The following is a 142,249-nucleotide window of genomic DNA, read 5'->3' on the forward strand; positions in this document are numbered from 1 at the left end:
AACCAGACTTCTGTTGTAATCTGATCGACTTGCAAAACACCCCAATCGGAGCGAATATTCAAAACACTTGAATGACACCGAGTGAAGTTTTATGTTTTGAAAACATTTTGGAAATAAGGACGCTAATAACCTATCTTGTTGGAAGGGAGGCAGGAGCGTTGTGCAAAGTTTTTTTTGTTTTTTTTTTTTTTTTTTTTTTGTCATTTAGGAAGAAAATGCTGCCCGAGTGCATCAAAGATATCCAATAATATTTTAAGCACAATTTTGGGATACATTATATGTCACAAACAGAAAAGGGAGCCGCTTTTACTTAGGTATGGGTTTATGAATGCAAAACCAATTTATTTTTGTGTTGATAGCTCTGATTGTCCTGTGCGTGGCATCGTGACGCTGGCCATCACCAGGTACCAAGGTACCTCTCTATGTATTTTGCACAAATCTATTATTTGAAAAATGATCGCTAACTCCCGGGGCCTGGGAACAATACATAAATCTCCAAGGTCTGTATAAATTAGCTCTAACTAGGTCAAGTGCCTGCATCCCTCACTCACATCCATTACCTTCTGTGTCTTTAATTTTCTCAACTCATCTCTCACATGGAAAATGTGATAATTAGGTATCGGTGAAAGTGTTTTGCAAAAATACTTGGAGAACTGGAATCTAATTTTCCAAAGAGATTTTTTAAAATATTTATTTATTTTTGAGAGAGAGAGAGAGACAGAGCATGAGCAGGGGAGGGGCAGAGAGAGAGGGAGACACAGAATCCGAAGCAGGCTCCAGGCTCCGAGCCATCAGCACAGAGCCCGATGCGGGGTTCAAACCCATGGACTACAAGACCATGACCTGAGCCCAAGTCGGACGCTTCACCGACTGAGCTACCCAGGCGCCCCCTGATTTTCCGAAGAGATTTTTAACACATAAACGTATCCTTCTGAATTCACCAGGTGCACAGAGAATACACCTACTTCTGTCCACACACAGGATTCTATTTGTACGGTGCGATGGGACAAGTCGTGACGCTGGCCTGTGGGTCTGGATTGTACCATACAGTCTTCATTCTGTGGACGTTGATTCTAACCAGGCTCAGAGTCGAAAATGAAAGGGAGGCAGTTCTCCAGATCTCTTCCCTTCTGGGGGAGGAGGAGGGCCCTGGGATTGCTGGGGTTGCCAGGCAACCCGTCCTGCGTCCTGCCTGCCCGTCCTGCGTCCTGCTCGCTCAGGTGTCCAGGTAGGCCTGTGACAAGACCGTTCCCCGGGGGGCTATAGATGTTCACCAAGTGCTTCCGCGTCTGCTGTTCTCACCTAGCTGTGATCATCCACACCTTGGGTGTGAAATGACTTTGCATTTGGGACAGAGAAGATGTGGATGTGTGAACAGTAAAGCAAACCCTTGTTTTTCCGAGTGTGAGCTCCAGCCGAGCAAAAGACATGTAATATTATAGCGGGAAGACCGGTGAACTGAGTAGAGATATAAACGTTTCTAGAAAAAATCCAGAATAGTCTCCCCATACAACTTCTATGTGCTTGAGGGGCGCCTGGGTGGCTCAGCCGGTGAAGCGTCCGACTTCGGCTCAGGTCATGATCTCACGGCTTGTGAGTTTGAGCCCCGCGTCGGGCTCTGTGCTGACAGCTCGGAGCTCGGAGCTTGCTTCGGATTCTGTGTCTCCCTCTCTCTCTGCCCCTCCCCTGCTCATGCTCTGTCTCTCAAAAGTAAAAATAAACATTAAAAAAAAAACTTCTATGTGTTTGATAAAAAGAAACCCCTACGATTATACACAAAGCTATTCAGGAGCCAGGGCTTAGGTTCCGGTCCCCTGGATGAATGGGTTGGCAGGTCCCTGGAGTTTTCCACTCATCCAGCCACACATCCGAGGATTTAGTGAGCGGGCTTCTGAACTTAGCGTGAGCTAGACATCTCCCTTGCTCAGTTTATGGTCTGGGGGGCCAGCCAGCAAAGGCACAGCTCGGACACAGAAAGCTTCAGATTATACTTGGGGTAAGGGCGGAGGGCTGTGGGAAAACAGGGGAAGGGTTTTCCTTGGTGCATCCCAGAGGACTTCCCAGGGGAGTCTGATTATCAGAGCGGAATCTTGAAGGAATAAAACCGGTCGGAAGCCCACATGCTTATTTGCAGGCAACAGAAATTGGAACTGGGTCATTCACCAGAGGGCTGGGAGAGGAGCCACGCTCCATGCCGGTGTCCAGAACCGGCCTGGTGAGGGATGTGCCCCTGCACACCAACCACGGACGCTGGCTAGCACCGATGCATGATGGGGCAAGGAGGGTGCCCCGTGACCACCGCTGCCCGGAATGTCGGAAGGTCCATCACACCCCCTCCTCCCTCTGCAAGTCGCTGGTCTTTGAATCAGGGAGCTGCGTGGCGTAAGTTAGCCACACGCCCACATTTAGCTGCAAGAGAAGCTGCGAGTTTGCATGCTCTGGGTTCCAAACATAGCAAACGTATTCTCCGGGCACCCAGAAAACATGATAACGCTATCACCACGGGTGAAGAGGGTGGTCTAAGTAGAAACAGCCACAAAGAGCCACAGAAATAGACGGTTTCGTGTCGTTTCTCCCTTATTTGTCCAAAGATTCAAGTCTTAAAAAAAAAAAAGTATGGATGTCTGTCCTCGGCCAACATTTTACTTTGCCAAGACAGGCATTAAAACCGCAGTGTCTACAGTTTACTGTTATCAGTTACCCACATAAAGGACATTTTAACACCAAAAAAGCATGAAGGACTTAATCTCAGAATCAGGAGTGATTATTGGGTGGACCTAAGTTTGGCCGAACGGAGGTGCTCAGCGTGCTGTCCTTACTTTTCTATTTCGTGTGGGCCGGGGGAAGCGTCATCAGGGTCAGCAAGGACTCGTGGGTGGGCGCTTGAGAGGCTTCTGTTCATCTGCTTTAAACACAGGGGGCTGGGGAAAATGGGGGCATGGGTTTATATTTGAGGAGGACCATTCTGGTGGCCGTGTGCAGGATGATTCGAGGGGACAAGCCCGGAGTTGCAGGTATGGGGGAGACGTGTTGGTGGTCAGGATTAGAGGCGGAGCCCCCTGAGAGAAATGGAAGGGGTTGAATCAGAAGCCTTAATGATCAATAGGCTGGGAGCTGGTGTGCGTGGGGAGAAAACAGCATGGTTTTTCAAATTCTTTCTCGGTCCATTCGGACGATAACGTTTCCATCTCCCTTCAGTTTCAAAGGCCTGGATCTTCCTTCCTGGAATACAGACTCCTGGAGGGCCAGGAGCCGGCTCTCCTCTCCCTCGACACCCCGCCTGCCCAAGACTGGCTTCCGGGTGACACACGGCAGGCGAGAAGCCCGTCGGCCCTCCCTGCCGCACGCACACTCCGTTTTCGTGGTCTTCTGCTGACCCCCGAGGTGAAGATTATAAAGAAGGTTGTGCTATATACTCAGGACATGAGTTTATAGACATTCTTCTGAAAAGCACAATTGAAATGGAAAATTAAGAAACATGACTTTGGATATTGAAAAAGTCACAGACACAACTGGTGTATTTTTTCGAGATTCCCTTCTCCTCCGTTCGGTGGAATCGGCTCAGAGAAGCAAAAGGTTTAGAAATACTATTCTGGCTAATCTCGGGGCGCCTGGGTGGCTCAGCTGGTCACGTGTCCGACTCTTGGTTTTGGCTCAGGTCATGACCTCGCGGTTTGTGGGATTGAGCCCCACGTCGGGCTCTGTGCTGTCAGCGGAGAGCCTGCTTGGGATTCTCTCTCTCTCTCTCTCTCTCTCTCTCTCTCTGCTGTTCCTCTTCGTGTGCACTCACTCTTTCTCTTTCTCTCTCTCTCTCAAAATAAATAAACTTAGAAAAAAAGGAAGACTTAAAATCTCTATTAATATATTGGGGGCTGGGGGGAGGGACAGAGAGAGAATCCCAAGCAGGCTCCACGCTGCCAGTACAGACCCCAAGGCAGGGCTTGATCCCCCGAACTGGGAGATCATGACTTGAGCTGAAATCGAGAGTCGGATGCTTAACCGACTGAGCCACCCAGGTGCCCCAGAAGACTTTTGTTTATATGTCAAGTGTAGCTCAATAAAGCCAAAATTTGTCAAAAAAGAAAAATTTGGGCTAAGTGCAAATACGTTACATACTGAAGGTTTTCACACACACGCTCCGGCAGAGGTCCGAGAGGGGTGGACCCCCAGCCCCCTTCCCAGAACGCAGCCGTCAACGGGAACCCCTCGCTCCCGGGCACCTGCTTCCCAGGCAGTGGCCGTGAACCGTCGGGGTTCTCGCTGCTTCTGGTGCAGGGGGAGGGCACGGCTGGAGTGGACGGGGCTCTCGCTGGCCCCCGCTCATCCTGTTTGCCGCCCGCCCCCGGCCAACCTCCTCATCTTTGAAACCAAGGTCACCACGAAGGTTAAACAGCACACCTTTCACAGACCACAGGTGCGCAGCAAAGGCTAGACACTTGGCAGGACAATTTTTCCCCTAAATTCAGGTTACTTGACGGTTTCAGATGAAGCCATCTCAACCTATTTTAGACAATACTGAATTTTATTACAGCATAAATCGTGGGGCCAAACTGACAGTGTTTCCCTCATGCCCAGAAATGAACTAGTAGGAAAACTAATTGCTTTTGGGGTACACTCGAGTTCCACCCCCGCCACGTTTCCCCCTTTGAACACCCAAAACTAAGCTGAGTCCGATGCCCCCGTTGCTGGGCCGAATACGATCACACGGGTCGTAAACCCAGTACAAAGGCCGTTCTAGGCCCTCCGAGAGCCAAGCGATCCTCGTTCGGGATGCGTTTCTATTGCGGAGGTATGGTCAGTTCCCTCCCGCGATACGTTTATGGCACCAGGCTCTGGGGATTCAGCGACGAGTTTAGACACTGGATGCCCTTAAGGAGCTCAGTGTGGCTCCTTGTAGAAAGGAGAGGTGTGCCAGCTTGGGGGAACAGCTCAAAGGCAGGGAGTTGTGGGTGTAGGCGATGGTCGAGGGAGCTCAGCCGGGGACAAGCGCGTGGGAGGCACAGCCAAGGGTGAGGGTGAGCCCGGAGTTGACCGTATGGCGGGAAGCAGGAGGGGAGAGCGGGCCGTGGACCAGATGGGAGGGTGCCAAGTAGTAAGTAGTAAGGGGAGCAGAAGGACAGAAGGCAAAGGTTGTGGTCCGGTCAGGACAGTAGCAATGGTTGGGAGATCGCAGGGTGCTGGGATCTGGTGACCCCTGGTGGGAAGGTCCCAGGACCAAGCCTGGGCTTGGCTGCTGCACCAGGTGGCACAGAGGTGGGGGCTCGGTGATCACAAGCGATTTGACATGGGCCCCATGTGACATGACGGCGTGGCGGTCAAGCGAGGACCAAGGCGGGAATTTATCATGGACAAAATGGTCTTCTTCTTGGGAAATTAGAATGTTTTTCAACCAAATTCTTTTCCTGAATATTTGGTCCTCAAAAACACCTGCAAATACCCTCACTTCATATGCAAATTACTATTACTACAAGCGTTGAAATTAACATCAATAAAGAAATAGAGGTTTTAACTGAACTTCTTGGACCGGCCTGGAGAATATTCAGTAAGAATATAAAAGTAACGTGCTAAGCCAACTGTCACACTGTCATCCTGGGGTGGCTCTTGAAGGAGGGAGCCATTATTCTATGCACAGATAAAACACTAGGTTTTATTGTTTTTTAAAAGTCTGGTGGGGTAGGGGTGCCTGGGTGGCTCAGTCGGTTAAGCGTCCGACTTCAGCTCAGGTCGTGAATTTGCGGTTCGTGGGTTCGAGCCCCGCGTCGGGCTCTGTGCTGTGCTGACAGCTCGGAGCCTGGAGCCCGCTTCGGATTCTGTGTCTCCCTCTCTCTGCCCCTCCCCTGCTTTCTCTCTGTCAAAAATGAAAAAACATTAAACAAAATTTAAAGCCTGGATGGGTACAGAAACACACACGCACACTAATAGGTTAAAATATGCAAATAAAATTTACTGCAACTTTTGTAGAATTCAATTTGTGCTACAGACATGTTGCATAGGAAACTACTTCAAGCCCCTGAGGAAAAACATCCACGGTTTAAGGTGCATCTGGGTTTGTCTCTTCTTTGGGGAGAAGGTGAGAGACAATCTCTGGGAAGAGTGAGGGTGGACAGGGGAAGCAGAATTTAAGGTTATTTCGTGTGATCATTGGGGAACTGCGGGTCCTGCTTCTTGCAGCATAAAAAACGTAGTTTTTCTAGGTGCTTCTCTTTTTTTTTTTCCTAGCCAGTTGGTCTTCAGTATCTGAGTCGATAGGTACATAAGAATGTTTCAGCCCGATAGGGATCGTAGGCTGATTACACCCAGTGATCAACATGACGTGTTTCAAAACAGCAGATTCAGAGAACGAGGTCCAGGAACCCCAGACCGCCCAGCGCGGGTGCTGACCCACTCCCAGGAACTGTTTCTCTCCGTGTGCCACATAATTCCAATTCTTCAGTCCTGCCCCTTCCTCCCTTCTGAGCTGGGTGCAACCACGGTGCGATCAGGGGCCCGACACCGCTCGCCCGCACACGGCCACGCCGATCTACAACCGTCAAGGCGGGCAGCATTCTGCCTCCGGTTCCAGGCGGGGCACGTTTTCATTTGTAGAAAACATACATCCTGCTCGGATAATCTCTAATTGTACAAAAACAAAAAAAAAAGGTGTCCCTTACGCTGTGTTTTCCTGGGGGACATGGGTGCACCGGGAAGGGAGCGGGGTTCACGTCACATGGAACGGAGCGGAGTTTGCCCAGTGACGGCAGGCACGTCTGCACACACACGAGCACAGGGGTCCCTTGTGGTGAAGTCTCTCCCACGGAGCAGAGAGGCCTGGAGCCCTGCCGGAAGCCGTCCCCTGCCCCCAGGGTAATGGCATCTGAGAGCTGCAGGGACCACCGCATTGCACGTGGCACCGTTCTCTTGAGCGACCGACCGCACGCAGGTGGGGGCCACAGCGAACGCCAGCTCCCAGCGGCCTGTCACCTCGAGGGCACCTGCTGGCTCGTGTAGGATTTTCCTTTGCCCACTGAGGCTCACAGAAGGGTCACAAGCGCTCCCGCTGATCGTTTACTGTGACACAGGGCAAAGGTACAGAAGAGAACGGGAGTTCAGAGGGGACAGCAGGGCCCAGGACGTTCCCAGAAAGGACGGGCAAGAGCTAGACTCAGCTACCGAAAAACCACATTTCCTATTGGATTCACCCTTTTCACAAGGACAGAGCAAAAGAGGTCCAACACTTGAGCAAGCGTCTCTCCGTGCTAAGTGTTCAAATGCAAAGTGAGGCTGGGAATCGCCTTTAAATACATATATACATCCGTAACATAATTTAAAAAGGTCTCTCTAGAACATAAAAACCTCAACAGCATCCGCCCCTATGAAGGTGTTTTGTTTTGTTTTTTTTTTTAAACTTTTCTGGTCCATTAAAAAAATTAGATACCACCTGTCTCATAGGCCTCCCCCCCATACTAAAAAAAAAAAAAAAAAAAAATGATTTTAAATTTAAATTTATACCTAACAAATAGAAAGCTGTTTTGGTTGGCGACGACCTGTGGTAGAAATTCTCTTCAGCACCCCCTCTCCCCCCTCAACGGAGGAGGACGGCGGAGCATTGTCTGTGCTTGGTCCTCGGGCGCGGGTCCAGCCGAGGGGCACCCTGGGTGTGTCCGAGCAGCCGGCCCCTCCCGCCTCCCCCCAGGTGACTGCACGGGCATCTGGGACAGACGGGGGGCGGCGGGTGCATGCCCCAGAGCAGCAGCGGACGGGAGGGAACCCGCTCAAATGACAAAGTCATCATGGTCCACGGGACTGAAGGCCGCTGCCCTCAGGATGTCCAAGGAGTTCACCAGGATCAGAGTCCCCGTGAGGTGTTTCCAGCGCTTGGTGATGGGGTTTTTCATTTTGTCCAGGCCTAGGTGCAGCTCCTGGATGACGTCCCGGTAGCTGTCCCCGATCTGGTGGCTCCACGTCAGTAAAAAGTCATAGGCGGGTTTCCACATGGCCTGGGTGGCGGAGTCCAAAATAAAAGGAGGGAGGGAGAAGAAAGGATTAGGGGACAGCAAAGAGATTGGATCCTATTGATTCGATCCTGTTACCCGCAGCTCCTGGGCTCAGTACTTAGGCTTTTCTTTTGAGAGTGAGAAGCCCGGGGAAGCAGGGGGGGCGGCCTCTGCCTGGGACCAGCACACTGAGGGAGGAACGTGTTTCGTGCGAGAGCCGGTTAAGTGGCAAATCGCGTCTGGGCCAACAGGAAGGATTTCTCTCCTTACAACCCCTGTGGCGTTTTCCGTGTGGGCCATTTCTTTAGAAACTCGCTGCGTTAATAAAGGACGCCCTTATTCTTGGGGACTTCCTGCTTCCCGGGTCTCCCGGGCCTGACCCATCTTTCCGGAAGCTTAAAGCGAACAAGGGAGGACACAAAGGACCTGTGAGCAGGAACCCCACCGGCTGTGGCCGAAGTTACACAACATACCGGGTACCCATCCAACACAGACCCGGATGGAGCCCGACCACAAGCGGCCACAAAGGGCTCTGTTCACACGGGAGGTCAAGTTTCTCAGTCCGACGGAAGGTAATTTAAGATCAGGATGTGCAGGGGCGGGCATTTCTGCTCAGGCCGCTCTGACTTCCCTCCTCTGGGCACAGCGGCCCTGCCACGGTCAGAACCAACTGTCCCGGGAGGGATGGGGCCTGCCCCACGCAGGGAGAGCCCGCCACGTGCTTTCCCGCATTGACTCGCTTATCCCCACGAACGCACTATCGGGTGGATGTCGCCGTGACTGTGTGTCACGGCCCACGCTCACCTCGCTGTCCACGACCCCGTTCCTGTCCCGGTGGGGAGACTCGTAGGCGTCCATCTGTTGCTTGGACACCTTGGCGAGCTTCTCGGCCAGCTCCCTCCAGCGCTGGGCCACCTCCACCGCCGTGGTCAGGAGCACAAAGTCCTGGATGAGTCTGACCACCAGGCCCTGGCAGTCCATTTTCAGTAAGGCCTGAGGACAAAGGAGCAGAGCACCGGGCAGGTCAGAGGGCTGGCTCTGGTCTCAGGCAGAGCTCCACGCGGAGGCGGTGCACTCTTTTCCCCCGAAAAGTTTTAAGCCTAGTAAGTGCCCCCCGAACCCCAGCGTGGCTGCGGCACGGGACGGAGCGAGAGCAATGGCTTGCGGGGTGGCCTGGGCTTGACTGTGCTCTCCCACCAAGTTCAGGCGCAGCCGGAACCTCACAATGACCGCGTTTCGAAACGGCGGCTTTGCAGACGTGAATTAGTTAAAACCAGGTCACGGAAGACGAGGGCCGCCCCTCAGCCAGTGACCGGTTGTCTCTATCAGGAGAGACATGTCCACGTCGGAAGGACAGAGGCAGAGACGGGGGAGAGGCGGCCACAGGCAGCGAGAGCCAAGGACTGCTGTCAGAGCAACCAGAGGCAGCCCCTCCCTCGCAGCTCCCGGAGGACCCAGGCCCGCGAACACCTCCAGCGCTGGGAGAGAATAAGCTTTTGTTGTCCCGGGCCACCCGGTCTGTGGCACTTTGTCTCAGCGGCCCCGGGATGCTGACTCCCGGCGGGAGGGCAGGTGAGCGCTGCTGGCCCCGTTTCTGCACCCTCGGGATGGCTGGAGAGGGCGATGCTTCGGGGAGACAGAACACACGCCCGGGGCTTAGGGGACCGGACCTAGAGCCGGGCTGACGTTAGGTGCCGCGGGCCTCGGCCGGATGCAGAGCTCCGCAGGCAGAGGGCTCAGATTGGGGCCCGCAGCTCACCCGGACATCTGGGCTCTCGGGTTTGGGGGGCAAAGTGAAGGCCTCGTGTGGAGGAAAAGGAGAACGGGGAGGCCGGAGGCTGAACCCAAGGAAGCACCATCAGAATACTTTCTGGAACCGACAGGACTGCTCCCTTGCCTAAGCTGCAGGAACTTTCTAGTGTGTTTTCAGGACAGGAGTCCGGAGGGACTCAGGAGGGCAAGGAATGCCCGCCACCCTGGGCGGGAAGGAGGCAAGGCGACAGAGGCGGGCCCTGGACCAGCTGGTGGCCACCCGGGACTTGCTTCCCCATCTAGGAAAGGGGCGGGATCAAGCCGGCTTCCAACACGGTGTGTTCTGTGCGACCCCGGGCTGGGGTCTTAAAGAAAATCACATCAGCCGGCGCAAACCAGCAGGCCCGCGCGTCTGCACACGGGGAGATGCAGAAGTCCTGCCACCCACGTTTCGTGACGGCTGCTGGGTGCACGCGGGCCTGGCACCATCCACGCGGCCTCTGCCGCCCAGCACCCTCTCGGACTACACCCTGACAGTGGGAAAAGTGGGAGCACCCTGGAGATGGTTCCTCAGGTGAGCATGGGGTTGGGGAGGCTACAGGCAGAAAGGCACCTGGTGTTCGTCCTGTCCCTCCATGCTCCATGCCAGCCCCTGCTGTTAACAATTCCAGACTCCGAAGAGCACGTTAAGAACAACAAAGGAAGCAGCCCCTTCCCGACTGAGCCGAACACGTGGCTCGTTCGAGAACTCTGTCCGTATTTTGTGAGGATGGCGGGTGGCCTTGGATGAGTGCGGCTACGGTCTGCCGGGTCGCTAACTTTAAAGGGCGCAGCTAGGGGCGCCTGGGGGGCTCAGTCGGTTGAGCGTCCGACTTCAGCTCAGGTCATGATCTCGTGGCCGGTGAGTTCGAGCCCCGCGTCGGGCTCTGTGCTGACGGCTCGGAGCCTGGAGCCTGCTTCGGATTCTGTGTCTCCCTCTCTCTCTGCCCTTTCCCTGCTCACACTCTGTCTCTCTCTCTCTCTGTCTCCCCAAAATAGGTAAACATTAAAAAAATTTTAAAAATAAACAACAAAAAAATAAAGGGCGCAGCTAATCGAGACAGAGAACCCTCATCTACATTTCACATTTGTGTTGGGGGAGTTTAACAGTACGGACGATTAGTGACTTTTTTTTTGGCAATTTCCTGAATGCATTAGCTGGATGCCCCAGCAGGTCAAGCTCTGCAATTTTTTTTAAAGTTTATTTATTTATTTTGAGAGAGAGAGAGAGAGAGAACGTGAGCGTTGGAGGGGCAGAGAGAGAGGGAGAGAGAGAATCATAATCAGGCTCCGCACTGACGTGGGGCTCGAACTCACAGACTGCGAGAGCATGACCTGAACCAAAACCGAGAGTCGGACGGTCAGCTGACTGAGTCACCCAGGCGCCCCAAGCTCTGCAACTGAAAACAGGGGTGATGGGTCAATCTGGTGCTGTCCTGGGTCCCAAGGCTGGCAACTAGCTGCACCTGTGGTTAGCCAGAAGGCAGCTTGAGGATCCCATGGTCCTCAAGGATCCCGTGGTCCTTTTCCGGTTTGTTTTGTTTCGCAGTAGGCCACTACTACTGAGACTTACTGTGAGCCAGGCATGGGCTCATCCGCTCCTCAGAACCCCCGTGAAGCAGGGGCTGAGCTCACCCCATTTTGCAGATGAAGCCGAGAGAGTGACGGAGAGGCCCCCACACCGACTGAGCGTCAGAGCCAGACCCGCCTGCCTGTCCTCTGCTCCGATCCAGACACCCGGGGACGCCAGGTGGCTTGTCCGGGGTCCCACCGCTCGGGGTGACAGAGATGGAGGCAGGGTCACATTTCGTGGCGCTCAGGCCAACGAACGGCCTCCGCGGTTCTGCGGACACTTGCTACTCGACGTCAGGAACGGAACCCGATAAAACACGGGTCTGGATTGCGCTTCATTTCAACTACTTATGTATTTCAGCAAATGGGCTATTCACAGAGCTGGACGGTCGGCCCCCCAGTGTCCCCACTCAGCTTCCACTCACACAAAGCAAGTGTGTGTCTGTGCACTCACTCAGCCGCCCGGCTCTGGAGGCGACCTCATTTTCCAGGTAACAGAACGTGTCAGAGTCGCGCCTCTGTCCCCAGGGGCGCTGGGCAAGGGCGGGGGCTCCATCCCGTGGAGTGCGGGGAGCACAGGGACGGAGGTGCCTTCCTTTCTCAACTTCAGCTCCGGTGACACAACTTTGATCGAGCCACACCGGCTTCAAGCGTCACAAAACTGCCACACCACCACCAAGGGGCAGTTTAGACACTTTTTTAAGGGCACATTTTGGGTGCCACCAGAGCTGGGTAGTAGAGAGCTTCACCATAGGAGGCTCTGACACCTTTCCCTGTAGCTTCCTCCTCAATTTTCACACACACACACACACACACATGCACACACACACACACACACACACGTCATCCCAGAAAACCCCATTCAAAACGATGCTGATTCCGGCTGCAATCTCAGAGCGAACTCGAATTTCAGCCAGGTGGCCAAACCTGGTGGACAGAGGGCCACACGTGGCTCCGCGGGCCACGCGGTCTCTGCCACAGCCACCCGAATCCACCGGCGTGGAGGGAAAGCAGCAGAAACGTGTGGGAACCGCCGGGCACAGCTCGGTCCAGCGCGACTTCCTTCACAGGAGCCGGTCTGCCAAGCGCTGTTTGGGGAGACACTCTTAGGAACACATAATGAGGTGGCATTTTGGTTTTGCTGTACGTGAATCCCGCGCGTGCTTCTCTTCCTGAGATGTGCAAACACCAGAAGGGCCGCGCTCCCCCATGAGCGGCGGGCAGGGGAGCCCCTGCTTTGGGGGCGCTGGAGCCCCGGGAACCTGCCTAAATGCACACTGGTTCGCTACCTGCCTCCTGTCTGGGGCGATAAGGAGGCTTTTCTGCCGAGTCGCAGAGAATCGCCATCCCATCCAGCCCCCATCTGCCCCCACCTCGCGATTTTCCCCGTGACTTCCATCAGCGTCCAAGGCTCTGGGGGGTTTATCCCACCCCACCTCACTCCTGGAAACAGCCGCCCCTCCCTCGATTTGTGTCCTAGAGTAAGTTTCTCTTCTCAGAGAACCTTCTCCAAAGAGCCCGCACCCGGACTCAAACGACCCCAGCCATAGCCGCCACCAGTGACCCCCGGCCACCCTGGCGGCTCCAGCAACGAGCTCTGAGCGCTGGCCTCGGTCCCTCCAGGGAGGCCTGCCCCTGTCCTCGACGGCCCTTCCCTCCCCGCCATGAGGACAGACCCTGTGTCTTGTTTGCGAGGGATTCCCGGACACGAGACGTGACTTCTCCTATCGGAAGCATGTCGCGGAACAAAAACCTCGGGGTTCCGTGTGCCACCCTCCAAGCACACACTCGGCCCCCCAGATCTACTCAGGGCCACCGCGTGAGCCAAGCCCTCTCCTTCAGTGTCGTCACAGTTCCTGGTACAAACACACTCAGATACGTGTTTTGCACAAAGTGGACCAGAAGCAGCGGTAAAGAACCTCAACATGCTGACGGCAAAGAGCCGGCCGTGGTTTGTCCCCCCAGAGGGCAAGAATCCCGACACGGAGCCCAAGGTCGATGAAAGTGAGGAGGGGTACGCACCGTGCGGTCAGCCACCACGGTAACAGCACCTGCCACTCACAGCTGTGCCCCGCCCCCCCCCCCCCCCCAGTGACGCTCGCGACATCGCCGACGGATGGCTCCTCGAGCTCAGGAAGGGCCCACGGCTTAGTGTCCTGGAACATCTGTGGATAGGTGTGCAGAGCCCCTGGGACATCGCAGTGTGGACAGGCGTGCAGAGCCCCTGGGACATCTCAGTGTGGACAGGCGTGCAGAGCCACACGGACAAGGAGGCACCAGCACCCGGCCCTTCCACAGACCCGGGAAGCAGCAGGCATGCGCCCAGGGCTGCCCGCACGCTCTCCACGGGGCATCGCAGAGGAGGGGACAGCCCCTCGGCCAACCCCACGGAATTTATAAACAGCCGCAGCGTCTACGCCCCAAACCGCTCAAAGAGGTTGACGACGGGCGATGGGGCCGGGGACCCCTCCGCCTTCTGCTTCTGTCCTTCACGCATGTAAAATTTCGGTGCAGAAAAGAAACACAGGCTGTGTTTACAGACAAACAAAAATCAGTGAGGACTATTTTCATTCAGGAAAAAAACAACACCCCCCGCGCTCTGAAGGTTGACACTGATGTGCAGGAAGACAGAGCCTGTCACCAACGATGCAGTGAGAGAGTGACCGCAGGCCCTGGGACCCACCAGCCACACGACGCCTACCCGCCAGAGGAGGAGGGAGAGCGCGGCAGACCAGCAACCACAGGCCCGGCTGCGGGGCGCACCCTGGGGCTGTGGACAGCCAGGTGTGAAAACCAGACAGAGGGGGCGTGGCCCGGGGAATCAGTGTCAGAATTACTCATTTGTTTCCTTCACACAAATCTACCCGGAGAGGAGTACGAAAATTAGGTCCCCCACCCCCAGGCGTCCTGATCATCGGAAGGAAGGACACTCAGGGTTGGGGCTCTCCACTGACCGCTGCCTCTGGGTGGCTCGGAGACTGGGAGACGTGGCGAGGAGCAGGGACCCACTTGGAATCCAAAGTCCAGGGACACATCTGGATCCAGCCTGACTCCCCTTCTCCTCCCCTAAAACACGTAACACCCCCCCCCCAATGCCTACAGAATAAAGCACAAGCATTATCTGGTACAGGGGGCTCCACACCCCACATACCGCCATCCTCTATCACCCCAGCCTCTGATCAGACCCCATCTACGTATGCCCTCGCGCACCCCGGTCCTTGCCCGCGCGGTACCCCCAACCTGACAGCCCCTCCCTCATCAGGTGGGCTTCCGTGCTTCCTGCCCGTATCAGGATCCACCCTGCCCCAACCCTGTTCGCCGTTCCCTGATCCGCCGGGGGGCCCTTCTCTTCGGGGCTCGAGACAAGTAAGTCCTGCGCTGTGACTCTTCACTCCGTGCCTTCTTCAAGTCAAAGACCCGTGTTCTTGGGCAGCCCAGCACCCAGCATCGCCCCTAAGCCCACAGGAGGCGGCAAAGACACGCTTCGTGAATATCGAGTACCAACGCTCTGTGGCGGCCCTTTCATTCTGGGCCCCGGGGGCTCTGTCCACCCGGCCTACCCTCCTCGGTCAGTGCCAGTCACGCCCCTTCCCGACAGCAGCCCGGCAGTGCCCCTCACCACCACGTTCAATAAGGTCCGGGGTGGGCCGTCGACGGGCTGGCCATCCTCTGTCACGGGCCGTCCCGGCTTCTCCTGCAGAGCTCGGTGAGCCGGGGACAGACGGGGCATTCTCTGACGGTGGTCACGCACCGTGTGGGTGAGAAAGGGCAGACGGAGGCAGGCGCACCAAGGAGCCCACGTGGTTGTGCAAGACGGCCCTCGGAGGAGCTGATATTGAAAACCCGCACCGAAGCAACAGCAAGGACACGGAATCAAAGAAGCGGGGCCGGGGCGCGGGCTGGCCGCGTGGGCGGCACCCCTTCAGGTCCTCAGCCCGGGCCGAGGTCTGCTCTCATTCACTCGTGCATCTCCTCAAGTAGCGGACTGTGTCCCGGGGGCCAGGGTCCTTTCTCTCGCGGCGTTTATATCCGATGCGGACAATCAGAAGAAACCGGAACACGAGTAAACGAGGCCACTGTGGGTGGGAGAAAGCCCAGTGAAGCCCAGGGTCTGGGGCGACGAAGTACAGTGACCCCGGGCCCCGGGTCGCTTCGCGGGAAAGGTCTGCCAGCACGGCCTCCGGGCTGGTTCCCCAGGGACGTGACAGCCTTCCACCCGACGTTGCGGGCAGAGCTCCAGGCCTGAGGCAGGGCCCGGACCCCACTCGACGGTGGGCAGGACGGAACCGCCCGGTTCTCATTTCGTTCCGGGCTCCTTCCCATCTCCCCGCAAACCTACCGTCTCAAACCTCCCCTCTTTCCAATTCGTTTACTCAGTTTCCAGACCACGGACGCATAACCGAACAGAAAACCATCTTCAGAATGCGAGGGGGTGGGACACGACTCGGTGGCCGGGGTGGGTCGTGGTGGCCGTGCTGTGACAGCCGGAGGGCCGGCTCACCCGAGGCCGAGACTGCAGAATACCACTGCTCAGTGGTGCGAGCGGCGGGAGAAAGGAATCCCGGTTTTCAGGACTCCTCTGCGTGCTGGGACAAAGCAGCCTGGGGTTTCTGGAGGTTTCGCCCACGTTCAGATCTGCCCGCTCCCAAGATGGTGACGGATTCAGCCCAGGGCCCGGGCGAGGGAAACCCCGCAAGCCTCCGAGCAGACCTTGCTGTGCCAGCCTTCCCACCCAGGGGCGCAAGAGACCCCCCCATCGCTCCCACAAACGAGCCCAGGGACGTCCCCCCGAAAACCTGTGCTGTCAGAGAAGTCCCCCAAGCGGGGCAGAAAGAGCTTCGCTTAAGTCTGAAAAGGCCTGACATGAAGGACCGGGATGAACAAGCCGCCTCCTCGGTCTTTATTTTTCCACAGCTGGGAAGGGCCGCTCTCCACCTCCGCCCACTCGGGGGGAGTGTTTTCTTAGGCGGCCATGAAGGAACAATCAACTCTGTTCATGTGCCATGAGAGCACCTGATTCTAGAACCCGCGGCGAATCCCAGCTTGAGGCCCCGCGAGAGAGGGACACGCGCCCCTGCCCGGTGCTCGAGGTCCGTGGAGGGGAGAGGGCCTCGAGGGCTCAACGCAGCTCCGGGGAGGATTCCAGGCCGGGCCAGCGAGGGGGCAGATGCCCTGAAGGGAGAGGTGTCCCACTGCTGTGACGGCCATGCCCAGGGCCCACGTGCCGTCCCCCTGCTGCCTCGGGCCCTCCCCAGCCACGACCATCCCTCATCCTCCCGCGGAAGCTGCCACCACCAGCGCCCCCAGCCTCCGGGCTGCCAAGATCGACACCTTCGGTTCCCGTCCCTTCTTCTGGACGAGGTTTGGCTCTCACTGTGTGGCACGCGCCTGGCATTTTACATTCCTGGGGGCGCCATCAGGCTGCAACGCCCGCTCCCCGCCGCGGTGGCTGTGCCCCGCGGACTGGGTATCTCCGGCTCCCGAGAGGCGTGTGCGACACGGACAGACCTCAGCACACACACCCGGCTCGGCCATTCCCAGAGGCGCTCACACAGCATGGCAGGTGCCGGGTCGGGCGGCAGAAATCCTAGGGCCGCCGAGACTCACTTCGTACACAAGTCGGGAGGCGAGAAGGCTGTGTGGAGCCTGACGGAGCAAGGAAGGAACACCAAGGGGCTTCCAGTGGAAAATCACAAGGGTTTCCAGAGGAACAGCCCCGGGGATGCGTCCTACTGGGAAGATGGGGTGGCGGGGGGGAGGTGAACGAAGCAGGCTCTCCCCATCGAGAGGACGTCCCCCACGGAAACGAGGCGGACGCCAAGAGGAGGGCGTTATCGAGTTCCTCCAAGTCAGCTTCTCCAAGACAGGCCACCGGGAGCAGATGAACTGTTGAGAGCGGGTGGGGAACCCGGGCCGGGGAGGCCGTGTTCGCTCAGCAGTCCAGCGAATGCTTTCCCCCTCACCCGGCGGCCCGGGCGTATCCTGTAGTGTGACACCAACCCCCCCCCCCCCCCTTCTCAGATCGCAGTTCCCAGAGGCCCTCCTCAATCCCTACTCTCACACACACACACACACACACACACACACACACAGAGGAGGCAAAGGAAGACGCCTCGATCAAGTTAGACTTCGGGGCGGCACAGATCCTGCGGGGAACCTGATGAAACCTGCACCTTCTCCCAAGAGATCGGAGCAGAGGGGGCTGGAGCGCGAGCCTCCCTGCGCCCCCACGCCCACCGGGCACCCGGGAGACCCGCCTGAGGCCTCCAAGGGGCTCGCCAGCCCAGCGGGAAGCCGCCTGAACGGGGCTCTCCACGCTGGACCCTGAGCCGTCTGGGGGTCCCAACCCAAACGCCCATCTCCAGGTGCGCGTGCGTGTATTTCGGGGAGCGGAGGTGAGCCCAGATGCCGGTCCAGCGATTCACCGAACCCACGCCCGAGTGTGCGGGGCGGGGGCGGGGGCGGGGGCGGGGGGAAAGGCGGCAAGACTGGACTTGGCCCCCCCTCCAGCCCCTGCCGGGCACTTACCATCACGAGCTCCTTCTGGAAGGACTTTCGCTCTTTGTTCTCCGTGTTGTTACAATCCTCCTTGAGCTTTTCCAGAACGGATGCCACCCGCTCGGGCTCACTGTCCAGCTCGGCCCGGCAGAAGAAGGTGAGCGGCAGGTTGCCGTAGCCCAGGGCATCGGCGAAGGAGCGCCAGCTGCTGACGTTCTCCATGAGCAAGGTCCTGACCGAGGCGTAGATGTAGGTGAGGAACTTACAGGGTCGCAGGATCTGCTCTAGCAGCACCGAGGTGCTCAGCTCGGGCCCCGAGAGGAGGCTCGGCCGGGCCCTGCCCACCACCAGCACGTTCTTGGCGTGCACGAGGCCGACCTTGCCCTGGTGGTAGCCGATGTACCACTCCTTGGTCCACAGCTGCCCCTTCAGCCGGATCTTCTCCTCGCTGAGCAGCGCGACGCTGTCCCCCTTCTTGTACTCCAGCAGGTAGTGGTTCTTGCTTTGCCGCACCACGGTCTTGAGCAACTTGCCGAACTTGAGGCTGGACACCGGGCGGTCCTGAAAGGTCGGGTATTTGGCGGTGGCAGCAAACGGGGACAGGATGATCTTCCCGACCTCGTTCTTCTTGAGAAACCGCCTTTGCCCGGAGGGCTTGATGGCACTTTTGGGGGGCGGCTGGGGAGTCTGCACGCAAAACTGCGTCAGGATGGCCTCCTGGTCGCCCTTCACCTGAACCCGCAGGGTGAAGTCGGACAGCTCGCCGGGGTTCTGGCAGGTGATGGGGAAGATGAGGCGGCTCACCTTGCCCAGCTTCATCTGGAACCCCCTCACCACCTTGGCCTGCTCGCTGGCCTTGACCTCGTAGTTGGTCATGTTGGAAAACATGCAGACGTGGAGATCCTGGGGCCTGGACAAGACGAACTGGTGCTTACCCCAGAGCTGCAGGGCCACGGGGGCAGGGCTGGGGGCCTGGCGGGTGACCTCGCTGACCAGCAGCGTCTTCGGGGCACAGTCGTGCCCAAAAATGGTCACCACGGTCTTGAAGGATGGGTGAATGTGTTTGGGCCCGTAGAGGCCCACGGTGATCTTTTTGTGGATGAAGTCCCACACCGTGGAAGGGTAGAGAATGTTGGGGCCGTGGGCCACAACGGCCAGGTACATACAGGGCTCCAGGTTGTCCAGCTGCACCTGGACCGTGTCCCCATAGCTGTAGGTGAGTGGGATGGGGACATAGGGCCCCTCCTTCAAGTCGCTCCTCAGGCACTGGAGACCCACCGTGCTTTTGCTAAAGATGTCGTTTTTCACCTCGGCCGACACTTTCATCTCCACGATGATGAAGGTTTTCACCTCCAGGGTGCTCACCTTCACCTCCAGCACCGGGCTGACGCTGCTGCACCTGTCGCTGTTGAGCTCCAACGGGGGGTCCAGCAGGGCTTTCATGGAGATCTGCTGCGTCTCCCCTGGGGCCACGTGGCCCTCGGGCACGTGGATGCTGATGCCGCTGTCGGGCAGCTGCACGGCGCCCCCGGAGCTGTCCAGCTTGCACGCGATGCTCGTCTCCACCGCCTGGGTCTGGCCCCACCCGGGGCTCTGGCCCAGCAGGTCCAGATCGTGGCAAGACCGGGCCAGCTTCCGGTGGCTCAGCCAGGCGGCGCGGAAGTCCTCCCGGCTCTGGAACTGCTCCGGGGCCGGGGATTTCAGGCCCGTGAAGAAGCCCGAGGAGTCGGGGGCGTCGGACTTGGCCTGGAGGACGGAGAGCTCCGACAGGCTGTAGGAGCGCTTGCTTCTGAAGAAGGGGTTGTCCCGCTTGCCCGGCGCCTCGGCCTGGAGGCGGCCTGCGGCCGGCAGCTCGTCAAAGATGTTGCCGACGCTGTTGGTGGTCGCGGAGCTGGATTCGGTGAACGAAGACGTGCCCGTATCAAAAAGGAGCAAATCCACGGTGCTTCTGGGGGTCAGCTCGTCCAAGCTGGGCATCGCCGGCGCGTTCCCGTTCAGAAACGGGTTTGTCTGGGCCCCGTTCCAGAAGGGGTTATTGCTGTAGGTCTTGCTCGGTCCCTTGTCCTCTGTCCATTCCCCGAGCAGGTCTAGCTCCTTGGCCACCTCGTCTGGGCTGTCTGGAAGATGGTCGATCACCCCGCTGTCGCTCAGGGTGGAGTCCCGGTAGTTCAAGGGCTGCACGTAGGAGGACGGGATGTAGCCCATCTCCGTGGTGCTGTGGGCGTACCACCACTCCCCGCCGGACGCGTCCAGGACGTAGAGGTGGTCGCCCTTGGAGAACTTGAGGGTGGTGAAGTTGGCTGGGTGGTAGTCCTTGATTGCGATCACTTCCTTTGCATTCCCGAACGGTGTGGGATTGTCTACGAGCAAGGCACTGGGGGAAGGCACTGCATAAAACACAAAGAAACAGGGGGTGAGGGCGAGGCCCACGGGCGCCGCGGAGCACTGGCCGGAACCAGGGAGGAGGGAGAGCGCTCTGGGTGACAGGCGGCTGTGCCAGAAGGAAGTCCCAGGGAACTCCGCTGTGCTCCCGAGGGCCGGCACTGCTGTCCCAGCCCACTGGGCGGGAGGGCTCATATTCCCCCGTTTCCCCGGGATCGCTTTTGAAACGCCATGTTGTTTTTAAACCTTTTTTAAGCTCTAAAGATTTTATTTTTAAGTCACCTCTGCACCCAACGTGGGGCTCGAACTCACAACCCCCGAGATCAAGAGTCGCAGGCTCCACCGACTGGGCCAGCCGGGCGCCCCCGATGCCATCGGATTTTGGCCAGAGTTTTCCTTATGTAACTGACTTACCCGGAGCTGCCACTGGGTCGAGAGAGAAGCTGAAAGTGACTGGCTTAAAACCTGTCACATTCTGAGTGGGGTGACCCACGGCCTGTAGCCAGGGACGGGACACGAAGAGCCTGGAATAGGATCTGAGTTCGTGAGCTGGTCCCACGCTCTGCCTTGAACGCAGAACACGGGAATGGGGGGAAGGTTCCCTGACAAGCAGACCCGTCTCTTACGTTTCCAAGCTGAACCCACTCTTCATCAAAATAAGACTTTGGAAGGGCGCCTGGGTGGCTCAGGCGGTTAAGCGTCTGACTTCGGCTCGGGTCATGATCTCACGCTTCGTGGGTTCGAGCCCCGTGTCGGGCTCTGGGCTGACAGCATGGAGCCTGCTTGGGATTCTGTCTCTCTGCCTCCTCCCTGCTCATGCTCTCTCTCGCTCTCTCTCTCTCTCTTAAGATAAATACACTTAAAAAAATAAATAAAGTAAGACTTTTGAGGCCGGTGCCTTCCAGCCTCCTTTAAATGATCATTCAAAATGACAGCTTGGAAAGGGGCTCTCCCGCATGTCTTGAAAATGAAAGGTTTATGTCCACTGTCATTCATGTCATCTCCGAGCAAGTGTTTAAGTCTGAAAAACCCCCAACTCGTTCAACAGCGACTCGAGCTAATTTCGGGTTCACGGCGTTCAACTATGTGTGCTCCCGATGGAGGCAGCAGTGGGAACCACGAAAGTCAGCTCAACAAGGGGTGTGTGTTTTGAAAAATATCGGACGATGAAACACCTGTCTTCTCTCCCACCCATACGTGACAAAGCACATCCAGAGGAGGAGGAAAGCGCCTTGTGAAAGAAAAGATAGCCCCCACCCCAGCTGTGCCTTGTTTCACAGGGTTTAGGGATATTCTGGCTTCCTGTAAAAAACGTTAAGGACCGTATTTTTAGTGGAACCTACACCCACATCTTCTCTAATATACGATTAAGTCAAGAAGCGTTCTATTCTACCAAACTGGCCCTCCAAAAAAACAGCGTCTGCCAGTTTCCCTTTCCTTTGAAAAGAAATAATGGAAATGGAATTGTATTTCCTTAGCAAAGTCTGGGGAAATAAAGCCGGAAGTTTCTGTTTGTTTCCACGAACCAAGTTAGAGAGAGAAGCTTGGTAGAAAGCTCATCTGGGCGGTGAAGGCCGTCGCCTCCCGCCCTCCATGTGGGGCGGTGGGGAGAATCTGGCTCTGGGTTCACTGGGCACGGGCTTCCGTCCAGACCTCAGGAGCCCGAGATACTCTCTCAACGGGCTCTGGTGGAGATAACGTTCTGATGATGTGCTTAGCATAATGATGCCTAAGGACACACAGACTGTTATGTTAAAGGAGACATCGCCGCCACCCCTCCTAATTTTATTTTCTCCGTAGCACTTATCATTAACCAATATACTACGAATATTTTAGTGGGGGGGGGGGTGCTGCATCGCCCTATTGGGGTGGGAGCCTTCTTAGGGTGTCTTGCTCACAGTGGTATTCCCGGGAAGGCAGCCTGCCACATAGCAGGTGTTCGGCAAATATTCGTGGAATGAATGCTCCTCCGGTATGCACACACCAGAGAGGCCATAGTCATGTTCTGGGGTCAAGGTGTCGGCCAAAGGCAAAGCCAGAGTTCTCCGTGGCTGTGCCCTGCTATAAAATCACCCCAAGGAGAAATCACTTCACAGTGAAGGGAGGGGAGTGAATAAACACATTCAAGTAAAAGAGAAGGACCCCGAGGGAGAGGTGGGGACACAGGGGACGGGTCAGGCTGGGGTCGGGGGACAACAGCAGACCTCTCTTGCTTTGTTTTCCAGCCACCGTCTCCTGCAGTAGAAACCACTGTGTGTTTCCTTGACACGTCTAATGCAAATGTCACATAAAAATTAAAACCAAATGAAAATTAGAGCGCGTGCCAGCTATTAAAATCTTGTTAGAGTCCCTCAGAAGTTATATCCCTATTATGTTCCCCAGAACAATTCCCTTAGAGTGATATTTTTAAAATTAAAAACCAAAGCTATTAAGCAGGCTTTGTATATAGCCTAAGAGAACGTATCAATGCAAATTATCACTTTGGTTTCAGCAGACTGAAGAATAAAAATGGTTTCACTTAAAATTCCAAGCACTCCCCTTAGCAGAGAAGCAGTAACATATTTCACTCAAGGATCAGGCTCATCCAATGGGAAATGGCGATCCTTCCGTGGAAATGGACTGTGGTATGAGCTCCTGCCAGACGGGTCCCTCCATCAGTCAACTGTCACAGAGCACCCAGGGACACCTGGTGGGGCGTCTATCCAATCAAACGCAGGAGAATCCCTATCGAATCCCATCTTAATGAATTCTGGGGAGCGCTGCTCAGATTCACAGCTATCCTTGATTTCCATACAAAAAAAAAAAAAAAAATCCCTGTGTGTCGGGAAGTTCAGTGCACTGAATAATACATTTCTTACCCCTCCGCCTCGGTTCTTATACGGGCAGAACATTTATCAGGGGGCAGAGGACTTCACAGAGAACACTTTGGCTGGAATACATTCCCACCTGTCTACCGTGGGGACGCAGGGGAGGCCACCCGCTGCCCTTGGGAAATGGGTTTGGGGCTCCCCCCCAGCGGACCAGCCCCAGGTCACATCCCAGGATGTCTCCTTTATCTTTTTCCCACAATCGGGGGGTTTAGGACCCTGGTGCCTCTCAGATCATTATCATAATTTTTAAAAATTCAGCTCTCTCATTTCGAGAACCCGGCCCGAACCCAATTTATGCTCACGTTTTCCAACTTTAACCATGATCAGCTAGGCTATAAAGTAAGAAAACAATGCCCATTACTGGGCTATGAAAAATAAATGGTTCCATTATTTATAAAACTACCTGGTAACTCTGTTACTGTTATTAATAAAATCTCATGATTTCTTTCGCCAGTATGTTTGTTGGAGGAACATTTAAAGCAGTGCTCAAGGCTCCCAGCATAAAGCAGAGACAGGAAGCAACTGAGGATACAGTGAAGGGAGAAGGGATTAGGAAGAGACAAATGGGGGACATACGGTTGTTAGGACATCAGGGAAGAGGGCCACAGTGTGACCCAGGAGACAGCAGTTTGGTTCAAGAACTATTCACTTAGCACTGACTTTGTGCCAAGTTAAAGATACAAGGGTAAAGGTCCTCTCCCACTGCTCAGCTTGTATTCTGGACGGCCCAGTGGGTAACCTCAACACGTTGTGGTAAACGCTGTAGGGAAGGCGCCTAACGATGGATGATGAGGATGTAACCCATGACACCAGTAAGCACCTAGTAAGGTCAAGGTGGACTTCTAGGAAGAAAATGACCCATCCATCTCACTGACCCAGTTGTAAGTGTCTGTGAGAGGAACCCAGAGGCTCAGGGTGATTGACCCTGGGGCCACCTCTAAACCAGGGGTCAGCGAACAACGGCCCCTTTGCTGTTTTTGTAAATAAAGTTTTATTGGAACACAGCCACATCCATGGCTTACTCTCTCCTGTGACTGCTCTCGAGCTGGCGCGGCACAGTGTGACGGAACCCGGAGGGCCCACAAGGATTAACATACTCCCTGTGTGACCCAGGTCCCTACCTTAAGGTCACCCAAACTCAACGAGAGGAGAAAAGACAAACATATTCTGTATGAAGAAGTTTCATAACCAACGGGGGATTCATAACCTCCCAGCCCACCAACAAAACAAAACAAATGGTTATTGTCCCAGGGCTGAATGTGTCATCAGGAAGTTTAGAGAGCTAAAACTTAACATCTGAATGGGGCCTTGACAGCCTTGAAGGCAGAGAAGTCCTTGGGTCTCAGAGCACTTGCAAATCTGCCCCCTCAGCCACAGTTGTGTCTCCTGGGAGCGCTCACCTTTGACATCATTAAAGCTCGCTTCCGAAAACCCTTCGGTCAGGTCAATCAGGGTCCCCTCGGACTTGCACCGAGGGAGGCCGCCGGAGTTGGCCGCTCGGATCCGCTGAGCTGCCATCTCGAACTTTCTTCCTGGGGGGACCGCTAACGTGTCATATCCCCTCCTCCAGGTATCCCAGCGCTCGCTGAAGCTCTCCTCAGGCAACCATGCCGCACACGGGTCAACTGGGCGATGTGCTTCTTCCTGAAAGTGGGGGAAAAGGGGAAAAAAAAAAAAAAAAAAGGAATTTCCCTTGAGCAAGCGCGACATAGGTTGGACAGGAATTTTGTGGGAAGTGGGAGTCCTCTTTCTTCCAGGGCCATTCCAGTCAAGACAGACCCAGGACATTCTTCCTGGCCCGAGAGAGCGAGGGGGGGCCCACTCCCCGGATCCTGTGAGCACCCTGTGCCCATCTCACCCGCTGTGTGGGCGCACAGAGCCGGGCAGCACATCCTGGCCTGCTGTTCTCTTCCTGGGGTACAAAGGGGCTTGTGAAGTTTGTTCTAGCACCTGGCCGGCCTGTTCATCACGAAGAGGGGGACAAACGGGATCTGTAGACTCCACGTGGCCGGTTCCGGGGTTCAGGGCAGAAGAAATAAGTCCGTGTGCCCAGACAATGGCTGGTCCCATTAGAGGCACAGCCCCGGCCGCGATGCTGGATACTCCGGAAAGCAGCACTCAGCACAGCACCTCTTGTGGCCCCGCCTCGGGGGGGGCTGGGGGGGCTGCTCCCTGCCTGCCCATGCTCCCCTAAAACCCTCCCTGGATCCCCAACAACCGACAGTCCTAAGTAAGATACACACGTCGCCACTTCTGCGCATGAGGCCTTTGCGGAACGTGTGCCCCTGAAGCTGGTATATGTACCCAGACGGTGTCACTGAGCCTCCAGAGCCACTCTCGGGCCTGTTTCTTTCCGGAAGGGGCACAAAGGCATCTGGGGGGCTCTCTCAGGAGATGGTGACGTGATCAGCTGTGGGATGACCCTTGCCAGCCCACGGAGGGGAAAGGAACAGCCAGGAGCCAACCTCAAAGCGGCAAATACCCCATGCTCTTCCCCGGAAACGGGCGGACAGGACACGCCATAGCTGGCCGCACCTGTCGGGGCACGGAGGGACCCGAGGGCAGGAGAACTGCACTCTGTTTCAACACGGCTCGTGTGAAGGGTCTCCGGTCCCTGGCTCCCTGGCTGCGCCCTTCAAGGACAGCTGGGAATACGGCTTCTGGCTCAGATGAGTGGCCTTCACCAATGAGAGGGACCCGCATGGCCCCAACACCGCCTCCTGCAGCGGCAGGGGGGTGGGGTGACCTAGCCCGTCCGCCTCTACCTTCCCCCAGGCTCCGCACGCAGCCTCCCGGGGGCTCAGTGCCAACCGTGCAGCGAACACACGCAGGTTTGCGTCCAAGCTCTGCCGTCCGCGGGGACGTCTTGTGTTCAGCGTTTAAGTCGGTGGCCTCAGTTGATGCACCTGTGACGCGGGGCCAAGACAGCACTGCCCCTCACTGGTGTGTGGGGAGACTGAATATGAGAATCCGTGTAAGGCGCTTGGAACAGGGAACAGGGGTTCACCGCGGCCCCGGGGAGGATTTCTTTCCTTCTTTCCTTCTCAACCACCGAACGTGGCGCCACGCTCCTCACCGGAATGCTCTTGGCGAGAAGGGGGAGCGGAGCTGGCCGCGGAGGCCGGTCACCAGGCCAGAGGCGGCTCTGTGCCCACCAGGCAAGACGTGGCCACGTGCATGGGGGAGCCCGCGGGCCCCGGGATACAAGCAGAGGCCACCCCTGGAGCAGCCTGGCTTCAGAAAAGAAGCGTGATGATAAGATCCATCACTGAGACGAGAGGATGTGAGAATCCTTTGGGTCCAAAAGACGGGTCTCACCTACTGGCAGGAACAGAGAAAATGGGACCTCGTGTGTGGGGCTGGGGGGAGGGGATCGGAGAGGACAGGCAGCGGCGGGGGGGGGGTGCGGGGGGAGCTTCAGGACAGTTCTGAGACCATGACCTGTGCTTGCCGGGTAGACCTGCAAATTAACCACCCAAGATTCTAGGTCTGACAGTGTCTCCTGGAGATACAGCAGCCAGACAGACAGACCAGACACGGCCAAAGCCAGCTGGCGGTGAAATCTGACTGGCACCCGGCTCGTCCCATGAGGGCCCCCCCTCCCCCACACTGCAGAGCTGCCCAGGGCACTGGGTGAACGGGGTGGGGAGGGGGAGGGCGAGGTCTTCGCTCTCACGCTGGCGTGGCCCTGTGCCCGAGGACCCCGAGGCGGGCTGGGGGGGGCCCCCCGCGCTATAACACTGAGATTCCAGCCCGATTAGCTGCCTGGGGGAGGCCCGGAAAGCTAGCCAGAGTAGGGGACATGCCGGAGGGTCTGGAGGCCGAGGAAGGGTCGGCAGCCGGGGGCTACCTGAGCGCTGGGGACCGGCGAAGTGAGGAGAGAGAAGGCAGCCCAGGTGGCAATGGGGTTGACCTTGGAGACCACGGGAAGTCACAGAAGCTTTCTGATGGAGGACACCTGGCCACAGATGAGCAAAACGGAAGCAGCGATGCCGTTACTGACAGTGTGGTAATGGACAGGCTGCAGAGGGCTCGGGGTGGGGGGGGGGGGAGCAGGTGCACGTGGCGATCGGCAGGGGGCATCTGCCCAACACCCCCACAAAGTCCTGCAGGGCGACTTGGTGGTGCTCGTCGGAGGGGCTGATTTCATGCAGGGCAGGGAGAGGGAGAGCCAGCAGCTCCCCTGAGGTGCCTGCAGGACAGGGCACGGCTTCCCAGCGAGCGCTCGGGAGAATCTGCGGGCTGGCAGATAGATGGAACTGGAGATAAACGTTTACGAGTGGTCAGATTCCTGCATTCGCTATCACCACCGAGAAGGCAGCGGCGGGGGGGGGGGGGGGGGGGGGGAGGGAGGGAGGAGGAGGTGAATCCGGGCTTAGGGGTGAGCAGAGGAGAAAGCAGTTCAGGACGTCACTGGGATTTCTGGAGATGGATCATTGTTTTTGTTTACTGTTGATGGGGGACCTAGTTTTTTACCCTGAACCAGCAGAGACACAAAGGCATGTTAGCAGTTACATAAAGAGATCTGCAGTCCTTTTTAAAAACAAAGATACCCCCAGAGAGGGTGCCATTCAAGGAAGAGATAAGCCACTGACTGTACATCCTGACAAGCCCAGCACTCATCAGCCAGAGTGAATTCAGTCGAGGCACCAGAGCGAGGTTCCCGGGCAGCCAGAAGCATTGCGTGCTCACCGAGTTATCAACGCAGTCGTTCATGCTACCCCTTCCCGGGAAGAGGGACGCTTGTCCCGTGGCGCTCAATGCCCTGTGTAAAGCCCAGAATGGCAAGTTTTCTTCAGAGACAATGGGAGACCATCCTTGGACATGTCCTGACAGCAAAGAGGGCAGCCGGCCCTCGCTGGACAAGCCTGGCAGACTCTCTCTTCCTGGAACCTGGAACCTTCCCTGACCAGATACCATCAGGGTGAGGGTTCCCAGAGAAGCTCCGCATCTCCACTCATTCCAGAGCCAGGCATGGAGAGATTGCTGGAGTAACCTGCCCAGGAGGCGGGTGATGCTCCAGAAGGCGGGTGATGTTCTAGGAGGCGGTGAAGCTCCAGGAAGCGGGTGATGCTCCAGGAAGCAGGTGATGCTCTAGGGGGGCGAGTGATGCTCTAGGGGGTGGGTGATGCTCTAGAGGGCGAGTGATGCTCTAGAGGGCGGGTAAAACTCCAGGAGGCAGCATGGACAAAATGCCTCGAGTTCTCCCTAGCCTTGCTAACCACCTCTCTCCAGGCCCAGAGTGCACCGGGCCCGTGCTGCCGGCGGCTGTGGGATGCCCGATTCCTCCTGCTGTCCCTTACAGAAGCGCCCTTTTGTCTCAAGGCTGTCCCATCGACGTCAGGTCACTGCCCAGCTCAAAACTCCCTGGTGTTGCTTCCTGCTTTTAAATCCGCGAAGTTTGACCTCCCTGCCCCGGCATTCAGAGCCCCCCCACGACCCGGTTTCCACCTGCCATTCCGGGCCTGTCACTCACCTGCACCCCAACGTGAGTCAGTGACCACACGCGGACCTGCTGCCTCTCGGGCGCGCCCGGCGCTCTGTGGCTCCTGCTCCCTGAGCACCCTCCCCTCACCTGCGCCTCCAGGAAAACGGTCCTCTCCACCCTTCTCACTCCACCCTCCTCCCCACAGGCCTGCAAGCTTCTCCAGTGACTCATGCGCTGCCTCAGATCTGCAGTCATCGTCCCCGAGTTCCACATTCAAGTTGCCGGAGCTCAAGGAGCACGCCCCCAGAATCAGTCCCTGCTTGGGTCAGAAAAGTCGTGTTGGGCTGAACGGCTCAGTGCTCTGATCCGCTTTGTAACGAGTTCGAGTTCGTGAAGCTTCCTTCCTGCACATGACACTGTTGTCACGTGTTATTGTATCCGCTAGACGCGATGCCATTTGCCCCATTTATTGTCTACATCTCCCCATCTTACTGTTTTTAAATTATTCGCGATTTTATTACCATTTTCCTATGTACGTACGTCTTTTAACGGGCCCGCAATCAAACACACAAACCAAAAACACGAGGGAGGTGATGTGAGGAACCATGCATCACCTGCCTTGCCAGAGAGAGGCAGGGAATGTTGTACGTGTCTCCCTCTGCCCCGGGGAAAAAACTCTAAGGAGCCACGGGGTCACATGGCCAAGGCGCTGAGCCCCCTCACAGCACAAGGAGACACGGCCGGGTTCCTGCTCAGCTGGACAAGAAACCCCAAACCCAGCTCACCGAGGGCCCCCTCAGAACGGAACCTCCCAGGTCCAAACCCAGCTCGGGGGGCGGCCTCAGGCCCCCTCCAGGCTTCACCACCGCGGTCGTGGCTGAATGGCACGTTCAACCAGCCACAGAGCTCGGTCTCCCTCCCCAGCAGCTCCCTCCCTCCTCCCTTGTGCCCCAGCAGCCACCCCCCTACTCCGTGGAGGCCGGTGGGCCCGCAAGTGTGGGTACACCCAACGCCACGCACGCCCCGTTCAGAACACACACACCTCCGCCTGACCTTCTCAGCGCTTCCACATTTATGGTAATCGGCATCATTCCACCAGGTCCCCTGTGTCCCAACTCTGCCCTCGGGGAGCCTACCCCTCAGTTAGCCCTCAGAATGATTTTAGAAGTCAGGACTCTCTTCAACGCCCTGCAAAAGCCTCTTAGCTCTTCGTGTGCTCACAATGCCCTCAAGGCCTCATACGACAGGTCCTCGCTAGCTCTGTGGACCCTTTTCCGGAAGTTCTTTCCCTCTTCCCGACCTCAGGGCCTTTGCACCTGCTGTCCCCTCACCTGGGAGGCCCAAACCTAGATGCTCACCAGGCTTGATCCCTCACTTCGTTTGGCTCCCTGCTCGAATGTCACCAAATCGGCAGGGACAGGTGCCTGCTACGGTAACATCCCTAACCCCACCCTCTCTCCCTACTTTCCTTATGGACCCAACAAATCACATGCTGTCCTGCCTCCAGCCTGATTTCTCCAAGAGAACGTTAGCTCTGGGAGGCCACAGCACTCACTCTGCTTCTGCGTCCCCTCTGCTGTGTGAGACCCGCATGAAGCACGAATGAATGAATTCTATTTGAATAAAGACAAAGGCTTCGGACACCATTTTGAAAGGCGTCCCTGGGATAATCTTGCAAGAGTCAAAATCCCCCGTGAATGTCTAGTGTCCCCCAGATGGCCACGTGACTTGATTATACAAAGCAGGATGAATCTGAGAATCCTAGCCTATTCTGGAAATCTACGTGCGCATTCTTAATCACTGATGGGTTCCCCGGGGGAGCGGGGGGGGGGACACCTCAGTCAGATGCGCCTGGATGGCACGACCTACAAGTCTGGCCACCCTCCCTCCGCTACAGTCAGTCAATTCTCCAGGACGGCCTGTGGCTGCGCACACCCTTGCCCGGGGCGGCTGGCACGGGACCTCAGGACCTCTCAGAAGTGGGGGGGAGGTGTGTGGCCACGCCATCCCCCCCAACCTCCCCAGGCCACGCCTGGACTCGGGAACCCCCCGCCCCCTTGGTAGTAGTCAAGTCTGGGAAGACGGGAAGGGGCATTAAAGCTTCCTTGTGTCTGACTCATAACTAATGAGTTTTTCTTTTCTTTAGCGCAAAGGCTGATTCATCTGCGGAGACAAGAGCCTGCTCCTAGCGCCTTCCCCGGGAACGAGGAGGCTGGCCTCGGAACAGACGACATCGTTGTACATGCACAGAATTACTTCCAGATTCTCGAGGCAAACTTGGGAACCTAGGCCCGGCCCACCGGCCACCCATGCAGACCCGCCTCACTCCTCGGGCTCCAGATTCACAGAATGTTCATGTGGGGGCCTCTCTGCCAAGGCCCCACCCCAGGAACATCGCAAAAGCAAAGCAACCGAGAAAACCCAAAGAACGCGAGCGTCTGTAGGGTCCCTGACTCAGGACCCCAGGGTGTGTGTGTGACACGCGGGGCTCCCCCGGTGGCCCCGACCTGAAGGTGCAGAGGGCAAGCTGTGGGCCCGGCCCCGGCCCCAGGGGGGCCGCTCTGGGTTCCTCCCCGGTGACTTCTGTTCGTGCCTTCTTGGAGATGACTCATCTCCACATTTGATTTTGATTTCTGGAGTAAGAGTGTCGTGTTGATTGCATCAGATTTCCTCCAGGTTAAAAAGCAGGCATGAGTTTCAACCCGCCCTCGGTGATTTCGGTCCCCGGACCGTCAGCACAAACGGCATCCCGTGTGCCCACCTGGCTCACTCCCCACGCAACAGCGGCCTCCGGAGAACCAAGGTAATTCGGAGACCCCCCTCCCTAGCTGACCTGTGTCCCCGTAAGCAACAGCCCGGAGCCCGACGCCCCGGGGCCCTGACCCCACGGGCCAGCTGCGGAGAAGCCGCCACGCGTCCCAGCACGCCTGTGGGGCCTGCGGGGGCCGTTGGGGACACCTGATTCCCACGGGGGTCACACTGAGGACACCGGAAGGTTGGAGCCCGGCGGTGAACCGGCGAGGCCAGGGCAAGCCTGTGTGCCTGCCAATATCTCGGTCACCTCTTCCCTCTGAGGCAAACAGCCCTGCAGGAGGCCCACTCCTCCCAGCTTCCCAGCTCTCTGCTGCGTCCTGACCCCCGACCCGTCCGGGCTGGGCAACGACCCAAGTGGAAAACCAGCACGTGACCCGTGTCCCCTTTCCAGGCTCGCTCTCGGTTGGCAGGGACGGCACGGGCTCCAGTTACGAGAGGGGAGCGGCCGGCCCAGAGAAACCCGAACCTTCCACGCCACCTCGCACAGGCGGCTTCAGGAGTCTCCTCTCCGGGGCTCTGCCGCCGTGTGCACCTTCAGCGCGAGACGGCGCCTCGTTCTGGGGGGTGCCAAGAGCGTGGGTCCACTGGCGGGGGCCCCGGGGAATTAGCTTCCCTGACCCGTGTCGGGAGTGGGCCTCACTGAGGCTGGACGCCCGGGTTTTAGTTCAGGGCAGTGGCAGCAGGGGCCACTCGGGGCCCCCAGCACCTCCGTGAAAACCCACCGAGCGCCGGCTTCTAGAACAGGGCTCTGTGCTCAGCAGAAGGAAACGTGAGAGCAGACGTGTTCAAGGCACCCACGCCCGAGGCACCACTGGGAGCCTAGAGCTTGGAGGAGGGGAGGTTCCGTGTGCCAGATGCCGGGCTGGGAAGGGGCACGCGCGGAAGCCCTTATCTGTTCCTCCAAAGCTCAAGAAGCACCTCCCAGGGCCCCACGGGTGGCAGGGGTCCCTCAGGTGGCGGGGTGCCCACCCGCGTCCCCACCTCTCACTCGATGCTTCTGTTGTCCAAGGAGTGAGGGCCGGGCAAGCCGGCGTGTTTCTCCGGCCAGCGACAAAGGAGGACACCCCGGATCTGGAGCGTCCCAGGGCTGGGCCTCCGCGGCCCAGCTTCCCCCTGCCCGGCCTCCTTCGGCCAGCGCCCTGCCGCCCAGGGTCCTGGGGGGAAAACCGCAGTCCCAGGCTCTTCTCCCCAGTCTTCCCGCGTGCTCCTTCCCATTTCCCGGACTCTCGCCAAACACAGGAGCTGCTCCTCTCGTTTGCCTCCGAGGCACCCCTGAACTCACCGGGGGGCCTACTTTCTCCCCCATTAAAACCTGCCCATCTGAGAGGGACCCTCGGCCAACAGGGCCTTTGCCAACGGAATCCCATCTCCGTTCCGAGCTCTCAGTGTCCCCTCTGGGCACCGGCCGCTTTGATCCCGAACATCTCAGCTGTTATCATGCTCGTGACTTGGTCCCCTGACGACCACGCTCGTTTCCTTGCAAGCGGGGGACACGGTTCCTTGGATTCCCCGGCACTGAACACGGGGCTTGGCCCAAGCTGTGCGTCGTGTCACCTGCTGAATGGACGGATGTCTCACGCGACCAGTTCTTCAGCACCACGGGGCACCGAGGGCCGCCAAAAGGCACAGGCGGGTGGAGTCCCTCATCCTTTCCCTCCACCGCTTATCATGTGGCTGGGACAGCAACACGCGTGACACATCAGGAGGAGAACGAGGTGGGTTCTACCGCGTCTTCCCGGCACGCACGGGACCGGAGGCCCACAGACCTCTCGGTTCGCCCGTCATCCCGAGCACGCTATGGGGCTGGCCACGAATGGTGTCTCATTAGCCTGCTGCGGAAAACGGCTAGGAGTTCAAAGAACAACCCTCATGTGGCGCTCGTCCAGCGCGGGGTTCGGGAGGTCTGGTGGTCTGCGATCTGCCACGCTGGGTCACATGGGAAGGCCGGGCCACCTTGTGACGGGCCTGGCGGCAGACGGGCTGTGAGGGAGGGTCTTGTGACCAGCCCAGATGAGAAACACTCACCACCCCTGGTCCCCAGCCAGTGGCCAGGAAGAACGAGTGTGGCCATCTCTGAAATGCAGTCATAGTGACGAGAAGAGAGGTCCGCTCACTGGCCTGGGGGCTGCTGGCCAGGGGACGGACACCCGTTTGACACGGTCATCAAAAGGCAAAACAGCAGCACTAAAAGGGGTTGTGATTTCTAAATGTGGGTCATTGATTAACGGTCTTCCTTAAAAAAAAAAAAAAAAACAACTAAATTAGCAGTTGTCTTTAGATCAACCCACTTTTTATAACAAGTGTATTTAAGGAAGTTATTTTATTTTTTTTTAAATTTTTTTTAATGTTTATTTATTTTTTGAGACAGAGAGAGACAGAGCATGAACGGGGGGAGGGGCAGAGAGAGACGGAGACACAGAATCCGAAGCCAGCTCCAGGCTCCGGACATCAGCACAGAGCCCGACACGGGGCTCCAACCCATGAGCCATGAGATCGTGCTCTGAGCTGAAGTTGTACGCTTAACCGACTGAGCCACCCAGGTGCCCCCCAACAAAATTCTTACGCAGAAGCTCTGTAAGAACAATCATTTTTCTTTTTTTTTTTTAATTTTGTTTAATGTTTATTTTTGAGAAAGAGAGAGAGAGAGAGAGAAAGAGAGTGAGCAGAGGAGGGGCAGAGAGAAAGGGAGACACAAAATCCAAAAGCAGGCTCCGAGCTGTCAGCACAGAGCCTGACGTGGGGCTCGAACTCACGGACCGTGAGAACATGACCTGAGCCGAAGTCAGACACTCAACCGACTGGCCACCCAGGCGCCCCTAAGGAAGTTATTTTAAAGGCAGCTTTCTGTTGCTTTGAAGAGGAAGCTAGTCGATCCTTTCAAAAAATATTCCTTAGATACACGGATAACTTTTCCAGAATACATTAACTCGGAAACAGCGTTTTCAAGGTTCGTCTTCGATACCACTCTGGGAAACGAACACCTGGCCGGTGCCACTCTCTGTGCAGACAAGGAAGCGGAGGCTTATCTGGTTTTCACGGAGAGAGACTGCCCCTGAGGTTTGTTTCCGAGACCCCGATTAAAGTGCCAGATTCAGACAAGGAAGAGACGGGAGGCGGCTTCCTCGGTTCCACGCTGCCCCGACCCCACGGACCGCTCTCGTTCGTGACACGCGCAGGCCATGTCTGAGGCTCAAGTTCAAGGCAGGCGTTTAACATCCTCAAGACATGGCAGGAGCCGCAGAAGCCAAAAGGGCCACGCGGATGAGTGACCGTGTGTGCAAAACTCCGCAGGCAGAGAGCAGGGCTGAGCCCGCTACACGGCACAGCTGAAAACCAGCCACAAAGGCGAGCGGATGCCAGACATACTGACCCATAGCCTCCCTCCTGGCCTTTCCGATTCAACGAACCTTGCAACGCGGGCTGCCTGATGGGAGCTGAGCGTGAGAAAGGAAAGTCAACACAGAAAGTTTCATGAATGGGCTGGCTAGCTCCGACCCGGCCAGCTGGGCCTTCTCCGTGGTTCTGCAATCGGAGAACACCCTGACCCCGCTCCTCCTGGCGGGAGCCAGATTTTTGCTGCTATAAATGGCCCAGTGGTGGTGACCGTCTTTATAACTAATCTTCCTCAGCATTCTGGATTATCCTCTTAGGACGACTTTCTAGCAAGAGTATGAAGCGTTGCCAAACACTTTCCTGGAAACAAACACTAAAGTTTAAATTCACATTCCTTTGGCCACTACGGTCAGAAATTTTCGAATATCTACTACTTCCTGCTTTCTGTTTTAAAAAAATCATAGGCACTTGCTTTTTTATTTTATTTAAGCTTATTTGCTTATTTTGGGAGGGGAGGGGTCGAGAAAGGGAGAGAGAATCCCAAGCAGGCTTCAAGCTGTTGGTGCAGAGCCCTATTCGGGGCTCAATCCCATGAACGGTGAGATCATGACTTGGGCCGAAATCAAGAGCCAGGCGCTTAACCGACGGAGCCCCTCAGAGGCCCCCTTATTTCCTGCTTTATGACTATTATTTCGTATCCTTTGCTCAATTACAGCCTAAAATTTCATCCTAGCCATTGCAAATGTCTTCCCCGCTCGGCTGCTTTGTACATGCACAAACCCATTTGCTAACTTGATAAAGTCTCAATTATGCAGCCACGTATCAATCTTTCCTTTGTGATTTTGCCTGGAAACACAGAAAGGCCTACCTTAATGAAAAACCTGATAAACATTCACATCTATTCTCCTTTATTTAAAAAAATGATTTGTACAGTGACATTAACGTACAAGAAATTTATTGTGCTGCTCGGTGAGGAACTTTACAAAATTCATTACCGGACGGCTAAGCAATCACTCCTATGTCAGTTCCCGATCAATTCATCCCCTGCTGATGGATGTGATGTCATCTCAGTGCACTCAGTGTGGGCGGACACCAGGGTTTGAATCCCATCTATTCTGTGCCGTCGGTCTGCAAACGTTTATAACAACATCAGCCTGTGTTTCGTACAGTAGAAGTTGGGCCACATTTGCCTACCTGGAAGGTCCAGCAACTTTGTAGTTCAAAGTCTCTTATCAGCAATTTTTATCTATTGTTTCTTCCCAATGCACGTTAAAAAAATCTAATAAAATGTCTCCCCACCTCCTCATTCCCTCACAAAAGTAACCCCTCTGGGATTTTGTTGGCATGGCATCGGTAAGAAGTGGCATCTTTATATACTTTATTTTCTTCTAGAAACATGGTGGGTCTCATTTATTTAAAAATGAGTCCCAGGGGGCGCCTGGGTGGCTCAGTCGGTTGGGCGTCCGACTTCGGCTCAGGTCAGGATCTCCCCGTTTCGTGAGTTCAAGCCCCGCCTTGGGCTCTGTGCTGACAGCTCGGAGCTTGGAGCCTGCTTCGGATTCTGTGTCTCTTCCCTCTCTCTGCCCCTCCCCTGCTCACACTCTGTCTCTCCCGCTCTTAAAAATAAACATAAACCAAAAACAAATTTTTTTAAATGAGTCCCAGGATGGCACAGAGCAAAGACTGGCAAACTCTTTCTGTAAAGGACAAAGAATAAATTAAACTTTGGGGACCACACATTCTTTGTCACAAATCCAGGCAATTCTGCCTCCAAAGTGTGTTGATCTGACCCTTCTCTCACTGCAGCAGCCCCCCACCTGGTCTCCCACGTCTCATTCCCTTCTCCCCTGACCCCTAAACACACACTTTCCTTAGAACAGCTGGAGGTCTCTCAACAAATTAAGTGTCTCCAGTGGCATTTCCCTGCACTTAGATTAAATCTAACAGACTTATCAGGGCTCCACGATCTGGCCCCACCCAGCCTTCCGTGACCTTCTTTCCTTCTTGGTACTTTTCCTGTTCCGAATGCAAATCATCTCTGCCCCAGGACCTTGGCACCGACAGTTCCCTTTGGCGGGCAATCTCCGTCCCCCCGAACTTCACTTTGCTGACAGCTGTTGTCACTCAGGTCTTGCTCACTGCTTCAGAAGGTCCCCGTGTAACCACTCAGCACCTCAGCCACACTCACCCCGACCTCTCTGTGCCCGATTGTCCTCGCCTGCCCGAGGAAGGCAAAGCGGTATTGAGAGCTCCCACGACAGGTGATGCCCTTACGCGGGGCACAGGGCCTGAGGCACAGGAAACAGTCCGCAGAGGTCAGAGGTGAGGCTGTTATCGGGACCCAGCGCCCATACAAGCCCTGTACTTTCCATCAACAAGTGCTCGGAGTCCCCGCGAAATATCCTTTTTTTTCTTTGCTATTGTCCAACTGCACCACCGTGGTCCAGAGCCCTACCGTTTGCTGTGGCGAAGAATTACACCAAGGTGGGTTCACGGGTGCCTCATCAAACGACCTCTGATACCTGCAGATAGGACTTCACTGCAAATAGGATCTTGGTGGATGATCCGGTGCAGACGAAGTGACTGGGACGGCCCCTCGTGCACTATGACTGGGGTCCTTATAAAGGGGAATTTTGGGCACAGAGGCGAGGCAGTGGGAGGACACGCGAAGAAGCTGGCTGGCCACACACCAGGGGGAGAGGCCTCTCACGGCGTCTGCCTCACGGCCTCAGAGGGAGACAACGCTGCGGACCCCGTGATCTCGGCCGTCTGGTCTCTGGAGCCCCGAGTGTGAACTTGTCGCTTTCAGCCGCCCAGTCTGCGGTAATTTATTACGGCGGCCCCAGGAAAATGCACGCCTGTCCCAGCGTACTCCCCCCGTGTCTCCCTCTCCGTCACATCTAATACGACCGGAACGCCAGGAAGCAAACAAGAGTCAAGGTCCTAAAACAGAGAGTCACGGACTCAACTGAAACATGTGACCTTGCCTCCACACTTCCAGAACATTCCATCCCCGGGTCCCCAGCGACCAGGGCACCGCGGATGAGTGCTCACCTCAGGCTCCTGAAGGAGGAGTCGGGGGTCGGCAGGCAAAGGGCAACTGTGGACTTGTACCTCCTAAGTGTTATTGGAAAAGTCTGGCCAAGTCACCTCAGTGGCCTTCCAAAGGCATTTTTTTTTAATGTTTATTTACCTCTGAGACAGAGAGAGAGAGAGAGAGAGAGAACCCGAAGCAGGCTCCAGGCTCGGAGCTGTCAGCACAGAGCCCGACATGGGGCTCGAACTCACAAACCGTGAGATCCTGACTGTGAGTCGGTTAAGCCCAAGTCGGACGCTTAACCCACTGCGCCCCCCATTCGTACGCTTGGCCCGGGCCTCCAGCCCCACAGCCGGCCCCGCTCCGAGTCCCCGCTCTGTCCTCGGCCGCAGGCCTCAGTCTCCTCACCTGATGCTCAGTAAACCATTAAATTATCGCCCGCGTCTTCCTCCTCCAACCCTCGGACTGCAGTGGGGACTGAACTTAGGGGAGGTGGCACAGAAGACACGGGGCTCCAGGGTCAATCTGAGCGTGAGCACCAGCTCGAGCTGTGTGCTCTTGGCCGAGGTACTGAACCTCTCTGAGCCTCCGGCACCTGCAGGAGGACAGCAAAGCCTGCCCTGCCGGGTGGGCCCACAGCGGGCACTCGAGGTCTATCGTTCCCTGCCGTGTTCCCTGGGGAACGGACACAAATGGGAACGGCCCTGGTGTCCCCACACAGCTCCGGACCAGGGACTCGATTTCGTGGTGTCCCACAAGCCACAAATCCTCTGCATTTCCTCTTGGCAACATCATCGTCTATTCAAAACCAAGGTCCCCACTTTCTCACCTTTGAGGACCTCCTCCTGCCCCCACTTTCTCAGTGATGTCACTGCTCCAAGCTTGAAACTCTCAGCTGCATGGTGCCTTCGCTTCCTTTCTACGAAACGGGGATAACACCATCCACCTCCGCAAAGCGTGGGGATGAAACGTGCTGATACGTAAGTGCCGGCTCCCCAGGTCGGGGTCCCCAGCCTCGGGACGTGAACATCCTGGACGGGATCGTGCTTTGTCAGGCACCCCGGAGGACGTTCAGCTGTACCCCTGGCGTCTCCCCACTAGCAGCCAGGGGCATCCCCACTCCAGACCGCCCAAAATGTTTCCGGCCACTGCCAAACGTCCCCGGTGGCGAGAGCACCCGTTTTGAGAACCGCTATCCTCCGTGAGGGCTATGATTAATGTTATTTTTCCTTTCGATCGGAGCCACTGGCCAGCTTGATCCCCTCTCTGTCTCCTTTCTCTTCTGTCCACAGCCTCCAGCTGGTACGGTCCTCACGTGCCTGAGCCCCAAAGCGGTCCCCGTCACCGCTGCTCGACCCTGGATATGCTGCTGACAAGCACCCGTGCAGGCCTTCAAATACTTTCCAATCCAGAGATCTGCCAAGGCTCTCACGTAACCGCGACGCACAGACAGGACAGAGAATCGCCGAGCAGCCTGCACCCACGCGCCCACCCACCGAGGGGTTGCGCCCCGACACAGGATCAGCCTCAAGTGCAAATGATGGGCTGAGGTGCCCCCCACCTGGCCTCCTCGAGACCCAAACAAACTCTACCGGGTAAGGACGTGGCCCTTCCCCGACACCCTTGAAATCCCTGCCCCCGTCTCTGTGGCCTCATTATTTGGGAAAAAAATCCTCATTTGTTCTGCCCCCAAGATAACATCTGCTCACCCACCCCCGCTATCTCCCGCCCAGCCTCTCCCCTGTGACAGCCCTCATGTGTGATGCTGGGTCAGCCTACCCTCTGACAGGCTAAAAGTATCCCCCCTGTTGAAAACCCAACGCGGCCCGCTCAGCCAAGGCTGTTTCCCTTCCCTGGAAGGTTCTCCCCGCCTGCTGCTGGCCAAACCCTTCAACCGATGCTCCCGAAACCGCTCTGCCATCACCGAGTCCCCCGCTCCAACTCCCAGCACAAAGGCGCCCCGAAACAGCAGCCCTTTCTGGGTGTCACACACAGGTCCCGAGTCAACACGCCCCCCCACACTAAACTCTTGGAGGCGAAGTTCGTTTGCAGATGTGCACAAGGCACACACAACAGGGCTCTTGGGGTCACTGGTCCCCCATCGGGTGCAGACTCCGAATGCCCAGGTGATGGGAGCTCTGCCAATGGATGGGCAACTCTGTCTTAAAGAACGCTTCGAGGAGCGCCTGGGTGGCTCAGGTCATGATCTCACAGTTCGCGGGTTCGAGCCCCGCATCGGGCTCTGTGCTGACGGCTCGGAGCCTGGAGCCTGCTTTGGATTCTGTGTCTCCCCCTTTCTCTGCCCCTCCCCTGCTCATGCTCTGTCCCTCTCTCTCTCTCTCTCAAAAATAAATAAACATTAAAAAAAAGAGAGAGAGAACACTTTGACCTTGAGAAGATCCGCGTGTGTCCTAAGAGAAAAGTGACACGGTGAGTCCCTGCAGAGCAGGGACCCCCGGGACGGTCTCCTGGTGTGGTTACCGTGCAGATAAACCTGCGGTCCGATCGAGCCCAGCTCCGCTGTGGGGGGCCGGGGTCTGAACCGAACCAACCACATAAACGCACAGTCGAGCGCTTGGGAACAGTCGCTGTGCATCGTGAGGCCCGGAGGGCACAGCGTTCCATCTTCAGAAGCAGAGTCCATCCTTCGGGTCTTGGCAGAAGCCCAAGGCAAGGGCGAGGGGACTACGCAGTAGCTCTGTTTGTAGGTGGAAAGGGGGACCGGGCAGGCGTCTGCAGGAGGAGCCGGGTCCCACCCATCTGCCCACCGGCTGCCCCCCGCCCGCTCCAGGCGGCCGAATCCCTCGAGATCCGTCCGGCCGGAAGTGTCAGTCACATCCACCGCTTTGGGATGCTTCCCGTGTGCCAGACACGGCAATCGTACCCCTGGGCCCACGTGCCCGGGAGAAAAGAAGCGTCTGTCCACGGAGGGGGCCCGCCTGACGATGTCTGCGGGGGTTTTATCCCTAACGGCCCCACGCTGGAAACAGCCCTGTGTCCACCAACTGGAAACGCTCACATGTGACAACACAGAGGAAGCCCACGGGAATTATGGCCCAGAAAAAGCCCAACACAAGAGAGCGCACACCACGTGACCCACGAGCACGGTGGAAATGGACTCTGGGAACCCGAATACTGGTCGAGGGGAGACGGCGGGATCGGCAGGGAAGAAGGGCCCGGAGAAGGTTCTCCGGCGACGGGAGGGTGGCCACGCGGGTGGAAGGGTGCGTGAAAGCTCACGCGCTCGGGACCAGTGCACGTGTGCAGATACAGTAACAGCACGCCTCGACAGCACGCCTCGCTCGGCGTATAATGAAGCAACCAGAAGAGAAACGCGGAGCCGCTGGCCCCAAGTCAGAGAGCTCATCAGTCCCGCAGAGCTGAGAACCCAGGGCTCCGGGTCCCAGCCTGGGGGGCTCTCAGAGGGACAGAACATCCACCGTGGCGCCTCCAATGACGGGAGGGCTTCCCTGCAGTAGACAGAACCCTCTGGTATCAGCTAGAATCATCTGTAGCCGATGCCCCAACCTGGCCTCCACTGGCCCACATTCGCCAAAGGGGATGGGGGACAGGCTTTCCTCCTAGTCAAGGTTGAGGGGTGAAGGCTTCAGAGCCCCGGGCAAGGGCTTACGTGGCCGGCACTGTTACCGGCCCCCTCACCCACAGGACACACTCCCTGAGCCCCACGGCCCGCACCGCCCAGGGCCTCCCCGCTCGCGAGACTGGGGCACGGTGGATGGGTCTGTTTCCCACGGCCGCTGGAATCAGTCGCCACGAACTGGGCGGCTTCAATCAAAGGAACTGCTCTGTCCCCTCTGTCGATCCTGGTCTCTCCTCGACTCCGGGCGCTCTGCTCTCGGCTTCCACACCACAGTCTTCACACAGCTGCCTTCTAAGGACACAAGTCACGGGATCGGGGCCCACTCGATTGCGGCGTGACGTCCAGTTTGTTTTTTAAGTTTATTTATTTATTTTGAGAGCGAGCGAGAGGGAGCGCGTGCACTTGTGAGTAGGGAAGGGGCAGAGAGAGGGAGAGAGAGAATCCCAAGCAGGCTCCTCGCCCATCAGCGTGGAGCCCGCTGTGGGGCTCGACCTCATGAACCACGAGATGGGGATCTGGGCCAAAATCAAGAGTCAGGTGGTTAACCGACCGAGCCACCCAGGCACCCCAGATACGACCTCATCTTAACAGAACCGATTACATCTACAAAGACCCTGTTTCCAACTACGTTCACCTTTCGTGGCTCCGGGTGGACACAGCTTTTGAGCGAGGCCACCGCACCTGGCACATCAACGGACACGGTGAGAGAGAGGGCCTGGGGCTGCCTCCTGCCAGGGCAGCCTGGTGCGCACCTGGGCCCGGCGGGCCGGGCAGGTAACAGAGGAAAACGGTGCGTGGCTTGGGATGAGGCCAGGCCTCGCGGGCACAGGGGTCACCGGTAAAAGCAAGAGCCCACTTTCCTGGTGACGTGGGCCACCCGCCCCACTCAGATACGAGAGGCGCAAAGTCATCTGGGAGACACTGGAGGACACACAGGTTCGAGAAGACAACACAAGGTGCACTTGACAGGCTAACTCTGGTTTCTCCCTCAGGCCCGAGAAGAATTTCACGGAGCCCCTAACCGGCACCTTTCTCAACCGGCGCACGCAGGGCCCGTTCTGGTGACCTGCCCAACAAACCGGGTCGCCGGCTCTGGTCCTCAAGCCCTGAACTGTGCTGTGATACAGAGGGGGCGCCGTGGGAGCTGGTGCTCCATCCCCAGTTCCTGTCCTTGCTGTCTCCTCCGGCCCGCTGTCCCTCGGGGTGCTCCGCGAGCCCGTGCAGGGCAGAAAGGAAGCTGCCGGGAGGCTCCAGACCCCTTACACCAGCAAGCTTCTCTGGGCGCCAACGCCAACATCTGCAGTCACCAGCCCCGGCGCCCCAGGCACCATGGGACCTAATCACTTGACTACGATGATTTTAAATGAGTGCCTCTCCAGCCGGGCTGCAAACTCCGGGTCGGCGAGGACCGTGTCCTCCAGCAGGCAGCCCCATAGCGCCCCGCAGAGAGTGACAGCCGCTCAGCAAAGACCTGAACCAGTGAATGGCCCGTGGGTTGTCCCAACCTCACTGTTAGGGATGTGGCTGCCTCTCCGAAGCCAGACTTCCTAGGTTCGCGGCCTTCCTGAGGCCTGTCTAGCGCAGGCTGCTGTTCTGAAAACGACGAGGGTCGTCAGAAGGGGGAGTCTTCCTTAATTTCAGTCAACTACAGAGATGCATCGGCCACACGCCACGTCAGCTGCTACAAGAACAGAGAGAAGTAAGCCTGTTCCTGCTGAGCCGGCCCGCGGAAAGGCCGAAGGCACACGAACTCCAACAGAAACCGTAACACAGGCAATCCAGAGAACCACAGCCACCGCTGTCAGCTAAATGCACCCCCTCCCCCGATCCTGCCGCGAAAAGATCCATTAGATCTTGACCCCCAGCGTCTGTGAACTTGGTATTTGGAAACAGGGTGCGCGCAGATGCGATCAGGTTGAAGTAAGGTTGGACCGGATTAGGGTGGGCCCTAAACGCAATCACAGGTGTCCCTCTGAGAGGAGGAAGATCGGGACAGAGACGCCCAGACACACACAGAGGGACGAAGGCCACGTGGAGACAGAGACAGATCCGAGAGATGCGGCCACCAGCCGATGACCGTCAAGACGGCGGGTCACCCGTCGAGACTTCCCAGACGCCGGGAAGAGGCAAGGGTGGGCTCTTCCAGAAGAAACGTGGTCCTGCAGGTGTCCTGCAGGATTTCACACCTGCAGCCTCCTGGCTGTGAGAACTCGTTCCCGTGGTTTTGAGCCACGCGGTCTGTGGACGCGAGCACGCACAGCGCCTGTTGGACACTGAGTGACTGGCAGCCTCTGTTCTAGGCGCCTTCCGCGCACCTGTTCCCGAGACAGACGATCACTGCCTCCACCATACAGTCGAGAAACTGAGATTCGGAGAAGTGACAGAACTGGCCCAAGGCCTCCCCGCTCCCAAGCGTCAGGGCGAGGGGCTCCAGGACCTCCAGCAGACCAGCCTGCCCTCCCCCAGAGGCTGGGGTGAGCCTCGCCACAGCCAGGCCGCCCCGAGCAACGGGGCCGCCTCGTCTCTGCTGATCCCCAAACTCACGTCTCTATGGCAGCCATCTGCCTCCCACACCCACTCAGGACGGCGACACGCTGGCCTCACCTCCCCCCCTGCACCCCTGCATCCCCATCCCGGCAAAGGGCACCACTCAGAATCACCCGTCCTAGCTAGCCTCCTTCCCCAACCAGTTAGCACAGAAAACCGCTTCTGGAAAACAGGATTTCTCAACCTCGGGGCGACTGCCATCTGGGGCCTGGTCGTTACTTGCCGTGGGGCTGTTCTGTGCATCGTGGAGAGGCGGGTGGCATCCCAGCCTCTACCCACCGGATGCCAGTAGCACTCCCAGCCCCAGCTGCGGCCACCGGTCGTGTCCCCAGACACTGCCCAATGTCCCCGGGACAGCATTGACACAAAGGGCCAGGCGGGGAGTTTCGCAGGCTCTGTGGGCCTCTACTGTGACCCCTCGGCTCCGCCTCCGAAGGGCCAAGACAGCACAGACGACGAACGGGTGGGCGAGGCTGGCTTCCAATAAACGTCTCCAAGACAGGTTCGATTAGTAGACATGATGAAACAGATCTGGGGAAGCAACGCGCCCCAGGACACACAGGTGCTGTGTGATGCCCCCAACCTTCACCTTCACCGTGATGCTACACAAGCCCTCCCCTATTACCTCCTGGCCTCTGCCCTCCTCTGGGTCCCCGGGCACAGCCACAGGATGGAGGGGTGGCCCTGGAGGCCTGTGGCAGCCCTCCCCTCAGTGGTCTGGACGCTGGTGGAGCAGGAATCTCCCCGGCTGGTGGCCCCAGGGGGCAAGTGCGGTGAGCTCGGCGTGCAGGGACCGCCGGTGCTGAGAATCCTAGAGGACTGGCTGCCTCCACCCCACGGGCTCCTTTCTGGAAAGTTTTTGTATCACCCTTAAAAATGCATTAGAAATAAAAGGGAATATGCTCTGTTTCCCATAGCAGTGCTATTCCGCGGATTTGCGACTGATCTATTCTTTACTAAGACCCAGGAATATTAGGTAGGATACTGCCCAAAGCAGCAAGTAGCCCTTCAGAGATTTCCTCGGCGGCACCCATCTCCAAAGGGAGGGGGCGGGAGGGGAGGGGAAAGGAAGGGAGGGGAAGGAAGGGAGACAGAAAGGAGGAGGAGGAAAAAGCCTGGTTGGGGTTGGCTCGAAGCAGGAAGAGACAAAGGAGGCGAAGTCCAAGGCCCCACCGCCCACCTGCTGTCCGGCTTCCGTCTGCACCTGCTCTGTGGGCGAGAAGAGTCGGTGCCCAGCCCACGCCCCGGTAGGGAGAGGGCAGCATCCTCGGGCGTCCTCCACCACAACGAGCCCAGGACAGGATTAGTTAGTAGCTGGAGCCGGGGGGCCAGAGCTGGACAGCTGCAGGGGCACCCCCACCGTCAGGGGCGCGGGGACACGACCTCGGGATGCCCAGTGCGGTCGCTTAACATCCGGTTGTCGGGAAGGGCTCAGTAAACATCTGCCTCTTCTTATTTTTTAAACCTTTTAAAAACTTTTATTTATTTAAATCATCTCTACACCCAACGTGGGGCTCGAATTCACGACGCTGAGATCAAGAGTCGCTTCCTCACCCAACCGAACCAGGGGGCGCCCGGCAGCCGAGACTGGCAGCGACCAACCAGGTCAGTCGGGGTCTGAGAAGTGCAGGTTCCCGGGCCCTGCCCTGGCGTTTCACTGGGTGGGGACAGGCTGAGCTGTCACTCGAGAGTCCCGACAGGAAGGGGACGGTGTGCTCAGATCAGCATCCTTCGAAAGGACTTTCACAAAGAAGCAATTGGGTCAAGCCCTGGTTCTTGGGACTGGCACGGGGGCAGGTTGGGGGAGCTGGAGCCCAAAGCGAGCGGTCTCTCTCCAAGAGCTGGGAGCAGAGAAGAGAGCTCGTAGAATTTAGTTAGAACATCAAAACAGAAATGAGCCTCAGCGTTACATGCAATCACCAAGAGGAAGAAACAGCCCAGTGTCCACGGATGGAAGAAGCCGACAAGACACGGTCCAGCCACACAGTGGTCGTTACTCTTCACGAAAGAGAGGAAATTCTGACACATGCCCCAACACGGACGACCCCCGAGAACACTCTGGGGGGTGTGAAGAAGACGGTCACAAAAAGTCACACATCGTGGGGCTCCAGGCAGGCACATATCCACAGAGACGGAGAGCAGGTTCGCGGTTTCCAGCGCTGGGGCCACGGAGGGAGGTCGAGTGGCTGCCCACAGGTCTCTTTCTGGGTAAAATGTTTTGGAACTAGACAGAGGTGGTGGTTGCACCACTTCGTGACTATGCCGAACATCGCTCAATTGGGACGCTTTCAAAATGCGCCCGTCAGGAACCCATTAAGGGGCTAAAATGTTGTGTCTGTGCTGGGCCAACGGTCCGAAAAGATGCCTTCGCTGAGAAGCGTGTACACACGGAGGCTTCTGTCAGTTACAACCGGGAAGAAACCACTACAGGACAAAAGGAACTTAACGTGCAGTCAGGAGAAAGGAAAGGAAAACTCGGGGGGAAAAGCAGGTGCAGGAAGAAGCCGCGAACAGGCGGGATGGAGGCGGTAGTGGCCAGAGGTGCTGACAGAGAACCGGGGAGCACTGGGGTCCCGCTGCGGCCCCACGCCCCGAACAGAGACAGGTGTGGGGCCAGCTCGGGTGTTTTTTGGGGCTCTCAAGACCCAACTCCGGCTCACTAAGCAAAAGCGGGAACACACGGGGGTGCCCATGGTCCAGCTGAGGGAGGCCAGGGCTGGGCCCTGGAGCCACTCGGACGCGGACACGCAACGTCCCCCAGCCTCCAGCCCCTGTCACCGTCCCTGCGGGGCCAGCTCTATCCACAGACGCGCTTCTGTACCAGGTGGGAGCGCAGTCGTGAAGGCACCACGCTCGCCTAACTGCAGCTCCTCATTCCCATTTTACGGATGAGCAAATTAAGGCACAACGGCGGGTCAGTCATTGGGGCCACACAGCTGTTAGTCACCCAGACAGGTTCTCTCCGGGGTCTGGACCGCAGCCCTGCAGAACCACACTGGTCAAGAGGGTTCTTCTTCTCCCAACCGGTAAAGCAACACACAGCAGCTGCACCCCCCCCACCGGAGCCAGGATGTGCTCACCAAAGCGTCTGCTCCCCTCACACCAAATCCATGAACCGGGAGCCTGGCCTCCGTGGCCTGGGTCTGTAGGATGTAAGTCCCCCCCTGAGTCTGGACTCTGGGGCCAGCAGAGACTCTCTGGGTCGTGCTGGTCCAGCCTTGCCGGAGGACTGCAAAGTGGGGGTGCTGCCTTCTGCCTCCCGGCCACGCCCCCATCCACAGGGCCCCTCGATGGGCCTCACGCAGCCTCATTCAGATTCACTCTGACGCCGACTCCCGTGTGGTGCCCTGAAATTTCCACAGACACTTGGCATCCCAAGGTGGGCAAACTATTTTCTGGTGACTTACATGCAAATCTGCCCCCTGATCAATCTTCACGCCCTGGCCGATGGGGGCCTGGTTCTCATTAAATCCCTCTGAAATCAAGAAATCCAAGCCAGATAGGAATCTGGTGAGCACTGTTCCCGTCAGGCCCATCCAGGAGCCCCTGGACTCCGCTAGAGTCGGGCGACTTCTCCAGATGGACAATTCCAGAACCCTGCTTTTAGCCTTCCACCGCGGGACCCCAGATCTCTTATTACGGGGACCCTGGGTGATGGTGCTGAGGTTGGAAGGTTCTGTCTGACCTCACTCTAATCCCCGTTCAGTTTCTACGAGGCACAAATCTCCCTCATCTGTATGACGAGGCTAGTAGTTAATATGTGGCTTGCTCTACCTCTCCCTGCAGAGATCAAGAACAAATCTAAGACAGCTTTGCAAACTGTAAAGTGCCGCGCGAAATTTAAATACGAAACAAAGCTACAGAAGAGGTCTTCAAACACTATACAAGTAACATTTCTCTCCCTGAAGCTTCCTCTTCGCCAGATCTGACTTTGGCCCCAGGACTTCCTGTACCATTCATTAAAAAGAAACAGCCTCCTTTGAAAGCCACAATTCATTAATTCGTCTTCTAATGCTGCTTCAAGACCTCAGCGCCGTGGAACCTAAACAATTCGGGAGGACCCACGGATGGCCTGCTGGTAATGTGGATGCTGCCCCTTGATCTGGACGCTGGGTTTCCATTAGCCACCTGCACGGCGCCTTTGCTCTTCGTGTGTTGTTTTTTTGAAAATCCAAAGCATTTTCATAAGCCAAGTCTTCCCCATTGTGTAACTGAGCAAATAATAGCTGCATTGAACAAAAAGCAAAAGAAATAAAGGGAAGGTAAAGAAAGAAGAGATTTAACCGGTTTCTGTCCAGTTCCACATCGGTTTCCGCTCAGTACTCCAGCCAAGGAGAGAGATTCGGTGCCTCGGTGGGACCCGACCCCCGCTTAATTTATCTCCAATGTATCTGATCTCCAAGCCTGTCTTGGGCTTTCTTCCAAGTCCAGAACTGTTGCCTTTTTGAGGGTGCAAATCCTTTGAGAAACCTGGTAAGGGCTTACAGGCTTTCTCTTCAGAAAACCACCTGTACCTGTAAAGTTCTGCCACAGACTCTCTAGAAGGACCACGCTAGGAGGCCGTGGGCCCCAGGTGAAACACATCTGCTCGCTTCTGATAAACATGATGTTCGAGAGAACAAGGAGCAGCCCAGAGGGTGGTGGACACTGTCAGAGGCCAGCCTAGGCCAACCTAAAGCATCACTCGGTGACACAATTTCAAGGACAACTGAAGGAGGCTGCACATTCCAGCTCCTACAGGGAACAGAGTGTAAACAGGATTTCCAGTGACGACAGAAAAGGAAGGAAAAAGGATCAAGTTGTGTTTACTGAGCACAGAGTCCAGGGAGGCCTGGGGGGTGGATGGGGGGCATGGGGGACGGGGGTCCGTGTTCACAAGGAGCCAAGGCGACAGGCACACCACACAGTGTAGAACACGACAGACCCTCACCAGGGCGGACCCCTGACCTGTTGGGATAGCAGACGGCCAGGTGGTCAAGGGAAGACACCGTGATGTTGGGAAGACACCGTGACCTTGGGAAGACACCGTGACCTTGGGAAAATGCTGAGCTTGGACAGACACCGGCTTTTTTTAAGTTTCTGCTTCCTCTCCTGTCAAATGCAAGGCTTGGCCCCAGGGTCTTCTAAGTCCCTTCCTGCTCTCGACAGAGCGGAAAGCAGGTCCCGGGCGCATCACAGGTAGAGCTCCAGGACATGCGTCTGCCCGACGACAGCCTACAAAACACCGCCACAGTGTGCCAGGAAGGTCCAGCCTGGCGCCTCTGCCCGGCCGTCCCGCAGGCCAGCTGCTCACTTCTTGGAAAGAGGGGCCCCAAGTCATTCACTCTGGCCAGTGGGGCATGTTAATCCCTCTTGTGACCTTTGGGACCCTCGGGACAGCCCGAGGTGGGGAGGGCGACGTGCCTGACGGGCAGCGTGGACCGAAATGTCAGGGGAGGGCTGCCCCCTTGACCACATTAACTGCATGTTCGGAGGAGCCACATGGCGGATGCTCGGTCCCTCAATAAAGACACGAGAAAAGGAAGGCCCAGAGGGGCTAAATGGCTAGTCCAAAATGATGGGGTGGGGCCAGGTCCCGAAGGAAGGAAGAGGAGGGAGGGGGGAGGCGAGAGGGAAGGAGGGAAAGGAAACTGCATGTAAGTCCAGGTGAGGGTGAATGCAGATCTCCTCCTCACCTGCCCGGGAGGACCATCAGCCGTCACTGCCTGGCCCAGGGACACGCCCGTGGCCCCGCGCCCATCCCCCTGATGGATCCGCGAGGGACACCCCCTACCGGAGAGCCAGTCCACGACCTGCCTGCTGACCCAACGACTCAGCGAGGACTGGCCCAAAAAGATGAGCTGGCCCAAGCGACTCCCGAGTGCCGGAAGCCAACATGGCCCAGGGGCAGGTCCCGCTGAGGACTGCCGTGCGTTGGCTGGAGGCCATTCCTGGGCCAGGTGCACGCTGGGTGCGCAGCAGAGGCCAGGTGACAGGGCAGAAGCATGAAGGGGTGAGGAGAAGGGGGGCGGGGGCGGGCATCCAATTCTTGGAAAGCAGCTTCATTTCTCAAATCCTGGTTCTCGGGTCCTCCGTAACCCACTATGCTTGGTCTCGATCCTTCTAATAATCCTTTTTCTTCCTCTTGAGCAAGTTTTTATTTAAAAAAAAGTTTTTTAATGTTTACTTATTTTTCAGGGAGAGAGAGAAAGAGACAGAGCACAAGTGGGAGAGGCACAGAGACAGAGAGGGAGACCCAGAATCTGAAGCAGGCTCCAGGCTCCGAGCTGTCAGCACAGAGCCCGACGCGGGGCTCGAACCCACGCAGCGTGAGCTCGTGACCTGAGCCGAAGTCAGCTGCTCAACCTGCTGAGCCACCCGGGCGCCCCACTCTTGAGCAAGTTGGAGTGCATATTTAATTGGATTTGATCTGAAGGAACTTTCTAGACACTGGCTCTATTTTTACAGACAAGTAAAGTGAAGGCCAAGGAAATTAACGTAGGCAAAATGCTCACAGGCTCAAAACTGAAACTCGTCTATACTCAGGACAGATGAAAGCGCTAAGCTCTTTGCGTGGACGCTTTCTGACCAGAGAATAAAATACACTCACTCTGCCCTTCCCAAGTGCAGCCGGCCCCGTCAGCTTTAAACAATGAACTAACAAAGGGGTAAACTCAAGCCAGAGAGATAAGAAAATGTGGGAGTTTCTGATTAGATCGGTTCTTTGTCGTCTGGGGGGGGGGGGGGGGGGGTTTAGCCAGAGATTGGGAGGCTCTTGAAATAAACAATGGTGGACTCTTCCTTCACTCACACCTTTTATCTCCAAACCCTCAAGTATGTTAAAAATTTCTCATCTGTCCTCAGGCAGGCCGGGTAGGAGGGTTAACACAACTAACACAGGAGGCTTTTAAGAAGGCAGGTGCCATTCTGAGCGTAACCCCTCACCGGGAGTGGCTCGGGTTTCTCATCTGTCCACATTCCCCAGATTGTACTTTGCTGGCCCGCGACCTCACTCAGATTCAACTGCACCCTTGACTTAATGAGGCGGCACCGATGTGAGGCATTTTGAGGCATTTTCACGCAGAGGTTTTGAAAGAGGCTGAGCGCCGTCTCAGGTTGGCCGCATGGCTGAGGGGCTGCCCTCTGCCTGCTCCTGGGTCACCCCCTCTGACCCTGTGAGGTCAGCCCCTGCCCCAGGGGGTGTCCACGCTCGGCAGGTGCAGAACGGGTGCCTCTAGGTCATCTGGCCAGGGGCAGTCCAAGCAGGCCTGGGAGTCACCCCGTGGACAATGCGGGCCTTAGCCTGCTCTGTCTCAAGGGCATATGAAAGAGGCTCTCAACGACCGTACACACTGGGGCCAGACCCAAACTGCAAAAAATAACCGCTTAGTGGTAGCCAGGGGGTGGGGGTGGGGGGGCAGGGGGACGATGGGAGTAACTGCTTATCGGGTGCAGGCTCTTCTCCCAGGGTGATGAAAACGTTGCAAACCAGAGAGAGGCAGCGGCTACACAACACGGGGAAGGCACTAGATGCCAGGAAATGGTACACTTTAAAACGGTTAACTGAGGGGCACCTGGGCGGCTCAGGTCATGATCCCAGGGCCGTGGGATCGAGACCCGCGTCACGCTCGCGCTGAGTGTGGAGCCTGCTTAAAATTCTCCCTCCCTCTCTCTCTCTCTCTCTGTCCCTCCCCTCCTTGCTGCCATGTGCACGTGTGTGTGCATTCTCACTCTCTAAAATTAAAAAAAAAAAAAAAAAATAGAGGCATCTGGGTGGCTCAGTTGGTTAAGCATGCAACTTCAGCTCAGGCTGTGGTCTCACAGATTGTGGGTTCGAGCCCTGCGTCTGGCTGTGTGCCAGAGCCTGGAGCCTGCTTCGGATTCTATGTCTTTGAGCCTCCCTCTCTCTGCCCCTCCACTGATCACACTCTGACTCTCTCTCAAAGATAAATAAACATTAAAAAAATTTTTTTAAATAATCAATCAATAATAAAGTACAATGGCGAATTGGATGTTACATGAATTTCACTGCAAAACAACACAAAACACTCCCAAACCCCACACAATCAGAAAGGTCTGGAGATCCCCGGTCTGAAAAGTAGCCCCTGAAAAGAATTAGCAGGTGATTCTGACGTGGTCTAGACAGAGGGCGCCTGGCCAGGGCCGGCCCTCCTCCAGAAGAGGAATCCGGGTAGCTGGAAGGTAGCTTCCTTTAAGAGCAACTCATTCCTGAATCGTATCCTTGACTTTCAGGTAAATTTAGAGTTCTAAAAGAAATGTGATCAGCTGTTTACCCTAAGAATTAGCTCTGTGGCTCACGTTTGTGGCTTGCAGTTTGTTTCCACTGGCCAGCACTGGACCCAGAGACCTAGCCCACGTGAGCCATGAAGTGCCCTCCCAGGACCAAGGTAAAGGGGGGCGGGCAAGGAAGGAGTGCCTTAGGGCACACGAGGTGGGCTCCAGGATTGGGATTCTCTACTTACTAGTGACTCTCTGAACTTGAACTTGAATGAGGTACTCCCTTGAGCCACATCTCTGATCTGTAAAATGGGCAGGACAACAAGAGTGTCGCAGGGCTTGAGCAGATACAACGTGCGGAGGGTGGTGACTGGAAGCCTTCCCAGGCACTGGCAGAACCGTGGGAACGAGCCTCGGTCTCCCCTGCGGAGGAGGAACGGCGCTCTGCCCTTGGCTGGCACACTTCCCTAGGAGATGTAGGGCCAAGTTCTGGTACTTGCTGGAGACACGGCAACACGGCCACTCACACTGGTCTTAAAGTGATGAGAAACAGAGTCGGGGCTCATTTCTGCTCCCTGCCTTGGTCCATCATCTTGAGCAGCCAACATTAAAGCAGGTGCTTTAACAAACCATGTCTGGCGGTGGTAACAAGGCGCTTGCTAACAGGTTAAGACTCTAATTCGGAGTTGCTGGGATTACAGGCAAATCACAGAATCGGGCACCAGCAAAACTCTGCACATCCCCATTGAAACCCCGGGAAGCCCCACCGCACAATGAACTTGACACAAATCAGGTCTTGAATATTAAGATGCACAAAGAAAAAACTGCATTTATGTTCCCGTGGGGGGAAAGCCACAAACACTGACCACATATGTTAAGAACCTCCCCCCTCTTTTTTTTTTGGCCACAGCCAACAGATGATCTCTTTAAATGCTGTAGGACACACATCCACTCCCCTAAATTTCAGCCCCCAAAACAAGCTCTCCAGGCTCCTGGGAGCCCTTTATGCCAAGACAGAGACAAGGGGCACCACTCTGGCTCCTGTCTAGAAGGAAGGCGCTGTCCCACCAGCCTGCTTCCTCTTCACAGACAACCTGCCGCCCCGGGAACCCTGTCTGGTTCAATGCCAGGAAAAGCAAGCCACGTGAATACCACTCAGGTTGCTGCTGGGGTAGGAGAGGGGTCCCAGGCAGGGGCTCCCACTAACTTCCTGCTGTTTACTCAGGAGGGGGTGGCCTGCACTTGCCAAGCTGCACCCCGCATCCAACCCCGGGGATGAGACCACGTGGGGGTCGGACAGGGAGTCGTGTTGTACAACCCACTGGTGTCTATCACGTTTATCTAGAGAAAAGAACCAAGCTTCGTGTTTGCTCGCTGATTTCAGAACCCCTGGCATTCTGGCCAATGCCAGGCCAGAAGAATGCTAGGAATTTGGATGCCTTTCACTGGGTTTTGCTGCAATCCAAACAGACCACAGCCTCCAGGGCAAGGGGCTGTACTTATAAGGCAAGGGCAGAAGTATTTTAAATCCTGAGACCTCAGTGTTGGGGGCGGGGCGGGGGGGTGCCCCCCCCCCCCCCGCACTGACCCTGGGGTCAGAAGGCTCCTAAATTCCTTACATCACTATTAAAAGCCCCCAGGGCGTAACCTGCAGACATCCCAAACATTCTTTCCGTCCTAAAGCACTTGCAGATACTGGGGAACAAGGAGACCTGATCTACAAGGTGGGGGGATAAGAATGTTGGAACAGAATCCAGCCATCTAGCCCCCTCCCCAGTTGAACAGAGGATACATAAGGCTTAAGGAAAAACCTGGAAGAAGTCAAGCAGCTGTCCACTTCATTTGGAAGGGCTTTTATCACTCAGACACGATCTGGAAGGCAGCAGCCTCTAAGCCACTCCTTATGAGCTCCCCTCTCCTACCCAGAGGCTCCATGTAATTCTATCTGATCCTTTCACCCGGGGGAGGACACGTGTGTGGTTTTTAAACACAGGAAGCCTGCACCACGCTGTGTAGACGACCCCACCGAGGTGACTGTCCCATGGCTGGCCAAGCGAGTAAGAATCACGAGCTGCTAGGATCCCACTTTGGAGTGGAATCCCATGCGGACTCCACTTCCCCGAGGAGCAGGGAGTTACATCCGGACTTATCCGGTCACGACATGGTGCGCCTGGAACTCACGAAGTAACACTGTATGTCAACTGCACCTTCAATAATAAAAGTTAAAAAAAAAAAAAAAGGAAAAGCCAAGAAAATACCCGGGAACGTTCTACGAGGACACCATTCTCTCTTTCTCGCTGCTGCGGCACGCCTGCTCCTGGTGACAGCTGGTAATGCTTCCTCCTAACGTCCTGCCAACGCGTTTCTGGGACAAATGCCCTCCCAGAGCTCCGGGGTGGGCGACCCGTAACCGCGGCCACATGGCACTCTCTCAACCCGCACCCCGTCGCCGGTGGTCATTGTTTGGGAGCTCATAACCTCTCCCGTTGTAAGAATAACTCCTTTGTGCATACACAGAAGGACAGCCAACCTGGGCTCTGCCCCATGGCTGTCAGGGCACAGAGCAAGCTGCCCATCTGGTTTCTGGGTAGAGCGAGAATGTTCCTGGCACCAGAAAGGGAAGTCACCGGTGCCACCTGACCTTCCCGTGTTGGGGACCCTGAGAGCGGAGGAGGATTAGAAGACAAGAGAGCCCCGAGGGAGATGTGTGCCGTGCGATAAACGGCCAGGAAGCCTCCAGAAGTGACTCCTCCCTTGGGAGTTGCTCTGCAGGTGTACGGGCCCATCTCCCCATCCGGGTCTGTGCACGTTGGCCACGACACCACACACAGTCTCCACGAAGCAGGCCCGGGGCGGCCACCCACCCCAACTCCCTGCCTGCGCGGCTTACCTGCCACGGGCTTCCAGACGTCAGAGCAGAAGCCCCGGGAACCGGCCTTCCTTCCAGAGAAGGGGGGGCTGCAAGACACAAGGGGGGGCCTAGGATTCAGGGCGTCGGTCGGCCGGAACCCGTTCCAGGTCTAGACTCCCCTGTGCTCCGAGCCACGTTCGCACGGCAAGGTGGGGATGCTGGGGACCCTCCCCGGACAGCCGCCCCCACCCTACTCCCCAGGAGTCCCTGAGACCCACTGCAGCCCCGCTTTCCCTCTGCAAGCCCTGCCCCGGCAGGGTGGACCCCAAGCATGCATCCCCCCCAGTCAACCTCCCACACAAAGACCTGTGTCAGAGTTGGCCTCCCGGGCAGCCCGGCCTGCGACAAGGGCTTTTTTTTTCCTTGGCTGTTTTTTTCCCCAGTGCTGTGTTTTCCCTCACCTGCTCTTACATCTGCCGCAGAGACCGGCAGTCTTAGCTCCACACGACAATCTCAGGAGCTGAACCCCAGAGACACAGTCCAGTTGCCTTGCCGGCAGTGGGGTTTGCCTCCTCACGCACACCACGCAGGGCCGCTCAGGAGGAGGTGGTTCGAATCCCACCTAACTAACGCGACGCTACAGAGCCCACGGCCGCGAAGGACTCCTGAAGCGGGGATGGCAGGACAGAGCAGCGGGACTGAAGGTCACCAACGCGTGACCCTCAGCCACTGCCTCCCGGCCCCATCACGTCGTGGAATGTGAGGCTGAAATCTCATTCTGGAGGCCCTCCTTAAATCAAGGCCCCCTGGCCCCCTGCCCCTTCCCCGGAACAGACCCTCTTCCGTGTAAATATTTCACACGCGATGAAAAGGGGCATCATTAGGAATCATTCCCTGTGATCTGAGATGGGGCGGGGGCAGGGAGTATGTTGTCTGCCCTCCCACCCCACCCCCCCGCCCGGGGGCTTCAAACGTAAACAATTTCCAGATGTACAGAAGGGCGTGGGGACAGAGGAAGAAACCAACCCGAAGCGAAGAGAAAATGTGGCACGTACACAGTTAATCTCGAGGTAGACGGAACTTCTAAACTTCGCAAGCAATGAATGAAATCACAGAGGCAAGGCAGACAGCTCGATCAAAGTCAACGAGCGCTGAAAAAGGCAACAATGTGAGAAAATATATTCAAACACGACAGAAGATTTAGATCCTAAAAGAGTCAGAAAAAGGCGGGGGGTGGGGACAGGATGTTCAAGGCACAGGAAACCAGAGGCCGCTGTCCACCCGGCACGTTGGTTTGGGATGCGTCCACCTTGCTACCCACGGGGGCCAAGGAACGCCCCGAATATTCACCAAGACTCAAGGAGACTCAAGGGACTCCCCGAATATTCAGCAAGGCGCTCACGGCCCTTGGAAGACTGATGGCAAGACAGAACGGAGACCTCATCACGTTAAAAGGGGATAATGTGCTCAAGGCGCCGAGAAAGGACAGGAGGTGGTGACAATGTTAACACAAGGGGGCTCACGGGGGCTTCTGCGTCTTCAGACTTCTCTGATCCCAATTTGTTCGACGGTGAGGACAGGATAGCCCGCGTTTCCCATTGCAAAAAGTCACTCCTCCCAAGTCACGATACCAGCCTACGCCAGAACTCGGGGTGCCTCCTTTCCTGTTCCCCAAACCCCTCCAATCTTGGCTGGGGTCTTGGGAATCTCGAGCCTCGTTCTGACCGAGTGCCAGCTCTGGGGGGGACTCGTTCCCCTGCTCTGGTCCCTGTGCGGGCTGGGTAGTTGGGAGGCCGGCGAGGCCGGAGTTCTGGAGGAGCACCTCCACGTGGTCCCTGCCTTGGCCTCCCTCACCCCTGCTGCGGCTCACCCCGCCCCGGGCTACCCAGAGCCCATCTCCCAGGCACAAAATAAACGTCTGCTGGGAAACTGCAGGCTGCTACCTCGTCTTAACTCGAGAACGTTGCCAGGATTTTTCTTCGTGAAGAGATTACCACAACACGCTTACTCACTGCTGAATGAAGGGCTGAGTCACTCGGCATTTGGGGTAAGGACCTTGCAAGCTCTCTGGGCTCTCCATTCGCTCCTTCCAGAGGATTATTTAGGGAGAGAACTTTCGCTTACAGACCCGTGGCCCTGAAGCTGAGTTGTATTGCATCACACGAGTCTCTGGCAGACGGGGGGGTGACTGGGTCAGCTCCTACCTTATACCTAATACCCCGTGTTGCCCAACAAGCTGGCTCAGAGCTGTCTGTGTTGGACGCTGGGCAGGTACTTGGTGCGCGTGCACACACACGCACACGGAACCCTCTGGCAATTCGGTGTTGAGAGTGCAGGAAGGGAGGGGGTCTGGCTGTGAATGGTCCTGCCCGGGAGGTCCAGGAGGGATGGACTGAGTGGACAGGACCTGCTGGCCCCTCTCCAACTCCCTAGCTCCATCCTCCACCCCTCCAAAAGCCCCAGGTTTCTGCACAGAGACCAGCTTTCCTGGAGGAGAGCTGGTGTGATATTTCGGGGAGGCGCTGCTCTCCCCAGGGAGTGGCCATATGCCTGTGTGGGCCCCCCAGTCCCCACGGCCCCCCAGAAGAAACCACAGGACTTAATGCATGTTCGTCAAGTGGGCATCAAGTCCTGAAGTCGGGAAGACGCCTCACTCCCTGGTTTTATTTCAAGAAACGTCAACGCTGTCATTGGACAAAATTAAGGGAAATCTCCAAGAACCACCGAGCTGTCAAAAAGCAATGCGGAGGATATGCAAGATTCTGTTGATCTGGGGAGTCTCCAAACACAAGTGTCTCTGCCCACAGTCCAATGTCCCTGTGCACCTGTCAGTAGCTGTTTTAGCAGCTTACGGTCTCGGCTGAAGACACAAGTACAGAGGGTTTACCCTATTTGAAAAAGGTCTGGAAGGCTGGGTGCATGAATACTAAGAGGCTGGTGACATTTAGACGGGAAACTATATTCATACCAACACAGAGGTGACAGCTTGGCCCTACATTCTCACCCCAGGACGGTCGCCAACAAGACGCTCAGCCAGGCCTTCCATTTCCTCTGTTGTAACAGGGGAATTGTGCCCCCCTGCCCCACACGTTCCTATGTTGGAGTCTTGCCCTAACCCCCAGGACCTCAGAATGTGACCTTATTTGGAAATAGGGTCTTTACGGAGGGAATGGAAGGAAAACGAGGTCCTTAGGGTGGGCCCTGATCCTATCTGACTTTACAGAGGGGGAGATCTGGAGGCGCGCATGCATGCACACACATGCACACTCACACACACACACGCACACGGATAACGCCATGTGAAGGTAGAGGCAGAGATCAGGGGATGTGTCCACAAGCCAAGGAACGTCAAGGATGGCCAGCGAATCACCAGAAGCAGGGGGAAAACGTGGGACAGACGCGCCCTCACCCCCTCAGAAAGCTCCAGTGCTGTCGATGCTCGATCTTAGACGTCTCACCTCCAGACCCGTGAGACGGTACATTTCTGGTGCTTAAGCCACCCACGGCGTACTTGGCTACAGCAGCCCTAGGAATCCGTAACACCGTCTCTGCGAGACGGGAAAAGAAATTCCCATGATCCCTCTCGCCCACCTCAGGGGCTGCTGTGGGAATGGCAGACTTGCTGAGGTTTCCAAGCCACCAGGAGGGACAGGTATGGATCCATGTGCTGAAGGAACCTTCGCACCCCGAGCCTGCCAGACTCTGGAGTGTCTCCACGACAGGAACTGGCTCCCCCTCATCACACAGCTGTCCTAAAAGGGACCACAGTAGCAGAACCAGAGGAGAAAGCAGAACCAGATAAATTCCCGTCCTCTATCAGCGGCAAACTTTGGCCCAAGGGCCAAATCCGGTGCTGCATCTGTCTTCGCGTGGCCCACGAACGAAGAATGTTTTTACATTCGTAAATAGTTTGGGGGGAACAAACACAAGAATGTTTCGTGACGTGAGCATTCTATGAAATGCAAGTTGCAGTGGCCATAAGTCAAGTTGTATTGAACAAGCCATACCCGTGTGTGTACGTTCTGTCCTTAGTTCTTTTGTATGTCCAGGACTCAGCAGCCGGGCCGGAGACGGGACACGAAGCCGGAAAGAGTCACTGTCTGACCTTCTACGGGGAAAGTCGGCCGACCCCATTTCCCTCCCGGCCCTACTTGCGCAATGGGGCAGAGGGCCAGGCCGCGATTGGCTCAGGCCAAGGGGAAGTGGGCATATATCCACAGGTGCCTGGCTAAACGCCAGACGTGCTGGCCAAGATGTTAGGTAGGAGGAGATATGGCAACAAGGAGGGAAAGAAAACAATAGGGGTTGTGGCCAGAAACAGAAGAGAGAACTGGCCCCAAAGGCAAACTTCATCGATTCAAAATGGTTATCTAGACCTACCTCTGACCTCAGTAATGGAGGCATCCCTGACCTCCCAAGGGCAGCGGTGACCCCCACCCCCGACCCCGACCCCCAAGGGCAACACCAGTAGTTTTTATGCAAGTGACCCTCAAGACAAAGCGGGATCTCCTGGCCTGACCGTGGACTTCACCCCAGGCTTTTCATCACGGAAGAAAACCATTCCACTCCAAGATAACCAATTAATAAAACTGAAAACGTGGCACTTTGGTAACGGGCAACGACCTTTGTATCTAATGTTATCAAAATTGAAACTCGACACTGTTAACGGACAGCGTATTTAGCCAGGTGGTGGATTACAGAGCCAAGTGAAAGTGTCTGAAATCTCACCTGACACATGTGCTGAACTTTCCTCACACAGAATGGGGACCCGGCTCACGGACTTTTCCCATAATTACACAACATTTCAAGTCTTACAGAGTATGTGAGAAGCAATAGCCTTTCCTCTCTCCTCTATTAAACCTGTATTGAAAGTTAAGCACAAATGGGGCGCCTGGGGGGCTCAGTCGGCGGAGCGTCCGACTTCGGCTCGGGTCATGACCTCGTGGTTCGTGGGTTCGGGCCCCGTGTCGGGCTCCGTGCCGACGGCTCGGAGCCTGGAGCCCACTTTGGATTCCGTGTCTCCCTCTCTCTTTCTCCCTCCACTCATGCTCTGGGTCTCTCGCTCTCAAAAATAAATAAACACAAAAAAATTAAAAAAAAAAAAAAAAAAACGGAAAATTAAGCACAAGGGGACAGGGGTTTATTGAGACAGACCGCCAGCCACCCACGGTGGTTTCTTTACGGGTCCACCCGTTCACTCTCCACGACTTGTGGGTTCCTCCGGGGCACCTGACGCGGGAACAAGTCCATGGTTGGTCACTGTGTGCGATGGCCGGCGTTTCTGGCTGTCCCTCCTCCCCAGGGGGAGGCTTCCGTTGGTGTGTGTGACAGAGGCACTCTCTGTCCCCTCTCTGTTTCAGACACGTGGATTCGCACTCCTGTGGCCAGACGCTGCCTCTCGTCCTCTGGGTTTCTGTCCCCTCTGGTTGCAGCTGGTGGGGGGGGGGGGGGCTGTTACGGAAATCTTTCTGTATTTAACGATCACATGAAACAAATGGCCAAGTGTGCACAAGGGCAGCTTCCACGAAAATCAGCTGGAATATTCCGCAAAGGCTCCATGAAGGTGAATCGCTCAAGAGCAGGTGGCCAAATGAGACGGCACTGAACACCTGAGGAAAAAATAAGACGACTGGACCCAGGCTGCTTCCCTGGCGTCTTTGTGCTGTTATGTGACTTGAAGCCTGAAAACAGGGGGGTTTGCTGTGGTTCGTGCCGGACCCTGCTCTCAGACTCGCTCGGAGAAGACCTTCACCCAATGGAAGATGCGTGGGCCTGGGCTTTCGCATTAAAAAAAAAAAAGAAAGAAAGAAAGAAAGAAAGAAAAGCAAAAAAAGGAAAAGTTGTTCTTCCAGGCTTTGACTAACTCTTCCACCTTGCTGGGTGGTTACGTAAGGACGCGGGCGATCTGACCCGCTCGTGATCCTGGGCTTCCCGTGGGGGACCAGAAGTGTAAGTTCAGCGTCTGGCCAAGTGACAATGAAGGAGACAGCTTCCCCAGGGCAGCATCCGGGGCTTTTGAGTCTGGCCCCCGTAACTTCTCCCCCGAGTAAGTGGGAGGCAGACGAGCTCCAGTCAGGGAGGGAGTGGCGTCTGGGAGCGGCCCGGGTGGCGGAAGGCAGCCGCGTGGATGCAGGACGTCCGTGGGCCCACGGGGCAGCTCGGCCCTTCTCCAGCTCGACGGCCTCGGGTAAACGGCCTAACTTGAGTCTGCGCCTCGGTTTCCTCAAGGGTAAAACAGGGCTCTCGGAGCCATGCTAGAGTCCGTCCAATTAGGCTTTTCTTTTTTCTCTCTGGAACGCGCAAGACCAGATACTTGGTGCCGACTAAAGAGCAGAGACCCCCCAAAACGCCTGGGGAATAAATAGACGGGTGAGAACCTAACGTTTAACATTTGCATCAGGCGACGGTTCTCCGACTAGCCCGGCTCAGACCCGCTGGAGGCTTCACCACGTGACGGTGACGCGACCGGTGCCTGGAACAGACTTCGAGAACCACTGGACCAACGCATGATGGCTGCACACACACCTTCCCGCTCAGCCTCTTCGCTGTTTCCCACAGTGACACCGTGAGGTGGGGGCAAGGCAGGAACTGTTGAGCCCATTTCCGAGATGGGAGAACGAAGACTGGACGCTTTGGATGGCCGAGCCGAGGTCCGGTGGCGGAGAGCGGGGGTCACGAGGCACGGTGCCAGGCCAGCACCCGTGACCGAGCCACAGAAGAAAGGTCAAATGCAAAGCCAACAGAGGAGGACAGAGCAGGCTGCGGTAAGACTGACGTCTCCAAGGCAGGGAGATTAAAAACACCTCTCAGGGCTTTTCAAGCAGGAGGAAGTCAAATGGGCCGCTTGAACGAGGCGAAGGGAGTTCAGGAGCGAGTCCTGGGCGAGGGCGCAAGTCGAAGTCTGGTGTGCTGAACACCCGGGCGCTGTCAGATACAGAACAGGGACTCGAGTCCTGGCTCTGTCCGGATGCTGTGACCGTGGGAAGTCTCACCCCTTTGCCTCAGCGGTGGGCAGGGCGGGGAATCACCTGACTCGGGCTTTGTTCCAGAACCCCACGGCTACCTCCTCCCCCGGGGCGCCCTCCGTGTTTGCTCGCCCCTCCCCGACGGCAGGGAGAGCCCAGGGCCGCCAGCCGCCTGACCTCTCGGATTCTCCCTCCTGGGGTCCAACCTTCACCCTGGCAACCTGTCACCTCAGCAACAGTGAAAGAGACAAGAGGGAGAAATGCAGCTGGAGCCCCCCGGGGTCGGCTTTTCCAACCGATTCCAGTTCCCTTCCACGCCTGACTCATCCCAGACTAAGGCCCTCGAGAGCCCCCTCCGCTATTCAGCCTCGTAAAGGGGCCCGGGGGGCCTCCGCCAGCCTCGCCGCGGGGACCGTGGAAACACCCACGGTTTAGAAAGCCCAGCCAGAGCGGTGGAGCAAAGGGCAGGATACTGACTAGGGGCATTAAATGATTCATAATTCGTTAAATTTGACTACACATCACAGACCGCTCCCCTCCGCAGATAACAAGCCTTACCCGCGAAGCATAGATAGAAACTGGGTCAGTGACAGAATCACTGACTGGAATAAACATTTTCTGAAGCCCGAGACCCGAATGTGACAAGAGGACCATTCTGTAGTTTTAAATATTTACCCGAAATGAATCTGCAGTTTCTAGATCTCCTTGTTGAGATAAGCACATTGTTATCCCGAAATGCAAAGCAGTCCCCATCCTCGGGGAATATCCTACTTATTAAACTTTAAAAAAAAAACAAAACAAAAAACCGCAATCTTCAAACAAGAAAAAAAGAAAGAGTTAAGAAAACCTTGCAAACTTGGAAAAGCCATCGGAGCGGTGTGCGCCCGGGGAAAGGTCGCCCTTGGGGGCACGGGGTTGGGCGACCACCGTGCCCCCCTGCCCATCAGCAAGGCTGGCAAAGGGCATAGCTGTGTGGAACATCAGCTCCCTCTTGGTCCCCCCCAGCTCCCAGCTACAGGGGTGAACGTGTGGAACCGGGTCCTGGTCAGAACGCAGCAGTCCAGGTGGTTATCGGGGGGCGTGAAAGGTGGGTTCTCACTGCCATCTCGCACTTCCCAAGAAAGCCACCTGCACCGTGTGATCGGTGTCTCCGCCCAGCGACTGCTCTGGACACCTGCTTCCGCTTGCCTTCCTGATCAGCAACCACCGATTAAACACGAGAGGTTAACACCACTATAAAGGCGGCTCGAGCTTCGGGGGCTGCTGCTCATTCGGGTTTGGGGGACACGAGCTTCGAGGGCCAACCGGCCACTCTGTCGTCTCACAGATCCCCACTGGGCCTCTGCTCCTCGTGAAGCACAGCGGGACAGCGCGGTAAGTAAGAAACTGGGGTTTTGCATCCTGGAGCTGGAAGGAAGAGAAAGCAGGCAGGGACATTCGAGGCTGGAAACGGAAGAACACGGAGAGACAAAGTCCTCGTCCGAGCGCAGAACGAGGAGCAGGGACTCCTCGGAGGGGAAGGGGCTGCTGGGGCACAGAGAAGGCGCCACCCAGCAGGTCTCAAGGGAGGACGCCAGGCACACGGCACAGAAGTCCTTCTGCAGGTGCGCGGCCCGTGATCCCCGTGCGCCCTGCGCCCTCATTCCCACACACATCTGAACGTTCTCTGATGATCCTTGGAACACCTCCTGTCACACTGATGGCCGACAGTCATTAAGCCAGACCTTGCTGGCTGTCTCGGCTCTTGCTGGAGGGAGCCGAACTATCAGCCTTTCTCACGTCCCCAGGGAACCGTCACCAAGTCTAGACTACACGAAGGCCACACAGTATTGGATCTGTTGCCCCCTCGCTGTGCTGAAAAGATGCTCTCCAAACGGACAGGTGCAATCCCAACACCCCAGGCCTCAGCCGTCACTCAGCCTGGAGGGACACGCTCCTTGGGGCGGCCCTGGGTCAGTGCCCCCCGCCTCCTGTCCTCCAAGGAACGGTTCTATGGCACAGTCACATGGTTCCTAGGACGACCCCCCGCATGAAGGAGCCCTAGCATCACGGTGACCATGAGCTCAGAAACTCACTCACCTTGTACCTGCTTATCCCCACTCCCAACTCACACTCCTGGCTCCCTGCTACCGGTCCCCAAGTCCTCACCTCAGGCTCTGCACTCAGGGGTCCCAAACCAGAACACAGGGCAAGTGTGAAACAGAAACCTTTCCCTCTCCACCACCATCCCACTAATGAGATACATTTATATTCAGCTAAACTGGAGAAACGCAAAGGGTCCTCATACCCCGACTGACCTTTCACATCAAAATAAATTCGCTGTGGCTCACGTGCAGGCTGGAGGCCAAGGCCATCGGAGCCCATGGCTCCCAAGGAGTTCCTGACGCTAAGTTGGGCCTGGATCCCGGTTCAGGCCCCGCAGCCCCAGCCCACACCGGCAGGGACGCCCACCCCAGCCTTCTGGAAGCGCCATGAGCTGTGACTTTCAGTCAGCCGCATTCAGGGCTCTGCTCAAATGTCGCCTCCTCGACCCCCCCAAGAACTTGGTGGCCTGAAACACCACCTCATTCGCTTTCAGTCTGGAAGCCAGAAATCTGAAACCAGTCCCTAAAGTCAGGGTAATGGCAGGTTCCGTTCCTTCTGGAGGCTCTAAGGAGAGAATCTGTCTCCTGGCCTTTTTCGGCTTCTAGGGGCCACCTGCGTTCCTGGCTTGTGGCCCCTCCTCCATCCTCAAAGCCCACCACCCCGATCTTGGTCTCGGTCATCACGAGGCCTTCTTTAAGGTCAGATCCCCTTTGCCTGTCTCTTAAAATGACACTTGTCACTACATTATATTTAGGAGAATCCAGGGCGATGTCTCTCTCCATTAATCACATCTGCCAAGTCCTTTCTTACCATATAAAACCCCTCACAGGTCCTAGGATGAGGATGGGAAAATCTCGGGGGGCCGTCGTTCAGCCTCCCACATATCCATCCAAACCAGCACGCTTCCACCCCCCCCCCACCCCCGCCCCCTCGGCTGGCTTCGCGGATCACTCTAGACATTCTGTGCTGTTGTTTTGTTTATTTCCTTTCTCTTCCACCGGAGGAAAATGCTCCGAGAAGGCAGGGACTTCATCCTGTTCAGCCGGAACGCCCTGGAACACAGCTGGCATGCGGTGGGCACTCCGGGAGGCCCTGGAGGAGCCAGCAGCCGTCTCTGTAGGCAGCTAACCGGCTGGGCCCCTGGGGGCGGGAGCCGCCTGTCCGCTCACTGCCGTGTCGCCGGCCCCAGGCCTGCGCCTGGCCCCCGGGGACGACGCTCCATCACCGGGACCTGTCTGTCGCCTGATAGTAAAAGAAAGTCCCCCAGGTGGCTACAATCTGCAGTTTGATGTTGGAGCAGCTCATCACCCGCCTCCCAAGGGGTCCCAGCCGCCCCGTCCTCCGCACACCTACCTGCCCGCCGCCTCACCCGCTTCCCCGGCTCCTGAACACAAGGTGCCCTGCTTGCCGGCCACCTGCCCGCGTGGAGCCCCGCCTTCCGGACCCATCCCAAGGCTCTTCCCCGCTTTGGCCCCGTGTCACCCCCAGCCTCCTTAGCACCCACTGCCAATTCCTCTCACTGACCAGCTCCACTGCCTGACCCTAAACTCCTACACACACATCCAGTAGGGAAGGCCTCCCCAGGCCCTGCCCTGCCCGTGCAAAAGAAATAATAAACCCAGGGTCCAGCCCCTACCCATCCCCCCCACAAAGCCTGTCACTTCAGCTCTTGGCAACACCCCCTACCCCCCACTTAGAGGGTGGCACTTCCGGGGCCTCCCGCACACGTGAGCTCCTCCCTGTTCCCTGGGGGTGAGTCTGATGAGCACTCCGGCTCTCCAGAAGGTGCTACATGTCTCCAGGCTCTCTCGCTCCTGCGCCTTCCAGCAGGCAGACCCGACTCTGCGTTTACGAGCTACCCGCCGCCGCTGGACAGGCCGTGAGCCCTAAGGCATCTCTGTGACTCCCAGCCTCAGCTCGGTGCCCACAGCGGCCGGCAGGAGGACGGAGCAAAGCCGGGGAAGCCAAAGGTGTGTCCCCAGGTGCCACAAGCCAGTCGGCCACGAGCAGGTGATGCCCTCTCCGTACCTGGGAGAGGCCCAGGCACCACGAGAGACCAAGATCCAGGATTGCCAAGCACAGCCGGGGCTCAGGGGGCATGGGATCGGCAGAGAACACACGCTGGCTCTCCAGAGACATCCCATTAAATGTGAATTTCGAACCCGCAGCGAATAATTTTGTTAGCGTAAGTATGTCCCAAACAGTCAAATATAGCTGGATGTCGTGCATTTTCACTTGCTAAACCTAGCAGCCCTACAGGGGTGGGGGGTGACGGGGTGGCCACTCCAGGCTGTGCCAGATGGGACTTCCCAAGAAGGCTCGCTTCAAGGGGTGGTGGGAGGAGGAGGGCAATCAGCGGCCAAGCCCGCCAGGGCCACTCCTGCCAGACTTCGCCAACAAAGAGGTGCGTGCGCTCTCAGATAGTAACTTCCCACTAAAGAACTTTGTTAAAAAATAAAATAATTCTTGCCGGCTAGAGAAAAGGGTTGTTTCCATTAATATTTTTCCATTCCTGCATCATCTGCAAGAGCTCACAAACATACAGCCACTCTCCGGCAACAAAGATCGCCATGGAAACAGATCACCTCCATCCCCAAAATCATGACTTCGCCTCCCATTCCACCAGAAACAGACTACAGATTGTTACCAGAAAAATCCTTGTGCAAACAAACACAAGCCAACTGCCACTGAATGGCAGGAAATGTAGCCGTTTTTTCTAATTTTAACTTTCTCTAGGAATGCACTTGTTCTAAACACGCGGGGCACATTCTCCCCAGACCCACATGCGGAGCAATCTGGACCGCAGAGAAAAATGCGGATTTAGACCTGCCGGGGGGGGGGGGGGGGGGGGGGGCGGCGCACATGGAACCCGGGTCCCAGCACTGACTCACGGATTTCTCTAGAATGACAGAGACTGACAGGAGCTCCTTGGACAGGAAAGTACTCCCAGACCAGGAGCCTAATTTCACAGGCACAGCCATGGCCCTGAGACTGGACCGACCACAGGCCAGAAGTGGAACCCTCCAAAGCAATGCTGCAGATTATCCCCTCGGGAGAGGTTTCAGAATGTACGTTATTGGGACTGCTAACGCCCCCGTGGCCCAGTAACAAACTGGGAAGCAACACTTGCAACACTCAAAGCCAAGAAAGTTTCATTCTCCAGCAAAATTCAAAGATATCCTGCAATCCAATAAGGAAAATGGGTTAAAAACCCTGAAAGGGACCTTCACCTCGGAAGAAACCAGAAAAGCCAATAAACATTAATATATAGCTATAGTCATGAAAGCATAAGTTAAAGCAAATCAGATGCCCTCTTCCTTCCATCAGACCTCCTCCCAAAATGAAAAGTCACACAACATGGGACAATGGTGGCGGTGTGGAGCAAACCGAACGACCCGCAACAGTGCTTGCGGGAAGTGACGCCAGCCCCTTGCTAGACGGCTCCCAGAGATGGGCATCTGCATGCAGGCTGTAACAGCAAGGGCTGTGAATGCGCTCTGGGGCCCGCGAGTAAGTAAACTAGGTTATTAACATACAGTGGAAAACCACAGTGCAGTAAAAGTCAATAAACTACAGCTATATGTTATCACAGCACAGGTGAACCTCAGGGACATGGTGTGCAGCCAGAAAGGAACTCTCAGAAGAACACACATCAGTTAGCCAGCGCTGCGTAACCAATGACCCCACACTACACATGTTTATTATTTCGGGGCTTCTGCGGTCGGGGATCCAGATGTGGCTCAGCTGTGACGTCAGGCTACACTCAGGACTTCAGCCAGGGCTAGGGGCTCATCTGGAGGCCCCCCGTCCATGCTCACGTACTTACTGGCGCCATTCAACCCCTTGCTGGCTACTGGACCGAAGGCCTCGGGTCTTCGCCAAGTGGGCTTCTCTGTACGGCATCCTACTTTATCAAAGCAAGCAAGAGATAAAGGCTGTTATCCAGCAGTTAGAATCTAGGTAACCTAATCATTAAATGGCACCCATCACCGGAAGAGTCCTATCTGAAGCAGGTTGCCGGGCCAGCCACACCAGGGGGAGGGATGAGCCAAGGGCGTGGATCCCAGGTGGGGATGACTGGGGACCCTATTAGGGTCAGCCAGCCTCAAACAGAACGTGCATGCTTCCATCAGTACAAACGTTACGGATGTGAAAACCAGAGGGCAGCGCTTAAGGACCCAACGTTTACTGGCTAATGTGGAAAGACTATAAATAGCAGGGGGAAACCACAAAGTTCAGGTTAGGGGCTACTTGAACGCTTACGCTATCTTGGATAAAACACACTGGCACGGGGGGAGGGGCCCGGGACCTCAAAGGTAAAGTTCTATGTCTTGGCCTGGGTAGTGGCTACACGTCTATACAGGCGCTCATTGCGTTTGTGAGTTCCTGTTCATCCCCCAAAGCGTTCTTTGTATCTTCTCAAGATTTAGGGACCACGGCGCCGGCCTTCCGGCACCTCATGGAAGAGGGAGGACAGGTGCCCCGCACACTACAGCCGCCTCCTGTTCTCCCCGCCCTGCAAAGAAACAGACCAGCTTCGACCTAGAAGCGGGGTCCACCTGGAAGTCCTCGTCTCCCCTCCCAGCAAACTAAGTCCAAAGGCCTCCAAGCTCTACCTGGAAGCCTTCTCCTCCAAGGCTGGATTATGACTCAGAACCGGCCCCGCCTCTTCCCCCCATTCCCTTCCCTGCAGTTTCCCTGCAGTTAAAGGCGGGGTCAGAGGAGCTGCAGAACTCAGTCTCCCTGCATCAGACCGGAGGCTCCCCTCCAGGGCCTTGAAGTGCCCTGTGCTCCGCCATGGCGGGCGGTGGCGGTGGGTGTTACCTCCTGAGGCAACTGCAAACAAGAACCACCGATGGCTGGAAGCTGGGAGCCACCCAGACCACATCCTGTTTGGCTGCAGCATCGATTCAGTCATGCCAATATTGCCGAACAAAAGAACTTTCTACGCAGGCTTACAGAAGAGAGACGTGCCGTCTGCAGCAAGGGAACCAGCCCAGCCAGAGTTCCCGCCCGGGTCGGCACTGGTCGGCGGGCACAAGTGGCCTGAGCGTGTGCCAGCCTGACCTCCGGGGTTTGCGGGCCAGAGCGTCTGGGCTGAGAGCAGAGACGGCGCCTGGGACCGTGCATTTGGGCCAGCCCTCCGCACCCTGGTCAGAGCCGGCTCTCAAGCGGTTGTTGAGTGAATGGGTGAAGGAAGCGCCTCTCCAGATGCCGTGAAGAAACGCCAACCATAAATGGATCGTCTGAGGGAGACAAAACTGCTGCGGGCAGCAGAGCGAACCCCCTGCCAGGCCCATGGCGGTGGCGGCCACCTCGTTCTCCGGACGCCTGTCCCGCGGCCCGACGGCATCTTGAGAGGGAGGAAGGGACCCAAGGGAGAAAAGACTTCTGGAAGTCCAGCCCCCTAAACACCAGGCCTTCTCCGGGAGAAACCGCACTGCCTGTTTCTACCAGAGAAGGGACCAGAAAATGTGTTTTCCCTCACATACCTTAAGCATGTAAGGAATCTGGACGAGCTTCTTCCAGGACTGGATGGGGAAGGTTGTGGTTTTGAACCGCAAAGTGCCGCCAGTCTCGGTCGGGGATGGACAGACACACACCCGGGTTTGAGAAGCAAAGGGAGGCCAGGGGAAGGACCTTCTGGAAAGCCCGGCCAGCCATGAAGGGGTCCCCGGTGCAGTCAGGACCCTAAAGGCGCCCTCCCGGCTCTAGGTCGCCTCCCGGGAGCCCTCGGGGCCCCAGTGCTCGCCCCTGAGCAGAGTGGAGTCCAGAAGCTCCCAGGTGGCTGGCGCTGACCCAGTGCAGGGCCCGAGAGCTTTGATGCACGTGAGTGCCGACGCATCGGCCGGGAAAGGCCACCTGTCCCACCTGAGCACCTCCGAGCAGACGTTGGACCCCCCCAGCGTTCAGGGGCCCAGCTCCCACCCTCTCTTACCTGCAGGGCTTCAGCGGGCAGCAGAAACGCTCATATCTCAAAAAACAGGCACAAACGGGGCCCGCCTCACGGGGCTGCCGTGGGGAATGAACAGCATGTGCGAAGCTCTTGGAACAGCACCAAGGCCACGGTCAGCGCCACAGAAGTGTTCACAGCTGTCATTCTCTGATGACGGCACCCCAGGTGCACACACACAGGCCCCCTGGGACGCTCTCAAGCCTACTGCTCCTACCCCCCTGCCACCTCCTCGTCTCCTTCTCGCCGAATCTTGTCGCTCTACGCACGGCCAGGCTTATCTCCCGGTTCACCCTTCTGGCAAAATTTCAGCCCCGGCCCCGAAGCGTGAAGCACGAGCCCACTTCTCCCGAATGCCACGCCACCGCCAGCCCAGGGCCCAGACTGAGACTCTGCTGATCGCGGAGGCCCCGGCCACTCCAAGTGCAGTCTCTGGTCAGAAATGCACCTACCCCAGGCCCTCTGTGCCGGAATCTGCATTTTAACAAGATCCCGGGGTGATTCCGGAGCACCTGACATCTGAGAAGCGCTGGGCTGGGAGACGTCGGGTCCAGCCAGAGACTAGCATTCTGTCCACCCGGCCTCCTCGAGGTGGGTCCTGGAAGAAAGCCTTCCTGCCTAAGACTCCAAACTCTGTGCCTGTGAGCCTGTGCACCACAAGTCTGTGCGTGTGTGCGTGTGTGTGTGTGTGCGCGCACGCGTGTGCAGCTGGACTGTAACATTGCTTGCTCCCTGAACCCAGACTCACCGCATAAACCAAAAACGTCTCAAGGAGCACACACTTCAGAGCAGCCGTGTGTACTCTGTGCATACAGACAGGAGACAATCTCACCCTGTTTTCCGGGCATCGACCCCGAGATGCTAACAGGACCAGCAGGGCTCTGGCCCCCAACACCTGTGCTCGCTACGAAGTCCAATGTTCTGGACTCCGATTTTCAGAGCAGCTTATAAACGGGCCCATTGTCTCTGCCGCTCTGCTACCTTTCTCAAGTTCACCTGGCAAAAAGATGATCCGTGTTTGTGTTTAGAAGCCAGCTGCCTCACTGGCCAGGAGAGCAGCTCACCTCTAAACGTCTGGTCCGGGAGAGAACAAAGAATGTGCTGGCGGAGAGAGACAGGCCACGGCCTGACCCGGAGCGGTCCGGGCCCACTGCACTTGGCTTTGTAGAGAAGGGCCGTTTCTGGCCGGGGTGCGGGGGGCCCCGGGGCTCCTGCTGGCAGGGGGCACCTGGTACCACTGGCCGGCATCGGCCGGACACCCTCATGCTGACACCGACTGTGGCGGAGCCGGGCATCGCAGACACGGGGACAGAGGGCCAGCCTGGCCACCCCGCCATTGCCCACTCGCTTCTCTGCCGCTCTTCTTGTCTATTCTTAAAGATGAACTTTCTTTTCAGACTAGATTTAGGTTTATAGAAAAGCTGGGGAGAAAACGCAGGGAGTTGTCCTCTACTGCCCAACACCCGGGTTCCCCGGTGACTGACCTCTCGCGTGAGGAGGGCGCATTTGTCCAACGTACCTGACGCAGATACATTATAATTAACCAAGTCCGTTCTTTACCCAGATTCCCTGGGTTTCTCCCCGGTGTCTTTCTTCTGTTCCAGGAGCCCGTCCAGGACACCACATGACATTTAGTCTTGTGGCCCGAGGCTCCTCGGGGTGGTGACAGTTCAGCTCCTGCACCCTACCCCCCGGCCTTCCCCTTTCCAGGCCCCAAACTCCGCAAAGGGCCAGGCAGCTGCTGGCTGGGCCATGTGTGGCCTATCCCCAGGAGCAAGGCCAAGATGTGTGCCCGGAGGATGCCACACACGCCTACAATCAGGGTGAAGTTTATGATTATCCCCGTTACAAATCGCCACGTGTCCCGGACGGGCAGGCCTGCCGTGGCTAAAGATGAACTGTATCCCCTCCAGTGTGGGCGCACTGACTGGCTAGGACCCACCTAACTCCCTCCCGCCTCCCACTCATCAGCCAAAAAGCACCCCAACACCACCCAGTGAACACACGGGGCGCCACGGGGAGGGAGGAGGTAGAGAGAAGCTGGAGAAGCTGTGCCCAGCCACGAATCCCTGAGTTTTTTCTGAGCCAGGAAATCCCATGCCAGTGAGGGAAGGAGCCCCCAGTCTCCCCGAGCACCCAAGGGCCACGCTGACATACAGGGCCAGCCCATCACCAAGGCAGGAGCCTCGGGGCCCAGACAGGCCGAAGATCCCAGAGATGCCCACCTCCAAGTTGTGAGTCAAGATCACTGGTAGCTTAGAGCCATGTGTCCACAGGCTGAGCCACCCCACCTGCTCTGCCCAATGAAGTATCTCATGGGGAGCACCGGGGGCCAAGGTCACCATTCTCGGGGATCTCTGAATGAGTGTTCCCGGGGTTGGCGAGGCGCTGATCCACGATAACGGAAAACATTCCTTGTCAGAGGCTCAGGAGAAGTCTCCCAACCGCACCTGTCAACCTAGACCCGGAAAAACACGTGGCAAAGGACTTGCAGTCCACGGGGGCAGCACCCCCTGCAGTTCCCCCAAATCCAGGCTGTAGAAAGGGCAGGAGGGCTGAGGGAAGTGCGAGAAAGCATTTCCTGTCCGTTCCAGAAGGCTCAAACTGTGTATTTCTTCTCCCAAAGCCGGAATGGCTCCCAGGCCAGTGCCTGCCACGTAAGGGGTGGTCACCAATGCCTCGATGGCTTGACTTCAGGATGGAGAGAGTGCTGAAGGACTTATGCCAAGGGAGGGCACCCGTCCAGCGGGCAAGACTGGCCGGGCACTCACAGGAGGGGGCGGTCAACTCAGGGGTCGTCAAGGGTTCCACCAGTAACACCGCCCGGAAGAGAGCATTCCACCCTACACCAGGGCGGCAATATCACCGAATGGCACGCGGTGCGGCCAGCAAACGCTGTTCCCATGGCCGCGGAGTGAAAAGGCAGGTTTGCAGGACTGAGCACGATGGGCCCTACTTCTGAGAACGTCCTAGTGATTTATCTCGCAGAGAGGGAGCCACCGGGAGTCAGAGGAGTTTTCATTTCTTCCGCAGGCTGCGTTTTCTAAATCTGTGATTAGCATGGATCGCTCCTAAACAGAACAGACAATGAAGGGCCAAGCTTTGCAGTCACTGGGTGGCCTTTAGTCTCAGATTCCAGGTCCCCGGGGACACATGGGTGTTTTAGAGGCTACTCGTCGCAGTGGACTTTCGTTACATAGGTTCTTTAAATAATCTGCAAGGGGGAAGGAAGGTGGCTCTCTGGGAGCGATGCCAGGGGAAGGCTTGTTCCCTCGTTTCACGAAGAAACTCCTCTTCTAAGTGGTCTACTCAGAAATAAGGTTCCGGGTTGCCTGGCTGGCTCAGCGGGTTGAGCTTCCGACTCTTGATATCAGCTCCAGTCATGATCTCATGGTTCGTGGGGGTTCGAGCCCCACATCAGGCTCTGCGCTGGCATGTAGAGCCTGCTTGGGAGTCTCTCTCCCTTTCTCTCTACCCCTCCCCCGCTCAAGCTCGCGCTCTCTCTTACGAGAGAAGGGAAGAAAGAAAGAAAGAAAGAAAGAAAGAAAGAAAGGGAGAAAGAAAGGGAGAAAGAAATAAAGAAAGAAAGAGAAAGAAAGAAAGAAAGGGAGAAAGAAAGAAACAAAGAAAGAAAGGGAGAAAGGAAGAAAGAAAGAGAAAGAAAGAGAGAAAGAAAGAAAGAAAGAAAGGGAGAAAGAAAGGGAGAAAGAAAGAAAGGGAGAAAGAAAGAAAGGAAGAAAGAAAGAACGAAACAAAGAAAGAAAGAAAAGGAGAAAGAAAGAAAGAAAGAAAGAAAGAAAGAAAGAAAGAAAGAAAGGAAAGAGCCCCCCCAATCTACTGTGTGATGGGAGGACACACAGGACGATTCATGAGAGTTTTCGTCTTTACCACAAGCCGTGTGTACCCATAAAGTGTACCTATAAAAGGGCTTGTCAAAAGCACTTTATGGAAAATCTAAGTAAATAAATGCCACTTGGAAACCACAGACCCTCCAACAAGCACATGAAAAGATACTCCACGTCAATAATCACTGAGGGCAAATCATAAACCCCCAGGATCACTTGACTTGCGTGAGCGTGGCTCCGATCAAACATACAGAAACAGAAAACAGGAGAACCCGGGACACCGGCGTCCTGGTGCGGAGAATGGAAAAAGGTACAGCCGTCGTGAAAACAGGATGGCAGTGCTTCGGAAAGTTAAAACTAGGGGGCGCCTGGGGGGCGCAGTCGCTTAAGGGCCCGACTCTTGGTTTCGGCTCAGGTCATGATCTCGCTGGTCGTGAGTCTGAGCCCCGCGTCGGACTCCGTGCTGGCAGCGTGGAGCCTGCTTGGGATTCTCTCCCTCCCTCTCTCTCTGCCCCTCTTCTGTTCTCCCTCTCTGTCTCTGTCTCTCTAAAATTAATTAGTTTTAGGGGCACCTGGGTGGCTCAGTCGGTCAAGTGTCCGACTTCGGCTCAGGTCACGATCTCACAGTCTGTGAGTTCGAGCCCCGCGTCGGGCTCTGTGCTGACAGCTCGGAGCCTGGAGCCTGCTTCGGATTCTGTGTCTCCCTCTCTCTCTGCCCCTCCCCTGCTCACACTCTGTCTGTCTCCCTCTCTCTCAAAACTAAATAAACAAAAAATAAATAAATAAAACAAAATAAATTAACTTAACAAAGAAATTAAAACGAGAACCACCGATAGGATCCAGCAACCCCACCTCTGGGTATGCACCCAAAATAACGGAAAGCAGGGTCTTGAAAGCTATTTTTGCACACCCAGGTTCAGAGCAGCATTACGTGCAAGAGCCAAGAAGTGCAACCACATGTCCCCGGGGTGGACGAACGCGTGAAGCAAACGGGGGTCTGTCCTCACAGTGGAACGTTGTTCTGCCTTGAAAGGGAAAAGAGATCCAGTCACAGGCTACAGCGCGGATGAACCCGGACGACGTCACGCTGAGTGAAATAAGCCCGTCACAGACGGACACACACTGGATGATTCCACTCATCGGAGGGGGTATCCAACACAGTCAATAGAATCGGGGGGTGGGAAGGTGGTCCCCGGGGGCGGCGGGGCGTGGGGGGTGAGAAATGGGGAGGTTTGATGTACGTTTCGCTTTTGCAAGATGCAAAGAAGTTGTGGAGATCTGTTGCACGATCGTGTGAACACGCTTTACACTACTGAACTCTACACTTAAACACCATTACGATGGGAAGTTTCGTATCAGGCGGGGTTTTTTTTGGTTGTGTTCACAATTAAAAAGAAGTTAAAGTTTGTAAGAGAGGAGGGTCGTACACAACAGCCTCTTTTGTTTCCTCATGTTGTTTCTGAAGAAATTCGTGTCTGGCCACGCCCTACGACGACACGCGCCAGACTCCTTGCGAGTCGGGCCTGGTACCCGCAAGACGGGTCTGAAGCGGCGGGGAAAAAACAGCAAAAAAAAAGAACGTCCACTCCCCCTGTTTTACGTGGCAAAAGTGACCCTGCTCCCCGAAGCTAACAAACAAAAAAAGAAAACTGTACCTGAACAGCACTTGGGAATCCAGACACAGAAACCCGAGCGATGCAGGTCGGCTCAGTGGAATCGGCCCGAGAGGTCAAGGGCAGTCAAGGTCACCTGCCCGAGGAACGCAGCCAAGGCCCTGGAGCCGAGACTCACTTTCCACCTTCTACGTGTCCGTAGTACTTGGAATGGCTACAAAAGCACTTCTTATTCTTACAATACAGATTTAGGCACGCGAAAAGTTTAGAAAAAACACCATCTTGGGAATGAGAACCAAGACGTGTATTCCCACGGGGGAGGGGTCACTTTAACCTGGTGATTTTCTCAGCTGGGCCTACAGTCACCTTAGGATGCTTTTAAATTTAGAGACGCAGAGACCCCAGCCCCAGGCCAACTAACTCTCTAGGGAAGGGACCTGAGCAATGTTTGTAATCCTCACAGGTGATATTCTAGACCTGCTGAGGTTCAGGGGCGCCTGGCGGTCGGGGGGGGGTGGGGCTCAGTCAGTTAAACATCATCTGAGTTCGGCTCAGGTCATGATCTCACGGTTCGTGGGTTGGAGCCCCGCGTCAGGCTCTGTGCTGACGGCTCGGAGCCTGGAGCCGGCTTCGGATTCTGTGTCTCCCTCTCTCCCTGCCCCACCCCTGCTTGTGCTCTGTCTCTCTCTCTCTCAAAACTAAATAAACACTAAAAAAAAAATTTAAATCTGCTGAGGTTTTTCTTCAAGGAAAAGTGGGGAGCCTGGGGGGCTCAGACGGTTGAGCGTCTGGCGTTTGTTTTCAGCTCAGGTCACGATCTCACGGTTCCCAGGATGAAGCCCCGTGTCGGGCTCTGCGCTGACAGTGAAGCTTGCTTGGGATTCTTTCTTTCCCTCTCTCTCTCTGTCCCTCCCCCTCTTTCTCTCTCTCTCTCTCTCAAAATGAGTCAACTTCAAAACAAAAGTAAGGAACGCGCCTGTGCCGGGCTCGGTGCTAATGCCGGTGACTTCTGAGTTCTGACCAGTGCAGCTGGCACTGAGACGTAAGGCGCCGAGGGTCCCTGTTTGGGGGGGGGGGGGGGGGCAGCCATGTAGCCTTAAAGCCTCAGGCAGAGGGACCCGCCGGGCAGGAAGCAGCAAAAGCAAAGCCCAGGGGTACGAACGCGCATCGCTTAGGGGACCACCGTGGAATCTGGGGGCCGGGCCTGGCGGATGCAGGCAAGAGCAGGTGGGAGACCCAACTGCTCGGAGACCAGCCTGCCAGTCCCCGGAAGCGGGCCACACCGAAAAGTTTAGGCTGACTCTGCAAAGCCAGGAAGGCCTCGGCGACCTGCAGGCCAGATCGTATTTCCAGTTCTTGGGAAAACGCAAAGGCCGTGGGGTGAACCGTGCCCAGCAGGCTGAAGCCACCAGCGTGCATTCGCTGGGGGAATCAACGAATGGATGGATGGATGGACGGTTAGAACAAGGGGGACGCCCGGGTCACAGAGCCACACGGCTCACAGCTGACGTCAGCGCGCACGGGATGTGACGCGACTGTGGAGTCCCACAGAAACCCACCAGCACACATATCAACGCCACGTCCCAAATACAGAGAAGGGGGCTTCTGAGCACCGGGGCAGGGGCTGGGACCTAGACCCTCGCCACACCCCAGAGGCACCCCCAGATGAAGGCATTAAACACCCCAAACCAAAAGCAGACGCACACAGGACTGGAAAACCCAACTGATTAGAATCTCCATCCAGCGAAACCCGGGTGACAGGATCGGCGGACCCAACAACACACAAGTCACGCTTCTCGGTGAAAACTGGGCCGGGGGCCCCAACGAGAGGAGGGGTGGCGGACGGGAGCTCGGCCAAGCCTCTCTCGTGGCCCACGGGGCACAGTCCACGAGAACCGCACGCAGTCCCGACACACGTCAGGTGACCTCGGCGGGAATGCTCTCCGTGTCGTTTCGAGCTAAGTAGACCAGAGCCCCGGGACTTGGTGTAACCCCCGCGTCCGGAAGAAGGAGCTCGCCAAGTGGGCCGAGACGCAAACTCTTCAGATCAGGTGGCGACAAAGCCAGCGGCGGTCCATCCGCCAGCGAATGGCTTACGCGCGGCGTGAAATCCATCAGAAACAAAACGACCCAGAAAACGGGACCGGAAATGTCGAACACACACAAAAGAGGAATTTTACACTGACAAAACGAAAACCGCAAAGTGGCAAAAGGGTCTGGTTGTCATGCTCACCAAAACCGTTAGCGGTCATCCAGAGAAAACGGCGGAACCGCGGTCCCCTCCAGGAACGTGAGCCCAGCTCTCGAAATCCGATGGGCCCACACGCGGAACACACATAAGCCACATAAACCCAACCTAAATAAAACCCGACACAAACCACAACATCATCGAGGAGCTTAATCTCATCGACCTGCGTCAAACTCCCTGTCCTGGAGAAAATGCAATTGCTGTGCAACTATCCAAGGAATACTCGAAAATACTGGAAGCATTCCTGAGGCCTTTATTGAGCCCCAATGCAGTAATACCAGAAGCTAACTAGAAAATAAGAGGGAAGAAAGAGGGAAAAAGAGAAAAGGGAAAAAACTAAATACTTAAAGAACAAAGAGAATAGCTCAGGGTCCACCTGGCTCTAGGCCCTGATCACGTGACTATGTCTGGAAGGCCCCACTGTGAAAAGCAACTGTAACCACACCACCCCCCCACCCCCCCCCCCGCCATGGTTCTACTGATGCTGCCATTTCTATTTATTCCCTCTGGGTTCCAACATTCTGGAACTTTCCATCAGTCATCACCTCTACCACCAAGCTAACCTGAGTTCCAGATTTCTGGGCGACTACAACCCAGAGGGGGCCTGCCTACCATTCATCCCATCAGTGGCGGCCAGGTTATGGAGGATCAGGTGGCCCTGGGCATGGCCGCCACCACCTAATGGAGGGAAGCCCCACCGGGGGTTCTCCAAGGGTGGCAGGAAAAGCAGGGGCTCCTTCACCCATCTGGGCAGGGGGCTTCTCGTACTGTGCTGATTCTTAGTTCAACGGATAATGGCCATTCAGAAAGGTACCCCAAAATGGGGGAATATCTGAGGGCAGACCTCTCGGGTACAAAGACTGCTGTCTGAACACCTACCGCTCAGGGCTGTGAAGATCCGCGATTCCCGATTATCTCAACGGAGAGCTCCGTACGGTGCCCGACGTGGTGTACTTCTTGCCAAGTGCCACCTTCGATGGCAACGAGAGGGAAATGGTCACACGGCCACACGGCACAGCGGGAGGGCTCACGTGGGCTCGCCAAGTGAGGGCGCCGTCGGGAGGGAATGTGGACACTCTCTCCTGCCCAGGTCCCCAACCTCCCAGCGTTAGGGGCTGCTCCACCCTTGGCTCCTGCTGGTGGACTGGAACGGTCCAGACTACCCACCTGGCTGTCACCTGCCCATGCCCATCTCGCCTGAGACGTCATCTTGCCTGTGTGCCCACAGCACTGCCCCCACGCTGCTCCCTGGTCTGGTTCCGGAAATCACCTCGCTTGCCCTGGGGGGTTCCCTGCCCCGGGCACCCAGCTGGGGGGCAGAGCAGTGTAGCACCACAGCCTGGATTCAAATCTGCGGGGGGGGGGGGGGGGGAGGGCTGGGGAGAAGCGCGCGACCCCTGACATGCAGTCAAAGCGAGTTAACCCTGCTTCGGTGCTGAGCCCAGAAGTACCCGTGAACAACCGTCCTCCAGGGACGCGTCTGGGGTGGTCATTTTCAGCGATCTGAGCCCTTCCACTCTGCTATCCACAACCATTACACGGAGAGCCCCCCCCCGGTCAAGTGCCTCGGCAAACAACCCCGTCAGTTCACATCCAGGCACTGGCACCACGTAAAACTCCTCACTGCCTGGTATTTCCAGGTCCTCGTAGGGTCCACGGACACATCCATGAGTCTCTTGGCCTCAGTGTCCTCATTGGTAAGTCGGGAGCAAACGGTTTCGCTGCCTGCAGGGGCAGGTGCAGGGGGAGGTAGCTACCACTTGTCTCTCCTCTCCTCTCCCAAAACAGTTTCAATGTGCAGATTACTTGTTTTGTGGAAGACAATGAAGGGGGGTGGGGGCAGACCGGTGACGACCACCCCAGCCCTCACCCGCCCCTGTACACGTCCAAACGACTACTGCTTACTTCTGGGCGCTCCCCTCCAGCCCCGACTGCCTATTTGCAATTCCCGGCACTAAAACCCGAAGGCAAAGGACAACCACAAACCACCTGACGTATTCGAAGTCACACTCGCTCAGGTTTTTCCCCCCCGAGTGCCTGAGTCCCAGTAGTCTGCTCAGCCATAATTTGGCATTGTGTCCTGCCTGCCTGGCTTACCTGTTACTCCCAGCCTCCGCACACCCCCCGCCCCCCAGGGGATCACTGCCATTCTCTCCCTTTTCCTGCTCATCAAAATAACCCGGCTCCTTCCCAGAAAAATAATCAGACTCCCAATTTAGCCAGCAGCCAATTTCTTGACAATTCCACTAATGACAAAAAAGCGGTGTTTGTGACATCATGTTCCAGCTTTTCAGTTAGGTTCTTTTAACCTTGAAAACGTAATGGTTTTACCCCGAGCACGTTGAGGACGGCGGGTGGTCCTCCTGGGACAGAAGGCTGTACTGAAGTTTCCCCCCAAGCGGAACCGGGATTAGCCAGGTCAACGTGGGTTAAACACAGAAATCCGCTGGACGGTCAGCAAAGCCACGGCCTCTCAGCGGCTCAGGCTGCTGCGGTCCCAGGAGGGGACTGTCAGGAGGGGAAGGATGGCCTGGCCTGGGGGGTTGGGCCTGACCAGGAAAGCCAGGGCTCACCCTGATGTCCCTGTGCGCCACGGCCTGGGTGTACACGTCGGAGACAAGCGACCCAGGAGAGGTGCTCTGATCTCCGTCACAGGGTCCCTCTGATGTTGCTTCTGCTGAAAGACCTCCCCTTCTTCCTCAATACCTCTTCCTTTCTGGAACACAAAAATGCTGTGGCTCTCTTACTAATCTGACAGCTGCCTTAGCTTCCTGTGTCATTCCTGTTAACAAAGGTAATGCAACCCCGTGCAGAGTGGTCATTTAGTTGGATGATTTTAGGAGACTTTCCTAATAGGTCGGGAGGGAGAAGTGGCCGGTCACCCGGCAGGGTCACGAGAGTCCCAGGTGGTGAGAGGAGGGCTGTGAGGGGGTGATCCGGGGTGAGGGGAGGGTGTCAGACCCCTCTCAAGTCACGCCCACATGTTTAATCAAGTTTTCCCAGGGCCTGGAAGCTCAAAGCTGAATGAAGCCCAGAAGGACTGTTCCATCCAGCCACCTGCCCCTGGCATCCCCCACCAGGGTCTCCCAGAAAGCAGTCACCTTTGATTTCCTGTACTCACCCAACCACCCACTGCCCCCGCCCCCAAGCCCCCTGCAGGTGCCTGCCCAGTTCTTTGTCTCTCACCTAGTGTCCTGAGCCCCCAGCACAGCTCGTGAACCCTGACCTCTCCTCCTGTACTGGTGGCCACTTCCCTAACCTCGTGAGCCCTGACCTCTCCTCCTGTACTCTGGTGGCCACTTCCCTAACCTCGTCTCCTGTACACTGGTGGCCGCTTCCCTAACCTCGCGAACCCTGACCTCTCCTCCTGTACTCTGGTGGCCACTTCCCTAACCTCGTCTCCTGTACACTGGTGGCCGCTTCCCTAACCTCGCGAACCCCGACCTCTCCTCCTGTACTCTGGTGGCCACTTCCCTAACCTCGTCTCCTGTACACTGGTGGCCGCTTCCCTAACCTCGCGAACCCTGACCTCTCCTCCTGTACTCTGGTGGCCACTTCCCTAACCTCGTCTCCTGTACACTGGTGGCCGCTTCCCTAACCTCGCGAACCCTGACCTCTCCTCCTGTACTCTGGTGGCCACTTCCCTAGACAGAGGCCTCCTCCGGTGGTTTCTCCAGCCTCCTGCCTGGCACACAGCAGGGTCAGTGTGAGTGAGGGAATGAAGGACTTTGAGTCAAACAACAGCTAATCGGGGGGAACAGAGCCAGGGACAGCGCCCCGGAGAGTCACAAAAGGCTCAGCGCTCAGGCCCAGTCTAGGGGCTCCCCGCCCCCCAAACTCCACCGAGAACAAACAACCAGAGCGAAGGAGCTGTCCCCGGGCCTTCCCGTCAGCCTCCACAGTGCTGCCTCATGTTACAATAGGTGAGCAGTGACTCATGGCCGCGGCTGTGCCAAGAGGAGGCAGCCAGGCCCCCGTTGCAAAGCCACGCTGAGGACACAGGCCAAAACACATTCCACCCCGAACGTAGTCTTCCTCTCTTGCCAGAACGAAGAAGTCCTGTGACAGCAGACCGCGGTTAGGAATCAAAAGGACGGCCTCACTGTCCGTGGAAGGCAGCAAGCCCTTTCGCCTCTTAATGAACCTGGAAGTTGAAAACCAAGTCTGGGGCGCTGCCCTGGGCCAGACCCACCAGATCCAACCGCAGTCTGTCTCGTCACAGCTGATCAGAGACACCGCCCCACAAATCACCCCCGTGCCCAGAATGACATGGCCCTGGGAGGCAGGGGGGGCCCCTAGCAATGACAGTTCCTGAAGCTGCCGGCGAGGAAATCATCAGTCACTCCTTTCCAGGGCGGAGGGGGCCCCTAGGACCTCCGACAGAAACTCCTCCTGTGTCCTCAGATGTACACATCCCCCAGATGTTAATATTTTTGAAACCCGCGTGTAAGTGCACATCCTAAAACTCAGATGTGCGTTTCCAAGCCCACCCCAAAAGCTCCCAATGCAGAGCATGAGGGTTTGGGGTACCGGCAGGTCTAAGGCTGGTCTTAAAGTTCACCCGGTTGCATGAATCGGATGTAGAAACTCTTCTCAAGGTCACTGCCTTTGGAGGTGTTTCTCTGAGTAGCGATTACACATTCGTCCAACCGTTAATAGAATTAGAAGTCCTCTGGAGAATTTGAGCACAATAGTGGTAAAAAATTCATCCAAAGGAAAAACTTACATGTACTGAAAGAAAGATGTGTGTATGGAGATGTTCACTGTAGTACTGTTGATAATTTCAGAGGAGCTGGAAATGGTCTCTGAATAAGGATTTGTTAAAGAGGGTACCTCCCGTACAAATCTGACGGTCATTTGGGGGTCCAAATCTGTGTCTGCTGATGTGAAAATACGTCAGCAACAATTTTAGGTAAAAAGCAGTTTTTCAAAAGTATAGACTTCATTCAAAAATAAGGACTTGCTATGCATCAGGTGCACACTGAACAAGTCCCCGCTCTACTATCCTGGTCTGTTTGCAAGGGCTTGGACTTAACCTCTGAAGACGTCAGAGAGACCCTAAGAAAAATGTCCTGTCCACACCAGAGTGGTTATCGTGAGTGGCCGACTTCCAGTGATGTGAACTTTTTTCTCCTTTTGCATCTTATAATATATTTTTTTAAGTTTACTTTTATTGATTTTGAGAGGGGAGAGAGAGAGAGAGAGAGAGAGGGAGGGAGCACGCACGAGCAGGGGAGGGGTGGAGAGAGGAGAGAGAGAATCCCAAGCAGGCTGACAAGGAGCTCGAACTCACAAACGCTGAGATCACGACCTGAGCTGAAATCAAGAGCTGAATGCTTAACCGACTGAGCCACCCAGGCGCCCCACGTCTTGTAATGTTTCTAAGATGAACATATGATTACTTGACTAATTTTAAAAACCTCAGGGGGAGAGGTCTTTTTATTTTTTTAAGAGAAAAGAAGGAAAAAATCACAATAAACTCCTTCAGAAAAATGTGTTTATCTAGAAAGTACTTGCATTAAACACAACTCCCTTCTCAGTCCCCCCACTCGCAGCCCTCAGGGTAGTCCGGGCAGGTCAGGCCTTTTAAAACGCAGGCTCAGCGTCCACCAGTGACCGGCTGCTGGTCCCCTCGCACGCGAGACCAGCCAGAGCCACAATCCAGCCCAGGTCTGAGCCTGGGGCACAACCTGCTGACTGTATCCCTCCCATTTCCTCCTGCTCCCAGAGATTTGAGGAATGGGGCAAGGATTGGGGAAGTGATCCTTATTTAGACATCTACCAATACATCACACCATCAGTCTGCGCCTGTACGCGGTCCAAAGGTCAGACTGAACACCTAAAAATATCGAAGCCCTGCACTCCGGTTTAATGCAGATGGCGAGACATCACCCAAGAATCTCTATTTACTCAGTATTTAAGAAACACCTGCGGTGCACACAGGACTCAAAAGAGGCCACGGTCACAAAAACCTTCCAGGATAGGTACGGGGCTGATGCGGTAAAATCCACACCTCCGCGTCGACATCTCCCAGCTCCCAGAAGTAAGCACTACACCACCCTTTCCCAGACAAGAAAGCCGGGTCTCGAAGTTGTCCGGTGTCAAAATCAGAAGTAAACAGAAAAGCCCAAGTTCCAGACACGGACAGGTGCATGGGACTGAGAAACCCCAGGTGTGCCCCGAGTCATGGGAGACACCACGGCAAAGAGGAACTTCCCGGATTCCGGTCTGTGAAACACTTAAGTTTCACCTATTTCTGTTCCCGGACAGCGGCTTGTGTACAAAGAACAGGGCTGGAAGAACAAGATAGGTGGCTGGTCGCTTCGTTCTTCATTTTCCTTGAAGATTTTCCTTGAAGCACGTGTGACTTTCGCTTGTGCAAGTCAGGCTGTTTCCTAACTGACTGAAAAGAAAAGGCCATTTATAGGAGACTCGGCACAGTGCCTGACAAGGAGGAAAAGCCCGATGAATACTTGAAACCACAGAAAAATCCCCATGTTAAAAGGTGGATAGGAGTATTTCAAGTGTGTGCGCGTGCGTGTGTGTGTGTGTGTGTGTGTATCCCTTTCAAACAGTAACTACAGTTCCGAGAGATGAGCATCTAAATGTCAAATTACCTGAAACCGAATTTCTCGGGCTCTTAAGATATTTACAAATAAAATACAAGTGAGGGAAAGGACAAGGCTCGCACCTGGAGAAAATGAACTCCGGGTGGCCTTTTCCTTTCTTCCCACAGTCACTATACCACCTGTGACTGCCAGCATCCGCCACAGCCCTGATTACGGAGCAGAGAAGGTCCTTCAGGCACCTGTCTCTGTGACCAGCATACACTTGTCCCCAGGCGAGCAGTCCTGAAATCATAGATGGTTCTAATAAAATACGAGCGAAACACGTGCGCTGCATGAACTCGAAGAAATTCATTTTGGATGCACGGCCAGTGTCCGATCTCCCGAGACGTCACCCTGAGCCAGCACCCTCTGACGAGGGCCTGAAACGTGAACAAAATGGGACACTGCGGTTTCCTCATCCGGCACTACAAAGGTAAAATATCCAACAGGTGTCGCCAGGACACCAGGACTCTGAGGGACAGAGCTTTTCCCCTGGAAACGTCTTGAACACTGATTTCTGAAACCACAAAGGGGGGTGAAAAAATAGCCCAACTTCCGCGAGGGGTATTCGGGATGGGGGCGACGGAGAGGAAAAGGGAGACCAGAGCACAGCAGACGACCGTGTCGACTGTGACCATGGACCTCCACGCCGTCAGCTGAGCGATTCCGGCACTTTACGTGAGTTATTTACAGGTATTATTGTATCAGGTCCAGTGATGGTTTCCAGTGAAGTTTCAACACAGCGCCTTGACTTTCCATTCGCCCAAAGGACACGTACACATATGTGATACCACTTCCCAAAGCCACGATTCTCAGGGTCATAAGAAACAGAGAGTCGAACGCATGAGCAGCGTTACCATATCCCACTTACTTCTTTGTATTCAAAACCTATTAAAAATTCAAATCCTTTCGATTTGAATTTGGGGCAGTGGCGGGAAATGGGTAAGCAAAGGTGGGGTGAGCCTCGCTGAATGAAACGGTAAATGGCAGAGTGACAGAGGTGCCACTCGACATTTCCAAGTAAGCTGATTACCATTCACAGGCCAGAATTCTTAAAAGCCAGAAATTACTTCCGCCACCCAGTGTGCGTTTTGAACTGTTAAGATGTCTAAGAAGAGAATGCTAACGTGCTCCCCAAATGCTTATACGGGAGGTCACCGCCTTGAGTGTTCGGCTTGGTCAGCCCCTCTCTCCACCTGTCAGTTCCCCCGTTCAGGGGACACACTGTCTGTGCACGGAAGGTGTGGCGATCAATTGTAACCGGTGCTGAGCAGTGTCCAGCCTAGCGGGTCAACAGACATGCAGGGAGCAGGGTCAGCTCCCCATCTTGGGGACCCAGGAAGGGATTCTCGAGAAGGGGCCTGCACCCAGGAGTCCCCCAGCCAGCACCCCCCAAAGGCGAGCAAAACAACGAGCCAGATGAGCACAGGGCGAAAAGGCATTTGGGGAAGTCTTCTGTAACCTGTTCTTCCCAATGACAACCACCCACAACCATCTCCTTCCCTCAGGGGACCCGGAGCCACTCACCCACTCATTGCCCTGGAGCATCGCAGGCCCTCTGACCCAGCCCTGGGTCCCTCTTGTCTCGACACCATCAAACGACAGTCCTATTTCCTTTACCGCCAACATTCTTCTCAGTGGTCCACGCTCGGTGTTCTCGATTTTTTTCTAGAAGCTTCCAACCACCACAATCACACGGGTCTAACAAGCCAAACCCAGTGGCCCCCTGTCTTCCTGATGCTGCTTCTCTGATCAACCCCACAACCACCCTGTTTATGTCAGGTTCTCAACCCCCTTCCTCTACACCCCATCTTCTCCTGCCTGGCTTGGTGGGACACAGAGCCTGCGTGGTCTTCTGCTTCCAGCCGCTTCTTTCCTCCTCCCCCTTGGCTTTCCTGCCCCATCTTCATGGGGTGACCCGAAGCGTGCTCCCAGGGGCCCCAGCTCACACTCAAAGTCTCCAGTGAGCTGTTCCACATTCATGGGCTCAACCCTAAGGAAACGAGGCCCCAGTCGGCGCTCTCAACCGGTCCTCGTCTCATCACCCTGTAAGGGAACAACCCCAGGGACGCCTCCTCCAATTCTGCATCCCGGGGGCCTAGCTTCCCTCTTCCTGCTAACAGGCCTGCTAACAAGCCTGGCTCAGAAGTTCACCCTTCCCACGTGCTTGCTGTCTCCCAAGGAGCTCTCGCTGTTTTAAAATAATTTGGCTGCTAATGATGATAGAGAACAAATAATCAGATTATGTGTGTAACCAAGCTCAGACTCACAAAGCCCTTAGTCTCTCCTTTCTTCGCTTGGGTGGTCCTGGGAAGCTCCTCTCGACTCTGGCACTCTGCTTTAAAATCAGCTCTTCAAAAACCCACCCAAGAAGCGATCGCCCCAAGGACAGGCCTCCTGGCTTGATCCTGATCCCTTTGTCCACGAACACCCTTCTCTGTTCTAGACCAGCGGGAGAGACCAAGGCACCACCAGGAAGTATGCTGATCGCCACCCACGGAAGGAAAGGGCCGACGGAGTAAGGTCTCCAAACGGCAACTGGAAAGATCGGGGACCTCTGCCTGCCTTTCCAAGAACCTGGCCCTAAAAACCTTCCCTGGCCTCAAATACCGGGTCTGCCCCACCCGGTCCCAAACCACATCTCCAGTCCTTCCTACAAATTCCCCCACCTCGGCGGAGTGGAGCCCTGAGTACTAGAGTAGAACGGGGATTTTCATGGGGAGTTTGTAGAAACTGCCCGTGTCTGGGCCCCACCCTCAGAGATCTGGATTCCCTGGGCACCAGGCTGGCGAAGGTGGATTTTTACAAAATCTCCCAGGAGATTTCCACGTCCAGTACGTTTTGAGGCTGGCCGAATCAGGCTACCAGCGACATCTGCGTCCTCTCCCGGCCCAGCTGCCGGGCACACGCGGTCCGGGCAGAAGCCAGGCGACTGGGTCACGGGTTCCCCCACTCGGTAAGGGGGCCGGCTGCGGAGGCTCAGTGCAACGAAAGGCGGGCTGCAGCCGGCTCCCACTGGCTCCCGCAGGTTGTGCGACATTTAGTGCCACAGCTGGTGCCAGTGGGGTGTTGACACCACAGCACCCTAACCGGCAGGTGCCGCCAGAAAGGCTCTTTGTTCCTCTCCTCGGAGAGGGGGGTTTTCAGTGGAGCACGGGCCCGGGGACCAGAGCAGGCTTGCGTGTTCCTAAAAATGGGACAGGGTTTCCTGCCTCAGTCCCACAGACTGGGGGAAAGAGGAAGACAGAGAGCGGAGAAATGAATACCAGGAATTCTGGAACCACAGAAGCCTTCCACGGGAAGTTTTCTTCTCAATTTGTTCAGAGGAGTGGGGCTAACAGGAACCAGCAGAGAGTTTCTCCAGAGACAAGCTTTTAATGAGCAGATAAGCATAATCGCGGGGCATGTCATTTATTTGATTACGACGCGGAAGGCGGAATCCTTATCTCACATTGACTTAACAGACTTCCCATAATCTTTACCTTGTTCTAGTGACCTCATCTGCCCGGAATACCCTCGCTTCCTGGTACCAGAACAGACTTCACGGTGGCTCCTGTCCGAGTCACCCCAACTTCAAAACCTCAGTCTTCCAAAGAAATCAACCTTGACCCTGCGGACAGGGCGGGACACAGCCACCCCCCCACCCCACCCCGGGGAATAAAGGTGCCAACCGGCTGCCTTCCATTTAGGCTGCAGAGATTTTTACGGGTTTTAGAGATGTCTCACCTTCAGAGTGCAAGCTTTTTTAGAATTGTGCAAGGGAGGCAGGTACTCTGCTATTTTCCTGTGCGTGGCTTCATGTGACCCAAAGGTATGAATGCCTTTCATTTTAGCACACTGGGAGATGCGATCACGAGCTCTGGGCTCAGGCAGATATAGGCTGATTTCTCAGCTCGAGCACTTTTTGGACCACTGTGTTGTGAGAGCTGCTTACATTCTCGTAGCTTCCTTGTAAAATGGAACCCCTCGCGGTGTCTGGAAGGATTTTTAAGCGTGCACTCCAGGCCCGATGCTTCGTAAGCCCTTCTTGCCCCCAAACCGCCCCAAATTTCAACTCCAATTAGGTGAACCCAGCCCACCTCTCTACTTCCTGAAATCTTACTCGCTTACTGAGCGTTTGGTTCGGGCGGGCACTGGGTCACCTGGCGGATGGGGGGCCGTGATGCCCTGGGTGGGGTTCACCCTTCCCTCCCTGAAACACCCCTTTATTTCTAAAATACCTTCTGCATTCTCTTGCCTTCAAAAGGCCGAATACGGACATCCTCTCCCTTAAGACGTGCGGCCAGATGGCACCAGGTGCCGTTACGTAACACACGGATGCCCCAGGGCCCACTGAAAAGCAGGCTCAGGCTTCCTGAGAGATCCTGAATAAGTCGCGGGACTGTGCCCTGGGTGTTCGGGGACTCGGTGAATTATTTTTCTGACCATCCCGCGGAGGGTGAAGGCGGAAGGTGGGGCTTCTATTGTGCCAATAGCTGGGGAGGCCGGAGGCGCAGAGTCCTGGGAGCTGAGTGTAAACACTGAAAGACCCCGGGCTCCCCTCTGGGCCAGGAGCAAAGCCAGCCAGAGCACTCTGGGTGATGTCTAGGCAGCTGCTCGGTGACCCTTTTCCCAGTAACTGGGTTGTCAGGCAGTGACCTCGGGGCAAAGATGCCCCGGTGTGCATCTCCAGGGCCTTCGAAAATATCCCGGGGGCCTGACTCCAGTTCTCAGAAGAAAAGTCACAGCACTGCCCGGTTCAGGTGTTGAATTTGAAAATAACAGACCTAAGGAAAACCCACGTGGCTGGCCCAAGGCCCGCTCGCTACAACAGCAGCTTCTACTCAGTCAAAACAAGGCTGACGCCCTAAACAGGGAGCCACAGACATTTGCGTGGAGCCCGGCATGAGGTCGGCAAGGGTCGAACTCAGGGATTCTTAACCTTGTTTGGGTCAAGGGCTTCCCCTAAGAAGCTGAGGGAAGCCAGGGCGCCTCCTCCCACAAGGAACTGGCTGCGATCTGAAGATTTAAATGTGGGAGCGGCCTCCCAGGACCCAAGGGCGTAAACCCCATTCACATTAGCATACCTTATCGACGGACTAGAAGCCATTAGAATAAGAAAAAAGTCTGCACCAGCAGCCGCAGGAAAGTAATTCCAGGCTGCTGGGTAACCAGAAATCAAGTTAGCAAACAACAGCAAGGGAGAAAATTCAGGAAGACTGCCTCTTCCTCCCTCCACCGAGAAAATTAAGAGCATAACACTAATTGGCAGACGGCCCAGTTAAGGACACTTAGCTGCAATTTGTCCAGCCCCCATTCTGGGTCCTTCTGGAAATCCCCCTGTGTCTGGGCTGCGATCAGCTAGACCTTGGGCAGATCAAAGTGCTGGTGGTAGCAACAATAAACACACGAAACTATCAAATGACAAACAGGCGCCCTGCAGACCGGCCTACAGAGAGGCTCTGCCACCGTGGTTTCTCCGCCGGGGGAACAAAAGGCAACGTGCGTGCACCGCTCCCCACGCGGGCTTCGCACACCAGGTCCGAGTCCCTAGTAATTGTTTTCAAAGGCCACAAAGTGTGGGGCCTGCGTCTTGGAACAACAGGAAAAAAACTAAAGCTCACAGAAGCTTCTCCGGCACCGCCGATCTGAGCTGCTCATTGTTCGTTTAGTAAACAAGCGAGCTGTAAGACAAATCCCTAGGAAGCCAGGTTTGTTCACTTTCTGAGTCCTCCCAGAACTAACTGTTCCTTCTGGGATCAGCGTGGCCTTGGCATTCCACAGATGGACAGGCACGGGGGCCTGTGCAACGGGGGGCCCACTTAATGTCAGTCTCCCCTCACCCTCCCCACATCCGCCCACATGCAGAAAGCAGAGCGAGGAGGCGGATTGGGGGGTGCTGTCTCCTTCCAAGCCCCCGCCCCCTCCCCGACCTGTTGGACAGAATGCACTGAGCAGGGAGCCGGGAACGTTCTCCAGGCTCCACCGGACATCAGTAGAGACTGTTTCCTGGTCAGGGCAGCCAGGTGGGAGGTAGACTGTTTTTATTTGATGACGACAGCAACGTGGAACACCAAAATGCTCCCTAGCCCCTTAAAGTACAGCCGCTGTCCATCCAAGAATGTCAAAACGCTTTGCAAACCACCCATTAATTTTTATGGTGGCCTGAGAAGCAGATTGAGAATCATTACCTTCATTATTACAAGGCAAGGAACCAAAACCACAGGGGAAGGTGGAGAGGCACCAGGCCAATCAAGTCTTACCCAGTGTTCTAAGCTGACTGCGCCCTCTCTCTCCACCTCAGGCCTGCAGGAAGGGAACCCGTGGCCAGCTGAGAAGGGAGCCAGGCCAATAAACCCAAACTTTGGTGTTCAGAGACCATCACACTTGGAAGGGTGGGGAAGGGCAGAGTCGCGTAAAGCGATTACTTTGATTTAGGCAGGAGAGGCTCCAGTTGTAACTTACTCATTAAATCGCCAAGCCTGTGACCCCAAGAATGTAAACATTGAAGGCAGGTAGGAAGAGTGCGATCACGGATGGTTTCTGTTTTACTGTTTCTGTTTCTCTTTATTACGTTTTCTACCCAAAGCATATACTGCTTTTGTGATCAAAAGTTACACGAACTTATTACTGATGGAGGACACAGTGCAAATCTGCTGCATTAACTTGCCAAGAATCGGCACGAATAAAAACCAGCCCAACGTCCCCTTCTTGAATCTCACTGGCCGGGAGACTTCCCCGGCCTCTCGGCACGTAGAGGGCCCGCCGCCCGCGCGCCGCCCGGCACCCCGGGGAAGGGCCAGCGCCGGCCTGGTCCCCCGGCTGCAGGAGCGGCCGCGGGCCAGGAGCCGCCCGCACTCCCGGGCACCACCAATCCGCAGCGCGGAGCCGGCTTCCCGGGAAACATCACTTGGGAGAACAACGTGCCTCTCTCCCGGCCGTCCCCACCCGCCGGCCGCCCGCGCTATCAGCTCGCGGCTGCTCGCTCACCGGACAGCCGGGCCAGAACCCGGGATTTTCATTTCCATCCTAAAACGAGGGATCTCCGAAGTTGAAATATGCATTGTCACCAACAAGTTTAACCCGGGACCGCGCGCCCCCTCTCCTCCCCAGAGCCGCGCGAGGGGGCGCCCCGGGGACGCGTGCGGTCACCGAGCCGGGCCACCCCGCAGGGCCTGCCTGGGAGGCGCCAGGGCCAGGAGAGGGGGGCTCCGACAGCGGCTCGGCGCCCGGAACCCCGGCCCGGCCGCCTGCGCCGGGGTGACTCGGGAGCCCAGGAGGCGGCCAGGGGCGCGAGTCTTCCCGAAGCCTCCCGGCGCCGGCCGTGCCCAGGCAGCCGGAGCTCCGAACTCAGGCGACGGGCGAGCGATCGGCGCCCACGAGGGTGCGAGCCCGCCGAGCCCCGGCAGGCGCCGCGGGAGCGAGGCCGGGCGCGGGGCGGGAGCGGCCCGCAGGGGACGGCCGGGCTGCCGCCAGCTTACCTGGCTCGCACTGCGTCCCCGCGGGCTCCTGCGGCTCTCGTCGCGGTCTGGGAGCTCAGCCCGGCCGGGGACGCGCGCGGCTCCGCGGAATCTCCGCGCGAATCTCCGCGCGGCGGCGGCGAACGGCCGGGACCGCCGAGAGTGCCCCGAGCGCTCGGCCCGCGCCTCCGCGGGCGGAGGGTGGTCCCCGCGCCGGGGCGGGGCCGCGAGGGCGGGGGCGGGAGCGGGGGCGGGGCGCGCGAGGCGGGGACCCGGGCTCGGAGGGGAGGGTGGTCTCCGCGCCGGGGCGGGGCCTGGGGGCAGGGCGGTGCCTGAGCCGAGGCCACTTGGGAGACGGGGAGTGAGGGAGAAAAGGGGGACAGGGAGGGGGAGCAGGGAGCAGGCCTCCGCAGGCCTATCGGACGGAGGCGGGGCAAGAGCGGAGGGGGCGTGGCCGATCATGGGGCCGGGGGGGCCAGAGGCAGGGGCGGGGTGTGGACCAGCGGGTCCCCCCGCTCCCCCGAGGCCGTGGGGGCGGGGTTTAGCACAGGCGGCTGCTAGGCCGGGGCGGGGTAGGAATAAGTAGGGGGCGGGCCAACATGGAGGGGCGGACCTCGCTGCGGCAGCCGAGAGGCCGAGGGGCGGAATGTGGATAATTAGGGGGCGTGGCCGAGCCGTTGTCGCCGGAGGCCGGGGGTGGGGCGAGCGCGAAGGGGGCGGGGCCGACGGGGCCTCCGGGAGGCCGGAGCCGGGTGTGGTTTGCAGGGGCGGGGCTGTGCCGGGGCCGCCGGAGGCCCGCCCGGGAGAGAGCGTGCCGGCGGGGGGTGGCGCCGCGGCTCTCCTACCCCTGGCGGGGACCTGGCCTCGGTGCCTCCTCCTCTTCCTCTTCCCGGCGCCAGCCCGGAGAATGGGGTCCCGGTCGCCGGGCGCCCCCGGGGTCGTGGTCCCTGGCACCGAGCAGATCTAGATGCGCCTGGTTCACAGTGACCTTTCGGTCACGCTCCTGTGCTTCCCGCACCCCGTCCTTCCACCCCTTCTTGGAGAACTCCAAGAGGGACCCCTGGGTGAGGTTTGGATCCTCCAGCGTCGGCCAGAACGCGGAGGGTGGTGCCTAACTCTGAGAATCCTGTTTCTAACACCGGTCGAGGACGGTGGAATGCAGGCGGTTGCGGGGCTGTGAGGGCAAGTGCAAAATGGAAAAGTAAGACGAAAAGAAAGGCAGTCACGGTGAACGTTACAAAGGAGTACTTCCTGCTGCGCAAAATGCAAGTGGAATACGTAGCATCATAACCGTTTACGTTTCGCCAAGCCTGTGTCCCTAAGCCAGGCATGCAATAAGCGCTCAATAAATGCTCAGTAAATTGAACCACCACTGACTTACTGCGTGGCAAGCACTTTCCATGGGGTGACACACTTAATCCTAAATCCCATACTTGGCTACTCTCTTTAGTCCATTTCACACTTGCATAGACTGAAGCTCCAGGGTTTGATTGGACAGCAAGAAAGTAATAGAACCAGAATTTGACCTGAGACCACTCTGGAGACTGGATTCTAACCACTTCCGGCAATTGCCAGCCTTCTTACTGCAGCACGGGAGTCCCCCCTGCACGACTGAAGGCCCTCACAATGCAGAAACCTGGAGGAATCAGGGGTCTTTCCTGGGACAAAAGCTATCATTGGCTGACCAAGGTCCATAGCTAGTTACCCCTTGAGTCCTTTTTCGCCATTAACCAGTAGGGCAGATACTTTTATTATTCTCATTTTAAAAAAAAATTTAATGTTTATTTATTTTAGAGAGAGAGAGAGAGGGGGAGACAGAGCATGAGTAGGGGAGGGGCTGAGAGAGAGGGAGACACAGAATCTAAAGCAGGCTCCAGGCTTGAGCTGTCCCTGATGCTGGGCTCAAACTCAGGAACCATGAGATTACGACCTGAGCCTGTCGGAGACTTAACTGACTGAGCCACCCACACGCCCCTTATTATGCTCATTTTATGTGCTGTATCAGGATCTCATGGGAGCACAGGATTCTAAATGCAAACCCTGGATTTTCAGAGGACACAGGAAGACAGAGACATGGTTCAAGAAGGGTGAATATTGGTGTTCTGATTTTGGTGTGGGCAACTGAATTCCTGCAAATGATACAATTAGCCCTAAAATGTATGTTGCAACTTTTAAAAGGAGGCAGTCACCCTGAAAGGGCAGGTAGAGAAGACTCAGAGAGGAAGAGAACATCAAAGGGGCATTTGGGGGGCCCAGGAAATTCTCAATGGTATCTGGACAGGCTAAGAGCACTGACCTGGGAGCCAGCCTGCTGGGCTTGAATCTCTGGCTGTTTTACCTCTCTGTGACTCAGTTTCCTAAACAAATATGAAAATTAAATGCTGCATGTAAACTGTTTAGCAGATTAGCACAGATCAGCATTCAACACACAGAAATAATAAATAAGAAAGCCAGAGTCGGGTCTGGGAGAAGCTGGGCGACAATGTTGCACGTTTAGGGTAAGTTGTGTGCGGACTCTTTTTGCCTTTCCTGTTCTTGAAGGCAAGGAGGTCTCAAGAGGTTGCTTCCTGTTGAATGTATGCTTTCTCGTCCCACCAATTTTTATTCCTTGCCCTTCCAAAGACAAAAGAAACAAAGAAACAAACACGTAAGCTATTCCTAACGTTCAATGACCCAACAACCATTTCTAGTGGGAACATGTACAGCAAAATCAGTAAGTTGGGGTTTTAGGTACGAAACTAACGCATGTTTGTTTCAAAGGACAGGGATGATTAGAAAAGTGTGTAGTGTAACCATTTCATACCTTCTCCCGGGAGTCCACAGGTTAAAAGTGCATTATTATATGTCCCTGCAGAAACATTTCCTAAGCATTTACATATGCGTTAGTGTGTTTGTGCCTGAATTTATCTTACACGGGTGTGTGATGTGAATGTGTGTCTTCACTCTCGTATGTGTAAACACAAGCTCAAGTACACAGAGGAAGCCAGGCTGGCTGTAATGGGCACTGAGATGGGGCTTCCCGTGGCTGAATGCCAGCCGCACCGCTGAATGGCTGGGTGTTTACTCATCTGAAAATGGGTGCAGTGCTCGCAAGGATTCGATGGGAGAGAATGCATGCAGATTGCTCCGTGTTGTGTGTATATTATTTATACACATAAGCCCTTGTCATCATTACTTACACACGCACATATCTACACGTGTGCTTTGAGTCACATAAAACCCAAGAGAGCAAGCTTAGGTTTGTATCATCTGTGCACAGAAATACCTTTTTTTCAAGTCCCTGTAGTTATGAAGGGGACAACTTGGTAACTTTGCTCTGAGGGAAAAGAGTCGAGGAGACAGGCTGAGAAAGCGAACTTCAGACTTCACAAAAGGATTCCTCCACGAGTGTGGGCTCTTCTAGAAGGGTCTGTATTCTGTGCGTAGGAAAAATGCCATTCTAGGAAGATTCTTTTTTTTAATTTTTTTTTTTTTTCAACGTTTATTTATTTTTGGGACAGAGAGAGACAGAGCATGAACGGGGGAGGGACAGAGAGAGAGGGAGACACAGAATCGGAAACAGGCTCCAGGCTCTGAGCCATCAGCCCAGAGCCTGACGCGGGGCTCGAACTCACGGACCGTGAGATCGTGACCTGGCTGAAGTCGGACGCTTAACCGACTGCGCCACCCAGGCGCCCCTCTAGGAAGATTCTTGAGCGTAGGAAAGCAAAATGCACAGATAGGTTAGAGGAAGGGAGTGGGATGGTTTGGACTGTCAACACGTGCCTCTGTTATTTCAACCCGCAGTAGTTTAAGCTTAATCCGCACCAATCGCCACCACCGAAGATTCACTCTAAGTGCTTCTCAAAATAGACACAGCGGCCCCAGAGATAGCAGGTCAAAGAAGAAAACTCCCAAGGGCCACATATGGTCCTGAACTCTGCCCAAACTTGCTCATGTTATAGCGTTCTGGCCACCTGCAAAATACACTTCCCGTTAGGGTGGAAGCACCCAGAAATTTCACGTAGGCCCATCATGAAAGTGTCTCTCTATGGACGAGGGCGTTCTCAACAAGGAAATAAAAAGAATACTGTTCTTTTGGTGACGTGAAATCAGGAATGACCAAATTGCCCATGAGAAGAAGAAAATAGAATAAAAAGATACAAAACACAGCTAAGGGAGAAAAGAGTATAAGGCATAAGGCATTTTTTTTTTCCAATCGACTCCATAAAACCGGCACTGAATCATCAACGTGGCCAAATGGAATTTCACATTTGTTGTCTGCAACTCAGAATGTGAAAACCGTAGCCTGAATAAATGCCCTCTGTGGACTTAAGTGGAGGGAGAAGGTGGTCTTTGCATGATTCATAAGCCTGAAGAATGAGGTTTGTGTACTTGAGAAATATTTCTTGAACACCTACTGTGTGCCAGGCCCTGAGAATATGAGGCTGGGAGAGACAGGATCAGCTCTGCTCTCGTGGTGCCGAGAGACCAGAAGTGGTTTGAGACAGGAAAGGGGCCAGCTTGCTCGTGGTACCTGCCCTAAAGGCAAGCACCAGAGGCTGAGAAAGGAGACACCTGCCTTAGGTATGACGGCCAGGCAGGGCCCTCTCAAGAGAGGTGACATCAGACAAAGTGAAAGGAGCCAGGAAAGAGCATGCCAGGCAGAGGGAACAGCATGTGCGAAGACCCTGAAGCCAGAAAGAGCTTTTCACCTTTAGGAAGCTGAAATGATGCCCTATGTGTCTGGGGTGAAAAAGTGAGCTGAAGACAGAGGGACAGGTGAGGACAGAGAGATGGTGGGTGCTGGGTCCCCAAAGCCTATCGCCTGTATAGGGATGTGGGGCGTCCAGTTACTGCCCCGTCCTCTGCCACTCCTACGGCAGCTCAGAGAAAATTGCTTTGCCAAGAAATCCGTCAGGCACTAGCTTTACGAGAGACTGTCTGTTTTAGTCAGAAAATGTTGGGTGACCCGTTTGCCATTCTGGGGAGCCTCTGAGATGCTGTGACACCTAGCCCTCCATCTTGCTGGTTGTCCTTAATTAATCCGTACACACAAGGGCATAACTAGGGCATCACCGGAGCACGCGAGTCTCTCGTGCAGAGTCCAGAAGGGACGCGGACAAAATAGTCAGCTGAGGGGAGTTCTGGGGTTTTCAGGAAACTTCTAGAAATACTTCTAAGTAGACACTCCTAGTCCTACTCATTTATTCAGTGATTCATTTAACAGTTAGTGTCTGGGCTACAGCTTATTGTATGTCAGGTAACATGCTAGACCCGGGGATAAGAAAAGAAGTGCATTCTAGATCTTTCTGGCTAGGAAGTTGTGAGAACAAGCACTTATGCTGTAGAGTGTTAGGTAGTCAAGTAAGTGGCAGGATGCACACAGGACAGCCACCTGACCCAGCCTAGATGAGGGGGCGGGGACCCTCATGGCTGGATGGCTGAGACTGAATGCAACTGTGACAGGTGTAGGAACAGGGAACAGGGGGCGGCATCCAGGTGGAAAGTGCGAGTGCCAGGCTTGGAGGCTGGAGGGGCTGTGGGCTCGGAGGGGACAGCCTGCGTGTGCGGCGTGGCTCGGGATGTGTCCACGGGCCGGACGCAAAGTGTAGCTCTAACCCCGGGGAGTCCTGTGCAGCCCAGAGCACCCCAAGTGCGCAAGGCCAGGCCTCCCCACAGGGAGTATTTCAATGTCACACCGTGAGAATTTAATAAAAGTGCTCAGTCGGCTTGGGAATAGACAGCAGAGATGACAGTTCTACAACCCGTGGCCAATTTTGTGGGGAGGAAACAGTGCGATCAGCAAAAACGTCTACCGGGAGGCTGATATTTACCTGCTCTCTGTAAGTGGCTTGGCCACATGGCCCAGGGCAGTAGCTTTCTTTCTTTCTTCTTCTTTTTTCAATCGGTTACTACCGGTCATACCAACGTAGGTTTAGATTGGGCTTAAATACGGCTTTAAATTGGGGTTAGACTTTCCAGAACCTGGGAAGACCACCACCATGCAGCAGTGGGGAATGCGGCTTCCTTTTCTGTGCTGTCCTCACCGTGAAGCACACTGCTTCCCCGTCCTGTCCAGCAGTCACCCCAGAAAGACCCAAGGATGTCCATGCGGTGGGAAGGAGAACCTTGGGAACCTTCAGAATCCCGGATGTCTAAAGCCTTACAGGAGGAAATTATTGTTCCCAAGAAATAATTATTTGTCAGAAAGGGAGGATCGTACCGTAAAATAGCACCTCAGTCCAAAAACCATGACCTATATAAAATCTAACTACAAATATAAATTTTTTAATTTATAAGGAAGCCACAGGCAACATTTGAATCTCTTCCTAATGACAGAGCACGGAGGTGGACAGATACTCCTTAGTAAAACCTCTAAGTTTTTCTTCTGTTCTGCTGTTATGTCTGCTGGTGGAGTGGGTTTTTCCATGGATAAGATGTTAGGAAGGGCCTTCTCACCCCTCCTCCCTCCCTCCCTCCCTTCCTCCCTCCCTCCCTCCCCTCTTCCCTTCCTCCCTTCCTTCCTTCCTTCCTTCCTTCCTTCCTTCCTTCCTTCCTTCCTCCCTTCCCTCCTTCCTTCTTTCCTTCCTTCCCTCCTTCCTTCCTTCCTCTTATACTATTGTGTGATAAGAAGCTTTCTTTGTCTCTTGGCCATCTTAGCCTCATTTTTGTCTTCATTGCCCTTTCTGGGGACTTGAGATTGCTATTTAAAAAATTTTTAAGTTTATTTATTTATTTTTGAGAGAGAGAACCCCTCACTCATGTACCCCAGTTTTCCTCTAAGGAGTCACCCTCTCGTATGTGTGCTTCTGATGGGGATGACCCCACCCCCAACTTCTGGCCCTGCCCATCAGAACCTCCAAACCTTAGGGAGGGACTCGTGACTCAAGTAAGCCAATGGGGCATGAACCTCAGACTTTTTCTGGAAGCACGGTGGGACAGAAGCTGCCTGGAAGCATGGTGGCCTTTTGCTGTTGCCAGGAGAGGGCCCACCTGAGCCCATTAAAAGGGAAAGAGGAACCTGGGATGGAGACACGTTCTGGCAGCATCATTGGAAGCCCAGGCATATAGAAATTTCCAGGTGCTAATGAAGGTGATAATCACTGTGCTTTATCAGGCTCCGACAGGGACCTTATGCCAAGTCCCTTAGGTGGGCAACTATACTCAATCCCCATAGCCACCCTTTGAGGAAGACATAATTTTCATCATCCCTTCTTTGAAGTTATGGAAACTATTTTAAGAGTACCCACGATTTGCCTTGGGGCACCTGGGTGTCTCCGTCAGTGGAGCATTTGACTCCTGATTTCCACTCAGGTCATGATCCGTGGGTCGTGGGATCAAACCCCCATTGGGCTCCGTGTTCAGCGTGGAGCCTGCTTCAGACTCTCTCTCTTTCTCTCTCTCTCTCTCTCTCTCTCTCTCTCTCTCTCTCTTTCTCTCCCTCCCTCTGCCCCTTCCCCCGGCTGCATTCTCGTTTTCTCTAAAATAAAATTTAAAGAGAGAGTACCCAGGACTTGTTTTAATCAGGTATGGTAAGACACACGGACATGGAAATGACGGTCATGAAGGAGGAAGTTTATCATACGGTCCCTTAGAGAAGGATGGGACACACGGCCACGTGGAGAAGAACCAGGGTCAGTGGGGAGGCAGAGAGAGTGGGAGATGTGGGTGAGGAACAGGAAGGGACGGTCAAGGCAGGGTGAACAGGCTTTGGGTTAGTCGTTTAGAAAAACCGCCTCAGACTCTGGGGCGCGAGGACTGTCACTAGCTGTCTGGGACCCGGCTGGAGGGTGATTAGGGCCACTGGAAAGGGGCTTAGGAGCTGGAGGCCCAATAAAGAGTATGAGATCTGGATTGACTGAATCCTGTCCTGGCAGGCAAGTTGTTCACTCTCTTGAGCATCGAATGTCCGAGTATCGGAACCCAGGAAATCAAAGATGTGGTTAATACAGAAACCAAGGCTCAGGGAATTTGGATGACTCAGAAGAGATCCCGGCTAGAAGAGAGGGAGAACTGAGCTGTGGGTGGGCCTCACACCAGATTCTGAGATTCCAGCCACCGTTCGGTGCCTGGATACCCGTTGCTCTAGTTCTCCTGGCATCGAAGGGGAGGGTCATGCTTGTCATGACTCTAAGATAGTCTAGGTCTTTCCCTCATGATTCATTCCTCCCTGGCTGCCAACAGCCCTCGCTGCTTATCTGAAAGCAGGCAGCTCGCCCCGGAGATGAATCCAGAAGCTGTCAGCAGACCTCTGCTCTGGCCAGCGGAGTGTTTAGCATTCGCTGGAACCATTACATAGGAGGAGGGGACGGTGTTGGGAGGCAGCCTGCTATGGGGTTGGCCTTGGGGTGATCCCTCTCCAGTGGCCTCCCTCTAGGCTGATTATTCAGGGTATCAGCCTGAAGGGCCCCCCAACTGCTCTCCCGGGACAAGGCCACATCAGGGATCAGGTGGGTCAGAGGGTAGGCGGCAGGTGACCCGCAGAGTTCACCCTGCTCCCTCTCCGGGTAACTGGCCGGGTTCAGAGAGGGCACACTGGGCAAGGGGGTCAGCGAGGTTACCTTGTCTTTTCCCCTGAGCATCAGAATCTAAGCTCTCATAGACTGAGGGAGGGGGACCATCTGTTTCTGGAGTCTAAGACGTGAGGGTTCTCTTCGACAGCAAAACACTTGCTCTCGAAGTGTGCATCCAGTACCGAAGTGTATTCGAAACGTACAACTCCAGACTGCGCACTAAAAGAGTCCCCAAACCTCCGCGTCCGATGCAACTTCCAGTCTCTTCCTCCCAGAGGCTGTGGTGTGGAGCTCAGGCGGTGGGAGGCTTCCTCGTCCTTCGTAGACCTGACCCATGTCGCCTGCACAAGCCCCCCTTGACTCGGTCTTGTTATTGCATCTGTCACGCGGGGACTTGCACTCTCGGGTGATGGGTCCTCTGTTCATGCCCTTGCTCAGAATGCAGACCTCGAGTTCCCAAGGCTTCGTCAGTTTCCACGAGAAACTCTTCCCGACATTTATTCTGCTCCGTGCCTTGCAGGGGGACCCCCCAGCCCCAGCGTGGGGACTCTCTGCCCGCCTCACCGTCACGTCCCGTCTCTCCAGCAGCCGCAGGAAGAGGCCGTCAAAGGCACAGACTGTCTGCATCATCTTAGGAGCCACAGCGCACTTTCCAGGGCAGCACCTTCCCCCAGGAAGCACCGAGTCAAATTTAACTCACCGTTCTTGAGACTTTCTAGCGTTGCAGGTGTGATGCTAACATTTTACCTCGTATTATTTTCCCTTCTGCCGAAATCGTTCTCGATGATTAATTAGGTTTGCTCGAGATCGCACAGAGCCAGAAAATGGCATTGTCAGAAACTTGAATCCGGGTTTCTTTAAACAGTTTTTTTTTCATGGTTGTATATTTTTGAGAGAGAGAGAGAGACATAGAATCAGAAGCAGGCTCCAGGCGCTGAGCCGTCAGCACAGAGCGTGATGTGGGGTTTGAACCCACGAACCGTGAGATCGTGACCTGAGCCAAAGTTGGACGCTTTGCCAACTGAGCCACCCAAGTACCCAGAACCCAGGTCTCTTGGACATCCGATGTCCTTCCCAGCAAGCCGTGCACCTGCTGCTGCTTCCTAACAAGTGAAGCCTGTGCAGTCCTTCGTGTTGCTCCCTGCTGCCTGCGTGACCCGGAATAGCTCACTCTGTCCTCTCAGTTTGGGTCCCATAAGCAGATGGGCTAGACCGCCTCTGAAGTCCCCACCAGCCCCAAGATTCCAGGTTCATTTTTTCATTTAACAAATATTTACGAGCCGTTACGGACTACCTTGTGTGTCCCCCTCCCCCAAAGTAGTAAAGATTGTGGAGGCGGAAACCACGGTTTGGTGGCTGAGTGAAGGGGCCCCAGTTTCCTAGTGGACCACGTGTCCCCCCTCCCCCCCCCCCCACTCCCGGGGAATGGAGAATCCCAGAAGAGGAGCGGTGGCGGTTTGGGAGGAAATGCTGAGGTCAGGTTTGGATGCGTCATGTCTCGGATGCCTTAACTACGGGTCTGACGCTTGACTGAGAGGTACGGGCTGGAGTTGTAGATTTGGAGTCAACGGGATGAAGGGCTTAACAGAAGCTTAATTGAAGATGGATGAGAAGGCTCCTTTACGAAAATGTAAGAGAGAGAAGGCTCAGACAGCAGCCTGGAGAACGCTGGCATTTTTTCCTCCGTGTGCAGGCCCTGACTTTGTCACTTACGCCCAAGCACCTTGGCCTTCACGTTCCCTCCAATCTACCAGGCACCTGCTCGGCGTCCCAGACTTGCTGTTCTGTTTGTCAGACCCGCGCTCCCCCAGACCCTCGCCCTGTCCCATCTCTGATCGACTGTGTCCTTCTTGGAGACAACTTCTCCGACCGCCTCTCTCCCTTTAGAGACCTCCTCGACCGCTACCCTTGACCAGCTCTGACTTTGCCTACACACAGAGTTCTTTGACATCAGATTGCACACTTGTTCATTCCGTGTTTGTCCGTCACCCCTTGCTCTCCCTCCCTCCCCCTGCATGTTGGATTGAAATTCTGCCAGAAAAGAGGCTACTGCCACGGCTTTATGCACCGGCAAATAGGTGATGTTGCATAGCTGTTTGTTGAGTGAGTAAATGAGCATCCAAAGAGGAGTTGGAAGAAGGCTAAGGAAGGGCAGTCAAAGATAATAGGGATCCGGGGTAGATAGGAGACTTCGAGACAGGTAGAGAAAAGATTTCAAGTATAGGAGCGCATCAGCAGGGTCCGGTGTCAGCAGGATGGTTAAAAAGAGAAACGCAGGAAAACATCCTTTGGATTGGCAGCGGGAAAATGAATCACTTTAGCAATAGCCATGGAGGAGGGGCAGGGGGGCAGAGGGCAGACGACGGAGGGTTGGAGGAGGTCTGGGAGGTGAAGGCGGACGGCCAGCACTCAGGACTTCCTCAACGCGTGAGGTCAAGGAGGAGGATAGCAAGAGGGTGACCAGGTTTTGTTTTCCAACTTGCTGTATGTTGCCAGGGGGCGCAACATTCGGATAAAGGAGAAGGCACAGTCTGAATGGGACCCTGGGGAGCACCATTTCGGAGGTGGGGGTATTTGGGATGGTGGCCACGAAGGCCGGGTGACGGGAGGGAGCACGGTGGCTCTGTGTCTGTCTGCGTCTTCCTCATGCATCCATTCGCCTGTCCGAGGTCAAGTCTGGATTAGACGCTCTCCTCCTGCCTCATCACTTCCACTGCTCCTGGTTCCCATTAAGTGGGATTTGGAGAAAATTGGCTTTGGTAAATACCTGTTTTCTGCCGGGGAGAGTGCTGATAGAAGCAAACAGAAGGACCACAGCCCACTGTCTAATACAGGAGAACATAAGTGTATGCTTGTGTCTTCCCCAAATTGGTATGTTGGAATCCTAACCCCTCACCGACCTGGGATGGTGTTTGGAGGTGGGGCCTTTGGGAGGTAATTAGGTCACGAGGGTGGAGTCTTCCTTGTGGGACTAGCGCCTGAGTGGGAGACCCCCAGAGAGCTCCCTTGTCTCCCCACTTCCCACCACATGGGGGTCACAGCGGGAAGGGGCGGGCCCCAGACCTGGAGGAGGGATCTCCGCAGAGCGGGCCCAGCCCCCCCACCCCCCCCAAGCTGGGCCCATCCGGGACTCCCATTCCCCGGAACTGTGACAAGTCAGTGTCTCTGGTGTTTGTGGTAGTGGCTGAGCTGACTGGAAGGGAGAAAGGAGTAGCAATGGGTTCGCTCTCCAAGTCAAAGGAAAAAATCGGAATTAGAAAAACAGAGCCCCGCGATGCCCTCACAAAGGGAAGGGCTAAATGTGGTGAGACGGGGGTAAACAGGGGTAAACATGCGCCAGTTGGAAGAGAACTGGAAAGGGAGACGGGGCATGTGGACATCGGAGCCCGGAGGGAAAAGCCTCCCAGGGGAAGGGCGATCCCGGAGCCTGGGTCCCAGACGCACGCACACCGTGTCCCGGGGAGGGGGCCCAAACCCCTGCCCCGCGGTTGGGTACCATCTGTGTTATCCTCGTGCTGACGATCCCCAACTTACACCCAGGTTCGGTTCTCTCCTGTCATCTCGGCACCCTGTTCCTCCCTGACCCGAACACCTGCCTGCCCGCCACCCGGCCACTGGCCCAGGACCATGCACTTTCCAGGGACTTTGGGTACTCGGTTGGGCAGTCCCAGGCGCACCAGGAAGGTCGGGCCACCTGAGTCTCCCGCCACAGAGAAGTCCCCCTGCTGCTGTTCTCACGACAATGGGGGATGCTCACTGCAGGTTGTACCTCAGGCCTGGGTGTGTTCCCTTTGTCCCCAAGCCCAGGAGGGCGAAGCCTGCGCTTGGGGTCTTTTGCCTTTGAGTCCCACCCTCTCCCTCGGTGTCTCAGGGCTCAGTCAGTACCCACTGCACGAAAGAGCACGAGAATGGTGATGGCACAATAGTCAGGAACCTACTTGTGCTGCAGCAGCTTCCGAAAATTTGCTCCTATGTTTATTTACTTTCATTTTATCAAAGTTTATTTATTTATTTTGGGAGAGAGAGAGAGAGAGAGAGAACGAGAACCCCAGGCAGGCTCCACACAGTCAGTCCAGAACCTGCTGTGGGGCTCGGACTCACAAACCGTGAGATCATGACCTGAGCTTAACCGGCTGAGCCACCCACAACCCCCAAAACTTTTGCTCCTTTAAATACATATTTCAAAAAGTATCCAATGACAAAACATAACTGCGTGTGTGTGTGTGTGTGTGTGTGTGTGTGTGTGTGTGCATGAGCGCGTGCGTGTGTGTGTTCCGTTTGGCCATCTTCTACAGAGAACATTCTGGAGCGCCTCCATCTCCTCAAAACTCTCCCGCCGCCTTTCAATTTGTATCCTTTGTTTCGCTGCCCAGAGGTTTAACCCTTGCACGCATTTCAGTTTCTGGGGATTTTGGATTCCTTCAACTTTGTGGAGGAAGTTTCGATTCTCAAAACAAAGAATTCAAGTGGCTTGGCCATTTATGAGTAACCTCAGACTTTTTTTTTTTTTTCTCTTGCTGTAAGAATTTCTCATCTTGGTACCATTTGCAGAAACACTTTGGTTTCCCTAAATATTTATTAATGGAGTATTTTTATCACCAAGCACGCCTTCTAAATATTTACGTTTTAGGAATCGGCTTGCAAAGTTCAGTTTATAGGATCGCCAGGAAGAAGTGAGAACAATGTCAACTTCACAGGCCTGCAGCGGTTTTCACAGCAGCGCTGGAAATGTGTTTGGCCGTCGGCGCCCCCACCATCTTGTGAATAGATTCGGTTCTGCTATGTTCTGTGCAGTGGCCGCCATGTTCAGAAACGCTTATCCAACAAGAGACGCAGGCAGGTATCTGTGGCATCCTCACCGTCCCGTAGAGGAGAGGGGCACCTCAGCATCACAGGTGGAGATTCCAACGTTTGGTTCACGGCTGCGCCCGATGGACACGACCCAGTGCCGCCACCCTGGGCACCAGGACACAAAACACGCACCCCTCGTCACATGGTTAGGGCAGCGCCTCGGGTCCTTGCTGCCTCTCCAGAACCTCTCCTATTCCTAATGGTCCACCTTTGTCCCCCTCTTGGCTGGATGGCACCGGCCTTCCCTCTCCTGACTTCACGACATCTCTTAGATCTTACAGAACCATCTGGAATTTAGATAGTTCGTCTGTTTTCTAGCTGCCTGTAGCAGATGTATTCCAGTTTTTGGCGTGAAAATTGTGATCCTCCCTCACTGGTGCCTTCAGCACCTCACTTGGTAAGAGAGAAAGGGTTCCCTTAAGCACGTCTACACCCAAGGCTCTGAGGCTTTGCGCTGAAGTTTTGCGTATGCCTGCAAAATAAATGCGACTCTTGTTTTTTCTTTGGCGTGCGTTACTTCAAATGGTGGGGGCTGCTTTATTCTATACTCTGTGTTAGCTCTTTCCGTCCGGGGTTTGCAACCCATGGGTGGGGATCAGACGCATTTGGTACACCCCGCACAATTTGTTACGGCAGATACGTAAAGGACCAAAGTTAGCTAACGATCTGCATCAGAATAAATTGAGCTGCTACCTCCAGGACAGCATCCTCACTCGCTGGCATCCGTTTTGCTGGGTTGGAAGAAAAGCATCGGAGTGACAGCCAGAGAGGGGTGGCTTGCCCCTCCGCCCCGGCAAAGCCCCCGGGGGCTGTGTCACGCCTGTGAGCATCCTCTGGTCAAGTGTAACTCGGGAAGTCAAGCTCGAGAAAGCCTGCGTTATGTCACTTGCTTTCCAAAAAATGCTTCCAGCCCTTTCCTTTCTCCCTGAGGTGACAGGGGCAGTTCTGGGAAAAGAACTCGTCTGACGGGGCTACGGAAACCCTTCCGCAGAGCTCGGAGGAGAGTTTATGACAAGATGCGCGCTTGCGTAATAGTTTTGACGTGCTTTCTACCGCTAAGTGATTTGTGCTAATGGAGGAGGTAATGAGAAGGTAACGCAACATGGGCACTAAACCTAAGGGTCTTTATTTTCAGCTTCAGAGTGTGTCCCTGGGTGCCTCCAACCAGCTGTCCCACCCAAGTGTATTTTCTTAAGTGGGGATTAGGAGCACACCTTCCTATGGGTGCTGAGCAAGCCCTACCCACGCACAGGAAACTGTCGCTTCCAAAGTGGCTAGAGCGGAAACATCGGAACCTCATATTTATTATAGAAATCCACAAATCGGACACATCTGCATTCCCTGAGTTGAGTGTTGGTGAAAAACAGACAAACAGAAGCCAATGCTGTGTCCAAGTCTAGAAACGTCACAATTTATCAAGGTCCTAACACTGGGTGGTGTCACCAAGATTTCACGAAACTGACCACATAGCAGATGTGTCCTAATTAGTCACTCTGCTGGAAAATATGTTTTCTAGATGTCCCGGGGACTTGGTCTAAAATTCGATATTCTTCCAATAGCAATTTCATCTTTTAAGTCATCTAGAGATTATCCTTGGGCCGCAACATGGTATCTACCCAGTTGTGACCCTTGAGCTGTTACTCAGAATTTTGATTATTCAATTTTTTTGCGTGTTTGTTTCTCATCTTTTCAATGACAAGGACTCTGTCTTTTCCTAACCGGGGTGCTCTCACGTGCCAAGAACTGTGCCTACCCAGAGGAGAGTTCCAGTGAATTTTAATTCAGTTTGCCACTCTCAGAGCTACAGAACAGATTTTCGGATCCCACGTTCGTAGAACTCTCGGAGGTCATGCTCACATTCTGAGGCACTCCGAATTCAACCTCTGCATTTTGAGGGGACACGATCCGGCCCCTAACGAATGTCATAATCGAGAGTATGGGGTAGCTTTGGGCAACTTTCGGTACCATCACTGCTCTCTATACAGACAGGACCCACGCCCCAGAACTGGGGTGCAGAGAGCATGACCTCATACTGGGGGAACCAACCACAAGACTGGGCCACAGTGGTGAAGGTGTGTTGCTACATTTGTTCAAAGCCTGGACTGCTTGGATGACTGCGTTCAGGGCTCACGGGGCCCCCATCCTGCCCTCCTTTACCCGGTGCTAGAGCGTGGCTCCTTGTTGGCTGACCCCAAGGAGTCCGGTGCTCTGTCTTTACTGGTCGTCTCTGAACAACGGTGAGCCGTGGGGTTTCACTGTAAAACGCATCATTGGAATGATGGGCTCTTCCCCAAGCTGTGCAACTAGGATTTGATATGGATGGAACGGGCAGATGGGGCAGGGCTCACTGGTGCACGCTGATGCAAAGGCTGCTTTCTTCTGTGGTCCCCCCTTACCTGGGCTCAGTAGGTATTTCTGCAGAGAATGGCAGATAATGTCGAGCATGCCTTTTGTGCTAGAATGGCCTCCCGAATCTGGCATGACCCCCTTGAACCCGTTCGTCAGTGAGCCCAGCTCATTCCCGGGGGGCTAGCTTAGTAGTGAGGCCACCTTTGGATAGATGCCTGAGACCTATGCTCCGTGCTTTTTCTTGTCTTTTTTTTTTTTTTAAATACCCCAGGGACTAAAATCATACAGATGAATGCAATTTCTAAAGCGATGGAAAGAAATCAGGAACAAATTACAAAATGCCCACGAATCTTCATACTTTTGGTGTCCTAAAATAGGCTGAACATAAAGCTGTATATTGAAGTCTTGCTGTTTTAGTAACAGACTCTACGCTTTGGGATTATGTTGAGAAGCAAGGTTTCGTTATGAGTCCCCTGGTATTTCCAGGAATCTGCCTGTCAATGGACCTGGAGACAGAGGCTGCTTATACTCACCCCTTTTCAACTGAGGACAGATCTGAGCTCTGAAGGGCGCTAACACTGCATTTCCATTTTCCAAATAGTTAACACCCTACAAGTGTGTGTGATGTAAGTCTGAATGCACACCCATTTGCGTTCCAGCGTAAAATGCATTGTCAAAATCATGTACTATTCCCTCGGCTGCGTATCCAGGATTTGCTACCAAATGTCATAGCTCATTTATAAGGGATCTCAGAAAAAGGTGGTGATGGCTGGGGGTAGTACATCGTCATAGAAACTGGGACTTCCTAACCGAGAATGAAGTATTAGGATCGTGTTATCCTGGAATCCCGAAAATGCAGTATTCTTTAAAAAAATTTTTTTCTCAATGTTTATTTTTGAGAGACACAGAGAGACAGAACATGAGTGGGTTAGGGGCAGAGAGAGAGGGACACACAGAAGCAGAAGCAGGCTCCAGGCTCTGAGCTGTCAGCACAGAGCCTGACTTGGGGTTCAAACTCACGAGCCGTGAGATCATGACCTGAGCCGAAGTCGGATGCTTAACCGACTGAGCCACCCAGGCTCCCCGAGAATATGTGTTTTAACAAATATGAAACGAAAAGTCCTGTCCAAGGTGGAGGATGAGAGTGTTCCAGGACTCCAAGCCCCCCAAATGTGTTTCTCCCCCAGGACACCTGCTACTCTCATGTTTTTGATGAGATCTTTTCTTTGCTTTGACTTTTGCATCACTAAAAATCTAGCTTAGTATCGTCTGGAAACACTTACATGGAACATAACGCTTAGATCTTAAGTGTTCGGTTTGATGGTTGCAAAACCAACATTCCGGTCAAAATATACGATACGCCAATCACTCCGGAAGCTTCCCTCTTGCCACCTTTTGTCAACGCCCCGCCTCATAGAGGCACTACAGCTCTGATTTCTGTAACTGTGGCTCATCTGTCGTTTCTCCAGCTTTATGCAAATGAACCATGCAGGGTGTATCTGGGATCACGGAGATTTGCGATCCATGTTGTATGGATCAGTAGTGAGTCGGTACTTGGTCTCTAAGTACCAGTCATTGTATGAATACACCACAGTGGTTGCTTTTTCGGTCCTCCTGTGAGTGGAGACCTGAGTTTTGTGGTCCCGATTTGGCAGTTAGGAAGAAAGGTGCTGCGAGCATTCTTGCGCGAGTCTTCCGAAAGGATGCTCTCAGTGATCTTGGATAAATCCCAGCAGTGGAATCGTGGGGGGGCGGTGTGGGTACATGTCTCACTTCGCAAGGGAGTGCTGGTTGGTTTTCCAAAGAGGGTGCACCATCTCTCCGGTACATGGTATTGTCAGTCTTGCTAATTTTAGGTATTTCAGTGAGTGTGGTTGGTACCTTACGACGGTTTTCATTATCATTCTCCCGCGGAATTGCGAATGCTAATGAACTCGTTTCATGATATTTTTTTGTCCATTCATACATCTTCCTTTGTGAAGAGCCTATTCAAATATTCTGTCCGTTAAACTCTATATGATTTTAACCCTTCTTACTTATTAAGACTTGCTTTGTAGACAGCACATGGTTTATATCAGCGGATGGTCCGTATGCATTTGCAAAAAATGTGTGTTCTGCTGTTGGGTAGTCAATCGCATCGATTGCATCATGCAAATTTATGGTGTTCTTTGCACCTCTGTCTTGCTGACTTTCTTTCAGCACTCTTTTTTAAGTTGCTAGCATTGCCACAGTATAGTGATCTCCATCTTCCTTGACACAAGGGACTTTTCTGAGCGTCTCATGGATTGGACCAATTTAAAAGACTGAAATTGCGTGGAGGCGAGCCACTTAAACTGAACAATGTTAGAAATCCCAGATGGTGAGTACCAGAAGTATCCATGAAATGTCTGGGCCTCCCTAGAGAATGTGGAGAAGGCTTTCAGGGGAGGTCACCGGACCATTACTATATAATATGTACGGAGTGTGATATGCTAAATCTTATCTGGAACCCAAGAAACCAAGTGACACTTCTTTCCATGACACTGGCGTTTTGAACTGAGCATCCACTATTTTACAAGCAGTGTCGCAGGGACTGGGGCACAATAGTGATGAACGTGATTAGTCCCTTCCTCGATAAAGGTTACATGTTAGTGGAGAAGACGTATCACAGGCAAATTGAGACATACAGTGTGGACAGTATTAAGGCCGTGAAGACAAACAAGGCAGAGTATGAACGGGGAAGCCTACTTGCAGCTGTATTAATCACGGAAACTCTCTCTAAGGAGGTGACGTTGTGCAGAGATCTGGATGAAGTGCAGAAGTGACCCATGCAAAGATTTGAAGGGTGAGAACCTATTTCAAGTAGAAAGAAGAGCTAATGCAAGGGGACTGAGGTGAAAGCAGGCTTGGCGAAGCGGAGGGATCAGCAGCTATGCCTGGCATTTACAGTGTCTTATGATACTTGGTCAGGAATCTTTCTTTCCCACTGACCTTTATTTTGGAACGGGCATTGGGGGTGTAGAGCATTTTTATTTTGGAATGGGCATTGGGGGCCATACCCAATGTGCCTTCAAACCAAGAGTCCTAGTTTGGTTATCGCAGCACCTTGCAACACTTCTAGAAGAGGGAAGCTTCTGTGTCCTCGTAGAAGTCACAAGAGGGAGAAGGATGGACTTCCCACGGAGGTAGGGACGTGCGTGTTGATGGTGGAAGAGGTTGTTCCAGGAAAGAGATGCTTTTCCCTTGGAACGCTCTCATGCCTGTGGAGCAAACAGGTCAGAAAGGTACCCACCGCTGCCACCAGTGAACACGTGAAATACAGGTAGGGTGACCAATTGTCTCATTTTCCTGGGACCAAGTCAATTCCCTGGACATGTCCTTGGCAAATCAAGACAAGTTGCTCTCTCTGGGTGCAGACCCAGGCTCTGGGCTCAGACTTCTCGTTTTTCTGAAGCACGATCCTCCCCCGGGGGTCTCGAGACCCGTTGGCCACCCAGGTGAGACTCGGGACACTCCAAGCTTGAGGTTCTTTAGAGCTAAATGAGGTTGAGCTCTGTAACAAGGAGCCAACTTTCTGTACGGACCACGGTGTAGGCGAGGGGATGCCAGTGGCTTCGGCAACACCTCTCGAAGGAATCCCCCGTTCCGCCAAACCTCGCTCAAGAGTTGGGGAACCCGAGAGGCGATGCCAGGAGAGCCGCTGAGAACTCACTGCGAAGGTGGCTCATCGTTCCACGCCTCCTTGCAGACAAGGATCCTTGAGCAAGAAAAGACAAATTTGCCAAGATGGCCAAGTTTTACCTGGGAGGGGGAAACACGGGCCTCCGCTTGAATCTGAGCTTCGTTCGCCCATAACCGGACACTCAGCTGCAAACCAGCGGAAGGATGAGAATCTGCACGTGGCCCGCGTGAGGCTTCCCCGGGAGACACCCCAGCGACGACCGGGGAGCAGGGGGGAGCGGGTGGAAGGAAAGGTCGGGAGCTCACACAGCAGATGGCGGCCAGAGCAAACTAATCTCTGCGAATGACTTACTGCGATTGAATTTATCTCCGGCGTGGTGTCACCCGGGCCACGGACCTCATGTAGCTCTTTAAAACTGACGAGGTCCTTTTCATCTGTCACGCTGAGCCACGTGCCATGCTACGACGAACACAAGCCAGGGAGCTCACATTTCCTCTCTGACCCATTTTTGCATCGGCAGAGAGGACCGGAAGCACAACCCCTAAGATGAGAGACCAGCCACAGCATCAGAAGAAGGAGGGAAGCGTTGCTGAGGGGACAACTCAGAAACCAGGCCAGGCCTGTGCTGCACACAGCTGCAGACTTGCGTCAAATGGAACTTGGAAGGAGTGAGTGCGAACTACCACCACCATTCGTCCAACTGGAAATGTGCGCTGGGCCAGATGTGGGAAAACGAGACCCATCTGCTGGTTAACATTCCTCCGGTTTAATGACTCCTTTCCGGAAGATTTAGGTCCTGGTGACGGGAAGCGAGTCATAAAACATACGCAGGTTCTAGGAACAGGATCTTCCTGGCTCGGGGGACAACTTGAACTTATGGCAGTAAACTTTCTGGCGTAAGAGGTGATTTTACCCGGGCTGTGTGCAGGCCGAAAATGCGGCTCTCCTTACGGGGTTGTTGTAAAATATATTTCGTGTCGACTCGCGAAGCAGAGCGAGGGGAATGAGAAATCGAGGCCTCTCCTTTGAGGCATGAACATGGGAGTGATCAGGCATTTTTCTCCTGGAAAAAGGAAGAGGGCAAATGAAGCCGGACAGAATGACATCTAAAGACCACGGGAACATTACCATGTATTCGGACCAGGTCCGCGCCTCCCGCAGCTGTGTGCGTGCCTTGATTTCTGACCAGAGCGGCTCTGGCAGTGACAGGGAGCCAGGCCATGGGCACCTTAGGGAGCCACCAAGGTGGCCACCCCAGTCCTTCCTGTGGCCCGAGGGCAGGACCGGATGGCGTCCTGCCTTGCGCTCACGGCACGTGTCTCTCTTTTCTTGCCTCCAGTATCCCTGTCGTCACCAAGGATTGACCAGCTAGGACCCACCAGGTGCCTGCACGCCCAACCCACAAGTTCAGGGTCAAGTGCTCTGGTGAGTGACCTCGGAGCTCCAGCCTCTCCTCCTCCCTGTGGGTGGACCGTTCAGATTTGTAATCACTTCTGAAAGTATCTCTAAAGCTGTCCTGTGAGACAGGCCGCCTGTCCCAATGCGGCGGCCAGCTGGTAAGTCCTTTTCGCCCCCACTCCCCACCTTCCTGCCCAGCTAAATGCGGGCCTATAAATACTCATCAAAGATTTGCAAAAGAATAACTTTTGAAAATTTCATGGATATTTGGAACTGTTGGCGGTTCTGAATATATAGATATATGTGTTCCCAGCGAATGGACTTCACTTTGTCAGTTCTGTCCTACCCTCTCCTTTATTTCAAATTCAAACTTGCCAGGGCTTGGTTATGAGCCCCGGTTAAGCATCGGGCTTTGGCTCAGGTCATGATCTCACGGTCTGTGAGTTTGAGCCCCACGCCGGGCTCTGCGCTGGCAGATTCTGCTTCGGATTCTGTGTCTCCCTCTCTCTCTGCCCCTCCCCTTCTTGCGTTCTCTCTCTCTCTCTCTCTAAAAAAAGAATAAAAATAAAAAGAATTCTTGTAACTCATTGATGAATGAGGGAACCAGCAAGATATTACAACCTGTTCAAAGGAGAATACAAACTATCATACAGACAACAGCAGGCAAGATGCAGAAACGATTTCACAAAGAGGCGTAAACCGGTCGGCGATCAGTCGCGTTCCGGGAGACACCACTAATTTGCATTTTTACGCACAAAAAGAGAAAATTGCATTGGTACTTCTGTTCTACAACTTACAGACTTGTAACGTAGCTCAAAGGCAGTGAGCGGAGACCCTGGAAAGGTGTGCTAGACGGGACACACGGCAACCTTTTTTTGTTGTTGTTGTACTCTTCAAAGTCTGTCAAAAGCCTTCCTGACGGCGGTAGGAAGTGACAGGTGTGGCTTAAGAATGGAGAGTCTCTATAACAGACGTTTAAACAAAAGGTTCTTTGTAACTGTCTTCTCTTGTGCATCCGTACGGGCTACCTCGTACTGCCCAACTCCCGCCTGATTACCGCACCCTCCCCTTTGTCCCTGTTTTTATAAACACGCTGGGTCAAATGAAATGATTTTATACCCTTGGTCGAATGACTTCCGTCCAACGGTAATTTTCTGTGTCGGCTCCCACTTCTGTAGCCCAGCCTCAAAGACCCTCCTCTTCCTTTAGCTGGGGTCCCAAGGACAATCCTCCCCACCACCCCCCCCCCCCCCGACTGCACTGCATTTTACTTCTTGGACAGATATCGAAACGTGGCCAGAACGGCCCTGAGAGGCTTAGCGAGCTTTCCCCTTTGCAGCTAGTCTGTCTGGGGCAGGTCGTTATAAGTGACCCCTCCTTTATTTTTGAGCCCCATACCTCCTGCAGGTCCGAGTCATTCCACCTGGACCTTGGCTTTGGGCCTTATTTTCATTTCTGTGATGGGTCTACTGTCTGTCCCGCTTCCATTCATGATCCTTCCCTCCTGGCTTTGGGTGTGCTCATCCCAGGGACGGAAGACCTAACACATCCCCATGCTCCCTCTGTTCACCCAGCCCAGTGTTCACTTCCTTCCTGCCTGACGCCTGCCCTTTTCCCGTCACACATCAGCAAGTCGCCCTGTGTGGTCTCATCGTCGATTTCCCGAGCCCCGTCTGGAGAACTTTGCGTCCCTTTGACACAGTGATGGTTCCCGCTGGACGGAGCATCTCTGCGGGTTCCCCCTGCGTCCGCCCCACCCCAGTGCAGGGTCTGGGGCGCAAGCCATGGGCTTCTCTCCCGCACAACTGACTATAAGGGGTCAGCGGTTCCAGATCTCAAGAACGTTTTGTGCTCTTGGAAACAGTCATAAGCACAGAGAGGTCTAGCGAGCACACAGTTCATTAGCATTCATTAGACAGGTATTTTATAAGCACCTACTATGTGCCTGCACTATTAGGCTTGTTCTCCTTAACCCTCAGGACACAGAACTGTTTGGTGTGATGTGAACTTAGACCAATGGTTGAAGTACAGCCACACATGACCACCAGCAGTGTGATCCAGGGAAAAACATCATCTCAGGATTTTTTTTTTTTGTAATTTCAGTGAAATGTATATATGATTTTTTTTGAAATTGTTATGAATTTTATTTAAACTAAAAACAAAACATAACAAAACAACTTATTGATTTCTTCTACCCCCATCTCCTGCCTCTTGCAACCATTATTTCCTATATCTCTGAGCTTGGGTTTTTCTCTTTTTTCTTTTCTTTTCTTTTCTTTTCCTTTCCTTTCCTTTCCTTTCCTTTCCTTTCCTTTCCTTTCCTTTCTTTTCCTTTCCTTTCCTTTCAATTCCACTTATGAGAGAGATCACACGGCATTTGTCTTTCTCTGTCTGACTTATTCCACTTAGCACAATACTCTCAATGTCCATCCATGTCATCTCAAATGACAGGATGTCCTTCTATCTCATGGCTGAATAATATCCCATTATCATAATATATATATTATATATATATGTATATATGAACACTACAATTTCTTTACTCATTTATCCATCAGTGGACTCTTAGGTGGGTTGCATATCTTGGCTTTTGTCAATAATGTTGCCAAGAACATAGGAGTGCAGATATCTCTTCAAGTAAGTGTTTTCACTTTCTTTGGATGAATACCTAGTAGTGAAATTGCTGGATCCTACGGTAGTCCTATTTTTAATTTTGGAAGAGCCCCCATCCTGTTGTCCACAGTGGCTACACCAATTTGCATTCCTGCCAACAGCGCATGAAGGTTCCCGTTTCTCCACATCTTTGCCAACACTTGTTATTTCTTGTCTTTTTGTTGCTAGCTGTTCTAGCACGTGGCTGGCACTATCTCATTGTGGTTTCGATTTGCATTTCCCTGATGATCAGGGATGCTGAGTGTCTTCTCATGCACCTGTTGGCCATCTGGATGTCTTCTTTGGGAAAATGTCTATTCGAGTCCTCTGTCCACTTTTTAAAATTAAATTGCTTATCGTTTTGCTCTTGAGCTGTATGTTGTGTTTTGGATATTAACCTCTTATCAGATATACGATGTGCGATTCTTCTCTCCCATTCGGTAGGTTGCCCTTTCATTTTGTTGACTGTTTCCTTTGTTGTGCAGAAGCCTTTTGGTTTGACATAGTCCTACTTGTTTTATCTTTTGTTGCTTTTGCTTTTGGTGGCAGATTCAAAAGATCATCGCCACGACCTAGGTCAAGGAGCTCACCACCTACGTTTTCTTCTATGAGCTTTATGGTTTCAGGTCTTATGTTCAAACCTTTAATCCACTTTGAGTTAATTTTTGTGTGTGGTGTTAAGACGGTGGTCTAGTTTCATTCTTTGCACGTGACTGTCCAATTTTCCCAACATTACTTATCAGATAGACTGTCCTTTCCCTATTTTATATTCTTGGTTCCTTTATTGTAAATTAATTGACCATTTATGCATGGGTTTATTTCTGGGCTCTCTATTCTGTTCCATTGATCTGTGTATGTTTTTATGGCATCACCATAGTGTTCACTATAGCTTTGTAATATAGTTTAAAATCAGGGAGCGTGATGTTTCCAGCTCTGTTTTTCTTTCTCAAGATTGCTTTAGCTATTTGTGGCCTTTCACGTTTCCATACAAAATTTAAGATTGTTCTATTTCTGTGAAAAATACCTCTGGAATTTTGATAAGGATTGCACCGAATCTGTGTATTGCTTTGGGTAGTATGGACGTTTTAACAATAACAATTCTTGCAGTCCACGAACATGGAATACCTTTCCATTTATTTGTGTCTTTTTCCATTGCTTTCATTAATGTCTTGTAGTTTTCAATATATGGGTCTTTCATTTCCAAAGGTGTAAGTGATTAACAGTTTTGTTTGCAATTCTTCTGTTACTTCCAAGATCAAATGTAATTTCCATGAAGAGTTTCTCTATGAAGTAGAAGTGGTAATATGCCGGTGGGAGGTCCAGGAGAGTAGCATCGTGCAATAATCTACTGGATCAATGGACAATCAATGTTTTTACTTTTTTAAGTTCATTTATTTATAATTTGGAGAGTGTGTGGGGGGGCATGCAGAGAAAGAGGGGGAGAGAGAGACAAAATCCCAAACAGGCTCCATGCTATGAGTGCAGGGTGATGTGGGGCTCAGTCTCACACACTGTGAGATCATGACCTGAGCCTGAAATCAAGACTCAGACACTTAACCGACCGAGCCCCCCAGACACACCGAGCACAGTGTTTTTGTAAACTGAAATTTAAGGTTGCGATGATCTTAGTTTAGTTGAATGTAGGATAATATTATTTCCACTTTCTTTAGCACAGTATCCCAATGAGAATATGGCTAGGCAAGGGATGACTTGGGAAAGGGTGTTATAATTTTATCTGGGCTACTCTTATTTAATATGTAAATCTATGATAGGTTTCCAAGAGCTGGCTTTTGTAATATTTCCTTTTAATAAGGACTTCTAAAGTCCTTTGTTAAACAAAAAGGTGCTTAGCACAGTTAATGTCAAATAAAAAGAAATTATTTTTAGACTCACTACCTATTCGTCCTGAAATTCTAGTTTAAGTGTTTATTGCTAGTTGAAATTAGCTGTGGTAGCAGAACATTTTTTAGCCATGTGTTTTATTAAAAACAAGAAGTGATGCTTTATATGTAGAGGGCAAATAACTATAAGCAGCTATTTAAACTTCCAAGCTAGTAGAAGACGTGGCTAATTAAACCAGCGTCGGGTCCCTGGTTAGCGAACCTGCATTTGGCAAAAGCCATCAGATTACTGAGTCACTCTTTCAGGGATCCCCGGTGACCTCCCAAGAGCCATGCACCGTATTTTGTCTCCGGGCAAAGGAATAAGTAAAGGTTGCCAGATTCCAAACAAGGGCCCCGGCGAGCGTCTAGCACCATGTGTGACACATAACGGACCAGCAGAACAACCATGGCGGTGATTGGTCATCCGGGGCCGCAGAAAATACCCTGCGGGATATAGCGTAGCCGCTCTGTTCCTTCCTCTCCAGACTCCAGTGGTGAAGTCGACAGGTCCCTCTATCCTGGACCTCTCTGTGGCCTGTGACCTGCACCCCCCCTGCCTCCTGAGATCCTCGGTGCCTTCAGTTCTCCCCTAACCCCCACGTCCTTGTGGATTCCGATTCCTGCTGCTCTCAAACTTGCAAATGGCAAGCCTTTAGGCCACTTAGGATTTCCATCAAGACCCTTTTACCTGGAAGGTGAGACTTTAATAAGTTTGAATGATATATACATACACACAAATATATACACACACATATACATACATATATATATGTACATACACATATACATACATATACACACATATATATGTATGTATGTATATATATTTGCCATCTATAGTTTTCCTTTAGTGAAGTGTTTGATGCTGTTAATCTTTGGACGTTTTTCTTTGGGGGCTGGTATGTGTAAAATCATTTGTAAGAGTTTTTTTTAAACATAGCAATGGTGTTAATCCTTGGTTTCGTGTGTACATAGCCATGTGTATTCTAGTTTGCTTTTTTATTTCATTCATGGGTGTTTTGTTTTGTTTGTTTTATAAGAAGGTGATTTTTTAAAATGTTGCCCAAGCCAACGCCCTTTATGAGGTGGAAATGCTTGCCATTGGTACAGTGGGGTCCATACCCGAAAGGACAGCTGTTGTGACCACCGTCACTCCCGTTCCTAGAAAAAATTTCTCACCTCTTGCCTATTTCTGCGATAAAAGGTGATCACGTCCCGAAGATGTGTGTTGGGCAATTGTTAAAGTGGAGGGGAGCCTCTGCTCCTGAGCGGGGACCACTAGGGCATATGAGCGCTTTGGGAAGAAAAAGGACAGATTAGTCAAAACCTGCCTCTTGTGGAGTACGAATTAAACACACTCTTGCATATTAAAGTGTAAGTTTTTGCTTGGATTGAGGGTCCATTTCCTCTCTTCTTTGCACCTGCAAGTTCTTGAATCTGGAGGTCTTTCCAGATTAGCAGGACATTCATGATTTCGTGTGGTGGCAATGGGCATGTTGTAATCCTAAATAATTCGCAGTCTCCTTGTCTCCAGACCAATGTGCACACACACATTACTTTCTCGGTAAGGGTTACTGTCTCTCTCACACACACATGTGAACGTAAGTGTGGAGTGTGATTCCATTGTTTTATGTTGGCAACCATGACTGTGAATGCTGAACTTGCAAATAGCGTTATTTTTATTACAATATTTTGATGGGGGGTGGGGGAGAGGGGAAGGTGGGTGATGGGCATTGAGGAGGGCACCTGTTGGGATAAGTACTGGGGGTTGAATGGAAACCAATTTGACAATAAATTATGTTTAATACAAAACAAATAAAAAATATTTTGTAAGACTTAATGAAAATACGTGTGAAAATGCTGCTCTACATAAATAATGATCATTTAAAATTCTGATGGCCATGAATTAGAACTTGGCCTTGTAATTGTAATAGGTGATCTTGGATGTTTTAGAAGAAAACTATTATTTGAAAATGTACTAACGTCACTCAAATTTTGTACATCTGGAATGTAATTAAATTTTACATGTTATTTTTGTAACGTTTATTTGAGAGAGAGGGGGAGAGAAGGAATCCCAAGGAGGCTCCACATTGTCAGCACGGAGGCCAATGTAGGGCTTGATCTCATGAGCCGTGAGATCATGACCTGAGCCGAAGTCAAGAGCTGGGCACTTAAACGACTGAGCCACTCGGGTGCCCCTAAGTTTCGCTTTTTAATCCCTTAGAACATTAATGTCAACGGAGTGTAAATTCTGTGGAAAATTTAAAAAATAAACACAGTGATTTTTGCTGAAGTGAAGATACGAAAAGCATTTTTATAGAAAAAATATAACAGATTTTACTAGTTATGTATATATTTGTTGTGTGGCTGGCCCAAATATTGCTGGCTCAGCGACAGAACACCAGATACGCACAATAATTATTAAATTCCGTCTTGGATACGTTGGCGACTTCCGATCCTATGGAAACCATAGCCTTATGCAAATTTCTGTTTCTGTTGTTATGACAGTATATTTGTCAAACTAGAAGGATAAAACAGATTTCACTTAACAGTGTGTTAGCTTGATTTGTAACTTTCGGATATTTATACTTGTGATACGTGGGCTGTGATTTGTAATCTGTATTTCTGGCCTCGTAAATGTCTGGCAATCCTGGTCAAAACGATCCAGTCAACATGTCTATCTTTGGTGTCAAGCTTAGAAGTCCCCTTTTCACCTTGATGTGACATAAATTTTTCACCACATTTTTTCCCCCTCTTATTTTTATGGCTTTGTTTTATATACATCCTTACTCCGTCTGGAATTCATTTGGTTTTAAGATGAAAAGTAAGAACTTAATTCTGTCTCCCAAATTCTTAGTCAATTTTACACATGTGGTTTGGCTGAAAAATGTTTCACTTCTTCACTAATTTGTGACTTGACCTTTATAATATGTTACATTTATTTATAGCATGTGCTTTTGTCCTTTCTGTTTCTGGGCCATCACTGCATTGTTGTCATTCTTTTTCTTTTCTCCTTTTCAATCATCATTGTTTTGCTTTCAGGGTATGTTTTTAAGGTATTCTTTAGAATACGTCTCAGTTCAGCACCTTTCTTCTTCAAAAACATATTAGATGTTCTTAAACATTTATTTGCCAGATGAATTTTGCAATGTTTGGCAAGTCAAATACAGTTTTCTTCCTTGTTGAAATGAAAACAAAAGGGCACCTGGGTGGCTTGGTCGGTTGAGCGTCTGACTTCGGCTCAGGTCATGATCTCACGGTCCGTGAGTTCGAGCCCCGCGTCGGGCTCTGTCCTGACCGCTCAGAGCCTGGAGCCTGTTTCAGATTCTGTGTCTCCTTCTCTCTCTGCCCCTCGCCTGTTCATGCTCTGTCTCTCTCTGTCTCAAAAATAAATAAACGTTAAAAAAAATTAAAAAAAAAAGGAAATGAAAACAAAAATATTTATAGTATTTTTGGGATACAAGAGAAAGAAAATTTAACCGACAGCTCTTATGGCATTATTTTTTTAAAAAATCTTTTCTTTCAGGCTTTGGAGACTATGAAAACACATTTTTGCATATTGATGAGTTCCGTTCTGCTTTGTTTTATGAGAGGAAACTGGGGCATGCTGGGAATCTGTCAGGAGTCAAGGCCTGTGCATAGGCTGAGGGCCCCTCACTGGGTTGGGGAGGCTGGCTTTGTTCAGCTGCGAGAAGGCCAGTAGGGGAGGACGGTGGACAGGGAGGCCCGCTCTGAAAACCCCAGCAGATCAAGAAGACATTCTCTGAGGCCACCGCTACTAAGAAAGTGGGTGTTACTGTGTTTCCAGGGGTCTGTACAGCGAGAGCAGGGCCACACAGGGGAGGGGTCTGGAAAGGAGGAGGAGGGAGGCAGGGATGTAACCAGCGGGTCAAGATGGGCCTGAGTCTCCGGGGTGACTTAGGGTGGGAGGTAAGCCGAGGTGGGCCCAGATAGCTGGCGGCCGCTGAGATCTCTGTGGACAGAAGACGCACGGCGCCGTGGGGCCTGTGGGGGATACGGGGCTGCTGCAAGCTGGGGTCCTGGAGTTCGCCAAACCTACAGGCCTCGTGATCTTTCCAGCGAGAGCTGGAGTGTCACTCAACAGCCCGGCATCCGGCTGTCGAATTCTCTTTTGTTCGCCTGGCTGGCTCCGTCGGTGGAGTGCGTGACTCCTCGTTTCGAGGCTGTGCGTTCGAGCTCCATGTTGGGTGTAGAGATTACTTAAACATCAGATCTTAAAAAAAAAAAAAAAAAAAAAGAGAATTCTTTTCGCTTAAACTTCTCTTTCAGGCATCGAAGACTGTAACAACGTATTTTTGTGTATTGATGAACTCCAGTCCTACTGGAAATACTCCACTTTCAAGGCAGGCTGCCTAGAAATGCTTTGAAAAGACTGACCGCAGAGCCTCTTCTGGGCTTCCTTCCATGAAAACCAAGCGGGACATTCAGGACAACCTGCCCGTGGCTCACACGGGTGCTCCTTTCCTGGCGGACCTGCTGTCGTATAACACGACGTGTGTGCAACTTGCTCGGCGCACAAGTGGTTAAAGACACAAAGCTCTGGAGGTTAGAAAACGCTCCTCTCCGAACAAGACAAGTTGATTTGCAGGGCCCCGTGCGGAAAGTTCAAAATGCAAGTGCAGAGCGTTCAACCTAGCACTGGCCCCCGTGAGACCGTGGGGGTTGCCTGCGCGTGGGGTGGCTCTCTCTCCGAAAGGGACGTGTTGATGGATGGCGTACGAAACAACACATTCCAACGACCCAGGGTTTAATCTGGGCAGAGAGAATCATCATTGTCCCGGGGGAAGTCTTTTGGCGGGAGAGCCTCAAGATAAACACGCTGAAAATATTTAGAAGATCAACACTGAAAGAAATGGAAGATCCATTAAGGAAAATTTGTGGACACAGAGAAAAGGAAGAAAGCACTAACTACCCTGGGGGCTTGTGGGGGGCACACTTCTGTTGCACCGTCGCTCCCGGCTACAGTGAGAAGAAGTCATTGCTGACGACAGGGCCAAAAGTTGATAAAACCCACCTGATAAATTACTGAGAGGCCCAGAGGCCAAGGAGGATACGTCACCCAAAGAACCAAAAAAACAAAGGAGCAGAGATCCAAAGTTTGAATACTACAAGATTGAGGTATTCAGATAGATCAAATCAAAAGGAAGAGAAAGAGACGTAAGGATGACAACAGAATGTAAGGGTCAGGAGTGGAGGGAGAACAGGAGATTATCCGTATTAGTCCGTATTCGTTCGCTAGGGTCGCATAACAACGGGTCACAAACTGGGCGTCCCGGTTCTGGAGGCCGGAAGTGCCAGGTGAAGGTGTCTGTAGGGTCGGTTTGTTCTGCGGCCATGAGACAGAATCTGTTCCAGGCCCCTCCCCGAGTTTCTGGTGGTTTGCCGGCCATCGTTGGTGTCCCTTGGCTTGTAGAAACATAGTGCGTTCCCAGCTTTCGTGCTCACGCGGCATCCTCCCTGTGTGTGCCTCTGTCAAAATTTCTCTTCTTCTTCTCCTTTTTTTTTTAAGTTTATTTATTTGAGAGAGAGAGAGAGAGAGATTGAGCACCAGTGCAAGAGAGAGTGAGGGAGGGGCAGAGATAGAGGGGGAGAGAGAGAATCCCAAGCAGGCTCCACACTGTCAGCACAGGGCCCAATATAGGACTTGAACTCATAAGCTGTGAGATCATGACCTGAGCCAAAGTCAAGAGTCAGATGCTTAACGGACTGAGCCACCCAGGTGCCCCCTAGATTTGCCCTTTTCTAAGGATACAGTCGTGTCGGATCAGGACCCATCTAGGCTAGTATGACCTCATCTTAACTAATTATATCTGCAATGATCTTATTTCCAAATAAATTCACATTTTGAGACCGTGGAGTCAAGGTTGCAACACAAGAAATTTGGTTGGGGCGGGGGCGGAAGCGGGTTAGGCTTCCGACTTGAGCTCAGGTCATGATCCCATGAGTTTTGAGTTTGAGCCCTGCATCGGGCTCTTGGCTGTCAGCCCAGAGCCCGCTTTGGATCCTCTGTCGCGACCCCCCCGGCCTTCCCCCCTCTCAAAATTAAATCAACGTTTAAAAAAAACGGTGAGAGTTACATTTCATAAGTCTAGACTATATTCTCGAACAGAAATCTTTTATGTGACCAACTGAAACAAAAACGCAACGTTTCTGGAAAACAAAATCAGAAACGAACAAACAAATGGAAGAGTAGGTGTGCTAAACACCCTGAAACAACTTATTCAGGCTGAGAGAGACCCCTTGACGGTGGCCTTCAGGGCAGGGAGCCAAAGGGGCGCGTGGGTTGACCTGGGTCCAAATAATGTCATCAAGTCAAGGCACAGCATCTGATGCCCAGCGTTCTGCGTGGGGAAATTCTTGCTGAACACACTGCTTCCTTCTTTCCAACCTGGTGACTGTGTGTGCACGCGCGTGTGTGTGCCGGTGGGTTCACAGCCTGGACCCTTGAGAAGGTAGTGAAGATTCTGTTAAATTTTTTTTTTAACATTTATTTGTTTTTGAGAGACAGAGAGAGACAGAGCATGAGCAGGGGAGGGTCAGAGAGAGGGAGACACAGAATCTGAAACAGGCTCCAGGCCCCGAGCTGTCAGCACAGAGCCCGACGCGGGGCTCGAACTCACGAACCGCAAGATCGTGACCTGAGCCGATGTCGGACGCTTCACCGACTGAGCCACCCAGACGCCCCAGTAGTGAAGATTTGGAAAGAGAAGGCGTGTTTAGCAGGAAGAGAATCTACACGTTCTGGTAAAAGGGCAGGGGGAAGGAAAGGTTGGGAGTCATTAGGGCTGGATTTCAGAGTGGGCTTCTCCAGGGGCAGATTTGAAGAGCAGAATGTCAGTTTTGGAAGCAGTGGGCAGCTGTTGGCGCAAGACGAGGAAGAGTCGAGAAGGAAAAGGATGTCAAAGAAGGTTTGCCTCTCAGTGCTTGTCTATTTTCCCTTTGGCATTTTTGAGACACAGAGTGAAGACATGAATTCCTTTCGTGTTTTGGTTTCCTTGGCTGCGACTCTGTGCAGCCCAGCCCAGGGGTACCGCTTCCTTCCTACTGATTGCAACCTGCTCAGTGCGGTTTCCAAAGCACCTACTAAGCGCAGGGGAGGCGCAGAGCAGTGAACCTGCTGGACCCCGCCCGCCCTCCACCCTGTATTATAGCTTTTCCTCTTTCTACCTCTAAGTGACTTCCAGTAAGTGCCCCAAACTTCTCGTCCTTGTTTGCCTCCTTGGTCACCTGGGGACAGTTAATAATATGAGTCAGTGGTTAATAAGTGAGAGCTCTCCCCAGGCTCCTAGTGGCCATGATACAGATGGTCATGCTGAGCCGTTAGGTGTTACCACTCCGAGCAGCTAGAGAGAAAATGTGAAAGGCACGGATTGTTTATAGCCCCTCTCCATCAGTGGTGTCTGAGCCCCCAGCCCCTCCGAGTTTCCCTGTGTGAATGCCAGCTGCTCCCCTCACGGGGGGTACCATTTCCCGTGACCTCTCTTACGGGTTCCGCCCGAGCTGTTCCAGCAAGGGGAACTCCGAACATTTAGTCTTGGTTAATCATTATTCATCTCAAGATCTCAGACTTCCAAGCATGAGTGATGGGGTTCCAGATGGGGTACAAGGCCAGCTACGGTGTAGGGCATAGCCTGTGGGCTTTCTGGGTTACCAGGGCCCCTGTCACAATGGCTGGAGACCCGGAAGTCAGGACGAAACGTCACCTGGAAAGAAGACATTTGTATGTATGTGCCTTCTGTTTTCATGGCTGCCTCTGCCTCCAGCCGCCTCCGATTGAAGACTCTCATCGGGTCTTTCCAGAAGGAGAAATAAGAGGGACACCTGGGTGGCTCAGTCGGTTGAGCGTCAGGTCACGATCTCGTGGTTCCTGAGTTCAAGCCACACATCGGGCTCGCTGCTGTCCACGCAGATTCCACTTCAGATCCTCCGTCCCCCTCTCTCTGTCCCCCTTCCCCCCACCTCTCTCTCAAAAAAATTTTAAAATAAAAGGAGAAGTGAGAACCAGTCCAGGAAGCGGAATGAGCCAGCACAGAGTAAGAAGTTCATTATCAAACAAAAGGACTAGAATATATTTGAGTGGGTAATGAGGAAAACCTATCTGCTTTTATTAGAATATTTGACATTCAAGATGGTTCATGTTTATACATATTTACAACGCCTATTATATGTCTTAGTCACCCGTTCCATTTGCAAAGACATGTGGTATATAGCTAGAGACGAGTTCAAAGGGACTGATAATGGGCTTGGAATGCAGTATCGCCCTTCATTCCAGAGGCTGTACCTGCCTCCGATCCCTCTCAGTGCCTAGAAGCCACACTTGTGCTTGACCATAGTTGTGCAGGGGACGATCGCTCAGCCACGGAATAACCCCAAAGTTGAGAAAATAAATGATGTCGGTTGGGGTCCGTATCTGTTAGGCAATAGCAAAATTCTTTCCAATTCGTATTTTTTTGCCCTTCAAAACACACTGATTTCTGCTACGATGATGCCAGAGTTTTTTGTTTTGTGGGTTTTTTTGATGGCTGCCGTAAGAAGAAGCCTTATTTTATTTGTAGGTTCTTGTCCCGGTTGCACAATATATGAAAAGTAGGGTAATTTTTCCCCCCAGTAAATTTTTCAATTTTCTGTAATACCCAAATGTTTCCAACTCAGAGATGATTTCCAGAGATACCTGGTGATTTCCATCTTATTGCACACTGGAGACGGGAAGAGGGTATTCAGAAAATAATTATATTTAGCGTGACATTTTCTCGGCAAACAACTGTACCGGCTATACTCACACCCACTTCTGTGGGTCACAGACTTGCAATTCAAGAAGCTAAAACCCTGTACGTATCATCATCATTACAAGGCCCTGTCTTGGCAGCCCCTGTTTTTATATAATTTTTATTGTTTCTTGAAAAACAACGCCTCCAGGTAATTACTTTGATACATACTGGTTGTACGCCTCTCTTTCCAAGCGGAATATGGAAAGGGCTCTTCTAGAATGCTACTGATGGTTCTCTTTTTCTTTCTTTAAATTAAAAAAAAATTCTTTTGAATGTTTTTATTTTTTGGGAGACAGAGACTGGGAGCGGGGGAGGGGCAGAGAGAGAGGGAGACACAGAATCCGAAGCAGGTTCCGGGCTCCGAGCCGTCAGCACAGGGCCCGACGTGGGGCTCGAACTCATGAACCGTGAGATCGTGACCTGAGCCGAAGTCGGACGCTTAACCGACTGAGCCCCCCAGGCACCCCTGGAATGGCACTGATGGTTCTGACATGCACTTGGCAATGCCCCGTCTTCCATCAAGGGGTGAAATTCTGCTGTGACAGTGACTGACAGCTGGCTGATGGTGGACAAAGAGGCAGGTAACTGCATTCACACTCCCAGTGCTCTGTCCCATGACACTCATGCTGTGACACCCAGGGTGACTTCTCTACTCGCCTGGGACCTGTATGGCGGCACCACTAGGCACGGACTGCTTTCGCCAGCCTTCGACCACATCATTTCTTCAGCCCGGTTCATCCTCTGGCGCCCTCCCTGGCTGTTGCCGGGAGACAGGAATCCACCGCCCTTCCCCAGGCTTTACCTTCTCTGGTCTGTGCCACCTCTGGCCCCACTGCCCCTCCTCCCCTCTGGGAGGGCTGAGAATGTTCTGGCTGCAAGGACACCCCCCGGCGCCCAACCTGGGCTGTTCCTGACGGCCACATCCATAACACGATCAAGGGTTTCCAGAGTCACAGGGATAAGAAACGATTTGAAAACTTTGATAGAAGATCAGTTCTTTGATCTGAAGTCGCCTTAAGAACTTTCCATTCTAGAAGAATTAGGAATGTTCCGAAGCAAAAAAATAGTTGAAATAATTTGATGAGAAGCAGTGCAATGCTTTTTTTTTTTTCAATTGTATTGCTTTTCCTACATGTTTTCTTCATATGAACTGAAGAATCAAGTTCCAATAAATGCCTGTCGGAATTTTGCCTGGGACTATATTGAGTTAATAGATTAATTAGGGTGAACATCGATGTCGTTACGATAGCAAAAATTCCCATCCAGGAATATTGTGTCTGTCTCTTTATAGACAGATTTCTCTTTATAGGTGCATCACAATTCTTGGAGGGTTTAATTTAATGTGTCTGACGGGTTTTGTAAATAAAATATTAAATTCTTTTTTCTACCGTGGGAAGTTTCGGAAGCATTTACAACTTGATAGAAAAAGAAACCCTAATGGACTGAAACCCAAGCCTCAACAACTACTAACTCACTTCCTCTCTGTCTCACCAAATCCCCCGCCCCCTCCCTGCCCAACGATTGTAGAGTAAATCCTGGATTTCATATCATTTCCTCCATGGACACTTTCATGTTAATTTTGGGCCCAACAGCTTACTTAACTTTTCTTACTAGCTTTTTTTTGAAAATAAGTTTTAATGTTTATTTTTGAGAGAGAAAGAGAGTGGGAGCGGGGGAGGGGCAGAGAGAGAGGGAGACACAGAATGCGAAGCAGGTTCCAGGCTCCGAGCTGTCAGCACAGAGCCCGACGCGGGGCTCGAACTCACGAACCGCGAGATCGTGACCTGAGCCGAAGTCCGACGCTCAACCGACGGAGCCCCCCAGGCGCCCCACCTTTCTTATTAGTTTTGATAACATGTAGTCAATTTACTATATTTTGGGTGGAGACTCTTTTCCCTTTATCTCTCATCCTAAACACACCATAGAACATCAGGTAGGTCATTAATGGTGGGCCCGAATACATCTTTTCCTGAGTCGTGGTCACGAAGGTATCTCCCAGCGTTGTCGTGTGTTCCGCGGAGATCATCTAGCCCCCTAGTGTCACGTGACAAGGACTGGCAGCGTTTGCCAGCACGGGACGGCCTTCAGCCCTTGCTCGGGTTAAGCAGGGCAATGCCGGCCTCCCGCGCCGTTTGACGTTCCACAGACCACACGCTCCTTGGCCATCGGGAAAAACATCGGCCTCCCCCGGACCCCTCTGAGCCCCCGGACCTCCATCTTCAGAGGCGTCCGCCTGGGGTTCATTCTTGGAGACCAGCGGAAGCGAAAGTGGGGCAAGGTTCACCTGAGCACAGCCTGGCTGATGATTTATGTAGAGTTTCGACTGCTCAGAACCTGAATCCGTTATTCAACCTTCAAACAGGAATAAAATATGCAAATGCAGCATGTAAAACTGCGCACCCAGCACACATCCTGCTTCAATTCTGGCAACTGCTGGGCCCACCGGAGTTTTAGAAAGAGAGAGATGCTTCATTTCCTCGGCCTGCAAGCCTGTAGAAAGAGATGCCGACCTCAGCCACGGCCCGGCGTTTCTCAGACAAGACTGCCGGACCAACGGTTTATCTTCCGAGGTGACCTTCAGAGATACCCTCATCAGCACGAGGCAGCCCGAGAACACGAGACCCACCTCCCTTGGAGGCCTTGGGTCGGGCCGGCCTTGCGGTTTCCCCTGCTGGAGGGTAACGGGGTGCTTTGTTAGCAGCTTCAAATGCAACTAGGTGCCCTTCTCCCATAACACAATCCCTGTTGGATAGCACCTGCGTATTAACGCAGCTCCCTTTGAAATGTTTCGTTTGGCGTTTTGAGTTACCACGTTCTGCTACGTATGGGGTGAAGTGGGCACGTTTTCTCGCTCTGATGAGGACCCCTCTCCGGTAATTCACTGAGGAGGTCCGTCCGCCCACCTAGCCCACCCCCATCGTGATGTCAGGGTCAAGGGCACAGCCTTGAGAGTGCTTCATTTGGAAAGCTGGTCCTCACGAAAGCCCCCGCGGCACCCTTGACGCCAACTTCTCTTCCGGTCCTCGCGCCCCGGGCCAGCTCTGTTTGCTTCTCTCGTCTCAGATGGGATGCACAGAGTCGTGCACCTGAGCGGGGCGGATTTGCTGTCCTTGAAAAAGCAGCTGTTGTTTAACAGGACGAAGGAATGAATTTGGAATCCCAAAATACGGGTGCAAGCATACAGCTTACTATTGGGTCCACCCTGGTGCAAGCCATTTTATATCCTGGCTGCCTCAGTGGTTGCATCTGTGAAATGGGGAGAGCAGGTGACCTTAGAGCACTACTGTAGAGTCAGACAGGGTGACGGGGGTGGAAGGATCTGGCGATGCACGCTCATACTAATCCCACTGGAACCACCACGCACCAGCACGTTGCACGCTGCTAACTGTTGAAGTGCTTCTGTTTGTAAATGACGGCCCTCCCAAGCCCCCTCTGCCCGCCCCCGGAGCTCCTCAGGGCGCTGACCGCCCCAGTGCCCCCCGGATGCGCCTTCCATCCCGTTCCCACTCTCTCGAGACCGAAGGGTTAACGCCTGCCTTCTGGGTAAGATGAACTGAATATAAGAGCCCTGATCTTGTTTGTTCTAATAGAATATTTCATACGGTAAAGAAGGCTAAATTATGTGTTGTGAAATTCCCGGAGGCGACAGCTCAAGAAACATCTAATTAAGCCCCAGCTTTGTCAAAGAGTAGCAAAGATTTTTCTCGCCCAACTTTCCTATGGTTTAAAAACTGTTCAGGGTTTTGACTTTGGGGAACAACAGTATAGATAACACATGGGCCACTCTAACTCCAGGAAGGTCTCATTTTAGATCCTTAACTTAATTATACCTGCAAAGACCTTATTTCCAGATAGGGTCACATTCATAGGTACTGGGTATTAGGCTTGGATGTATTTTGGGGGGACCAAAATTTAAATGACAATAGATTTAAAAATCTCCGGAAAAGCACCTAAGAGATTGACAACTGGTTATCTGTTTGGAGAGAATGATAGGAAGAGGAGAGACCAAAACAGGAGAAGAAAGGAGATATTGCCTCTTTACCATTTTTAAGCCATTTAAAGTTTTGAACCCAGTGAATCAGTTACTTACTAAATATTAAATAAACAAATTTAATTAGAAAGAGTAAAATGGAGGTATCATCAGTTATACTGTCACCTCGGATCTTCGACCGAAAGATTATAGACAAAACATAAAACAACATTACGATTTTTTTAAGAAAAGGAAGCTGAAGTTGGGGGCCTGGGTGGCTCAGTCAGTTAAGCGTCTGACTCTTGATTTCGGCTCAGGTCGTGATCTCACAGTTTTTGAGTTCGAGCCCTGCATCAGGCTCTGAGCTGGCAGTGTGGATCCTGTTTGGGATTTTCTCTCTCCTTTTCTCTCTGCCCCTCCCCTGCTTGAACGCTTTCTCTCTCTCTCAAAATAAATGAACAAATATCAAAAAAAAACTTTAAAAAGGAAGCCGAAGTTGATATTTATTTTTACATAACACAGGTCACACAAAATGTCAGCAAAAAAAAAAAAAAAAAAAAAGGTGGCAAATAAAATAAAATTACACTGGCCTGATTTTGTTGTGATTCCCATTACCTTCACACAGCGTGCATGTGAATTTGTATGTGTCCACTCACTCACTGAATATTTATTTATAAAGCAACAACTACGTGCCAGCCACGACCCTAGTCACTCGGATACACAATGAACAAGGGATGAAAAGAGGAAGGGAATGAATCATCTCATTTACTTCTTGTAAGAAATACCACCCTGAGGCTCAGTCGGTTAAGTGCCTGACCCTTGATTTCCGCTCAGGTCCTGATCTCATGGTTCGGGGGTTTGTGTCCCGTGCAAGGGTCTGTGCTAACAGCATAGCGCGGAGCCTGCTTGGGATTCTCTCCCTTTCTCTCTCTGCCCCTTCCCCACTCGTGCTCTCTCCTTCTCTCTCAAAATTACTACATAAACTTAAAAAAAAGAAGTACCGTCCTAAAAGTGGTTATTTATTAAAAACTTCATCTAAGGGATAAGGAAACAGGCTGATTAAGTTTTCCTGCTCAAGGTCAAAGAGCTAGAAAATGACAGACCCACAGTTTGAGCCAAGGGCTCTTTGACTTCAGAGACACATCGTCTTAATCATTCTACTTAACTGCATGAGAGGTCAAATCATAATTATAACGTTATTTATTGAGTGTGGCATGACAATGATCGGAATTGATTCGATTTCTTGGAGCAATTTACTAATTTTATATCATCTCCTCAAATAGACCTAAATATTAAAAGTTTCAAAATGGAAAATAGAACAAAAACAACAACAACTAGAAATCCTTCAGTCCAGAGACAAATAGCTTGTAGCTTTATAGTTTTTTGTTCTATTCATATAAATAAATAAACAAATATTTTACTTTCAGAACATCCTTCTCAATGTCAAGGTACGTACACATGTTTATTCTGCTTTTCCAGTTATATTATGACCATCTTCGCAGGTATGCCGCTAAATAGTTTTTTTTAAACAAACACGCTTTTTGTTGCCCGAAGAAATTATCATCCAAATGACATAATCTCTTTAGCTAATCTTATATTGTCGGACGTTCAGGTTGTTTGTGATTTTGTGTATATATATGTGTATACACACACACACACACACACACACGCACACACACACACACATATATATATGTATATGAATATATACGAAAGTGAGAGAGAGGGAGTCAGTTGAATAATCCGGTAACTACAGGCACCATTTCATCTGTTTGTCTAACAAAGGAAGTTGCTATTTGAACAGGTACCATCTCAGCTCGCTTGCTAGGGACACTGACACATTCCTTCTTGGGGTTCCTTTATCTAAATCCAGCTGTCTTTCGTCCTCTTGCGAAAAAATTAGAATACCAATAGCAACCATTTACGTTAAGTGTTTATCGAGCTCCTGGCTGCAAGACACAAATAATTAGTCACATTATGCTGGATAATGACAGACGGATCACAAGGATAAGTGTGATAAGAAGCAAAGCTTGAGCCACACATCCGGACCTCATGCAAAACGCAGAAACTGTGATGGAGCGCAGAGCACGCAGAGATAGAAACGGGAAGCTAAGGAAAATTCCAGATACCTCAGGACCAGAAGTTTATGAATAGTCGTCACGGTGCTTCCTCTGTGGCTCAGGTATTTCCTTCCTCTGCTCCTCCTCCGGGTTCAAGGTGACTGATGCTTCTCTCCTTGTTACACCTGTGTTTAAATTCCCGACAGAGGGGCGCCTGGGTGGCGCAGTCGGTTAAGCGTCCGACTTCAGCCAGGTCACGATCTCGCTGTCCGTGAGTTCGAGCCCCTCGTCAGGCTCTGGGCTGATGGCTCAGAGCCTGGAGCCTGTTTCCGATTCTGTGTCTCCCTCTCTCTCTGCCCCTCCCCCGTTCATGCTCTGTCTCTCTCTGTCCCAAAAATAAATAAAAAAAAACCGTTGAAAAAAAAAATAAATAAATTCCCGACAGAGACAATCTGATTGGCCAAACTACTTACTGTGATGTTTGTTACCAGGAGCAGGGCCAGCTTTGTGGCCAGGTGACCCCTGTGCTCCGAGATTCCCTGTGCTTGGTTTGATACTTTGCTACTTGAAATTATTAACTTGAAATTAATAATTATCACTCATTATTAAATTATTTGCTCCTTCGAATTATTGGGTTGAACTGGTGTTTTGTAAGCAAAACCCAGTGGGACAATGGAGCGCAAGTGTGCCCGGAGGAGGTGCACACAATGTGTGTGTCCCCATGCCCATGCAGCTTTTGTGATGCCCCACGCGCCCAGAATTCCCAGAATCCCGGGGATCCAGGCTGCAAGGGGAGTTCAGGGAGACTCAAAGTGCGTAAAAGGTAAGTGATAATCTTCCTGCATCTCTGGCTGGATTCGGGGAGGGAGACAGAGACGACCCCACGAGGCATACTTTCCATTAGATGCGGAACTTGCTTAAAAAAGCAGGAAGGAGTCAATCGCAGTCAGAAACACAAATGACCATGGGTCAAGCCCCACGTCGGGCTCTGTGCTGACAGCACGGAGCCTGCTTGGGATTCTCTCTCTCCTCTCTCTCTGCCCCTCCCCTGCTTGCTCTCTTTGTCTCCCCAAAACAAATACAAACTTTAAAAAGAGAGAGAAAAATGGATCCTGAGGAAATATTAGGCCTTCAAATCTTTTTTTTTGGTTTTGGTTTTGTTTTTGGTCTTTGTTTCTTTGTTGCTTAGATGTGCAGATCTGTGGAATAACTCCTCCTTCATAGGCAACAGCTAACTGTAGTTCTTCCTGAGCACAGAGAATTGAGGCTGTCTAACCCTTCCTTCTCTGGCTGCTTCCCCCCTGTTGCTGCACAGGAATGTTCCCCTACGTGGGCAGAGACGACCATCCACACAGGGGTGTGTATGGCGGTGCACGTACCCAGGCGCCCGCCTCCACCCCCCCTGCTCACCCCCGCGCGATTTCCCTCCCCGCACCCAGAACTTCCATCAGATACTCTTGGTCCGATCTCACATGCTGGTGATGGAGCAGGGAGCCCCAAGTTTGCAGGGACTGTGGGCTTTCTTCTCCCACGAAGTCCTTGGGGAACAGGTTTTCTGGGAGACTCACTGTAGCCGAAGCGACACAGCTCTCGACGACGCTTGTTCTCGCCGGGAAAAGGCACAAAGGTGCACTCGTCGCTTTTCTCCACCAGGTCCCGCCGAGAGTTGCTATCAGCAGCTTTGCAAGCCTGGGGGCGATTGTGTGACCTCTCTGGAATTCTAGCGTGTGCTTCTCCCGGGTTTCGTAACGTGTCCTCGGCTCTTTGAACTGCATCCAAGCGCCCAGTCCGTGATGTCATAATTGCTCACCCGAGACAAGGGCAGAGATTTGATTTCACATTGTAAAGTGCAGAGCACCTGGGTGCCGCATAACAGCTCTACAAGGCGCGTATTCATAGCACACTAGCTGTGATTCATTCCTATTGTCTGGTTCCAGGCCAGAATCTGATAACGCAAACCAAATACTTCGACTGCTAGAAGACGCTTAATTGGAAAAAACAAAACAAACCTTTCCTTCTGACTTTAGACTTAAATATATATATATATATTCCAAATAACTCCACATGACTTTTAAATAACAATAACCAAAAAAAAAGACCTCAAAGGAATAAGATCTAAAATGTATTTATCTTGCTGAACTTGGACGCACTTCAAGGTTATTAGCCAGCTGTGCCAAGCAGCATATGAAATCAGCGAGATAAGCTTTGATGCATATTAGCTGTGTGACCTTAGGCAAATGACTCAAACTCTCTGAGCCAAAGTTTTCTTATCTGTGCAATAAAAGTCACAGCGCCTATCTCAAAGGATTGTGGTGAGGCTTAGATTCAATAATAAAGGCCCCATTCATTGCTTAGCATGTAATATAGGCTCAGTACATGTTGTTCTTTTTCTCATTTCCATCCACGGAAAATACCGATGTGCTACACGGAGTGAGTTTCCCGCCACCGTGCCCGGCCACCTCTGTCGCTGTGCAGTGGCACGGATTGGTTCGGGCGGGGAGGGAGCTCCTCCAGGGTGGCAGGGCCCTGTCTTGATCGATCTCAGCTAATTACAGTTACCTGTTTCTCCTCCTGCGAGTGTGATCGATTCTTAACAACTGCTGACCGCAGCTGGTCGGCATGTCAGTCACCTGGCCGCAGCGATTGGCTCAGAGGTGGCCCCATCAGCCAAAGAGCTCAGCAACTTATTTTCCTCCCTGCGTATTTGAGCTAAGTAGCCGAAGCCCTGGCTGCTGTGGAAGGTGCCTTGTGATCTCAAGAGAAGCCAGCGACAGAAAGGGTAGAACTGAGGATCTCTAAGAAACAGGTGGGAACCCTGTCTGGACAAAGCCCGAGCTCCACTCGTCAGTTACCTGACCATTCTGCCACCCTTCCGCGCCCCAGCTACCTCTCCGAGCTTTCCTAAGAAGAGACGGTCACTGGTGCTCCCCTCAGGGTTTTGATCCAGATCTGCAACCAGATAAGAAAGCAGCTGTATCACACAGCACCTGCTTCAGCATTTCCATCGATCGTTTCTGATGGATTTTAAGACCAAATCCTCTGCACTAGACGCACGGATGAAACTTCCACTCTTTTTTTCCTGCTGGTGGGAACCCAGAATGCTGAACCTCTGGAATCCCTCCGGAACACGAGAGTCGGCACAACACTGTCAAGAGCATACCATTTAGCCCTGTAAGCTAACTTCTGGATACTTCCCTTGAGACGTAGCCCTACAGAAGAAGAACAATTTGTGCAACTGGTATTGGAGCCTTATTGATTTACCGTTTGAATGAAAATTAGAAAAGCATTACATTCATTTATAAGAACTCTGATGGTAGAAAAGGATATAAAAGGAAATATGTTAGCACGTTTCTGCCACATGACCCACCTCTCCGATCTCACGTCTCAGAGGTAATCGTTGTTAACGGCGTTATTCGAAAACTTTTCTTTACATTAATAGACACATTTTTGTAAATGCCTTTGTGTTTTGAAAAGATTTAAAGAAAACTTAAGTAATAAGGGGGGCTATGAAATCATACTGCAAGCAAAAACCAACCAATCAACTAACCGATGAATCCTGAAGCAACTTAATGGTCATCGGTACAATGCTGGGTGAACGAATTTGATATCACGTAATGGAATGCTAGACACCTATGAAAAAGGAAGGAGCCCTACATGTGCTGAAGTGGAAAGATGTCTAAGGTATGCCATTAAGTGAAAAAAACAAGTTACAAAATACTCTCTACGGTATTATCCCTTTATAACACAACAGTATAGTTTTGTATACTATAATTATTACTTCTCCATGTACCCTGCAACTTTGCTATAATTGCTTATGTTTAGTTCCAGGAGTTTTTTGGTCGGTTCTTTTGGATTTTCTACAAAGATAATCAGGTCATCTACAAAGACAGTTTTTATGTTTTCCTTCCCAATCAGTCTACCTCTTATTTCCTTTTCTTGCCTTATTGCATTAGCGAAGACTTCTAATACAGTATTGAAAAGGAGTGGGGAGAGGCGACAAGCCTTGTACTCGATCTTAGTTGAAAAGTTTCTAGTCTCTCACCATTTAGTGTGATGTCAGCTGTCAGTTTTTTACGGCTATTCCTTATAGAGTTGAGAAAGTTCCCCTCCATTCCTAGTTTACTGAAAAATTTTACCATGAACGTAAGTTGGATTTTGTCAAATGCTTTTTCCGATCTGTTAGCATGATCACGTGATTCTTCTTTTTTTACTGTGTTGATGTGGTGGACAACTGTACTATTTTTTAATTTGCTTTTATAACTCAAGATATGTTTAGATTAAGTCAAGCTATTTTGGATATTTTTGAAGCATAAATCTAGTGTTCATTGCTGGGAAGAGGCTCTCTGGTACAGAGATGATGCTCTGGGTTGCCACAGTGCTGATCCAGGTTTCTTCCTTCTACAGTGCTGCCTACCTGATCTGGCTGGCTACATCTCTATAAATGTTTTTCAATTTCATTGAGTCCAAGGCATTTGGAGGGATTTGAACAATATATGTCAGAATTCATGTTGATTCCTGGTAATAAACAAACAGTTTGTAAGCATTAACAGAGGCGGAAAAAAAACCGAACAGCCTTATAAAGTGATATTATAGAAAAAAAGTCACTAACCAGTGCAAATACAAAAACCTGCTTCAAAAGAAACCAGAACAGATGTTTTCCAATGAAATGGTGTTCTGTAAGGAATAGGAGAAAAGGTTGCAAGTTTGCTAGTGTGCATTCCTGAGAACATTCAGGAAGAGATTCAACCTGTGAAAGTTGAGCGGGCCATCCTAGAGGAAGACTCGTGGGATCAGGCAAGAAAGTGTGGAGACGAAAAACAGAATAGTGGAATTTAAAATCCTAAATGGAAGCAGTGAGTAACAGATTCTATGCAGTAGAAAACTGGATCAGTGAAGTAGATACTGTACATGAGAAATTCTCCTTGTACCTAAGAATGAAGGTCACGGACATGAAAAACATGAGGAAGGAAAGTGATGGGCACAAACAAGGGACAGAGGACAGTTCAGGGGGACCTCATGTGCAGGTCAGCAAGTATAGAGCAAATGGAAAAGAAGCCGTAAACAAATAGGAATTTTCTTGAGTGAAAGAAAATTGGTCCTTCAGATTGAAGAGGCTCATTAAAATTAAAGCAAAATTCATGAAAAGAGTCCAACATCTGGACATTGTCTTATTTCAGATGTAAAGAAGGGACTCTTAACAAACAGAAAAAAAAAAAAAGGCAGCAAAGAAAACAAAAACAAATCGGAAAACCCCCAAAGAGTGAGAAATCAGCATGGCTCCTGACTTCTCCACCGAGTCAAAAATCCAGAAAGCCGTGGAGTGGCGTCCTTAGAATTTTGAGCGAAAGTCATTCGGAAACAACCGTCTAGAGAACAAAGGTGGTGCGTTTGGACAGGCAAGGCAGAGGACAGCTCAACACTGGAAATGTAGAGGAAAGAAGCTCTCAATTCCACTTCTTCACGAGGGCAAATTTAAAAGCACCTCTTACTAATAAAATAAATATTAGTAAATAAGCCACAGAAACACCGGAACAGAGAAAAACGTAGCAAAATGGAGAAAATAATGCTTCTGCGTCCGCAGAGAGAGAAGTCCAGACTTTTCCTTTCAAGCAACGCAGGGAAGAGGTCTTCCTTTCTAAGCATCTCAGAAACATGTTTGCTGGTATGTTGAGCTCAACGACACATGTGGACATGCCAAAGGTTTGCATCACGCTGTCCAGAAGTCTCTGGAAGCACCTGGTGGACACGCCCTCCCTATTCCTTTCCAAGGTTCCTGGGCACTGCGTGTTACCGAGGCAGCGTCCGCACTTCTGCTCGGAGGGGAAGTTCAGACAGGCGACTCAGCAAGTCACGGAGCAGCAAAAGAATCCCATTTGGCTCACCTGGCATGGGATTCAGCCTCGAGCCCGGCTGGAGGAGGTGACAGCCGAGAAGGCACCCGAGCCCCACTCTGCACACACCCCTCCTCCGGGATGCAGCCCATGCCTGAAACGCCGTTTGGCTCAATATCACCCAAACACCCACTGTGTTTTCCAACGTTTCCACCTCCGTTCATCTTCTTTCCACCTGGAATCCACTCCGTTCTGCCCGTTCTGTCCAAGCGGGAGACACCTGCTATGCTTTGTGGCCGAGCTGGGCACCAGCTGAGAAATAAAGCCGCTGTAGGTGACATGTTTTCCAAAGGAGAAGACTCCAATTTTTGATTCTTAGACTTCTACGGATGGTCCCCAGAGTACGATGGTTCGACTTCTGGCTTTAGGACTTTACAAGGGCGTGAAAGCGACAGGCGTTCAGGAGAAACCGTGCTCGGAATTTGGAATTTGGATCTTTTCCCCGGGCCGGCGACGTGCGACCTGAGCCTCTCTCGTGATGCTGGCCGGCCGTGGCTCCCAGTCAGCCAGCGATGACCAGAGTCAACAACCGATACCCTGACAACCGCTCTGTGCCCACACAGCTGTTCTGTCACTTGTAGCACAGTATTCAGTGCCTCACATGACATATCAGCACTTTCATTGTCAAGCAGGCTTTGTGTCAGATGATTTGGGGCAACTGTAGGCAAATTGTAAGTGTTCCGAGCACGTTCGGGGTCAGCTAGGCTAAGCTCTGAGGTCTGGTGGGCTGGATGTATTAGACGCATTTTCGATTTGCGGTGTTTTCCGCTGCGGACGGGTTTAGCGGCACATAATCCCTTCACAAGTTGGGGAAGATGTGTAGTCAGGTTTTTTTTTTTTTTTTGCTTATAAGAAATTTCTATTTCTTTTCTGATTGCCCAGCGGACTGGCTTTGGACGCATTTGCCGCTGGCTTCCAGAGCCTTCCCGCATCTGTCCTGAGGATTCTTGTCGCGCGTGCTTCCTCAGAGCTGGGCAGCGGGGGTGGTGAGGCCAATGGCCGGGGCCTTTTCCCTGCTGAGTTTCCAAGGCAATGCTGAGCATGCCGGGTGCCCCAGGACGGAGGCTCCCTGCCAAGTGACTTCACCCCTCGTTCCAATAGCCCAGCAGCTGGGCACCTGCCGCTCCCCTGGGGTCTGTCCCGGCTTCCTCTAAGCTTGCTCTCTGATTTTTCCAATACCATTGGTTTTTCCTGAGTCTTGGACCCTCCCCTGATCAGTGTGACCTTACTGTGTCCTAAGACACAGTTCAGCTCAGCCTATGGAGATAATCCCTTTCCCCGGCGTGACTTTCTTTCCTACCCTGGATATATGTTGAAGCTGTGATGCCTCCTGACCAGACGGCCGCAAGCTGTCCCATCGGTATGACAGGGTCACCAAGGCCCCCCAGGTGTCCTTTGAGGACCAGGTTTAGGTCATATCTGAAGATAGGCTTTTACCACTGTTTCATGGATGATTCTTTTTCTGTCTGAATACTTAATAGTCCAGTTTAGGGGCGCCTGGTGGCTCAATCGGTTAAGCATCCGACTCCTGGTTTCGGCTCAGATCATCATCTCCTGGTTCCTGAGTTCGAGGCCCACATCAGGATTCTTGGCATTCTCTGTCTCTCTCTACCCCTCCCCCACTCTCTCTCTCAAATAAATAAAATTTAAAAAAATTAAAAAGAAAAAACGAAGCTAATACTCTGGTTTAGGCCACACGCTAGATTATTTGGCAGGAAGTTGGTTTACCGCTCAAGGTTCTGTGTCTCAAGGGACTGTCCTTTATCTCTCACCCCAGGGACATGGGCTCACAGGGAGTCAAATATGGTTCGAATCTGGACTCCACTAGCTGGAAGGACAGGCAAGGTATGGAACTTCATTAAGCCTCAGTTTCCTCATCTGTAATAGGAAAATGATAATATCAAGTTCTGGGCTGTTGTGAATTAAATGAGATAAAAAATGCAATAACACAGGAGAGACTCAACACCCAGGCACTTTGTTTTATTTTTTCCCTGCCTTGTCCCAAGTCCCATATCTGAGTGTTCAGACAGGGCCCAGAGGTTTTGGAACATAGATCAACTTTGATGCGAAGCTATTATATATGTATAAAGTGTTATTATTTGGAAGGCAGAAATAATCACCTTAGTGTGTCTGACAAATACCATTTTTGCATTTTCTGAGACGTACGACTAACGTCGTCACAGATAACGTTGCTTCAGATTCAGAAGACACACAAGTTCTCCTCTGGCCCTTTGTGCCATTTGGGATAGGAGGCCGTGAGGTTTGTGCGGGCAATAGATTTGAAATAGTTTGGGTTAAAGAAGATCCAGGAAGCGGACATGTGGATGGTCGTTAAGAGGCAGGAAACCAGCGTGTTTCTGAAAGTGTCGTGGAGACGAATGTGTGACCATCTCCCTGAGAAGCAGCAGGGCTAAGGAAGGTGGGGGCCCGCCCGCCGGCTCGCGGCAGGGGCAGAACGCGGCCGGTTTAAACCGGCACTTCGAGGCGCCTGGGTGGCTCAGTCTGTTAAGCGTCCCACTTTGGCTAGGGTCACGATCTCCTGGTGTGTGAGTTCAAGCCCCGCGTCGGGCTCTGTGCTGACAGCGCGGAGCCTGCTTGGGATTCTCTCTCTCTCCCTCTCTCTATGCTCGTCCCCCGCTCATGCTATCTCAAAATAATAATAATAATAATAATAATAAAATAAAAAGAAAGAGCAGCTTTAGTTTAAACTAAATCACACGTTTCTTCATGCCCTAGTGTTGGAAAAGAGCGTCCCAACCACACAGGCTGTGACTTCAGAGTGAAGTCAGGCCCGCCGATGGTGACTTAACGCCGGTGGAGACATCGCTGGCCCTTGGCTAAACGTTCCAGAGGCTTCAGCACCGATCCTCTTGCCGGCCCCTTGGCTCTGAAACCGACTGTAGTCATTCGTTCTGTTTTGTTGTTACGAAGAAGGCCAAGTAAAGCTGGCAAAGGCAGTTACTGACATAAAATGGGGCGAATTCTCGCGGCTTTGGGACGGAGCCTACCAGAGGCACCATTCACTGAGCTTCCAATTCCTAACCCACGTGACCCAAAGATTGAGACAAGAGTCACAGTGCACCGGGCACAGACACTTCCCTTGTTGCGCAGAAGAAGCAGAGCGTTATCTGCAGGCTCACCGGCCGGGAAAAATGCATCAGAACTGCAAACCGTCCTGGGTCCCTCTGGGCGCGTTGTGTACGAGAAGGTCAAACAGAACAAGGGTCCGTCGCGAAGGGCGATGCGGAAGTCTGGCCGCTTCTCCGAATTTCATCCCGAGAAGGCGGAAGGTGGCGTTACCTCGAGACCTCCCTCGGGTGAGTGATTTAGTCTGAGCTTTTTAACAAATGAGGGAGGGAGGACATTGCGAGAAATCTATTCTAAAGGAGGCCTGAGATCCGTTTAGAATCTCTGAACGTGGTTCAACCAGCTGGGCAGAGTGCTAACCAAGGTCCCCCGGGGGGTATTCCCCGGCAAGGCGGCAGTGTCCCCGGCCTGTCCCCGGATCCAATGAGCTAACTCAGGTCCCCCCCACAAGCATTTATTATTTCCGAGGCTGTGGAATGCTTAAAGGCAGATTAGGATTTCAGAGATTCCTGAGTTATTTCTTGAAAATTTGTTTTGCATTTTACTTGTATCAAACGGCCAGTTTTTCTTTCTTTACCAAATAGTGTCTGTCAAAACAGATATTAGAAAGGCAAGACTTAATGTCTACTCTAACCCGGTACGTGTGGATTTTCATTCACCACCAGTGCATTGGTGCGACGCAGTCAGGGAGAACTTTTCTTTTCTGATACTGGAGCGACACGAACGTGGGAGAAGGTCACTTTTGAAAAGCGATTGCAACCCTTGTGATGTCACCGCAGTAAATTCCAGCAAACCACAGCAAGAGCAACGTTAGAAAGGCGTCATCTCACTTACCCAGGCGGTCATTAATCATCGTGGACACATCTTTCATTTTGACCGAAGTCGGGTGCTTTTGCGGATAGATCTCTAGAGAGTTTGCAGGGGGCTTGTGAACGGATTCAGGCCTGTGCAATGTGCTTTTACAGGGAATAGTTCAACCTACGCCCTTTGGAAGCAATTCGTATCATAATTGGAGGGATGCGACTCATTGCAGCCAAACCAGCCTTATAAATATTCTGCGGCTTACATTTATAATGAATTCCATAACAGATAAAGTGTCTCTGTTTGCATTGGCAGCCTGGGTTAGGTCTTTGTCCCTGCACAATTACCGAGTGTCGTTTTAGCTCCAAAAAGTGTCCCAGGTGGATGATAAAAGATTTGATCCTAATTCCTAATTCCTAATCCCAGGTGGACGATAAATGATTTGAACCTAATTCCTAATCGAGGAATTAGGAAAGACTGTGGTCGGACGCAAGTTTGTGTAACTAAAAGGGCACGATTTGGTGATGGACTTCTGTTCTAAAAATACGTCAAATCTGGTCATTTCTTAAGGGACCAATGCAGAACACAATCCAAGAACGTCTCCCTTTAACGCATTTTGATCTAACCGTAATACAATTGTGTTTTTCGTAGGGGCGCCTGGGTGGCTCAGTTGGTTAAGTGTCTGACTTCGG

The 142,249-nt window shown here is 53.4% G+C and overlaps 1 protein-coding gene and 1 long non-coding RNA gene across 6 annotated transcripts; one reads left to right on the forward strand and one right to left on the reverse strand.

Moving 5' to 3' along the window:
* Positions 1-5,923: 5,923 nt before the first annotated feature.
* On the reverse strand, positions 5,924-91,879 carry SH3BP4 (SH3 domain binding protein 4). Of its 5 annotated transcripts, none has more exons than XM_019445489.2 (5): positions 91,692-91,879; positions 24,487-24,730; positions 17,865-20,221; positions 8,778-8,966; positions 5,924-7,976 (listed from the first exon to the last, which is right to left on the reverse strand). In XM_019445489.2, the coding sequence occupies exons 2-5, from the start codon at positions 24,602-24,604 to the stop codon at positions 7,752-7,754; spliced, it is 2,889 nt and encodes a 962-aa protein (XP_019301034.1). In that variant the 5' UTR covers positions 24,605-24,730; positions 91,692-91,879; the 3' UTR covers positions 5,924-7,751. The 5 variants fall into 5 exon arrangements, with proteins under 5 accessions (XP_019301034.1, XP_053759417.1, XP_053759422.1 ...); XM_053903442.1 differs by lacking the exon at positions 91,692-91,879 and adding an exon at positions 54,954-55,014; XM_053903447.1 differs by lacking the exon at positions 91,692-91,879 and adding an exon at positions 44,472-44,817.
* LOC128777258 (uncharacterized) lies at positions 31,082-40,038 on the forward strand. The gene is made up of 2 exons (XR_008422465.1): positions 31,082-31,317; positions 38,991-40,038. It is a non-coding gene; the product is annotated as an uncharacterized LOC128777258 (long non-coding RNA).
* Positions 91,880-142,249: the final 50,370 nt, after the last annotated feature.

Source organism: Panthera pardus, unplaced genomic scaffold (assembly GCF_024362965.1).
Source record: "Panthera pardus isolate Hobbes unplaced genomic scaffold, ASM2436296v1 HiC_scaffold_10, whole genome shotgun sequence".
Lineage (NCBI taxonomy): Eukaryota > Metazoa > Chordata > Mammalia > Carnivora > Felidae > Panthera > Panthera pardus.

Bases quoted from the DNA above. Each gene is read 5' to 3' on its own strand.
- SH3BP4 (XM_019445485.2), bottom strand. From the start codon at position 28,787: ATGTGGAACTCGGGGACGATGACTGCAGATCTGAGGCAGCGCATGAGT. The intron at 20,222-24,486 runs GTGAGCGCTCCC...TGTTTTATGCAG, and splicing joins GAGCTTTAATGATGTCAAAG to TGCCTTCCCCCAGTGCCTTG. The intron at 15,413-17,864 runs GTAAGTGCCCGG...TCCCACCCACAG, and splicing joins TCCAGAAGGAGCTCGTGATG to TGGCCTCGTTTACTCGTGTT.